Source organism: Barbus barbus (assembly GCF_936440315.1).
Source record: "Barbus barbus genome assembly, chromosome: 44".
In the NCBI taxonomy this organism is placed as follows: Eukaryota; Metazoa; Chordata; class Actinopteri; order Cypriniformes; family Cyprinidae; genus Barbus; species Barbus barbus.
Window position 1 is genome coordinate 7,901,281 of NC_136722.1, and position 144,179 is coordinate 8,045,459.

At 36.8% G+C, this 144,179-nt stretch overlaps 1 protein-coding gene across 1 annotated transcript; it reads right to left on the reverse strand.

Annotated features, from left to right (window-relative positions):
* Positions 1 to 922: 922 nt before the first annotated feature.
* On the reverse strand, positions 923 to 92,964 carry LOC306863582 (metallophosphoesterase 1). Its single transcript, XM_079407005.1, has 10 exons — positions 92,407 to 92,964; positions 91,977 to 92,085; positions 65,110 to 65,213; positions 62,642 to 62,722; positions 35,651 to 35,759; positions 32,456 to 32,524; positions 32,167 to 32,289; positions 31,851 to 31,991; positions 1,512 to 1,706; positions 923 to 1,271 (listed from the first exon to the last, which is right to left on the reverse strand). The coding sequence occupies exons 1-9, from the start codon at positions 92,631 to 92,633 to the stop codon at positions 1,524 to 1,526; spliced, it is 1,146 nt and encodes a 381-aa protein (XP_079263131.1). The 5' UTR covers positions 92,634 to 92,964; the 3' UTR covers positions 923 to 1,271; positions 1,512 to 1,523.
* Positions 92,965 to 144,179: the final 51,215 nt, after the last annotated feature.

Sequence of the window (144,179 nt, forward strand, 5' to 3'; positions counted from 1 at the left end):
CACAGCTTGAGTGGGTCCATACGTCTCTCACTCTCACCAGTGGGGCAGTTATCATAAGTCAAAGGAATAGTGCAATGCAAAAGTTTTTTTTTGTTTGTTTGTTTGTACAGAAAGAACTTCATGAAAAAAAATCATCCAATATTTCATTTGTGTGTTCAAAATATAGACTGCATGTAGATTCTAAAAACTTGAGTTCAAGTAAATCAAATAATTTTCATTTTCAGGAGAGAAATTCTTTAATACATTAAACACAAGTATCTTAAATACTTAAATTTAACATATACACACTTGAGTCCATGCACAATGTCATATAAACTATTAATTTTACCTGTCTGTACTCTTGTGGTTCACTTCTCAACTGGTGAAGTGCAGGGACAGTGTGTGATGTGACATAGGCTGTGAGTGGCTGTAACACTGGTAGATGGGCTTTATTCTTCTTAGTATCCTCTGTAGCTTTTACATGTTCAAACTTATTTCAGAAACTTAAAATACAAGTGACAATGACAAAAAATAATATAATAATAATAATAAAACAATTGTCTCTGGCCTTTCAAGGATTTTAAGGTTTCTTTTTTTCATTTTCATTTCTTAATGTTTATTTCAATAATGAGGCACATTAGAAGACCTTCGCCTTTTGTTTAGAATGGCAATGTGGGAAGAAATGTAATTTTGCAAATAAAATACCTCTAAAAGAATGTGAGTTTGCCTTTGAATTGTATGTTTTATAATCACAACTTGAAAAATGGGTTGCAGCTAAAATTTCTTATTTCTCAAAATGTTTTCCCCCTCCATTGGCTAAACCACTTTTTCAAAACTCTTCGTATAGTCTGCAATACCAAAATAAATCTTGACCAAACAGTTAATCTCACTTCCAAAATGAACTCAAACCACCATTACATAATGATTTTTTTTTTTTTTTTTTAGTTTAGTTTAAATAATTTTTTACATAAATCTGTACATCATTAAAGAATATGTGTACCTTTTAAATTATGTAACATATTTTAAAGTATGTAACAAGAATTAATCAGAAATGCTGCAAATGCTGTGCATATATTTGAAAGTAAAAAAAATTAAAAAAAGATAAAATTCCAGGGCTGCAAATATAATTAAATAATTAACAAATATAAACAACAACAACGTGTAAATTGTAATGACTCGTACTGTATGTACTGTACTGTGAGGGTTCTGGTACTCGCTCTCTCTGTCACTCTTCTTTCCCCTTCAATCTGCCTTCCTTGATCAAACGAAAATGTGCTGCACCTTCACCTGTGCTGTTGCAGGTGAAGTATGAAAGACAAGGGTAAAAAAATTAGCTGACTTAGGGAGATGGTCATTTAAGGCAATTTGTATGGTAAAAGTTTTGAAATTGTGACTTCTGTTTGGACTAAACTATTGTGCATCAAAATAATTTATTAACCATTTTCAACAATTTCTTGTTTCTGTGCACATGAACTCAGGGCTTACTGTTAAACCATTGTTATCATTAGCAGTGCCACATAAATCTCACATACCTTTTGTGCATGTTACAAAGTCTTGTGCTTTCCTAGAAGGCTATTTGGCAAATGCAGTGATCTTCTGAACGTCTTGATATGGCTGAGTGTTATCAGTGCAATGATCAGACAGCTGCCGCAGTAAAGTGCTAACACAGTCCTCTCCTCTGGCAAAAAACACTTTGAAAGCCGGATGTCAGACCTGGAGAATGTGCCCTACAGGAAGTGATAGAATATACAATAACATTAACATTAAATAAATATTAAAAGTTTCTTATACTTTTGACTAAAGGTTTTTTTATTGCAGCTTATAGAGTTGGCATCTTATTTTACACCACCTCTAAGGTTTGGTGTGAATGTGAAAGCTACTGAGTGATAACCTTTCATACATTAAACACTATGACTATGTTAATTTCATGAAACTTAAACTCTAAAAACATGTTTGCTGTATCAGAGTATTAACAGAATAAAGTATCAGTTAAATTATATTTCACTTGTTTAGCTCTTCATGTCAACTTAATAATAAAAGTGGGACTCTGTAACTATATAAAATGACAGACCTGAAAATATGTTTGAACTCAATTTTGTGGAAAGTGTAGCAATTGTAAGAAATGTCCTGTAAATAGATTTATAAACTTGAGAAAACTTAATCTTGCACCATTCTGTGAAGTCTAGATCTAATTGAGCTGAAATGAAACAAATGATTGTTGCATATAGAACTGCATACAGAATAATTGAAACTTATAAAGTCGTAAAGTAAAAAGTCGTGACGTATTGTCAAGTATGGTGACCCATACTCGAAATTGGTGCTCTGCGTTTAACCCATCCAAGTGCACACACACAGCAGTGAGTAGTGAACAAATGCACACACACACACACACACCGTGAACACACACCCGGAGCAGTGGGCAGCCATGCTGCAGCGCCCGGGGAGCAATTGGGGGTTCGGTGCCTTGCTCAAGGGCACCTCAGTCGTGGTATTGAGGGTGGAGAGAGCGCTGGACATTCACTCCCCCCACCTACAATTCCTGCCGGCCGGGGGCTCGAACTCGCAACCTTTCGATTACGAGTCCGACTCTCTAACCATTAGGCCACGACTTCCCCACTTTTATAAAACTTACACAAAAACATTTGCCACAATTGGACATTGGGTATAATTGTCAAGATCCTTTCAAGTCTGAATGAATGGCATTTGTATAGCACTTTATCGTATATTGCTGTACACCCAACACACTTTACAATCATATGGGGGGGGGGGGGGGGGTCTCTCCTCAACCAGCACCAGTGTGCAGCATCAACTTGGATGATGTGACGGCAGCCACAGTACAACGACACCAGTGTGCTCACCACACACCAGCTACGGGTGGAGAGGAGAGAGTGATAGAGCCAATTCAGTGGATAGCGATTATTAGGAGGCCATGATTGACGGGCCAGTGGAGGGAATTTGGCCAGGACACCGGGGTTACACCCCTACTCTTTATGAGAAGTGCCATGTGATTTTAAATGACCACAGAGTCAGGACCTCGGTTTAATGTCTCATCTGAAGGACGGTGCTTTTTACAGTATAGTGTCCCCGTCACTACTGGGGTTTTTAGGACCCATACAGACCACAGGGTGAGCACCCCTGCTGGCCTCACTAACACCTCTTCCAGCAGCAACCTCGCTTTCCCAGGAGGTCTTCCATCCAGGTACTAACCAAGCTCAACCCTGCTTAGCTTCAGTGGGCAACCAGTCTTGGGCTGCAGGGTGACATGGCTGCTGAAGTCATTTAATACATTTGGTATATTTGCTACCCAATAATGCTTCAGACTGGGGAGTATAACGTCAAACTGTTTCTGCTGAAACTCTTTACATATTTGAAATGTTTTGCATCACATTAAAAATGCATCAGTATGTCTGAGGAAAAAAAAAAATTACCCACCATAGAAAACAAATAATCTCCATTGAATTTTCTGGATTTGCTATTTAGCATTCCCCTGTAAATAGCATCCAGTGGGTAGGACAACAAAAACCAACATTTTCTCAAAAGGATTTTTTTTTTTTTCCGTTAGTTCACCTTATCACCAATGTGCAAACATAATGGTTAAACATTCTTGTTCACAGTCATGTTAGAAAGAGTTGACCCCCCTCATAAAAATTCCATACCACCCCACCATACCCTAACTGGACACCTGTTAATATAGACCCATTCAACTGCACAGCTATTTGTACATCTGTTTATCCACCCCACCAATCAAAAGGAATTTATGACCCCTCATACTGTTTGGGAATGTGTTTTGACACATTGAAACTTTTCAAAACTTTGTGCTTTAACTTTAAAATGAAACGGTGTATTGGTTGGTTAAAATGGGGGTGATCAAGGGAAGTTTTTATAAAAGTTTTTTCACACACATCATTCGAGCAATAGAATTAATGTAATGACTGTGTTTTCCAGAAATGGTAAAAAAAAGTCAAGACGAGCATTTATGTAGTGTTAAACGGAAAGAGTTGAAATATCTAAAAGAAAATGTATCAGACACATTCGTTAAACAACTGAATACGGTAGTTGTTAAAATCTTGTAGTCTAACAAATAACAATTTTAAAAAGGTAGAGTTTGTTACTGATACAAAGTTAAATAAAATAAAATAAAAAGGTCTTAGCACCTTACGCTGACCTAAACAAAAATGTGGTAACACTTTAGAAATACTGTTCCATCATTAATAAATAACTACACAAGAACACATGAGTATTAACGCAATATACAGGTACATCTAAAAGAAATTGAATATTGTGAAAAAGTACATTTTTTTCTTGTAACTTATTTCAGAAAGTTAAACTTTCATATTTTAGATTCATTACATGTAAAGTAAAACATTTCAAAAGTGTTTTTTGTTTTAATTTTGATGATTAGAGCTTACAGCTTATGAAAGTCAAAAATCAGTATCTCATAATATTAGAATATTTACATTTGAGTTTCAATTAATGACCATCCCTACAGTATAAATGCCAGGTATCTCTTGTTCTTTGAAACCACAATAATGGGGAAGACTGCTGACTTGGCAATAATCCAGAAGACGAACATTGACGCCCTCCACAAAGAGGGTAAGTCACAGAGGGTCATTACTGAAAGGTGTGGCTGTTTACAGAGTGCTGAATCAATGCATATTATCTGCAAAGTTGACTGGAAGGAAGAATTTGGGTCAGAAAAGGTGCACAAGCAACAGGGATGATCGCAAGCTTGAGAATACTGTCAAGCAAAGCTGATTCAAACACTTGGGAGAGCTTCACAAGGAGTGGACTGAAGCTGGAGTCAGTGCATCAAGAGTCACCACGCTCAGACGTCTTCAGGAAAAGGGCTACCAAGCCACTTCTGAACCAGAGACAACGTCAGAAGCATCTTACCTGGGCTGTGGATAAAAAGAACTGGACTGTTGCTCAGTGGTCCAAAGTCCTCTTTTCAGATGAAAGTAAATTTTGCATTTCATTTGGAAATCAAGGTCCCAGAGTCTGGACGAAGAGTGGAGAGGCACTGAATCCATGTTGCTTGAAGTCCAGTGTGAAGTTTCCACAGTCAGTGATGATTTGGGCTGCCATGTCATCTGCTGGTGTTGGTCCCATTTGTGTCTTCTGAAGTCCACAGTCAACGCACCCAGGACATTTTAGCGCATTTCATTTTCCAGCAGGATTTGGCACCTGCCCACACTGCCAAAGGTACCAAAAGCTGGTTCAATGACCATGGTATTACTGTGCTTGATTGGCCAGCAAACTATGAGAATCTATGGGGTATTGTCAAGAGGAAGATGAGAGACACCAGACCCAACAATGCAGATTACCTGAAGGCCGCTATCAAAGCAACCTGGGCTTCCATTACACCTGAGCAGTGCCACAGGCTGATTGCCTCCATGCCACGCCGCATTGATGCAGTAATTCATGCAAAAGGAGGCCCAACCAAGTATTGAGTGCATAGAAATTAAGCTTTTCAGAAGCCTGACATTTACATTTAAAATATCCTTTTTTTATAGATTTTATGTAATATTCAAATTTTTTGAGACACAGAATCTGTAAGCCATAATCATCACAAGAAATAAAGGCTTAAAATATTTCACTGTGTGTAATGAATAATATATGGGTTTCACTTTCTGAAATGAGTGACAAAAAATATTTATCTTTTTCACGATATTCTAATTTTTTTAGATGTACCTGTAAGCACTCTAGTATCTAACAAGAAAATAGTAAGTAATTGTAAGTGCTTAGTCGAATGTGGTAGTTCACTATTAGTTAATCAGTAACTATTATTTTTTTCATACGTCCCCAAGAACTACTATATACAGGTGCATAATTAATATGATTAATGCATAATGTATAATTTATTCTAAATTGTAGGTCATGGTAGCTCACTAGTAATGACTCAAGTATTACCAAATTCTTCACAAGGAATTACTAATTATTTGGATCACTATTCTAAAGTGAATAACATGATTAATTATCTAGTAATGACTGAAATCATTGTAAGCTTTTTAAGCTTTAGAATACTGATACAAATAATCAGTAATTCCTTTAGAAGGATGTAATAACACTTAAGTCATTACTATCCAGAACCTTACATACATGTAAACATAAACATGCATGCAAACACAAACATGCATGCAAACACAAACATACAGGCAAACACAAACATGCACACAAACACAAACATGCAGGCAAACACAAACATACATGCAAACACAAACATACATACAAACACAAATATAAATGCAAACAAATGCATATGCAAACGCAAACAAACATACATGCAAAAACAAACAAATATGCACGCAAACACAAACATACATGCTAACAAACGTGTATGCAAACACAAACATGTATGCAGACACAAACACAAACATCCATGCAAAATCTACGATGATGGAAAGCAGTACGATTAAACGATGTAACTTTGGTTTTAACAAATAAGTTAAATTTTGTTGATTTTTAGATCTTTCACACCTAAAACCATGATGCTCTAAAGCAGAGATTAGAAGTAGTCAAATGTTTCTCTGATGAATTCAAGGCGCTTAAGAGAGTTTTCTTTATGAATTAGACCTAAATTAGACTGAAAATGAGCTGTCATAAGGTTATTTATTACAAAAGAATGTCTTAAACAAGGTGCAACAAATGTCTCGCAGAATCTTTACAACAGATTAGACTTTCTTTCTCACTTTAAAAATGGTATTATTAATCATGTTGTTTAATTGCAACACATTTAATTTCACACTGTAATGTTTTATTTTATTAAAATAAAAAACAACTGGCTCTTTGTAGTTTAACCTTACTAAGATTTGATCAAATAATTGATAGAAGAAATAATCGATAAGTCCAATTTATCACCCCCACCTGATGTATCTGATGGTTTGTGATGACATAAATATCTTACTGATGTATCTTTTTTAAGATGTTAAGTATAATGTGTGTAAATTTCAACATTACTGTTAAAAATTGCTTAAAATGTAATCTTTTTATCTTTCATGTAGGATTCATATCCACACTCAATTGTTTCCGGTGTCCGGAGACAAATGAAAATAGACAAAAATGCATGAAAGACTTTCCTTTTCTTTTAAGATATTTGTAATGATAGACTAAAAATATTAGATTGATTAAAACAACTGAGTTTATGCATTTCCCTTGAATATGTATACAGTAACCAGTGAGTACATTATGGTATTATTGTAACCTCATAAATTCAGAAACATTAACACTTTGTTTTTACCCTGCAACCCGATTGTTCAACACATTTAAAAAAAAAAAAAAGGCAAAAGAAAGTTTGTTGTGTTTTCAGAAAATCAGATATGGTATATTAAGTCTTTTTTTATTTTATTGATTAATATTCATCGTGCTGAATTTATGAGGTTATTCAATAGCACCTTAATGCACTCGCTGGTTACTATACATATTCAAGAGAAATGCACATTGAACAAAATTCACTGAATTTATGAGGTTATGTATTTATACAATAACACCTTAATGTACACTGGTTACTGTATACATATTCGAAGGACATGAATCCTACATGAAAGATAAAAAGATTACATTTAAGCAATTTTTAACAGTAATATTGAACTTTACACATATTATACTTAACATCTTTAAAAAATCTGTATCAGTAAGATAGTTATGTCATCACCAACCATCAGATACATCAGGTGGGGGTGATACATAGGATTTATGGATTATTTGATTATTTCTTCAATCAAATTTGATCTTAGTAAAATAAAACTAGAAGAAGCCAGTTGTTTTTATTTTAATAAAATAAAACATTACAGTGTGAAATTAAATGTGCTTCATTTAAACAGCATGGTTAATAATACTATTTTTAAAGTGAGAAAAAAATCTAATCTGTTGTAAAGATTCTGTGAGACATTTGTTGCACCTTGTTTAAGGCCCCGTTTACACTAGCGCGTTTTCGTTTTAAAACGGCGTTTTACAATGAAAACTATGCTCGTCTACGGTGGCGTTTTCACTGTGTGTTTAGAAACGATCTCCATCTACACAACACAACCGAAAACGCATGTCACATGTGCAGGTACAACCACACGTGGTTGATTCCACATTATTTAGATGGCATATGCGTCTGTGTGCTTGGAGCGGTCGAATGGGGAATCTACCTATACATATCTATGGGTACAACAATGAGCATGATGTTATCATTTACACAGTCACGCAGAGCGAATGTGGGCAGCCACACCATCTTTTCAAAAGTCTCTGTTTTGCGCCGTTTACACTGAAATGCAACCCCAGAGTTTTCAAACTAAAACGGGGTCAAAAGTTACACATTTTACAATGAAAATGCACTAGTGTAAATGTAGCCTAAGACATTATTTTGTTGTAAACAACATTATGACAGCTAATTTTCAGTCTAATGTAGGTCTAATTCAGGTCTAATTCATAAATCCTGATATCTGATATCTCTGAGCTGGCTACCAGTTAAATTTACAATAGAGTTTAAAATCTTAGTCTTTCGAATGGTATCTTCTCTTTCTATGTTTAAATCTAAGCTTAAATCTTATTTTCTATCTATGGCATTTAACAATATATGAATTTTTACAGTATGTATTTTACTTTGTTGATTGTAATCCTTTATTTTATGGATTGTTTCTAATGTTCTGTACAGTACTTTGGTCAACCTTTAGGTTGTTTTTTAAATGTGCTTTATAACTAACTAAAGAAAAATCTCTGTAAGTGCCTTGCATTCATCACAGGATCATTTGACTACTTCTAATCCCTGCTTTAGATCATCCAGGTGTGAAAGATCTAAAAATCTACAAAACTTAACTTATTTGTTAAAACAAAAGTTACATCATTGTACTGCTTTCCATCATCATGTAGATTTTGCATGTATGTTTGTGTCTGCATGCATGTTTGTGTTTGCATGTATGTTTGTGTTTGCGTCTGCATGCATGTTTGTGTTTGCATGCATGTTTGTGTTTGCATGTATGTTTGTGTTTGTATGCAGGTTTGTGTTTGCATATTTGTGTTTCCGTGCATGTTTGTGTTTGTTTTTGCATGTATGTTTGTGTTTGCATGAGTGTTTGTGTATGTTTGCGTGTGTTTGTTTGTGTTAGCATTTATGTTTTGTTTGCATATATGTTTGTTTTTGCATGTATGTTTGTGTTTGTGTGCATGTTTGTGTTTGCATGTGTGTGTTTGTGTTTGCATGTATGTTTGTATTTGTGTTTGCATGTGTGTTTGTGTTTGCATGTATGTTTATGTTTGCGTGTATGTCTGTGTTTGCGTTTGCATACACAATATGTTTGTGTTTGTGTGTATGTTTGTGTTTGCATGTATGCTTGTGTTTTCATGCTTTTTTATATTTGTGTTTGCGTTTGTTTGTATGTTTGCGTTTATGTTTGCATGTGTAACGGAGGTATTTTTAAGGGACTTTTATTTTGATGGGTTGCGCCGTTTTCGCGGGAGATGCAAAGACGTCTGGGAAGAAGAAGAGGAGAGTGCAGTTTTTACGAAAGAGACGCGCCATCTTCGCTCTGTGAGAGTCCAGTGAACACTAGCATGTGAGACTTGAAACGGAATTGTTGCAGAAGTTCGGCTGATTGCGTCATCGAACAGAGAAAGAGAGACTGGCTGACAGCACGAGAGAGAGTTGCTGGAGCCGTGAGTTTCGTTCTGAGCAATGTTGTTTTGGCATCATTTGAACAGTGAGCATTTTTGAGAGTTTTGCTGTTTCCAGAGTCATTTATGAACTCTGTAGTGAATGAATGAATGAATGAATGAATGAATGATGCATTTATATAGCGCTTTATTGTGTATTGCTGTACACCCAAAGCGCTTTACAATCATGTGGGGGGGGTCTCTCCTTTACCACCACCAGTGCTGTAGTGCTGATTGCAGATAAAGTCCTAATTGCTGGTGATTTTAATATCCATGTTGATAATGAAAGAGATTCGTTGGGATCAGCATTTATAGACATTCTAAACTCCATTGGTGTTAAACAACACGTTTCAGGACCTATTCATTGTCGAAATCATACTCTAGATTTAATACTGTCATATGGAATTGATGTCAGTGGCGTTGAAATATTGCAGTAGAGCGATGATATCTCAGATCATTATCTAGTTTCGTGTATATTCCATATAGCTAAAGCTGTAAAGCCAACTCCTTGTTACAAATATGGTAGAACCATCACTTCTACCACAAAAGACTACTTTATAAATAATCTTCCTGATTTATCTCAACTCCTCAACATATCCAATAGCTCAGAACAACTTGATGATGTAACAGAAACTACTGACTCTCACTTTTCTAGCACTTGGGGCAGTCGTGGCCTAATGGATAGAGAGTTGGACTTGTAACCCGAAGGTCGTGGGTTCGAGTCTCGGGTCTGGCTGGGATTGTAGGTGGGGGAGTGAATAACCAACACTCTCTCCACCTTCAATACCACGACTGAGGTGTGACCCTCGGTTAAATTCCGAGCACAAATTCCGAGTATCGGTCACCATACTTGGCCACAGTGGCCACACACCACTTCCCTTTCCCCTTTAGATACGGTTGCTCCTTTATGCTTAAGGAAGATTAAGGAAAAGAGTCCAACACAGTGGTATAATGAGCTGAAGAAAAACTAAATTAGAGGTATTTCATATTGCTTGGCGGGAAAATACCCTATCCTACAGAAAAGCATTAAAAACTGCTAGATCTGCTTACTTTACGTTTCTTTTAGAAGAAAACAAACACAACTCCAAGTATTTATTTAATACAGTGGCTAAATTAACAAAAAATAATATCAGTAGTTGCAGACATTAACCAGCAACACAGTAGTAATGACTTTATGAACTACTTTACTTCCAAGATCGAAACTATTAGAGATAAAATTGTAACCATGCAGCTGTCAGCCACAGTATTGCATCAGATAGTGCACTATAGATCCCCTGAGGAACAATTCCACTCATTCTCTTCTATTGGAAATGAAGAATTGTATAAACTTGTTAAATCAACTAAACCAACAACCTGTATTTTGGACCCTGTTCCATCTAAGCTCCTAAAAGAGGTCCTTCCAGAAGTAATAGATCCTCTTCTGGAGATTATTAACTCATCATTGTCATTAGGATATGTCCCAAAAACCTTCAAACTGGCTGTTAACCCTCTAAGTGCCAAAGTCGCAAAATTGCGACAAGACGTCATACTTCATGAAACAGACTATAGTTCCTAATATGGTGTAATATCTCATTTGTATTCCCTTCCACTAGATGGCAGACATGTAGTACTTCGATTCTAGACCAAAATTGTTCGAGGAAATAGCAGAGCAAGTGAGCTATCGTGTCATTGATGCGGAAGCAATTCAGTTCATAGCGTGTGAGAAAATTGTGAGATTTGTGAGAGAAAATCACCAAATGGCTTATAAAAAGTTGTACTGTGAGGATGTGTTGCAAATGTCATTCGCCGATTCTGACTCTGAAGGGGAATATTTGCCTTTTGGAAATGACGATCGGCCGTCTAATGATCGCGCTTCTCCCGGTACATCTATTCCGCGCAATGGTGCCGTTGCGCAAGGCGCGATCGTTCACAAAGCACAAACAAGTGATCATTTCAACACTTTGCCCAACGGGGATGGGGGTGGCAGGGGTGGACGTGGTCTTAGTGTCCATAGGAGAGCTATTGCTCTCTGATAATTGGCAGGATTGCGTCGTTTGTTCTGATCGCGTGCGCTCCAAGGGCCTCCGGCAGACAGTAGTACAGGTGCAGTCAGTTTGGGGTAGATCTGTGTGCTGTGCCATGCAATGAGAGGTACCATACTCTCAAGAACCATAAACTGTCACCTAGATACCTGATTGGGCAGATAGCTGGTCAACTGATCAAACAATAGGAACATGTATTTTACTATGGCACAGTAGCCAATATAGTAATAATTTACTACTTTCTCCTGTTTTACTGTTGAGTTCCTCTTCTCCTGATCATTTGGAATGAGGATAAAAAGACAAAAAAATAACAACATGCAAATAAGTTCAAACATCCATTCAATATCTATTATTTCCTGAATATTACTGATGAACTGATCAAAAAGTAGGCTACTGTTCACATGCGTTTTACTACTATATAGTATAGTAATATAGTAATAATTTATTGCTTTCTCCTGTTTTATTGTTGGTTTCCTCTTTTCTGATTATTTGGAATGAGGAGAAAAAGACAATTAAAACAAACAAAAAAATCAAACATCAATTCAATATCTACTATTTCCTAAATATTATGAAATTCAAGAGGGCCGGCCCTGATGACGTCATAATATGCAAATTAGATGAGTATATTTACACCCCACATAAACTTTCGGTCATGCCCAACATTTTTCTAATTTACAGTAGATCTCTATCTTTAAGCCCTTTCAAGCCACAAGCTTTTGAAATCTTGATGTCAAAATCCAGCATTTTTCCCAAAAAACCCTGGCGCCTAAAGGGTTAAGCCTCGCATTAAAAAATCACAACTTGACCCCAAAGAATTAATTAATTACATACCGATCTTGAATCTCCCTTTTCTGTCAAAGATATTAGAAAAGGTTGTATCATCACAACTATGTTTCTTAGAGAAAAATGATATATGTGAGGAAATCCAGTCAGCTTTTAGACCATATCATAGTACTGAGACTGCTCTCATTAGAGTTAAAAACGACCAGCTTTTATCATCTGATCATGGTTGTATCTCTCTATTAGTGCTACTGGATCTTAGCATTGCATTTGACACTATCGACCACAACATTCTTTTAAATAGACTAGAAAATTATGTTGGCATTAGAGGAAGTGCACTGGCAATGGTTCAAATCGTACTTGTCTGACCGCCATCAATTTGTGGCAGTAAATGAAGAGGTATCATACCAATCACAAGTGCAGTATGGAGTACCTCAAGGCTCAGTACTTGGCCCCTGTTCACGCTTTATATGTTACCCTTGGGAGATATCATTAGGAAACATGGTGTTAGCTTTCACTGTTATGCTGATACCCAGCTCTATATTTCTTTGCGACCTGATGAAACTTACCAATTTACAAAACTAACGGAATGTATAGTTGATATCAAAAATTGGATGACTAGTGATTTCTTACTGCTAAATTCAGAAAAAACGGAGTTGTTAATTATTGGACCAAAAACGTATGTAATAACCTAGATCACTGTTTAATACTTGATGGCTGCGCTGTAAATTCTTCGTCATCAGTTAGGAACTTAGGCATAGTTTTTGATAGCAATCTTTCCTTCGTAAAACATGTTTCTAGCATTTGTAAAACTGCATTTTTCCATCTTAAACATATATCTAAATTACGACCTATGTTCTCAATGTCAAATGCAGAAACATTAATTAATGCGTTCATGACCTCGAGGCTAGATTATTGTAATGCTTTATTGGGTGATTGCTCTGCATGTTTAATAAACAAACTCCAGCAAGTTCAAAATGCAGCAACTAGAGTTCTTACTAGAACCAGGAAGTATGACCACATTAGCCCAGTTCTGTCAACACTGCACTGGCTCCCTATTAAACATTGTATACATTTTAAGCCCAGCCCTGAATGGTTTGGCACCTCAGTATTTGAGTGAGCTCTTATCGCATTATAGTCCTTCACGTCCGCTGCAATCTCAAAACTCTGGCCATTTGATAATACCTAGAATATCAAAATCAACTGCGGGCCGGAGATCGTTTTCCTATTTAGTGCCCAAACTATAACTGTTCGGGAAGCAGACATATTCTGTCAGTTTAAATCTAGATTAAAAACCCATCTCTTTAACCTAGCTTGGGCTGTCTTGACCCCAGACGAGCTAATTTTTTTTCTTAACAGTGCAAAAGACACTAAAAATACTCTGTTGATTTTAGTCACACAAATAAGTGTTCTACATCAATTGAAACTGTTAAGTGTCTGCTTTTTTTGTGTACACTCACGATTACAACAAAACTTTGTGGTTTTGGAAAATAAAAATAAAACAAACAGGTTTCTTTGTCTTTCATCTCCGCGAACTGCTTTTTGAAACACATCACTAAAATGCACTAACTCAGCGAATTCTCAGCACAGAAACATGGGAGTCATCTCTATAGAAAGCTTGAAGTATCTGCTTTTAAATCTGCTTATCGAAAACAAACATTCTGTGATAAAGTAATCCGTATGAAACCAACACGATGTTCAGTCTTACCCGTCTAACTCATTATCGCTAATTCAATCCTGCCCCCTCGCGGCTCGTGCCGTTCATATGTAAATAACCACGTGAGCCACGTCCATGTGGAAACGCCCAACATAAACACAGAGTGATGAAGTCGTTCATCGCGGCTACTGTTTGTTTCTGGAAGAAGACGCGCTGAGTAAAGCCTGGATTTCCCTCAAAATAAGATCAAGGGTTCATCCAGAAGAGGAGATGTGCACCAATAGTTCGAGCCATAGTTCCATAGATAGCCATAGTTTGAGATGGCGCCGCAGATGGCAGCTACTGTGCATTGCTCTTCAGTGTTTGTACTGTTTTTGTTTGTTTTTCCTGTTTTTTTGTTATTCAAATACGATCAGTTTTACCAGGGATGACCTGCTGAACATTCGGCAGAACACACTACCTGGAGGTTTTTCTGGACACTGAACATTGTAGTTGGCGGAGCCATAGCTCTGGTCAAACGCTTCAGGAGAACGCAGAGACGGGGAAAGCGAGCCGGCGCGGATTTCGAATGCCTTTGCCTAGCATCCATCTGGCGAATCTCCGCTCTCTACCCAACAAAACAAACTCTTTCTGCTCTCCCGGACAAACAAGGATTTTTCTAACTCTGCTGTTCTGTGTTTCACGGAAACCTGGCTAAATGGCGACATACCGGACAGCATACTACATCTGCCTAATTTCCAGCTGATCAGAGCAGATCGGGACGCGGAATCAACAGGGAAATCGCACGGCGGCGGGACGTGCTTTTACAGTCAGGTCCATAAATATTGGGACATTGACACAATTCTAACATTTTTGGCTCTATACACCACCACAATGGATTTCAAATGAAACGAACAAGATGTGCTTTAACTGCAGACTGTCAGCTTTAATTTGAGGGTATTTACATCCAAATCAGGTGAACGGTGTAGGAATTACAACAGTTTGCATATGTGCCTCCCACTTGTTAAGGGACCAAAAGAAATGGGACAATTGGCTTCTCAGCTGTTCCATGGCCAGGTGTGTGTTATTCCCTCATTATCCCAATTAAAATGAGCCGATAAAAGGTCTAGAGTTCATTTCAAGTGTGCTATTTGCATTTGGAATCTGTTGCTGTCAACTGTCAAGATGAGATCCAAAGAGCCGTCACTATCAGTGAAGCAAGCCATCATTAGGCTGAAAAAACAAAACAAACCCATCAGAGAGATAGCAAAAACATTAGGCGTGGCCAAAACAACTGTTTGGAACATTCTTAAAAAGAAGGAACGCACCGGTGAGCTCAGCAACACCAAAAGACCCGGAAGACCACGGAAAACAACTGTGGTGGATGACCGAAGAATTCTTTCCCTGGTGAAGAAAACACCGTTCACAACAGTTGGCCAGATCAAGAACACTCTCCAGGAGGTAGGTGTATGTGTGTCAAAGTCAACAATCAAGAGAAGACTTCACCAGAGTGAATACAGAGGGTTCACCACAAGATGTAAACCATTGGTGAGCCTCAAAAACAGGAAGGCCAGATTAGAGTTTGCCAAACGACATCTAAAAAAGCCTTCACAGTTCTGGAACAACATCCAATGGACAGATGAGACCAAGATCAACGTGTACCAGAGTGATGGGAAGAGAAGAGTATGAAGAAGGAAAGGAACTGCTCATGATCCTAAGCATGCCCCCTCATCAGTGAAGCGTGGTGGTAGTGTCATGGCGTGGGCATGTATGGCTGCCAGTGGAACAGTGCCAGTGGTTCACATGTATTTATTGATGATGTGACTGCTGACAAAAGCAGCAGGATGAATTCTGAAGTGTTTCGGGCAATATTATCTGCTCATATTCAGCCAAATGCTTCAGAACTCACTGGATGGCGCTTCACAGTGCAGATGGACAATGACCCAAAGCATCCTGCAAAAGCAACCAAAGAGTTTTTGAAGGGAAAGAAGTGGACTGTTATGCAATGGCCAAGTCAATCACCTGACCTGAATCCGATTGAGCATGCATTTCACTTGCTGAAGACAAAACTGAAGGGAAAATGCCCCAAGAACAAGCAGGAACTGAAGACGGTTGCAGTAGAGGCCTGGCAGAGCATCACCAGGGATGAAACCCAGCGTCTGGTGATGTCTATGCATTCCAGACTTCAAGCTGTAATTGACTGCAAAGGATTTGCAACCAAGTATTAAAAAGTGAAAGTTTGATTTATGTTTATTATTCTGTCCCATTACTTTTGGTCCCTTAACAAGTGGGAGGCACATATGCAAACTGTTGTAATTCCTACACCGTTCACCTGATTTGGATGTAAATACCCTCAAATTAAAGCTGACAGTCTGCAGTTAAAGCACATCTTGTTCGTTTCATTTGAAATTCATTGTGGTGGTGTATAGAGCCAAAAAAATTAGAATTGTGTCGATGTCCCAATATTTATGGACCTGACTGTACATCAATGAGAGGTGGTGTACAGATGTAACTGTGTTAAAGAAGATGTGCTGTTCAGATCTAGAAGCGCTCTTCATTACCTGCAAGCCGTTCTATTTGCCGCGGGAGTTTTGCTCGTTCATTCTCGTGAGTGTCTACATTCCACTGCAAGCACACGTGAGCACAGCTTTACAGAAACTCGCTGATATGATCACTGAGAGTGAGCAACAACACCCGGACTCTGTTTTAATCATTCTTGGGGACTTTAATAAAGCAAATCTCTCCCACGAACTGCCAAAATACAGACAGCACATCACATGTCCCACCAGAGAGAGTAATATACTGGATCACTGTTACACAGCGATAAAGGATGCATATCACTCTGCTCCACGAGCAGCTTTAGGACTCTCTGATCACCGTTTAGTTCATCTTATTCTGTCCTACAGGCAGAAACTTAAATCTGCAAAACCTGTATTAAGAACTGTTAAAAGTTGGACTAATGAAACAGCGGGATTTACAAGCCTGTTTCTCTCTCACTGATTGGACTGTTTTTGAAAATGCTGCCACCGATCTGGACGAGCTCACAGAGACTGTAACATCTATTTCTGTGAGGATATGTGCATTCCTATCAGGACTTATTTAACCTACAACAATGACAAACCATGGTTCACTGCAAAACTCAGACAGCTCCATCAGGCCAAAGAAGATGCTTACAGAAAGGGGGAAGAAAGTCTTGTATAAACAGGCCAAATTCACACTGGAAAAGGAGATCAGAGTGGCAAAGAGGAATTATTCTGACAAGCTAAGGAACAAATTCTCTTCCAGTGATCCTGCTTCAGTGTGGAAAGGTATGAAGGATATCACCAGTTACAAGTCACCATCCCCCAGCGCTCTGAAGAATCAACAACTGGCAGACGATTTGAATGACTTTTACTGTAGGTTTGAAAAAACAACCCACACCCGCCCTGAACACCTCTCCACACAACCATTCACACCTCCAGCAACCCCCCTCTCCCCCACACCTACAATTCAAATAAGTGAAGATGACGTGTGCCAGGTCTTCAGAAAGAACAAAAGTAAAGCACCAGGCCCAGACGGTGTGTCACCAGCCTGCCTAAAACCTGTGCTGATCAGCTGGCCCCCATCTTCACACAGATCTTCAACAGTTCACTGGAGCTGTGCGAAGTCCCCTCATGCTTCAAACGCTCCACCATCATCCCCGTCCCAAAGAAACCCAAAATTACTGGACTTAATGACTACAGACCTGTGGCTCTAACATCTGTGGCCATGAAATAATTTGAAAGACTGGTTTTGGCTTATCTGAAGGACATCACTGGACCCTTACTGGACCCCCTGCAGTTTGCTACAGAGCAAACAGGTCTGTGGATGATGCTGTCAATATGGGACTGTATTTCATCCTGCAGCATCTGGACAGACCAGGGACTTATGTGAGGATCCTGTTTGTGGACTTCAGCTCCACTTTTAACACCATCATCCCGATTATCAGTTTTTCTTTTATGCCAAAAATCATTAGGATATTAAGTAAAGATCATGTTCCATGAAGATGTTTTGTAAATTTCTTACCGTAAATAAATCAAAACTTATTTTTTGATTAGTAATATGTAGGGATGTAACGATTAACCGTGAACTGGTTGAAAATTTATTCAAATATGTGACCAAATCGGTTGAGATGCTAAACAAACCGTGATTCAATTTGGGGTAGGAGTTTATATGAATGTATGTCTGAGGGGAACTTACTGTCTTTAGAAAAGTTTAGATGGTATTTTTTTCTTTTCATCTTGCCACTGTGTAATGCATATTAAAGTCCATACATAAGTGCAGCCCTGCTTTGCTTACAGCTGAAATCAAGGAAACGCTTTAAGCACCACCTGCTGGCAGAGAGTGAATCTGCGTTTCATTCTGCTTGTTTCATTTAATGCAGATATTTTTCATGTATACAGTATACAGTATAGACACAAAACTCTCAGACCATTCTGTTTTTGCTTCAAATTTCGAAATTATACAATCTAATTTAGATTAAAAACTGCTCATGTTGCATGTATGCAACATCTTTGTTTGGATCACAGGGCTCTAGACTCATTCTTCCCACTGGTCGCTCTTTTGCGACTAACTTTCTCAGTCGGTCGCACAAGCACATTAGGGGTGGGAATCGCAGGGTACCTCACGATACGATATAATCACCATGCCTTAGGTGCAGATTTATGTTTCTGCCGGTCGGTGCCCACTGTTCACACTGCATAACACGCACTTGTAATATCTGAGCGAGAGGCAGAGCATCCAGTTTTGTTCACATAAAACTGGACGCACCGGCAGCGCTCTCTCTCACTCATATAGTGAGGGAAATCCACCTGCGATCCGAGCGGAGCATGAATATGCACTCTGCAATAATAACGTGATCGGTGCCTATGGTCCACGCTGATAGTTTTCATCTCCATAAACATATATATAGCAGTAAAGCTAATACAGTGGCTGGAAATCTGTTTATCCTTCGGTTCCTCGTGTAACAGCTTCACAAACAGCCTTTTCAACTACACAGTATTATTTCTGTATTACAGTCATTCATAAGTTAATAGTTCAGATATAAACACTGATGTGTATGGTAGCGATCAAAATAGACCTTTTGAAAGTTAACTGGTGCTTCAAATAACGTTTGTGTCGATTGCATTGTTTCGCCACTAGGTGCAGGAAAGTGACTTAAAAAAAAATGTATTTGTGATTGAATCAAGAGATTCGTTTAAAAACACAGATTCATCCAGTAAAGAAGTGAAGTATTTGAGTGAGACAATAAATCATTCATTCAAATCACTTTTTCATCATTTTAATATGAACTAACTATATTATAAATACATATTAATTTAAATGTTTAAAAATTTGTTCAAATTAAACACTTAAATAGACTGCAGCAATGGTATTTTGTCACACATTATTTTGTTTCATGGGAGAATCGTGATCTCTGTATGAGACTAAAACAAATCTTGATTCTCAATTTGTCCAGAATCGTGCAGCTGTTGTATGTGACTGAGTGCAGACCTTTGGTAAATATCTAACATGAATAACGTTATCCTAACACTACATAATTTTCAAGCTAGTTTGCCTATTCACCAGGCATTTAAGTTGGCAAAGAAGTGTAAAGTTATGTGCTCGGTGACAGAAAAGTGTGTGTGTTCATGCCTTGCAGCTAAAAAACAAACAAACATGACATCAGATGAGAGAGAGCAGCAGACCTAAAAAGAAACCAAAAAGAGTCCATGCCCCACAGCAGTTCCTCACAAAATATCCTGATATGATATATCCAAAATTTACGCAGTCTAGAGCCCTGGATCATGATTAAAATGCAGTGGTTGCCTCTAATTTTAAATGGAAAGAGCACAGGCAAAAGCCTTATTTTGTTTATATGAAGAGATTTGTGTTATTTATTTGATTTGGAGCTTGTTTTATAATTTCAATTTAGTTTTGTTATTTACATTTACATTATATTTACATTTTGTTATTTAGCAGATGCTTTTATCCAAAGCAACTTACAAATGAGGACAGAATAAGCAATCAAAACCAACAAAAGAGCAATAATATGCAAGTGCTATATTTCAATTTCACAAAGAAATGTGAAGCATTTTGTCAAGTCAAGTCACTATTATTTGTATAGCGCTTTTAACAATGCAAATTGTGTCAAAGCAGCTTTACATCAGCTTGATATAAAGCTGGGTGGCTTTATATCAGCTTTACAGTATTTAGACGGGGAAATAGTTTGTCGAAAGTGTCATTCTTTTCAGGCCAGACAAAATCAGCAGTTTAAATCTAGGCTAAAGCAGAGTCAGATTGTTCAAAGGACTCATCTGGTTCCTGTGGTCTTGTCCCAATGGCCGTCTAGGGTCTTCACTGGGGATCAGTCTCTGGGGCTCATCTAGTTGTCCTGGTCTCCGTTGACGTTCAGGGCTGTAGAGGTCATCTCTAGGTGCTGATCCACCATCTGATCTGGATACAGTCTGGATGTGGGTGGCTACGGTGACCTCGGAATAAGAAAGAAAGAGACTAATATTAGCGTAGATGCCATTCTTCTAACGATGTAACAAGTACATCGGGTGTTTTGTGAAGACCGGTTGACGTAATTAATGCAGCCTAACAATCCTTTTACGGATTTGAATTATAGAAATGCATTAGTGTATTATGTGTAAGATAGGTTAAAGCGATGGGTTTTTAATCTAGATTTAAACTGACAGTCTGTCTTTTTCCCGAACAGTGTTGGGTAGATTGTTCCAGAGTTTGGGCGCTAAATAGGAAAACGATCTCCCGCCCGCAGTTGATTTTGATATTCTAGGTATTATCAAATTGCCCGAGTTTTGAGATTGCAGCGGACGTGAAGGACTATAATGCGATAAGAGCTCACTCAAATACTGAGGTGCCAAACCATTCAGGGCCTTCAGGTAATTAGCAAGATCTTAAAATGTATACGATGTTTATTAGGAAGCCAGTGCAGAAAAAGCAGAAAGCTTGCTATCAAAAAGTACACCTAGGTTCCTAGCTAATGACGAAGAATTTACAGAGCAGCCATCAAGTATTAGACAGTGATCTAGGTTATTACATGCAAATGTTTTTGGTCTAATAATTAACACCTCTGTTTTTTAACTAATTCATTAATTCTTTGGGGTCAAGTTGTTTTTTTTAATGAGAGGCTTAATAACAGCCAGTTTGAAGGTTTTTGGGACATAGCCTAATGACAATGGTGGGTTAATAATATTCAGAAGAGGATCTATTACTTCTGGAAGCAACTCTTTTAGGAGCTTAGATGAAACAGGGTCTAACATACAGGTTGTTGCTTTAGAGAGACTCACATCATGGTGCCAGGACAACTGTCTCTCTCTGAATGTGGGCAAAACTAAAGAGCTGATCATGGACTTTAGGAAGAGACAGCAGCAGCCCTACACTCCTCTTATGATCAGTGGGACCCCTGTGGAGAGGGTGAGTAACTTCAAGTACCTCGGTGTAAACATCTCCGAGAACCTGACTTGGACTACACACATCCAAACACAGGTTAAGAAAGCCAGGCAAAGACTGTACCATCTGTGACAGCTGAGGAAATTCAGGGTCTCACCAGCAATCCTGAAAACTTTCTATTCAGGGACCATAGAAAGAGTATTGACTCTGCATCTCAGTGTGGTATGGAAACAGCTCCAATCAGGACTGCAAAGCACTACAGAGAGTTGTGCGCTTAGCTGAACGCATCTCAGGGTCTGCTCTCCCCTCTCTGCAGGACATCTACCTCAAACGCTGCAAAAGTAGAGCTGTCAAAATCATCAAGGACTCAAATCACCCTGGTAACCGTCTATTCACTTTGCTAACATCTGGTAAGCGCTTCCGTAGCCTGATGGCAAAAACTGAGAGACTTAGGAGGAGCTTCTTCCCCCAGGCCATCAGGCTCCTAAACTCTAACTCTGTGTCATAACATCACATGACTCCATGTAAATATCACTATATCAATAAGCTATTCATAATTTTTTGTACCTCATATTGCTGCTATTTAAATACCCTGTAAGGCAAGGCAAGGCAAGGCAAGGCAAGTTTATTTATATAGCACATTTCATACACAGTGGTAATTCAAAGTGCTTTTACATAAAAGAAAGTGAAATAGACATTAAAATCAATAAAAACATGGAAATAAAAATAATAAAAACAAGGAATTTTAAAATGATATAGAAAATGATTTAAAATAAATTTAAAGAAAATTATTATACCTAAAATGTATTGCAGTCAGTTCGGACATATAGCACAGTGCTCATTCAACAAATGCACAGTTAAACAGATGAGTTTTGAGTCGTGATTTAAATGTGGCTAATGTTTTAGCACATCTGATCTCTTCTGGAAGCTGGTTCCAACTGCGGGCCGCAAAATAGCTAAAAGCAGACTCCCCTTGTTTTGTGTGAACCCTTGGTATTTCTAACTGACTCGATCCTAATGATCTGAGTGGTCTGTTCGGTTTATATTCAGTGAGCATATCAGCAATATATTTAGGTCCTAGGCCATTGAGTGACTTATAAACGAGTAAAAGTACTTTAAAGTCAATCCTAAATGTAACTGGAAGCCAGTGTAAGGACCTGAGGACTGGTGTGATATGCTCAGATTTCTGGTTCTAGTCAGAATCCTGGCAGCAGCATTCTGGATGAGCTGCAGTTGTCTAATGGTCTTCTTGGGAAGGCCGGTGAGGAGACCATTACAGTAATCCACCCTACTGGTGATAAAGGCATGAACAAGTTTCTCCAAGTCTTGATTGGAAACAAAACATCTAATTCTTGCAATATTTTTGAGATGATAGTATGCTGATTTAGTTACTGCTTTGACATGACTACTGAAACTAAGGTCTGTCTCCAGAATCACCCCAAGATTTCTGACTTGATTTTTAGTTGTTTGACCCCTAGAGTCAAGGTATGCATTCACCTTGAGAACTTCATCTTTGTTTCCAAATGCAATGATTTCAGTTTTCTCCTTGTTTAACTGAAAGTTCTGACACATCCAACTGTTAATTTCATCAATGCATTGGCAGAGGGAGTCAATGGGGCTGTAGTCATTTGGAGATAAGGCTAGGTAAATCTGGGTATCATCAGCATAGCTGTGATAGGCAATTTGGTTCTTCCTCATTATCTGACTTAGTGGGGGCATATACAGGTTAAACAAGAGCAGTGCAAGAATTGAGCCTTGTGGGACTCCACATGTCATGGCCGTCCACTTAGACTTATGCTCTCCTATACTCACATAATATCCTCTCCCTTCTAAGTATGACCTGAACCATTTGAGTGCCATCCCAGAAAGCCCAACCCAGTTTTCCAGTCTCTCTAGAAGTATGTTATGATCGACAGTGTCAAACGCAGCACTAAGATCTAGTAGTACCAGCACTATTTTGCCAGAATCAGAATTGACGTGAATATCATTTATTATCTTAATGAGTGCTGTCTCTGTGCTGTGATGTGCTCGGAAACCAGACTGAAAATTGTCCAGGTATCCATTTGACTTTAAGTAGTTGTTCAGCTGATTAGAAACTACCTTTTCAATAATCTTACCTATGAAAGGAAGATTTGATATGGGTCTATAGTTGCTCAACATGGTGTTATCAAGATTGCGCTTTTTCAGAAAGGGCTTAACAACTGCAGTTTTGAGGGAGTTTGGAAAAGTCCCAGAAAGAAGTGAGGCGTTCACCACTTCTAAAAGAACAGCTCAGCTCTGTACAACTTTTTGCACATTCCTCTTATTACTATTTAAGTCAACAACATACTGACCTGCACATTTATATTTATATTTTTTATCTTTTTATTTTATTCTTTTATTTTTTTTCTACTTTTCTTTTTCTTAATATTTGTATACTTTATAATTGCACTGTCCTTGGAGCGGACCTGACCTACATTTCACTGCTGGTTATACTCAGTATAATTGTGTGTGTGACAAATCTTGAATCTTTATTCCTGTTTTTTGCTTCTGCATATTATACAGCCAATTGGAAAATAATGCAGCTATAATTGTGTGGGTGTGTTGGTATAGATGTCAGAGTGTGGTTTGTATGTGTGTCATAAAAATTGTGTGTTCTCTTGTAAAAATTGAGAGAGAGAAACTCTACTGCAAATCACAAATCCAACCACTGTGCGCACCAGCTGAGTTTTTCTGGCGTCTAATGGGGAAAATTTGGTACTGTGGTACCAAAAAAGGGCTTTTGTAGAAAGGGATCTAATATTCAATAAGCCAAGCTTTATCATTTGTTTATCTGTATTATATCTGTTTTTTTATTTGTTGATCAATTAAATTGTTACTCTTACTTTGGTTTTGGATGTTTTCTGGATTTTTCTAGTTCGGGGAACAGACACAGTCTCTATAGTGTGATATCTAGGTGAAGGAGTCTCTATGTGGTGACAATTAACTGACTTCTATGACGTGAGGCAGCTAGCAGATGGTCTGTTTAGCTAGTCTGTCTGCTTCCTGACCTGGGCCCCGGTTAGTCAAGTACAAACTCCATTTTGTCCAAGCAATAATAAAATGACACATTTCATTTATAATTTGTCTTTAAATCTCACTTTATAAAAAATAATAATTGTGAATTGAATTGAATCGTGAAATCAAAATCGTGAATCGAATCGTCAGTTGAGTGAAGGGTTAAATCCCTAGTAATATGCATTGCTAAGAACTTAATTTGAACAATTTTAAAGGCGATTTTCTCAATATTTTGATTTTTTTGCACCCTCAGATTTCAGATTTTCAAATAGTTGTATCTCGGCCAAATATTGCCTGATCCTGACAATATATACATCAACGGAAAGCTTATTTATTCAGCTTTCAGATTATGCAGGGTAAACGTACCTATTAAGCTCACGTACCCATTAAGCACACTTCCATATTTTAGCTCAGATTATAAAAAGAAAAAAATATTTATCCTACTTGATGTCTTAACCAATTTATGTGTTTGTTAATATATACCTCCTGTAATTTCAGGTCAATCAGGTCATTGCACAGTGAGATATGACTCTCCATGTGTTCACACTGTCTGGCGGCCATTTTGAAAGCAGTCTAAAACCTTTCACCAAAAGAGAAGCCAATTAAATGTGCATTTTTTAGATGTTCAAGCCTTTATTTTGGGTAAGTTACACTACTTACTGTAAAATTAAGAAATTAATGTTCAGACCTTTGCATATTATAACCTGGAACTTTGATGTGGGAAATAATTACAGTTAGATCCAAAAGATAGTTTTAGCAACAAAGCGCAGATGCTACAGAACACAGTTAGCTGACTAGCTTTATAAGATTGTGTGCTAAGCTAACATATTACTTCACAGGCATTACTGGCTTGTACTTTTACATCCATAATATTATAAATTGACAGTTTATTGCTGGTCTGTGGTTTTGCACTGTTGAAATTTTTTAAGATTTCATATTATTTTAAGGTGAGCTTAAAGCGTGCACTACTATGAAAATCACATAGCTTCAGTGTGACATCAATAAGACAAAGTACAATTTCATAGATATTGTATAAATACTTAATATTAAAATATGTATGAACTTAATACATGTCCTAGACTATTTAGCAAAATCCTGTCATTTTAATAAATATTACATTTAAATTTATTGAAAAAATTGTTGTTGCTCCAATTAAGCTCAGTGTGCTCTCTTTAAGCTTTTCCACATTGAGTGTCTATGTAAATACTTCATAAACAGATTTTACAACTGATGATTATCACTTTAAGTTAAGTTAATCGATTTTCTATGGATTCTGTCAACTCAAATCTGACTGGCTCTGATCTTTGGCATCTAGCATCAACTTCTCCAGACTGTAAATTGGTGGAAAATCAGGGCAAAAATCGTGTAGTATATTCCAGCCTTAAGAGACTATAGATAAGTTGACATCCATTTAAAAAGAGGCTTCATAATGAGGCTAGTTTCTGTGTTCATTCCCATGAATAAAATTTTAGTGTTCTGTTCTTTGGTGATTGACTTTTTACCTTAAAAATAAATATTTTTCAATTATTCTTTAAAAAGATTGTTTAAAATAAACAATTTTTAATAAAACATGATATGATGTGTGCTTCATAGAAGTGTGCTTAAAGGGTACAAAAATGTACCCATTAAGCACAGCCAGACTTTTTAAATTTAATTATGTATATCTTAATTGAAATGCTTTTGTCAAGTAAAATTAAATATTTTTTGTGTGAGAGATCAATATTTTATTTTAACATAACTTTTTGTACTGATCCTGATCGTCGGCAGAGGCCGGGACACCTGGCTGAGCCCGGGGACATCTCTCCAGTGAAGACCTCGGCTAAAATAACTAAGAATATAATAAAATACCTAACTACATATTACTATTAACATGTAGGTATATAGTATTTATAGAGTTGTAACTTTTAGTTTTAGTTACTTTTTCTTATTTGTAAGTCGCTTTGGACAAAAGCGTCTGCTAAATGACTAAAAGTAAAAGTAAAGTAAAAGTACTATTATTGTTAAAAATTCCAACAATATAAAATAGAAATAAATACATTTATGCATTTAAAATTTTAATTAAAACAATAAATAAACAATTATCTCCTGGCCAGAGGACAGCTGGCCCCCCAACTGAGCCTGGTTTCTCCCAAGGTTTTTTTTTTTTCTCCATTTTGTCACAGAGGGAGTTTTGGTTCCTTTCTGCTGTCGCCTCTGGCTAGCTCAGTTGGGGACACTTAATTTCTAGTGATTATCGTCAATTTGATTTAGCAGATACTATTTAAACAAAACTGATCTAGACAATAACATCTCTGAACTCAATAATGAAATGCCTTAACTGAAAATTGAGTGTTTAATCTTACTTTTATACATTACTGACACTCTATCCTCCAATTTGATACTGTTAAGTGCTTTGACACAATCTGTATTGTTAAAAGCGCTATATAAATAAAGGTGACTTGACTTGACTTGACACCAATATCTTGTGCACTAAAAACGTCTCAATGTAGATTTTGGTGCACTTAATAGGTACGTTTACCCTATAAATCTCAATTTCGAAAAATTGACACTTAAAAAAATAGATTTTGTGGTCCAGGGTCACAAATTACTAATTGTTAATGGATCATACAGTCTACATAGTCCAGGTGATATGTGAAAATAATGTTCACTTTTTCATAAAAGCATGGAACTTGGTACACTTGTATACTTTACGTCCCTAAACATTTTCAGAAATGGAGCCATCCCAAAAACACCTTGTGATTGCCATGGCAACCATTTTACTTTCTGCCATGACCAAATTATGTATTTTGTCATATCTCCTGAACCAAACATAACTCAGAAAGGTGATGTCTACCCCTATCTTTTGATGGTCAAGGTATACAATGATACCATATACAGCAACATAAACTGTTCAGGTGAAGAGTTAATGGTGAAATCAGCAATGTGAGAAGGAAATAACTGTATCTGAGCATCACAGTATCACAGCATTTACAAAAGTCCATATTATGGCTATTGTTTTTTTTTTCTTTCTTTGATAATTAACTAATTTTATTCAATAATACATAAAAAAGATTGTTTTCAAGAATACTATAATATATTTCAGATATATATATTTTTTTAAAAATCATCTCAGGTAAGTGTATTTTTCCTTACCTCTCGGGAGTCAGGTAGGCCGTAGTAAATTTCCAGTACATTCTTGTTCTCTCTCAACAACGCTCTAACACCACACGCACAGAGCAACGCAATCAGGTGAACAGTTAATGGTTAATTCAGTGACTTTACGAGAAGGATTACAATGAAATCTCAGAAGATGCCGAATGAAATTTCAAACATATTTCATGTAAACTTAATTTACAATCACTCTCTGGGGCCAGAGTTGTCTATTATGTTGTCCACAAGGTGGAAGCCAGAGTCCTGCATGCGGGTGGGTACACGCAGGTGAATCGCTAATATTTGATGGAACGGGTGGAATAATATTTAAGCCATTTGAGCCATTTATTTAAGCCACATGGTAAGCCATTTGATTTTGAATGAAGCTAGGAGTGGAAGTGGACTGCAGTGTAAGGCTTCTCCAGATGGATTTCAAAGTATAGGAAACTTTTTCCTCACCGAAGCAAAGACCAGGACACGTTGGGATATCTTTCAAGCAGAAGTTACTCTTCATTGAGAACTCGCTGTGCATCGCTGCAGTCATTCAAGTCTAACTATAGCTCAGCACAGTAGAGTTTATACCTTTCAAGGGGGAGGGATACATAGAGGTGGAGACAATCTAAACAAAGCATGCAAATGCAGTACAGGAATCAGCCAATTACCAGAATTTCCCTAGCCATGACCTCATCAGCATAACAGTGTCATTCAAATGCATAGGTGCTAATCCAATCAGCCTGATCGTATCGCCCATACCTTCACATTATCATAGAGACAAAGGCACAGCTGTGCCTTGAGCTTAGCATTCACCTTTAACTTGGGACCCTGCCCAATGGTCAGGAAGTGCATACAGACAAAAGGTTAATGTCTCAGACACCTGGGCGCCCTGACTTGATCTTCTTAGAATGTCATCATCTTTACAGCACAAATGGCGAAAACATGGAACAGTGGTGAACCTTCCCAGGAGTGGCCGGCCGACCAAAATTACCCCAACAGCGCAGCGACGACTCATCCAAGAGGTCACAAAAGACCCCACAACAACATCTAAAGAACTGCAGGCCTCACTTGCCTCAGTTAAGGTCAGTGTTCATGACTCCACCATAAGAAAGAGACTGCATGGCAGAGTTCCAAGACGAAAACCGCTGCTGAGCAAAAAGAACATAAAGGCGTAATTACAAATTACATCTGGCGTAAAAGTAACACAGCATTTCAGAAAAAGAACATCATACCAACAGTAAAATATGGTGTGATGTTCTGGGGCTGTTTTGCTGCTTCAGGACCTGGAAAATTGCTGTGATAAATGGAACCATGAATTCAGCTGTCTACTAAAAAATCCTGAAGGACAATGTCCGGCCATCTGTTCGTGACCTCAAGCTGAAGCGAACTTGGGTTCTGCAGCAGGACAATGATCCAAAACACACCAGCAAATCCACCTCTAAATGGCTGAAGAAAAACAAAATGAAGACTTTGGAGTGGCCTAGTCAAAGGCCTGACCTGAATCCTATTGAGATGCTGTGGCATGACCTTAAAAAGGCGGTTCATGCTCGAAAACCCTCCAATGTGGCTGAATTATAACAATTCTGCCAAGATGAGTGGGTCAAAATTCCTCCACAGCGCTTTAACAGACTCATTGCAAGTTATCGCAAACGCTTGATTGCAGTTGTTGCTGCTAAGGTTGGCCCAACCAGTTATTAGGTTTGGGGGCAAGCACTTTTTCATACAGGGCCATGTGGGTTTGGATTTTGTTTTCCCTTCATAATAAAAACCTTCATTCAAAAACTGCATGTTGTGTTTACTTGTGTTATCTTTTATTAATATTTAAATTAGTTTCATGATCTGAAACATTAAAGTGAGACAAACATGCAAAAAAATAAAAAATCAGGAAGGGGGCCAACACTTTTTCACACCACTGTATATCAGCATGATAACCTTAGTTACCTTAAATGACCAAAACCATGTTTCGGAATATTTTATTGTAAGTGTAATTCTTTTTTTTTTTTTTTTTTTTGACTCCAGTCCCATTTGTTTACATGGAGAGGTAATGGCCTGTTTATGACAGGTTTATGACCTGTACTGCAGCCACCCACCAGGAGGCGATCAAAGAGCCCGCAGCTACACTTTTCAGGATGTGTGAGGCACACTAACAGGACTAACAGGTATTTGTGCAAGTTACCTTGGAGTAAGGGCGTCTCACTTACACTATTAGGTTTAGGAGGGTGGGATTGTGAATGATTTATTTTACCTCACATGAACACATTTCAGGAAGCCACCGTACTGAATTTACTTACTTGAAGCCTACTTTCCTATTCCTGTTGTTTTACAATAATGCAAGCTAAAACATATACACACATAGTGTATTCTGAGACTCAAAGCACTGGGGTGGGGGACCAAGATCCTTTCCTCCTCAAGTCTTCCAAGGACACATAGTAATTTCCCCTACAAGGCAGGACCTATAGTCCTGTTAGACATGTATGTTTGTGTTTTTTGTGTGTGTGTTTGTATGCACGTTTGTGAGTGTTAGTTTTTTGTATGTTTGTGCTTGTGTTGGTCTTGAAAAATCGAAGGGTGAATAAAGAAATAACAATGTAACTAAAACAGACTAAATTCACTAAAAAATAAGGTTTATGAGATTTCTCAGCATCTATACTTGTAATATAGATGTAATATGGAACTTGTAATATGGAATGCATAAAATAATTCAGCTACAGCTGAATGATAAATGTTTTTACAAGATTGTGGAAGTCTGTGAAAGCTGTGTGCATGCATGGGAGAGTTCGAAAGAAAAATATTTTAAAGATGTGATTTAACTACAAACTATAAGCATCCTAACTTATGTTTTTCCCCTGCAAACTGGTTGTTCAACACATTTAAGAAAAGGCAAAAGAAAATGTGTTTTGAAGAGAAAATCAGATATCGTATATAAATAAATATATTTAAGCCTTTTTTATTGAATAATATTAATCATGCTGAATTTATGAGGTAATACAATAGCACCTTAATGTACTCGCTGGTTACTGTATACATATTCAAGAGAAATGCACATTGAACAAACTTCACTAAAATTAAACAACATTTTCCTAAGGCATTGAACGCTTTTGTTAAAAACAACCACCTTCCGATGCCCCTATTTATTTCAAATTGTTGTCATCGTCGTCTTCTTTATCTATCTAATCTCATCCTGAAGATCGGTTTGAAATTACATTCACCAGACACACATTATAAATAGTTATTCCTGGACTTTACCTAACGCTGTGTCAGATGCACCCACAAATCCAACTGTTGTAAAACTGGTTAAATGCACATCCTTTGACCACTCACTGAAGTTTTGCCTAAACTTTTGACAAAATTCACAGCACCAGGATACACACTCACAGGTTCATGCCATAAAAAATGGGGAATGGATACTTTGATCACTTAGAGAAAATCTTAAAGAAATTAACTGTTTGACCCGCTGAACTTTACCTGACACACCACCGAAGTTCAAAATGCCAGACCCTTGCAAACTCACTAGATTACGATTGTAAAACAACATCGTCATCACCCTATCTCACGTTTCATTGCGGTGCATGATACAAAACATTTTGCATTCTGTATGATGTTGTAAAAGTTTAGACGTTCAACTACGAGCGCATAAATTTACATTTTAACTAGCAGTCCGCAAGTCTTAGGGCAAGAAAATCAAAGAGGAATCCTGATTTTATTACGCAGTATGGTACAAAAACATTTGCTTTCATTCCAGTTAGATATTTGTGTGCACACAGCCTACATGTTCAAACTGTTATCCCACACCAGAAGTTTTAAGATTGACAAAAATCAAAGACCAATTAAAGAAATAACCAAATTAAGTGTGAATAACTAAATAAAATAAAGAAACATTTTCCTGTGGCTTAGAGGCATTTGTTTAGAAGAGAACTTTTGATCTTTAAAATAAAATCTGTTCTGTTAAAAACAGGGAGAATGCTTTCATCAATTAAGAATTGATGTTGATTTATTCAAATAAACTCTTTAATTTTAAAAACATTGTTTAATCCTTTTACCATACATTTAAATTCTATCATTGTGCGATCGTCACTCCATTGAGGTCTTTCTTGGAGCTTGAAAGCCTCTAGTCATTAAAAAAAAAGTGCAATGTGATCATTTTACAAAACTCCTCTTTTTGCATTCCATGGAAGAAAGTAAGAGCTCTGAAACAGCATGAGGGTAAACAAAACTTAAGCTTTAATTACCAGGATGAAGCTGGGGTTGTTGCGGTTTCTCCAGCTGAAGGACGGGACACTAATCTCAGGATAGAGGTTTTCATGCAGTACCTCACAGCCGTGGTGAGTGTGGCCACTCAGAATTAGGCGGGGCTTGAACCACCACAAGAGCTGTTATTGGAGACGATTGTTGACTTTTAATGTTCATATATGTAATGATCTTGATTTTGAAATAGATTCATTGTGTAGTGTAGCCAGAAGTAAGGCCATAATGTAGCACATTACTTTTAAAAGTAACATTGTCCAACACTGCTTGTGTTTGTTTACACTGAGCATCTTGTTTTACCTTTTTGGAGGCATTCTTAGATATAACATCATAACGCTCCTGAAATAGCTGGTACCGTTCATCCAGAGGTGCTGCGTCTACACCTGTACACATGGCATCACTCACTCTATACAGAGGGTAATGCTGGGATCAACAATACCATTATTATAGTGAAGAAAATATTACTGCAATTTCTAAAGCAATGCATTTATAAGAAATGCCATATAATACTGCATTTACTTCAACTACATGTGCATGAGAAAATGCATTTGGTTATCATGATAGATACAGACAAAAAAAACAGTCTCACCTGTAGTAGAACAGGTGCTGTTGGGGCAAAACTCTCTGTGTTCTTGCACTGGCCATAATGCTGTGCATCCTAACAAAGTAAAAAGAGTTAAATGTAAACAAGATTAACCACAATGGAATCAGTTAATATGTGCATCACACTATTAAAATGTAAAAGTCTAGATTCTAATAATAATAATAAAGGTTTGCAATAATAATAATGATAATTATCATTATTGTAAATACAGACAGAAGCAACAATCAATGGCTCGTGCGTAATTAGGTGATACAATTGTAATGTATCTTTTCAAATATAATATGGTTCTCTTTCAAACAATCGTTCGGTATCTCACTATGGGAATGATATAGCCAACTGCCGTAAGCGCATTCTTTCCGAAGCCGTGGAAGAGACTCTAAAAGAAAGAAAGATAACCTTCCAATTATCCAAAGGGCACTCTTTAAGAACTGCATGAGCCAATGAAGGCTCAGTGACATCAAGACGGTAAAATCTGATAAATTTATGCGGGGAAGACCAACTTGCTGCCACACAAATACACTATATTGCCAAAAGTATTGGGTCACCTCCTTTTAATGAACAGGTTTGACTACTTTAGTAATTTCCATGAGTACAAATCTTAATGTTTAAGCATATAATGATATTCTAGGCAATTGTATGCTTTAATTTTATTGCAACAGTTTGGACAGGGCCCTTTTCTATTCTAACATGACAGTGCCTCGGTGTATAAGGCAAGGTTCAAAAAGAAATTATTGATTCAGTCAATGTGAAAGAACTTGACTGGTCTACATAAAGCACAAGTCCTAATCTCAGCTGAACACCTCTGGTGTGACTTTAAATTACTTTAAATGCAGACCTTGAGCCGAAATATAGTCCTCTGAGGATTTCCAACCGATTGCCACCAAACTCGGTGAATATGATCTCAAGACATTGGGGACGCTAAATTGCGAAGAGATTTTTGACTTTAAATGCAGACCTTGAGCCGAAATATAGTCCTCTGAGGATTTCCAACCGATTGCCACCAAACTCGGTGAATATGATCTCAAGACATTGGGGACGCTAAATTGCGAAGAGATTTTTGATATCTCAAACTGTTTGCCCGGGGCGAGGCAATGAAGTTATTGCGAAAAATGAGAAACAGGAAATGCCTAATAACATCCACATACATTGTCTGATTTTGATCAAACTTCAGTGGTTTATTCGTTGTATGATGCCGATCGGATAGATGTGACATATGACTGAAAGTTATAGCACCACTAAATGGCAGCAGGAAGTGTCATTTTTCAAATGCTTTGAATTCAGCATTTTATTTTTACTCGATTTGCTTCAGATTTCATCAGAATAATGTCAAAACAGGGCCGATGTAAAACTGTGAAGGGAATACTGATATCTAAAATAATGTTGCCATGGTAACGTGTCAAACTTGAAAATTCTTTTCTGGTGATTTTGAGGCAGATAACGTTTAGAATGTCATGAAACTCAACACACACATCAGTATTAATGATAGATAGACACTGGCAAAAGCTCATATATGGGTGTGGAGGAGGCACTCTATAGCGCCACCTTTTGTCAAAAAAGGGGGCGGGTTAGTTTTAGCTACTGACACCAAACTCGGGACATATATTTTTCTCATCAAGCTGGACAACTTTCTAATTTACAGTCATTAGCTATGACCAACAGGAAGCCGGCTATATTTTTTTGAATGTCATTTTTTTTTAAATCAGGCTGTAAATTAATTCATACTCCTCCAAGAAGAAACAAGTAGTTCACACCAAACTTTGTCAACATGATGCCAATATAAAAGAAAGAGAGAGAGGGTCTATTTAAACTTTTGATGGTTTAAAAGTGGTTTAAATGTAACAGTAAAACAGTTCACAGATGAAGACTAAGCTGTAATACAGGCAAAAATATTTCACGAATAATTAGATCAATGAAATTGTTAAAAAAAGGTTTTGATAACACTTTATAATAAGGTCTCATTTGTTAACATTAGTAAATGCATTAACTAACATAGACTAACAATAAACAATATTTTTTATAGCATTTATTTGTTTATTGATGTCAGTTCATCAAAATGTTCATGTTAATTCACAGTGCATTAACTAATGTTAACAGATGAAACTTTAAAGTTCAATGTTTTAGTTTTGAACTTAATATTAACTAACATTAATAAATGCTATATGAGTATTGTTCGTGTTAATTAATATAGTTAATGTTAGTAACTGAAACCTTATTGAAAGTGTTATAGAAGTTTTGTGTTGTTGTGTGTGTGTTTCACAGTCTTAATGGTTTGGATTAATCCTTTCATTGCTGTATCCCTCAAATCCAAACTGCCAGAGGGTTACTGTAATGCATGTGCTCGCTGTGCACCGTTTTCCTGATGCCACCTATCCAAAGTTAATCCTTCCTCTTGCAACAATTTATCACGTAGCCATTTGTCTGCACTCTTTTCTGCCAGTTGATCTCTCAGCATATCGGACTACAAAGCTCCAAACTCACATGGTTTGGCCAACTCTCTTAATGAGTTCACAAATGCATCAACTGTCTCTTCCGATGATTGATCTCTGTCTAAATTTATGACGTTCCATGACGACATTCCTCCAAGGAGTGAGGTACGCATCCAAAGCATCCACAGCCTGCTCATAATTATTTTTTTTCACCTGGCAGATTGGCGAAAATCCGCTTTACTGGCACTCCTATACAATGCAGCAATGTTGCTCTTTTCACCTTGTCCTCTGCTTCAGTTAATCCACTCGCTATTTCGAAGAAAGTGTAAAACTCTCTCCACATCTTATACTCCCTGTATAAATCCACAACTATGAGGTTAAGTGGTCCAGGTGGCGTTAACTGTGCAGAGGCCATTGTGACGTTTTTCCATTCTGATTTCTCTCTATTCCAAAGTTAGTCTAACGACAGATTTTCCTTTTTGATCCTCGTCGCCAAATTTGTAGTGATGCCATACTCAAATAAAAGAACAACATCATTGGTATTTACTTTGAAAGGAACTTTTTTTTAATGAACAGAGTTCTGCTTGTCCATCACTCATTTCAATCACCTCATCTCGTCGCTTCTCGTACATTCTCATGAGAACTCCTACAACTATAGTACAACATCAAAACATCTAAAAATCAGCAGGTTATTGTAAAAACAAAAATCCAGTAATTACAATTACTGATAAAACAATTATATATTGTTTATTACCTGAATGGAGCAGTTAAGTCCATGTGAGAGTTTGTGTAACTCCTTTTCCACACGTTGGCAGATGGGGCAGTGATCGCCATGTAATGCAACACTATTCACCAGCAAAAAACTGTGAAAACAAAAACAAAACAAAAAATAATGCAGGGACCCAATTAGCTATTTTTGTTTAAATTCATTTTTGAGAAAGTTTACAAATCTTCACAAAACAATGACAAAGCATGGAAATGCTTAATACATTAAGAAATCATAGTATCGTGGCTGTCAGTATCAGCTTTGCGGGATGCAGTTGTGCTCAATTGAACAAAGAGACCTTGTGGTACGCGCAACTGAGGATGACCTTTCCGTTTTAGAAATACAAATACTTAGTTGAAATCAAAAGTTTATATACACCTTGCAGAATCTGCAAAATGTTAATTATTTTACCAAAATAAGAATTATACAAAACGCATGTTTTTGTTTATTTAGTACTGACCTGAATAAGATGCTTCACATAAAAGATGGATTACACTTTATTTTGATAGTCCACTTTAGACATTCTACTAACTATAAGTAACTTTGCAACTACATGTCAACTAAATCTCATTAATTTGCAACTACATGTCTACTAACTCTCGGAGTAGATTGTTAGGTTTAGGGTTAGTAGAATAGGTTGACACATACTTGCAAAGTTTATCATAGTATGTTGTACGTTGTGGACCCATCAAAATAAAGTGTTAGAAGATATTAAGCAGACAATCTACTAATACTCTAATGACTGGTAGCTGACATGTAGTTACAAAGTTACTTACTGTTAGTAGAATGTCTAAAGTGGACTATCAATTAGGGCTGCCACTAACGACTTTTTGTATTTCGAATAATCTATCGACTAATTTATCTGTTAATCAATTCATCGAAACGATTAATTTCCCACAAAAAATTCAACAATTTTACTTAGAAATTTGGATTTCATTTGGTTTAATAAAATATTATGAAATCCTTTTTTAAAGCAAAAGTAAAGTGCAACATAGAGTGCAAGAAGCAAGTGTCCGTCTCATAGCCCAAATCACTGAAATCAAAGTTCAGTATTATAATGTAAGAATGACAACATATCCACGTGTTGTGGTCTACTAATAATAAAATTATAATTTAAAAAAAAAAACTTTTTAAAGGAGTATTTACCAGAAATATTATTTAACAGAATTTATTTAGGAGAAAAATGTAAAGTTGCAGAATGCATAGCAGACTGTTGTCACTCAATGGCTGGATGTTTAAGTGATGCCCGCAGAATAACAGGTTCATAGACAATTGGAAGAATTTTTGGGGCAGACCTGACCTGTTGAAAAGAGATGGTCTTCATCCCTCTTGGGGTGGTGCCACACTTCTCTCTAGAAATATGGCACATAGTCTTAGAGTTCGTACTTGACTAACTGGGGCCCAGGTCAGGAAGCAGACAGACTGGTTAAACCGACCGTCTGCTAGCCGCCTCACGTCACAGAAATCAGTTAATTCTCAGCACATAGAGACTCTTTCACCTAGATATCACACTATAGAGACTGTGTCAGATAGGATGTAGGGCACCTTGTCTCAAAAAAATGTATTTATTGCAGCTCATAAAAATACCACCCCCCACCCATAACTGGACACCTGTTTGGACATCTGTTTTGTACACCCCCACCCGTCTAAGTGGCCATCTGTTTCATCCACCCCGGTGATCTTAAGGAATTTATGACAATGTGTGTGTGGGGCCAATGTTATGCGGTTTAAACTTTAAATGGAGAAATTGTGTTAAATGGGATAAAGAGAGATTTTCATTAAAGTGTTTTCACATACATATCAAGAAAAAAGATCAAACATGAATGAATGAATGAATAATGCATTTATATAGCGCTTTAATGTGTATTGCTGTACACCCAAAGCGCTTTACAATCATGTGGGGGGTTTCTCCTCTACCACCACCACCTCTACCAAACATGTACGTAAAACGTACAACGCCTGTTTTTTCCCCCTACAAGTCAAGATGTGCTAGTGTTGTTAAAACAGTTTTAGGAAAAACGTAGAAACTAAAACAAAAAAAGCATTAAATACGCTAGTTTTTCTATCATTAGAATTTAAAACTAGTTAGTTTGACAAAGTTAAAAAGAAGAAGAGGTGAGCGCGTTCGTTTATCTATTCAACCTAAAGCTTTTCACTTTAAAGGTTACACAAGTTTTCTTCTAAACAAACGCCCACAGGAAAAATGTTGTTTTGTTTTATTTTATTTAAGTGTCATAAGTCCTTTATTTACTCATTGATTTTGTCAATCTTAAAACTTCTAGTGTGCTATGTCAGTTAAAATACACATGTGTGAGAACAAACTGAAATGAAAGCAAATGTTTTGGATTTTCAGTCATAATTAGACGGCTAAACTTTTTTTACAACATCTTACGAAATGTAAATATTTTGTCTCACGCAGAGCGACGAAATGAGAAAGTTAGCTGTGCTTCTGGCCGTATGATCAGTGAAACGTTTTTATCTGATCAAGAGTAAATTATCTAAAGTTTCTGGGATTCGACTCATTTGCAATCTAATGAGTTTTTGAGGGGATCTGGCATCGTAAACTTTGTTAGAACGTGAGGTAAAAAGTTAATTGATCAAAACAGATCATCTTTCTAAGATGTTCAACGATCAAAGGACATCCGTGTTAACCATTTTATGACGTGCACCTGTGCGTGTGAACTGTCAAAAGTTTAGACAGAAGTTCACTAACTGGTCAAAGGATGTGTGCCCTATTCAAGCTTTTATGACACATCTGGTGAAGTTAGGTAAAGTTGAGAATTGAGTATTTATAATGAATTTATAATTATTCGAATGTGGCTTTAAACTGATGTTCAAGTTGAGATGAGATAGATGAAGTCGATAACCACAAACCTAAATAAATAGGGAGGGTCAAGGTGATTGTTTTAATAAGATGGTCTGCGCTGTAGGAAAACGTTGTTTAATTTACTTAATTTTACTTAGTTTTGTTATTTCTTTTTTTTACTCATATATTTTTCAACCCTCAACACAAACACTGCAAATTGTTACATCCATAGGGACATAAGTTATTCTGTTTTGTATGATTTAATTAACAGTTGTGTTTCCTGTGTGTGTGTAGACTGTGATCTTGGGTGCTTCTCAATTCTTATTTGTGCATCCTCGTTTCCTTTCCTTGCGTCCTTTCCTCGCATCTTAGCTCCACCCCTTCAGGATACGAGGGAAGGATGCACATAAAAGACGCGAGGATGGAGGAATTGAATCAAGTGAAATGATATATCCTCGCTCCCTTTAGCATCACTTTAGAGCGTCATCAGCTGCGCAAAATGGATCTGCCCTTATGTTGTTAAAGTTTGTTTTTTAAGACTTTCAAAATAAACATTAATAAAGCAAGATGCCCTGTTGAAATATATGACATGTATGGTTTATTTAAATTGCAAAGGTAAAATATAAATTAAAAATGATTACAACAGATGAGAAGGGGGAGGAGAATTTACACGTGCGTCAGGTTTTTCGATGAAAAAGACTTCCGCATAGGATACACCTGTGTATCCTCGCTCATAGCTCCTTTGGAAGGCTCCTCACTCCTCGTTCCTCGCGGTGCAATTAGAGAATTGAGATGTCCTTCAAGATGGCTAAGCTCGATCGGTTTCCGGGTCATAGGATGGAGGACGGAGGAGTGAGGAAGCGAGGAGGGATATTGAGAAGCACCCCTTGTCTCTCTTACTCCTCCTGCTCTCTCTCTCTGCTTGACAGGCTAATGAGTGCCACCTGACTCCTGTTTTGAGCTCGTTAGCTGGAGTATAAAGGAACCTGCAGAGCTGCAGTCTAGGCAGAGAGGCTGAGGTGTTCCGTCCTTACAGCTACCATCTTCCAGTCCCAGTCTCGTGACTTAAGCTGTTGTTTAACTCTTGCATACCTAAGTGTTTGTTGAGTGCTTTACCTGTATGTTGAGTGCTTTACCTGTAGTGTTAAGGTAAAGTTGTTGAGAGTAGCAGAGTGTTTCAGCTTTTTCTTTTGTAATTGCTTAAGTGGAACATTTTTGTAGGGAGGTGGATGCCATTTATTTTAGAAATTACCTTTTTTTTCTCCTGTGTTTGAGATGGAGAGGAAGTCAGGGAAGTATCTCTGTATTTTATTTTATTTATTTTTTGATAGGTAAGTTATTTCTTAAAACCTTAGTCAGAGGGATCTTTTGTTTATTGTTTTGGCCTTTTCCCCTCCTGAAGCCTTTTAAGTTTTTCCACATTCTGTTAAATAAAATACCTCTGTTAATTTGCTTAAACTGGTGTTGCTGAGCTTTCTTGTGTACCAGCCCTGGGACTTGGAGACAGCAGTTCTTTCTTTAATATAGAGATAGTAAAAGAAGAGAAAAAGCAAGTGATTAAGGATTATTTGTTTGAACAGCTTGTGTACAATGGTATTTTACCAGAAGTTTATGAACAGCCTGCAGTTACGACGAATGCCGTGGCTGAAGAGGTTGCTTCTGGTGTAAATACCACTGAAAGTGCGAACTTTGATCCAGCCTTATCTATTCGTCTAAAATAATTAGACCTTGAAGTTAAAAAGCAGGAGAATGAGAATTTACATTTAAAACTTAGAGTGGTAGCGGTAGAAACTGATAGAGGTTAAACTCCGTACTCTAGCATTACGGTCGGCGGAGGTGAGCAGGAAACCTATCCCTGCTCCGCACTCCAGACCTCCCTCTGTTTCTTCTCCTCCTGCACCCGTAATCTCACATATAAGGGATGCTCAGGAATTTGATGTCACTAAATACATCAAGCTTGTGCCTCCCTTTCGCGAGTCTGAGGTTAATCAAGAGATTTGCGCGTCATTACCAATTGAGCAGTCTCTCGATTATAGTATCCTTAAAACCGCTGTTCTTAGAGACTATGAACTAGTCCCTGAAGTGTATCGCCAAAAGTTTCGAGTGCATGCAAAGTCAGAGAGACAGACGCATGTAGAATTTGCGAGAGAGAAAAGAGTAATGTTTGAAAAATGGTGTCTCTCCAGTAAAACCACTACTTTTGAGCAATTGCAAGAATTGATCTTACAGGAGGATTTTAAAACCTGTCTTCCCGGAGGTGTCGTCGTTCATTTAAACGAACAAAAAGTAACTTCATTGTTGAATGCTGCTGTGTTAGCAGATGAGTTTGTTTTGAAGCACCGCAATGTGTCTCCGTCTGGCGTCAAAAAGTAACGGAAATAGGGACAAGTTTGCCTCTTCAGGTGGAAGAGACAAATGTTCCTGTTTTTATTGTCTTGACCAAGGTCATCTGATTGCTGAGTGCCAAGCTTGGAAAAAGAAAATACTGAGGCTAAAACCAAAAAGGCTGCGTTAGTGCAAACCATGTCTGTAATTATGGATGAATCTATGCAACCTTTTCTCCTTTCTGGCACTGTTTCCTTGTCTGATACTGAGCAGCAGTCTGTTGTGATTTTGCGTGACACTGGCTCAACGCAGTCCTTTGTCTTTAAATAATTACTGCCCTTCTCGAAAAGCTCGTACACTGGCACGGATGTTTTAATTTGTGGTATTGAAATGGGGTGTGATAGTGTTCCTCTCCATCAAGTACACTTAAAATCTGATTTTGTGACTGGATTAGTTAATCTCGGGGTGCGGGAGCAGTTGCCGTTTGAAGGGGTGCGTCTCCTACTGGGAAATGACCTGGCAGGTGGTCAAGTTTTTCTCAGACCTATCGTAGGGAACGACGGTAAAGCTGATGATACATCTAATCTTTCCCAAGAATTGCCGTCTACATTTCCTGTGAAGTGAAGTGACCCATACTCGGAATTCGTGCTCTGCATTTGACCCATCCAAAGTGCACACACAAAGCAGTGAACACACACACCGTGAACACACACCCGGAGCAGTGGGCAGCCATTTATGCTGCGGCGCCCGGGGAGCAGTTGGGATTCGGTGCCTTGCTCAAGGGCACCTCAGTCGTAGTATTGAGGGTGGAGAGAGCGCTGTACATTCACTCCCCCCACCTACAATCCCTGTCGGCCCGAGACTCAAACCCGCAACCTTTGGATTACGAGTCCGACTCTCTAACCATTAGGCCACGACTTCCCATCCCCGCTCCGTGTGTGCAGTGACCCGAGCACAGTCCAAAAAGTTTGAAGACATTGTAAATCTTACTGACTCATTCTTACAAGTGCCCTTTGAACCTCTCAAATGTGAGTTAATGGTAAAGCCTGAGTTTGGGGAAGGGGTTTATGTAAATAACCCACATGGGACTCTTGGTGTTGACCGAGATCAGCTAATTACTGCACAAAAGGCAGACCCATCTATTACTTCATGTTTTGATGCTGCCCTTGACTGTAAGAAAGTGCCCGAAGCTAGAATTGCCTACTACTGTGATAACTGGGTGTTAATGAGGAAATGGAAGCCAGAGGATGATGCTTCTGACTGCCGTGAAGTTCACCAAGTCGTCCTTCCTGCTGCTTATCGTCCACAAGTGTTGAAGCTTGCCCATGAAAATGTACTTGCAGGGCATTTGGGTGTCAATAAAACCTTTCACCGTATAACAAAGTACTTCTTTTGGCCAAAGTGCAAGTCCTCAATAGCAGAGTTTTGCAAAACTTGTGAGATATGTCCGAGGTCTGGCAAACCAAACCAGAAGGTCAGTGGTTACCAGTATGTGTTGACCATCATGTGCACCGCAACCAGGTTCCCTGAAGCAGTTGCTTTGAGCACAATTAAGTCCCCTGCTGTGATTAAGGCTCTTGTGAAGTTTTGTACTACGTTTGGGTTACCCAAAGAGATCCAAACAGATCAAGGATCAAACTTTACCTCAAAGAAATTCAGGCAAATGTTAGTTGAAATGGGAGTGTCGCACAGCATGTCAAGTGCATATCATCCTGAGTCGCAGGGGGCCCTGGAGCGGTATCATCAGACCTTAAAAGCCATGATTCATGCATACTGTTGAAACTGGGAGAGAGTGGGATGAGGGGCTTCCTTTCCTTCTGTTTGCCACTCGTGAGTCTGTGTAGGAATCAACCGGGTTTAGTCCCGCTGACCTTGTGTTTGGCCACATGGTTCGCGGCCCGATGAAAATGCTGAGTGAACGGCTGCTTTCTGAGAATCGTTCGCCTGTGTCAGTGTCAGTATATGTCAGTTCTTTCAAAGAACATCTGCATCGTGCCTGGGACATTGCAAAAAGGCATTTAAGTGCTACCCAGTTAAAAATTAAGTCACGATTCGACAAGAAGACGGTTAGTAAGTTCAACCCTGGTGATCTTGTCCTTGTCCTTTTACCAGTTCTGTGTTTGCAGCAAAGTTTTCAGGCCCATATACTGTTGAAAGAAAACTGAGTGACACTGATTATGTGATTGCCACCCCAGACCGGAAAAGACGTAAACTGGGGTGGTGATGGCGCAGTGGATAAGACACATGCCTTTGGTGTGAGAGACCCGGGTTCGAATCCACTGTGAGACACCAATGTGTCCCTGAGCAAGACACTTAATCCCCTAGTTGCTCCAGTGGCGTGCGACCTCTGACATATATAACAATTGTAAGTCGCTTTGGATAAAAGCGTCAGCTAAATGAATAAATGTAAATGTAAAATGTAAATGTAAACTCGTCTGTCACATAAATATGTTGAAAAGATATCTGAAACGTGGTGGGGAAACGTACAACTCTACTCCAAGTGTTACCTCTGTAGCTGCGGTCTCGACTGCCAGTTATTGTCTTGCCGAAGATGGCTTGATAGACAAAGTTCCTGTCAGCTCAAGTGGAAAGCTTCAATAAATTCAGTGATTCTGCAAAACTTGCCTAATACTCTTCCCTATCTTACAGTCTGCCAACATAAAGAACTTCTACAGCTAATAACCAAGTACCTTCACTGTTTGCTGATGTACCAGGCAGAACTTCAGTGCTGACCCATGATATTGATGTGGGTGATTCTCTGCCAGTTAAACAGCATGCCTACAGAGTGAACCCAAATAAACGCGCAATAATGGAGGAGGTGGAGTACATGATACATCATGATATTGCCGTGCCCAGTCAGAGCCCATGGAGTTCCCCCGGTTTACTGGTGCCAAAGACTCATCTTTTCGATTCTGCACAGACTATCGCAAGGTGAATAAAATCACCAAGGCTGACTCGTTCCCGTTGCCACGAGTGGATGATTGTGTAGACTGGGTGGGCTCCGCTAACTTTGTCGAAATTAGACCTCCTTAAGGGCTACTGGCAAGTCCCCCTAACTCCCGTGTCTCTGAAATTTCCGCATTTGTAACACCAGATCATTTCATGCAGTACAACGCTCTAGCTTTTGGTATGCGAAATGCCCCCGCTACCTTTCAACGCCTAATGCAGAGGGTCCTAGCAGGTGTCGCACATTGTGAGGTCTACATCGATGTTGTTGTCTATTCGAGCACATGGGAAGAGCATGTTAAAACACTTGAGAGTGTATTCGATAAGTTGGCTGCAGCGTCACTAACTTTAAATGCTGCCAAATGTGAATTCGGAAAAGCAGCAGTCACTTATCTGGGGAAACAAGTGGGTCAGGGATGTTTGAGACCTGTGGTTGCCAAAGTGGAGGCTATCTTACAGTTCCCTACCCCCAGCAATAAGTGTGAGTTGCGCCGATTTCTCGGTATGGCAGGTTACTACAGAGGGTTTTGCAGAAACTTCTCTGCAGTAGTTTCCTCACTCACTGATCTCTTGAGCAGTAGCCGAAAGCTCATCTGGGATTGTGAATGTTCCCTAGCTTTTAATGCAGTGAAAGACCTGTTGTGTAATGCACCTGTGCTCTTGGCCCCTAACTTTGGAAAGTCATTCAAATTGCAAGTGGATGCCAGTGCCACGGGGGCAGGTGCAGTGTTATTACAGGAAGATGAACATGATATTGATCATCCGGTGTCCTATTTCTAAAAGAAGTTTATGTCCTATCAGAAGCAATATAGCACCATCGAGAAAGAGGCTCTTGCTCTTACTTGCGCTTCAACACTTTGTCTACGTAGGAGGTAGTGCTGTCCAGGGCCGATAGTACTGAAATTTAAGCGTTATACATGTTACTCTGTTTTGAGCTTGTTAGCTGGAGTATAAAGGAACCTGCAGAGCTGCAGTCCAGGGAGAGATGCTGAGGTGTTCCGTCATTACAGCTACCATCTTCCAGTTCCAGTGTCGTGACTTAAGCTGTTGTTTAACTCTTGCATACCTAAGTGTTTGTTGAGTGCTTTACCTGTATGTTGAGTGCTTTACCTGTAGTGTTAAGGTAAAGTTGTTGAGAGTAGCAGAGTGTTTCAGCTTTTTCTTTTGTAATTGCTTAAGTGGAACATTTTTGTAGGGAGGTGGATGTCATTTATTTTAGAAATTACCTTTTTTCTCCTGTGTTTGAGATGGAGAGGAAGTCAGGGAAGTATCTCTGTATTTAATTTTATTATTTTTTTTGATAGGCAAGTTATTTCTTAAAACCCTAGTCAGAGGGATCTTTTACATTTACATTTATGCATTTAGCAGACGCGTTTACCCAAAGCGACTTACATTGCATTCAAGTTACAGTTTTTACATTTTATCAGCTTTTGCTTTCCCTGGGAATCGAACCCATGACCTTGGCGTTGCTAGCGCCATGCTCTGCTATTTGAGCTACAGGAAAGCCATTTTCTTTTGTTAAATGCCATAAGTATTTTCCACATTCTGTTAAATGAAATACCTCTGTTAATTTGCTTAAACTGGTGTTGCTGAGCTTTCTTGTGTACCAGCCCTGGGACTTGGAGATGGCAGTTCTCTCAGCCTCTCCCCACCGTTTTTTTATTTTTATTTGTTACACCCCTTTCACCCCTAGACTTTTAAAAGGGGTTCGTAACAAAATACAAACACACGCACACAAACACTCAACACATCTACACACAAACCACCATACAGTTCAATATTTAGACTTTTATGATGTCTCATTTCCTGTTATTTTGTTTCATTACCTGTGTCCTGTCCTGTTACTGTCCTTCTGTTGCACTGTGGAGCTTCTGTCACTACAACAAATTCCTTCTATGTGTAAACATACTTGGCCAATAAAGCTCATTCTGATTCTGATTCTGATTCTGATTCATACAAACCTTTTATAAATAAAAACTTTTAGAATCACACTGGGTAAGGTCATGAAAAGTAGCATGATTAAAGAATGATATAACTTTTGTTTTAAATAAGATTTTAGATCTTTCAAACCTAAAACCATGATCCTCTAGAGCAAGGATTAGAAGCAGTCAAATAGCCTGATGATAATGCACATGATAAATGGTTTTCTCACATGAGTAGATAACTCTTTGGATGTCTTTGTGACAAACACATTATTTTTAATTCAGAAAAGTTTTTGAAATGTATGACTGAACTTTTCTCATTTGACAGACCTACGTTTCAAATTATTTACCCGAGGTGTTTAACAGCCAGAGGGAATACATGTTGTTTTCTAATGTTCATGGGAACCTTCCTCACCTAAATTTCTCACCTAGAACACAAAATTTCTCACCTCTTTTGTAGGTATCACGTCATTTGAAATGGTTTACTAAAAGATTAAAGCATCAGCATCTGTGTTTTCAGCATGAAAGAACTGTACAAGGATGTTTAAACTATTATCGTCATTTCTTTTTGACCCTAATAAACTGGTAATGAATTTTCTATGGCAAGTGATACAACGTACAGTTCTCATACTATGTGCGTAAACAGCTGTGCTAAAACATTTATCAGTATTTTTCCATGATAACAGATTCTAAGAATAACAATCTTTTGTAAATTACATTTTTCTTACACCACTAGTTTTAGTCATATCAAGATTTCAGATGACCGTTCACAATTTGTTTGTTGGACTGTGTGTGTATTTAGGTGAAGACAGCTCTTTGTGAGCTGTCATCATAATAGGAATAAATGAAGATCATGAAATTAACAGTCTTTTCTCTTTGAGATATTTATTATTTATTTTATATATTTATTTTATATTTATTTGATATTTATTTTGTGTCTGTCCTCGTCCTCAATGTGCAAACATGTGAAGCATCAACGCGAAAATTAAGTCTTGCTAACCTTAAAACTATTACAACTGAAAAAAATCAAACTATTGCACTGAAATCTGCACATTCATTCAAGTTTGAACATGTTAAAATTTCTGCACTCTTGTAAAGAGTATCGATAAATTTCATCCATAACCTTTCGTACATTCAAGAGACAAAATCACTAAGAAAGAGAGTATAGCTAGACAAGAAAATGTTTATAATGCAGATAGAATTCAGTAAATCGGTTTCATAAATAGTGAAAGTTTGTTAAACGTGGATTTCTAAATGATATCTTTATTACTCCACTGGATTTAGTCATCTTGCTCAGATAGCAGATGACACAATTCACATTTTTTTATTCAAACTCTCTTACGCACACCCACACACACATATAGTATAATAAAACATAAGCACTCACAGATGTTAAGTATGTGTAAAACATATGCAAAGTTCAATATTACTGTTAAAAATTGTATAATAAAACAAACACTCGCATAAAAACAAACACACACACTAAAACAAACCCTATACAGTTAAACATTTAGAATATTATGATGTGTATTTGTTTTCATCTCTACAAGATGATGAAAAGCAGCATGAGTAAACAATGATATAACTTTTGTTTTAACAAATACGTTTTTAGATCTTTCAAACCTAAAACCATGATGCTCTAGTCTAAAGCAAGGATTAGAAGCAGGCAAACGATCCTCTGATTAACGCAAGACACTTACAGAGATTTTTGTTTATGAATTTGACCTATATTAGACTGAAAATTACTTGTCATAAGGTTGTTTGCAACAAAAGTAATTCTATAAGGTGCCCCAAATGTTTCTCAGAATCTTTACAACAGATTAGACTTTCTTTCTCACTTTAAAAATGGTATCAACCGCAGAGTTTAAATGTAACATTTTTTTCACAGTATAATGTTTTATTAAAATAAAAACAACTGGTCTATATAGGTTTATTTGACTAAGATTTGATCAAATAACTGATATAAGAAACATGCAAATACTCTAAGTCCATCTTATCACACCACAAACAGACGTGTCTGATGGTTTGTGATGACATAAATATCTTACTGATACAGATGTGTTAAGGTGTTAAGTATCTGGGAAAATAGTTTAAAAAGTAATCTTTTTTTAGCTTTCATGTAGGATTTGTCCACGCTCGAGTGGTTTTTGTGTAACAGAATCCTGAGACAAATGAAAATAGAATGCGTGAAAGGCTTTTCTCTTTAAGATATTTGTAATGACAGACTAAAAGCTTTATAAAACAATTGTGTGTGTGTGCGTTTCTCTCGTATATGTATACAGTAACCGGTGAGTACATGAAGCTGTATTAATACATGTAGGAAATTAATCCTTTCACAAATATTTATTTCATTAATTAGCTTTTAGGGAATCACTCTTAAGAGTTGATCTTCATATGATTAATTGATATTAATCAGAATGTCCAACTTATGCCTTGTTAACGACTTGTCCAGCAAGCATTAATCTCAGCAAGTTATTTCTTAACGCTTTGTTTATTTAATTCGTGGCCGACGATTAAAATAACCAAATAGTTAACCTAGTTCTCAGACTCATGAGCGTAGGTAAAACGCAATCTTTTTGGCAAATAATTACGACATGTAAAATTCATAGCACAGACAAGAGATTTCTTAATAAAGTCAAAGTTTTATTCACTAACTCTAATACACTACTGACTAGACAACACAAACAGACGATTTAACATACACACAAATGGGAGCGAGTTGTTTATATCTGAAGAGAGAGAGACTTAATGCTAGCTTTTCAACCTGAGGAAACTCATAGACAGAACTATGCTATATTTAAACAACAACAGAGAGGTATCCCGGTTTCAGTCAGTAAAGAGATTTTGCCTTACTTTGTCTTTTGCTTTCGGTTCAACTCAGTCTTTCCTTCAGTTCAAAGAGTCTTTTCTTCAGGTGATTTCCGTCCTTTGCTTTGGTCGAGACGGAACGCGTGTGGATTGGCTGCTCGGTAGGTCGTGTGATACGGTTGCTCTTCAGTGATTGGAGGATCTCGTTCTGACGTGATGAAGCTTTCAGGAAGTCTATTCAGGTCTTAGAAGTTTAACTTTGATCGCTGTGCAATGCCTTCGCCGTGATGTTAGAGACCAGAAGCGCTTTGCAGCGTGAGCAGAACGAGAGACTCGCGAGGCGTGTGTGGCCTCCTGTAGTTTTCAACTCCAACCGAACTTTCATGGTTGTGCATCCGTTTTAACGGGCCGATTTGGGGTCCGCCTTTTGGGCGCGTGGTCCAATCGCAAGTGTTGCTGTGGGCGGAGCCCCGCCCTGCACAGTTGCGTGTTTTGCATACATTATCTTGTTCAGTTATTCATCACATAACAAAAAAATTATTGCAAGCAAGTTTCTATCCGTTATTGTAATCATGGGTTGATAAAACGGATCATTTTCATTCAACCATAATATTCTTCATAAGGTTAGCTTTCTAAAGAAACCAAACACTTATATTTTGATATGCACAAAAATACACGTGACCACAGAGGATATTACTGGGTTAAATATATTGATTAAACCATCCCAAATTCTAAACGACACAAATAGCAGGTGAACTGAACATCTAGTGATCAGGTAAACTTATACATTATGGAAACAGATTTACCATAGATTTAAAATAATGCAACGGCTTATAAATGTCCCAAACACAAACTTCTTAATACCTGTATAGATATATTGTATATAGTGTTTCTTTTCAAGTAGAATTTCAGTCACAGAAACTTAGTGTAACTTATGTTCCCTTTTTAAACTTATTTGTCCTTCAGGGTGTGGTTCTCTTTGTTAGCTACAGACGCACAGAAAAGGCGCGTTTTCAGGAATGTGTGTGATAACCGGGTCATAAAGTCAGTTCTTGGGGAGCTCTGGAATTTGTCCGTTGTCAGAGTTACTCGTAAAAAACGTCATCCTCTGCTATCGTCCTTGAATTTACTGCGACTTAATGGTGAGCAGTTAGGGAGGGTTTTTCTGTGGAGTTCCTCCAAATGACAAGGGCTCTCAAAAACCCAAAATATATGTTTTTCTGGTCTCAGGAGATTTAAGGGAGGGTATCCCAGCAGACACCAGGCTGTCTGGAAATTGTGTGTGTGTGTAAAAAAGAGTTTCTCCCTACATACATAACCTCAAATTCATCGTGATGCTATCATATTAATCAATAATAAAAAATAAAAAATAAAAGATTTAATTTATATACCGTATCTGACTTTCTCTTCAAAACACAAACTTTCTTACGACTTTTTTAAATGTGTTTTTTAAACCGGTTTTGAGGGAAAACCATATAGTGTTGTGTATCGGTTCAAATATGTGTTTTAAACATTTTCAAGCTCGGCATAAGTATGTTTCTCTTTGAGAACTTGTTGGTAATTTACACGTTGGGAACTTGCAGACAACGTTCTGTTTGACGGTATTCGATTTTAACCATTTTCATAAGAGGAATATGTAAGATATCAGAGACTGAATCAGACAAAGTTAAGATTCCATTAGAACATCGAAACATGAGAAGCTGAGATTCCACAAAGAGAGGCTCCAAGAAACAGGATGTCATAAATCTGTCCAGATCCTAGCACCAGCTAGTCTGAAGAAAGCCTAAGCAGCAAGCCTCTTTCCCAAAACAGCTTGCAACATTGAGACAAAAGAACACATTGATAATTCCAATTCAGGAAAAGACTGTCAAATTTGTTGCAAGTAATCAAGACTGATGGTCACATGTAAACCTGTGATAGAAAATCACGAGCTACAGACTCTCTTGGGTGGGTCTCCACACACAGAAGACAAAGAACCAGACTGAAAGTCCTTTGTTCATAGAGACAATCTGTTCACATGTACTAAAAATCATCTTAAAAGGACATACGAGTTATTTCTCTGCATAGAAATAACCTATATTATGTTTGTAAACTACACATTAGATTATCATGCTTTAATCAAATATTATGTATGGTTTTTTTTAATCACTTATTGAATAGCTGAAGGATTCAGATGCGTGTTTGGTATGTATGAGTGTGAAAAATCATGCTTTAAATGTTTCTTCTAATCAATTCTTTGTCAAATGTATCATAGTCTTGTTATAGAAATCATGTTCAAAAGTATACTTTGCAAGAGCCTGTAAAGTTCGGACCTCTGACTGAACAGATAACATTGATTTATTGACCTGGTGGAGGAACAAAGCAATACCCCAAGCAAGGACAGTATCTAATTGGTCAAGACGTCCAGATGGGATGGTCTGAAATCTGAGTTTAAAACCTCAGGACACCATCAAACTCTCTCTTACCCTTCTTCAAAAAATGCTCTCTTGCTCTCTTACACCCTTCTTCTCTTTTGCCACAGCGCTTTGACGCTGCTCTTTGAGCGTGCTCTGACCCACGTGCCAGCTGCTACCACAATGAGAAGAAAACAACTTAGTCTCGTTACATCCTTTTATTTTTATTCTTTTACTTTAGTTTCTTTTCTTTCCGTGGAGTTTCGTGTTCTAATGTAAGTTTGCTACAAAGTCCAGCTCTGACTGCACTCGCTTCAAACTTCAACCAGACCAACTCCGCATCTTCAGCCAACGCCCAAGACCTCACTTCAAAGACTACTGAACTCTCAACCAATCAGACACTTCGGGGAACCCCCTGTATGCAACGACGACACAAAGGAAACCCCTTAACCTGTTAACCTTCACCCCCCATGTGGGGCCTCGCAGGTGAAAATAACATACCTAAATTAGAATGGTAACATTTCCTGACAAAGTGTGCTACACCAACAAATTAGGTATCTTTGGAAAGAAGACACTGTTGGCTTTACTATCCATCATCCAGAGTTGATAATGCTCAAAAAGATAAAAAGTTATAGACACTAACGTGCCTTGAAAAATATTTTTCCACACTGAATGTTTTTTTATTTCATATACAAATACATGAAATAAGTCCTGGAGCAATCCAGAAAAGTAATGGATTAAAAGCCACGTGTCTCATGAGTTTATATTTCAAATTTGAAGACGATACCATGAAAAATTAGATTCCTGCAATATTTTTTCTGAAAATATTTATAATCCCCCCCAGCCCCCCTGTTTGAGGAAAAATAACCACCAAATGTATTGCAGAATTATGTTAGTAATTATACATATTCCTGCATAGTTTTTCAATTATAGAATAATAGACAGAATTTTAGACATCATACAAACAGTGCATACTTCAGTGGTTCTTTGTGCGATTTCATAATAAAAGCGTCTAAATTGTTAACAGACTATTACCATTTATATTAAAACTTAATAAAAATGTTAAGTAACGCGCAGTTGTGTAAGACACGTACCAAAACATCACGTTAATATGTTATCTGACCTTTCACACACATTTTGATCACAGCGAGATGACTTAATGAGACAATGAATCGGTTCTTTGAACCGAACTGTGAGAAAGAATTGTTTCGCAGAAATGAATCGGGCTTTGCATCGCTAACAGAGATCACGAAAAGGGTTTGTATCATCACAACACGGAAGGTGCGTATACTTCACAAAAAGTGTGGAAATGCGTGTCTTTTTATATAGGACATCTGAGCGATATGGATTCCCGACGGCCATGTTTGTAGTCTAAGGTGTATGCTGGGTATTGTAGTTCGCTGACCTGAAAGGCTGCAACGTTTGAGGTATTAGTTACACGCGTTCAAATTAGCATCTTTGTAAAACAAAAACAAAAAGAATTGTTAAAACGTATTTAGCCTTATATATATAAGAATATGATATACTTATGGTAAAACAGACTTGACGTGTATATGTTGAAATGGAGCAACCGTTGTTGCGTTATTTCCTGAAATAGCGTTAGGATTTGTTCTTATATTTTTCTAGTTTCATCATAAACCATAAGCAAGGCCTTGTAATAATGTTAATAAACATCTGATAAGTCGGTCAGAAGATATAAGCTAAAGATATCATTTACAAATCCACGTTTAACAAACTTTTACAATTATTTATGAAACAGATTTACTGAATTCTATCTGCATTATAAACATTTTCTTGTCTTGCTATACTCTCTTTCTTAGTGATTTTGTCTCTTGAATGTACGAAAGGTTATGGATGAAATGTATCGATACTCTTTACAAGAGTGCGGAAATTTTAACATGTTCAAACTTGAATGAATGTGCAGCTTTCAGTGCAATAGTTTGATTTGTTTCAGTTGTAATAGTTTTAAGGTGAAAACAGCAAGACTTAATTTTCGCGTTGATGCTTCACGTGTTTGCACATCGTGGACAGATACAAAGCTGCACTAAAATAAATATCTCAAAAAGAAAAGACTGTTACTTAATTTCATGATCTTCATTTATTCCTATTATGATGACAGCTCACAAAGAGCTGTCTTCACCTAAAAATATACACAGTCCAACAAACGAATTGTGAACGGTCATCTGAAATCTTGATATGACAAACTAGTGGTGTAAGAAAAATGTAATTTACAAAAGATTGTTATTCTTAGAATCTGTTGTCATGGAAAACTACTCAAATGTTTTAGCACAGCTATTTATGCACATAGTATGAGAACTGTACATTGTATCACTTGCCATAGAAAATTCATTACCAGTTTATTAGGGTCAAAAAGAAAATGACGATAATAGTGGAAACATCCTTGTACATCTCTTTCATGCTGAAAACACAGATGCTGATGCTTTAATCTTTTAGTAAACCATTTCAAATGACGTGATGCCTACAAAAGAGTCAAATAGTCAAAATATACAAGTTGTGTGTTCTAGGTGAGAAATTCACACCAATAAAGGTTCCATGAACATTAGAAAACAACATGTATTCCCTCTGGCTGTTAAACGCCTCGGGTAAATAATTTGAAACGTAGGTCTGTCAAATGAGAAAAGTTCAGTCATACATTTCAAAAACTTTTCTGAATTAAAAATTATGTGTTTGTCATAAAGACATCCAAAGTGTTATCTACTCATGTGAGAAATCCACTTGGGTGCATTATCATCAGGCTATTTGAAAGAAATTGAAGAATAAAATTTAATTTAAAAACAATAAATATCATGACTTACTTTAGTGACACGCGTGTTTAAAACTTTTTAAATGTTTAAAACTAGGTGTAATTATTTTACTGAGAAGTTTTAAGTGAAATGTATATTTGTTCTTTTACAGTAGCCTACACATACTATCTACAGTCTAGATTAAAATGAAAACATTTCTTAAATAACAACAAAAATTAAAAACAACAAATACGATTTTACTCGTATTTAAAATCTAGCATACTCAGATTTGTGTGTGTGTGTGTCTGTGTTTTCTTTATCTAATTCCAACCTTCTTTATCTAATTTAGGTCCAATTCATAAAGAAAAATATCTGTAAGTGTCTTGCGTTACTCAGAGGATTGTTTGACTGGATCATGGTTTTAGGTTTGAAAGATCTAAAAACTTATTTGTTAAAACAAAAAAGTTATATCATTGTTTAATCATGCTACTTTTCATCACCTTGTAAAGATACCCAGTGTGATTCTAAAAGTTTTTATTTCTAAAAGGTTTGTATGAGACATCATAAAAGTCTAAATATTTAACTGTATGGATGTTTATGTGTAGATGTGTTGAGTGTTTGTGTGCATGTTTACATTTGCAGTGTTTGTGTTGAGGGTTGAAAAATATATGAGTGAAAAAATAAATAAAACTAAGTAAAATGAAGTAAATTAAACAACAGTTTCCTACAGCACAGACCATCTTATTAAAACAATCACCTTGACCCCCCTATTTAAGTTTGTGGTTATCAACTTTTTTATCTATCTCATGTCATCCTGAACATCAGTTTAAAGCCACATTCGAATAGATTATAAATTCATTATAAATACTCAATTCTCAACTGTACCTAACTTCACTAGATGTGTCATAAAAGGTTCAATAGGGCACACATCCTTTGACCAGTTAGTGAACTTCTGTCTAAACCTTTGATAGTTCACACGCGCAGATGCATGTCATAAATGGTTAACACGGATGTCCTTTGATCGTTGAACATCTTAGAAAGATGATCTGTTTTTATCAATGAACTTTTTACATCACGGTCTAACAAAGTTTACAACGCCAGATCCCCTCAAAAACTCATTAGATTGCAAATGAGTCGAATCCCAGAAACTTAAGATATTTTACAACAGTCCTCTTGATCAGATAAGAATGTTTCACTGATCATACGGCCAGACGCACAGCTAACTTTCTCATTTCGTCGCTCTGAGTGAGACAACATAGTTACATTTTCATAAGTAGTAGCCCTTTATTGTCACTAGTCACAAGTACCAGCGAAATTAGCCATCAACCTGTCCATACATACACAAACATACATACATACAATACAATATGACAGGGGGATGGACAGGACAGGAAGACAGGGAATTGAGGAAGAAATACAGCTTAAACATGAGGAAGGAGGGGAGAAAAAAAATAACCCCCAGACTATGCTCCTATGGGAGTACAGTGTGAGAACAGGAAAAACACCCCAGCAACAAAAGCACATAATCAATACACCATAGACACACGATTTGCAACAGGTGGGGGGTAATCCAGCTCCTACAAACAGCCATCCGGTCCAGCAGCTAATCTCAGCGCCGGTCACAGACCCGCCTGTCGGACTGGCGGAACAAAGCGGCGAAGGCGAGGGATCGGGGGGGGTGAATGGAATGTCTGTATATATGGGTTATACCTACTTATACCTTGTTAACGGTACCTTATTAACGACTTGTCCAGCAAGTATTAAAATCAGCACGTTATCTTTTAACAATTGTGTTTATTTTATTTGCAGCCAACGATAAAAGAACCCAAATAGTTAACTTTAGTTATCAAGCTCATGAGCGTAGGTAACGCGATCTAGGTAAATCTTAATCTAGTAATTAAGATTTGACAAATCACATAGCAGCAGACATGAGATTTCTTAATAGAATCAAAGTTTATTTCACTACTCTAACACAATACTAAGCTAAGCAACACAAAACAAAAGATGTAAACACACACATTCGTTGCAATGGATTGTTCTGATCTGAAGAGAGTCTTAGGTTCTAATGCTCGTTTCAACCTGAGGGAAATCACACACGGAGGAACTCTATCTTTACTCTTAAAAGATAAATACAACCAATTCAGCCAATTCAGGAGATTTTGTCTTACTGTCTTTTGCTTTCAGTCGAGTTCAGGCTTCTTCTTCGGTTCAAGGAGTCTCTACTTCAACTTCTCTGCTTTCAGTTGAATTCTGTTCCTTCCCAGTTCGAGACGGACCGTGCGCGGATTGGCAGCTTGAGAGGTCATGTCACGAGGGTACTCTTCAGTGGTTGGTTGGCTTCGTGCTGACTTGATGACGCTCTCAGGAAGTCGTTTTAGTTCTTAGCTTCAGATGTTAGTTTCTCTCAAAGTTTAACTGAGTCTTGGTCTCAGTTGCAATGCTCGGCCGTGATGTTAATGGCAAGAAGCGCTTTGCAGCGCGTGAGCAAACGAGAGACGAGCGAGTTGAGCTTAAGCTTTTCTTTTCAGTTTCCAACAACGACCTCGTTTGAGTTGTTGCATCTGTTTTTAACGGGCCGATTTGGGATCTGCCCACGGGCGCCTGACTCAATCGGATTCTTCCTGTGGGGCGTTTGCTCCAATCGCAAGTGTTTCTGTAGGGCAGAGCTCCGCCCTGCACAGCCTCTTATCTTTCTATGCATACATTGTCCGTTCAGTTATTTATCACATGAAAACTTATTAACCTGTTAACGTTCACCAGAGCGACATCGCACTGAAGCGTTTTTTTCCCCACTAGTTTAATGTTTATGAATGAATTTAACGTGAAAGAATATCGTTAATCTTGAAAAACTATATATCATTCTGAAGGTCTAAGCCTCGAGCATCGACGACAGATCGTTGTTTTTCGATGGAAAGGAATGTATTTGCTACATTTGTGTAAGCAGTACACATCAAAACAGGCAGAATAAAAAAGCCGTACGTACCTTTATCATTGTAATAACGAGCCACAACGCGTCCACTGCTGAAATCCCAGTTTAGTTAGAGAGGTAAGGGTCCACAGAACAACATCCCAGCGAGCACGTTTAGTCCAGCGAAACAATAACGTTGTAATAAGGATGAATATTCCTTTGTTTACGTTTCATTTCTTCAGAGAGTTATTGTTCGCGTCCGTTATGGAATAAATTACGCTCAAAAACAGCGTCTTGGTGGTAAAAAAACAACACGGTGCTGTAGCATACAGTTTTACAAACAGAATGAGACAGTCCACAGAAAAAAAAGTATCAGAAAAGCGGAATATAGTTTATTTGAAAGCTCTGACGCAGGCTATGATGCTGTCATCTGAGCGGGGCGTAACTTAGCGATCTGCTTTTTACATAAAAAAACTTTTTTTAAAACTAAATTTTTTTTTCGTCTACATTTTTTATATGTGTGTGTGTGTATTGTGTGGGGAATGTGGCCGTATCTGCATGATTATAATATGTATGGACGGACATCAGCGTGTTTATTACCGACTCTATGATGGCTATCATTGTGATTCAATGATCAGCTATTATTGATTATATGGCCCATCTGTTTGATTATCATCTGAATGGAAGCACATCAGCGTGTGATTACTGACTCTATGACCATGTCTGGCAATATCACTTCATGTCTGGCAATCAGAATACTTCAGTATACATACTATATACAAAGCATTTTTTTCTTTCTTTTTTTCCTTTTTTATTACTCAAATAATTATTTGTGTATTTTTTAGTGCTCAAATAAATCTGTCTATTATTTTATAGTTGAAAAACTATGCAGGAACATGTATAATGACTAAAATCCATTTGGTGGTTATTTTTCCTCAAACAGGGGGGTGGGGGGACTATAAATAGTTTCAGAAAAAATATTGCAGGAATCTCATTTTTCGTGGTATCTTCTTCAAATATGAAGAATCGGCAGAGCAGCCATCAAGTGTTAGACAGTGTTCTAGCTTATTACTTGTGGGGGTTTGAGGTCTGATAATTAATCTGTTTTCTCAGAATTTAGTAATAAGAAATTACTCGTCATCCAGTTTTTTTATATCGACTATGCATTCATTAAATTTCTCAGTTTGGTGAGTTTCACTGGGCCGTGAAGAAATATAGAGCTGAGTATCATCAGCATAACAGTGAAAGCTAACCCCGTGTTTCCTGATAATATTACCCAAGGGTAACATGTAAAGCGTGAAAAGCAACGGCCCAGGTACTGAGCCTTGAGGTACTCCATACTGCACTTGTGATCGATATGATACCTCTTCATTCCCTGCTACGAATTTATGGCGGTCAGATAAGCGCTGTTCCGTTCAAACAGTGCGTGTGTTCCAAGACTGCGGTTGTGAGTCCTGAAAATTTACAGGTGTGAGTTCGGTTACAGAATGTGGTTGTCACACCCGTAAATACACACCCGCTGCTGTGTGAACGTGGCCATAGACTTACTGTTACGGTCCCTGGTATAAGTGTCTAGAAGTCAAGAGGGACATATAACATGGACGGCACAGCAGCTAGAGTTTTCCAAATTAATTATTTAAACACAAATTACTCACAAATGTAACCAAAAATAAGAGACGGGGGAGCCCAGCAACAGAGGAAGGAATAACTAAACTAACAGAAACAAGCTGGGACTCACCGGTCCAAACTAAAATTACAAACGAAAAAAAAGTAAGGGGCGATGTGGCTGTGGAGAGAGAATGAGAGGGTCCACCTCCTTCCACTTAGGGGCAGTCGTAGCCTAATGGATAGAGTGTTGGACTTGTAACCTGAAGGTCGTGGGTTCGAGTCTCAGGTCTGGCAGGGATTGCAGGTGGGGGAGTGAATAACCAACACTCTCTCCACCCTCAACACCACGACTGAGGTGAGACCCTTGAGCAAGGCACCGAACCTCCAACTGCTCCCCGGGCACCGCAGACCACTGCTCCGGGTGTATGTTCACTACTGTGTGTACACTTGGATGGGTTAAATGCAGAGCACAAATTCTGAGTATGGGTCACCATACTTGGCCAGACACCACTTCCCTTTCCCCTTTATAGCCTCGTCTCCCCAGCTCAACCAATAAGAAACTAGAAAAGACAAAAAAAAAAAGATAAGCACTAATTTGAGGACTCTGGGCCGGGGCGTACGCTTTATTGTCAATTCTTCCACATGTACGGCGCATACATACAGAGAATTGAAATTGCGTTACACTCAGACCCTTGGTGCATACAGTTAACATTAAACGTGTTCAAATACAGATAATACAGTTTAAACATATGTACATACAACTATACAGCTATACAAATGAGGACATTGTAGAAAAATAAAGAAATAGATAAAGTGGCATAGGGCGCATGGCAGAATAGATAGAGTGCAAACCAGTTAAATAAAAACAAAACTGTGCAGATATATTTGTAGTGCAAAAAGAGCTTATCAATCTGAGGACATTGCAGAAAAATAAAAAAAAGAGATAAAGTGGCATAAGGCACATGGCAGAATAGATAGAGTGCAAATCAGTTAAATAAAACAAAACTGTGCAGATATATGTGTAGTGCATGAAGAGCTTGTCAGTAGGGAGAACAGTCCTTATATCAGACTATCCGAAGAGGTAGTTTCGAAGTTCAGAAACGATCTCCGTCTACACTACACAGCCAAAAACGCATGTCACATGACTATTCATCCAGGTATAACCATAGATATGTATAGTCTGTATGCTTCGAGCGCTCGAATTGGAAATCTACCCATACATATCTATGGGTACAACAATGATTATGATGTTATTGTTTACACCGTCATCAAGGATACGCAGAGAGAATGTGGGCAGACACGCCATCGTTTTCATAAGTCTCCGTTTTGGTCGGTTTACACTGAAACGCAACCCCAGAGTTTTCTAACTAAAACAGGGTCTGCAGCGTTTTTCAAAAGTCTCAGTTTTCGACCTCGAAAATGCCAGAGTAGTGTAAATGATACGCATAACCGTAGCAAAAGTTATGTGTTTTAAAACATAAACTCACTAGTGTAAACGGGGCTGTTACGGCCGGAGTGTTCTCTTTTTTGCATTTGTCCTCTAGGTGGTGCTGTTCCGTGGCTTAGTCTTGTCCAGAGCGGGAGTCGGGTACAGGTGTGGTGTTACCTGTGATTTGGCGTTTGGGTTTAAAAGACGGAGATTCAGAGAGCAGAGGAAGTTCTGGGCTTTGAGGCCGTTTATCTTCCCTCTCCAGTCTTGGATTGTTTTCTTTTGTTGTTTTTTCCTTATTTATATTTAATTCTTGTACTATTTTTGATTAAATGTTTATTTGTTAAATTTAGTTTTATGTGTGGCCTCCCCTTTCTACAAATGTTACTTCACCCAGAGCCAGGTGGTTGTAACAGGGGCGCAAGACTCATCAAGCTCCAACTGACAGACATTCAAATGTAAACAAACTGAAGCCCATTAGACTCCATTAAGCTCCATTAAGCACCTTTCTGAAGAGCATTTTTGAAGCCTAAAGTGGGCGGAGCTGACCGCATGTGTGAGGACTCGAATGCAGTGACAGCGTAGCGTAGGCTATCACACACAAAATCATTAAAAGTTCGCAATTAAATCCTTTTCCTACCTTTTTTTGTAACTTGATCAAATCCATGGCAATGAATGTCAATCGAAGATGTTTAATTCACAGTCATTCTGAGCATTATTCCTACTTGCTGACGTTCACATTAATCCATAAATTGTTCTTATAGGTTAGGCTATTTTCATTCAATTCAATTGTAAAAATAGTCTAAATATGTCTTGCAACCTTTAATGTTAGCGAACATTGCAAATAAATTGGTTGCAAAATGGTATCCACTTACGTTTAACTTTTTGTCTAGTTGTTACGGTCAGAATTGTTTTAAAATCACATTACTATATGTTATAGCCTTTGAGATAGCCAGTGATCACTAGATTTTATACAGATGTTACTATAATCATTTTGTAAACGGTGATCAGCACCCAAATATGATATATAATGTGGAAGTTACTGCCTTTTGCCTTGGCGTGACATCTCACTTTTTGCAGACAATGCAAACGCAGAGTACAATAATCATAAGTTTAAAATGAAGTTTGAGATCATTTTCATTAAAACATCTAATTGCCAGATTTCCAGTGTCCTATCTATAATTATTTTTTTCTGGACAAATAAAAAATCTTTAAAGCCATTTTTCTCAGTTTCACACTCTTTTGCCTTTTGTAAGGCAGAGCGGCAATCCACCTGTCACTCAAGTGGCCACGGCCTTAATTATGCAGAACTTTAAGGCTTGATATAATTTAAACGGATGAGTTATAAAACATTCACCCCCCTCAGAGTAGTCCTGAAGGGGAAAATTACTTATATAGACCAAAACCACGTTTTGTACCAGGCTGTAAACATTTTGTTTTTCTGCTGTAAAGTTGGGCATTTTAACATGGGAGGTCTATGGGACTGACTCCCTTTGGGAGCCAGTCTCTAGTGGCCAGTCGATGAATTGCAGTTTTTGTCACTTCTGTGTTGGTTTCAACAGGGCCGGATTATCCATAGACGGGATTGGGCGAGTGCCCTGAGGCACCAAATAATAGGGGGGCACAAGTGATTAAGATAATGACTAGATCTTTAAAATATTTTCACTGTTTTGTATATATTTTGCTGGAAGAGATGCAGATGCATAGAAAATGAACAGTTAATGATACAATATATACAGAGAGAATGTAAAATATATGCAATGCATGCATATAAAGAATTGCTATTGGGTCAAGTATTTGATCAGTGTATTTTCCCCCTCCCCCAAGTCAGAGTCGAGCATGTTTATTCACAAATGTATAGGCAGCATCGGTTTAGCAGTTGTGAGAAACGTAAATTTAAAAAAGAGAAAATATCACGACACATAGCCAGGGCTCTATACAGTGCGACTGAAATGTACTGCGTGCGACTAAACCCGATCATCAGCATAGCTATTTGTGTTTGCGCTAAGGGGAGCTTCAAAGATTTCTACTTACGTGTTTTTGCAGCGTTGAGTAATGTATCGCAGTCGCAGACATTGTTGATTAATGCAATGTTAATCAGAATCCACTCACTGCTCAAAATACTGGAGTTTTGTTCATTGCTAAATTATGCAAGCTCACAAATCCTCTCGTTATAATAACAAACAAAGTGTAGACAGGGTGTAAATAAAAGATTCGTTGTGCAGTGTAGAGAGCTTCATTGCTTATTATGGAACTTTGTGAGATCGCAATGAACTGAAGTGAGTGACAGCTTTTAAAGATTATTAAGGGTTTGCAAATGTGATATTAAATTAATACAACAGTTTAATAAACAAGTTAATATTAAGTGATGTACATTGTATGACTTTAACTGTGCCTGACTTTGCTCTATTTTGTAAAGGAAAATAGTTTCAAACTGCTGAGCCGCTGCACATCTCCTTTCAAACACAGCAGTGTTTCGTTTATGAATGAACCTGCGTTTTTAAATTAATCTAGTGAGTCAATGATTCAATTACCCATTCATAAAGACAGTCACTTGCTTCATTCCTGAATGAATCAGCCGTTCAAATGAATCAACTGAATGAATGATTCAGTTAAAAAATCATGACTTGCCACCACCTGCTGGCAGTTTTTATTTTTATTTTTAAAATGTAATTTTAGTTATTTAAATCATTTCAATCAAACAATAGTTCTATATTAAACATTTTATATTTAAAATATTAATCTCACAACATTGTTATACACTTCAAATGTGGTCACCCTAGGGCACTACACTGTGTTAATCCGGGCCTGGGTTTTAAGAGAGAGACCGGGAGGTTGCCGCTTTACTATTTCTAAGCAATTTAGACACATTTAAGCTTCCACTCTACTTAATAGTTCTATCTATCTATGTGACTCTAGCCATCCATCTATCTTTATAACTTTAGATTTTTTTTTTGCTTTTAAATAACTTTTATAACTTTAAACTACTTTAAACTTCTTCAAACTTTTTTTTTTTTACTTTCTGGTCTGGCTTTCTCAAGCCAATTTAAAGTTTGTCTTGACAAACTTTATCTAGTTAATAATTCTTACTTGACTCCTTTAATGGTGAGGATCCGCGCTGATGTCACGTTAAACACTTGCTCAAACCGCTTCAACTTCTGCTTAGTCATTCTGCCAAAGGGAAGAGAAAGACAATACAGGAACCACACCTTAGTCAAATCAGGCACCACACACACACATGCTAAAATTCCCTTGAATGTATAATGATCTGATTCTACAACCTGTGAGAAGGGTCTGGCTGCAGACTTGCACGCTCAGACTTGCACTCTCAGACTCTTGCACTTGTGATTTTTTTATTTTTTATTTTGTTCTATTCATTGATTATTTTTAGTTTGAATCTCTCAACATTTTACAACAGTAGCCAGGTGGTGAAGACAAGAAAAAAAGAAACTAAATTACAATGTCACTTGCAATCGCCGCTATCTGAGACGTCACTTGCATTGCCAATGGAGACAAAGATGCTGTGGTTCTTAAACAATTAAAACTAATTTAATACAATAACGAACAGGGTCCTGCAAGTCATCTGTAGGAGAAAAAGAAAAGACCCGCAAATCCGTGACTTCAGAACAGCAGAATATGAACGCAATGTGCAAAGTTTCTCGTTAAGCATTTTCCTCCCATAGAAAACCATAAACACTTAATATGGCTTAATCTATTAAAATACATTAAGTGCAATTAAAAGATCAAATTCGATGTATAGTTATTATTAAATGTACTACAAGGCAAGCCGACGGCCATGAACACAATACGCAAATTTTAACTTTTTAATTTTAATTTTTGTCCTCCCATACTGCAAAATGCTTAATGTGGCATAATGGACTAAATTTAATATAATTATAATAATAATAATAATAATAATAATAATAAGGGACTGTAGTCTTTGACGAAGATGATAAAGACAATTCATCAGCCTATAAGTCTTGTTGACACAAAGATACAGACCAGCAGATATGAACGTGCATTATGAAATGCATTAAGTGATATCAAAAGGACGCAATGCGTTAAATTGCACGTTAAACGTTTTCCTCCCATAAAAAAATCATTTTAAATACAACACGTAATATAGCTTATGGACAAAGACAATGTGTAGACAGTTTATTCTATTTGGAAAAAAATAACGTGAAACTTTGCGTGTTGCGTTTATTCTGGGCTCATCTGCCTGTACATTAGTTATGTATATTTTAATAATGATGAGGAGCATATTGAGTTTGCACTTTATCATCTTACTCCATTATGCTACATTATCCCATGATTCCCATGGCAGTCGTAGCCTAATGGATAGAGTGTTGGACTTGTAACCTGAAGGTCGTGGGTTCGAGTCTCAGGTCTGGCAGGGATTGCAGGTGGGGGAGTGAATAACCAACACTCTCTCCACCCTCGACACCACGACTGAGGTGAGACCCTTGAGCAAGGCACCGAACCTCCAACTGCTCCCCGGGCACCGCAGACCACTGCTCCTGGTGTATGTTCACTACTGTGTGTACACTTGGATGGGTTAAATGCAGAGCACAAATTCCGAGTATGGGTCACCATACTCGGCCACACACCACTTCCCCTTTACTTCCTTTTCCCCTTCATTATATTAATAAACTGTATATCGAATTTGATATTTTAATAGATTAAGCCATATTCAGTGTTTATGGTTTTCTACAGGAGGAAAACGCTTAACGAGAAACTTTGCGCATTGCGTTTATATTCTGCTGTTCTGAAGCCACGGATTTGCGGGTCTTTTCTTTTTCTCCTATAGATGACTTGCAGGACCCTGTTCGTTATTGTATTAAACTAGTTTTAATTGTTTAAGAACCACAGCGTCTTTGTCTGCATTGGCAACGCAAGTGACGTCGCAGATAGCGACGATTGCAAGTGACATTGTAATTTAGTTTATTTTTTCTTCTCTTCACCACCTGGCTACTGTTGTAAAATGTTGAGAGATTCAAAACAAAAAATAATCAATAAATAGAACAAAATTAAAAAATTAAAAAGACTGCAAGTGACGTCACCCGTGGAAGTGCAAGTGTCTGAGAGTGCATGTTTGAGAGATGCAGCCAGACTCTATTGCAACCTGTCGGTCTTGCTGATCTGATCTGAGATGTTTTTGTTTTTTTTCCTATAGTCAGTGTTGCTTTCTTTTTTTTTCTTTTTTTATTATGCAAGTAAAGAATGTGACAATGTTTACATGTACCAATGTTTACATGTGAGATGATGTTGACAGCAAGTTACAAAACTTCAAATTTGAAAACAAACTTTATAAATATAAATAAATAAAATAACATCACTTCAAAGTAAGAATTCATGATTTAGCCAAAAAATTATTATTTTAAAATATCATTCAATACTGCAAATATTTTGAATATAATGTAATTTTTGTAATACGATAGCAGTGAATACATGCTGTATCATAAACATTGAGTCAGAAGCTCTCATGGACAATGTGTGAGCATGAAAACCACACGAACAACACATTTGCCCTGAAGGTTAATTGTAACCCTAAAACTCACTCGTTATGGAAGCCGATGTCATGATTTCCGATAAGAACCACAAGCTCTGTGTCACTAGGATGACGGAAGATCCGTTTAAAACGTCTGACGTCATCTTCCCAGTCCTGATTGGAGAGTCACAGCACATTTAACACAGCATGTCTTTATGGCTGATGTCAGTGATCAAAATGTTAATGTGAAGCATTTGTGTGTTTGACTTCTGAAATGTAATATCTCAAGGCATTTGATTACTGCCATATACTGTATATTGTTTAAAACAAAGAATATCAAATTAATACATAAGATGAAGTTGACTAGATACCTTTAGGAAATCTCACTGATCAAAATGAGAAACCATTAGAGACATTTAAAATAAATGGACTTTACCCAAGGCCAAGTAGTAGGATTTCTGTACTCTGCATCTTTATTCAGTTTAAAAACTGTACACTCAGATTTTATCAACTGTATCTTCCCATGGATTTGTAAATTATTCCCTTTATTTAGAAATCTGTGCCCACTGATTCATCTAATGCAAAAGATTATGAAAATATATAAAAGAAAATAACCAAATACCACAAGTCAAAAGACAGTCATTAACCCTCTTAGGTGGGCAAACTGATGATTTGTTTAACCCATTCAGATTGTGCTACCTCCCATTATGGCTGCAATAAATTATTATTTAGAAAATCGATTAATCGACTAATCGTCAATTATTTATCTGATTCGTCTTTGATTATTCAGCTTTTTCAATTAGTTAAAATGTTGAGTTATACATATTCTAACAAATAAATAAATGTAATCACTTAAGCTTTTGAAAATCATATTGTATAATTACAATTATTGTACAATTAATTTATATAAATAAATATATCTATGGCACACAAAATTAGATGACAGAGAAACTCTTATTCACCATTTAATTAGTTGACATCTTTTGGATAAGAAACAAAATAAAGGTGAGTGATAAGACGCCTTATTTTTGAAAACAATATTTTATACTAGGAATGTAACGATATCGTGGTATTGCGATAGCAAAACCGTCTCGATATTATCGTTGTCACATGACGATGATCTCATGACAATTTGTATGGACTTTACATAAAATGTGGTTCTACAAAACGGACATTTAATTAAGTTTTTACAGACACTAAAATGTACAATACTGATGTATTTACAGCATCTAAACATATAAATACTTATGTATTTTCAGCATTTAAATGTACAAAACGTATTGACGACACCTAAAAAACGAATACTTATGAATACTGAAATCACTGCATTAATTTTATTATTGTTGTTTTTAGCTGCCATATCAATTGCATTATTAAATTGTTTACTTAATATGAAATGATAACATTATGTTCTGTTCTGTGTGATTTCTGCTGCCAGCTCATTTCGAAGAATACATAATGTTAAACATGGCTACACTTTAAACCCTTAAAATTAATAACATTTCTGCAATTGTTTAACCATTACTCATCATGTAATATTTACTGTATTTGCCATGGGACGCAAAAGGCGTTTTCTCTGACATGCTGTGACAGACAATAGAACCATAAACTACACCGAAAACTCAACATAAATACAAAAGAAATACATTTTATTCATTAAACCATTACGCTGCCTCAAGGCCAAAGTATACTTCGGCCGTCCGCATCTGTGCACTGTCTGCATTATGTCATTTTCGTCATCAGGAGGGCTTGCGGACAGCTGCGCACCTCGTCCGCGTGCAGGCAATTTTTTGAAACCACGCCATATTGGAGAATATCCGCTGGACGGAAACCGCACGCTCTTCTGCGTCTTCTACGTATATATTTACGCTTTGATTTGAATAAAAACAGCGCATCCAGTATGCGGCTAACACAGAGGAGCGTACGCAGGTTCCATCCAGCGGATATTCTCCAAAATGGCACTAGGGTGACGCAGAGGAGATGAATTTGAATAAAGTCGTCTTTTTTTTTTTTTTTTCGCACAAAAAGTATTCTTGTAGCTTCGTAAAATTACAGTTGAACCACTGATGTCACATGCATTATTTTACCAATCTCCTTGCTACGTTTCTGGACCTTGATCGTGTAAGGACCCTTGCTGTCTATGGAGGGTCTGAGAGCTCTCAGATTTCATGAAAAATATCTTAATTTGTGTTCCAAAGATGAACGGACGTCTTACGGGTTTGGAACAACATGAGGGTGAGTAATTTCATTTCATGATCAAAAGTTTCATTTTTGGGTGAACTATCCCTTTAATCTTAAATTTTGATATATATTTTTTGAACGCAAGTGTCAAACATTTCTAATTCAAAATTTTGTTTCTAACATGAAATATAGGCTTATCTTCATATTCATATCATGAAAGATAAGACAATTTTCTAAAACTTTACAATATGGTGTCAGTGTAGGACATGCGCATTGGAGGATAGGAGGTGGTGTATAGGTGAAACCGTAGGTAGTGGGGGCCCCTTATGATAATCCGCTTAGGGCCCCCAAAATGCTAAAATCGGCTCTGCAGATCATAATCCAGTGTTTTCCGCACCTCAGAATGGCTCAGTTAACAGTCAATGCAGTGAACCCGTTTATTGTGATACTGTATTTTTCGCGCCTCAGAACGGCTCCATTAACAGTGAACTCATTTATTGCACGTGCTGTGAGTTTAGCGTGTATTTGGGAACGCAGCGGCCACCAGTTAGGCTTTATTTTTGTGGCAGATGATTACAGCATTTTTCTAGTGAAATGTACAGGTAGATGGAACACCTGCTAGGTATTACTGCTGGTCGCACCTACTCTGGTGCCCACGGGTCAGCTGCAGGGTCATCACCCAGGAACCACCATTCACCAATGTTTCGCTCCTTTAATCCTGAAACGTCTCCTGGTAGCGAAGCAATGACAGGAACGACTCCCTGTCACCCCCTGCAGCTGATAGATGTTACCCTTTACGGTTGTTGCCGGGGTTAGTTGTTTCTTCCCCAGCTCTTGTCTTTCCTCCTCAGCCAGAGTCAAAAGCTCCCCTTCTCAGCCTCCTCCGCTAGCTCTTTTATTGCCTTCTTTAGGGTCCCTCAGAAGGCGTGTGGTTGACAGCCCCACGTAGCCTCGGCATCCAACCTCCACTGGATAGATGGTAGCCTCCCGGCACTCAGCAGCCAGCTCGGCGTACTTGGCCTTCTTGCGTTCGTAGGCGGCCTCATCCCCTCCTCCGCTGGTATTGTGAGCTCAATGAGCAGCACGGATTTTGCCTTGGTGGATGTAAGGGAGCCAGTGGAGTGTCAACTATAATAAGAAGGGCCCCGAGGATGTTCTGAATAGTATAATCACCACTGTTCCGAATGTACCGGCAGATGGAGGCGTAAAAATAAGGTGACGTGACAATGGAGTCAAAAGTTCAGGGTGTTTATTCCCATGAGTGAAAAAATGAAGGTCTCCATCCTTCTAGTGTGACAAAAACGTTCACAGTGCAAATACAAAAAAATAAAAAACAATAACAAAAACTTGTTCAAACAATCATTTGGCTATGTCAACAAATTGACCCAAAAGACAGCGACTCCAACACTCTCTCACAACTCACTCTACGTGTCCCCAAAGAACCTGAGAGGCCATCTTAAAAAGACAAAGCCCCTCCTACTTGGACTAAACCATTTTGTAATTAAAGGTAATAAAAAAATCTCAAGAAAAACAAATAAATGTACTTTAACAGTAACAAAGAGATAATCTGATATAATAACACAAAACACAGAAATTTGAAACAAAACAAAAACTCAATCAATTATTAAGGCTTAACAATGCTCAACCCAGAATTAAGCAGATCACCCACATCCCCCTTCCTACTTGAGTACAATTAACCATGCCATCTATTGGCGGGAATGTGATCTTCAAAATGGTGAGCATTTACTGTGACCGGGTTTTGACTGTTTGACATGAAAACTGTTCCAGTACGTAAGTATAACTATTTATAATATGTAACTTGTTATACAGAAACAATAAACATTTAACCTGATCACCGGTCTCACTTTACTTCTTTACTCAACACAACAAAATACATAAACCAACCTGACATTTATGACTCATTAAATACCAAACTTTGAAAGGAATGACTTGAGGACATGAACAACATTACATACCACATGATCAATGACTAACATATCTGTGTTAACTGATGTTCAGTTTGTGTGAAACGGATAGGAAAACGGATGTATGCATGTTCATAGTTCCAAGTCAATATAAGAATCGTAAAAATCTCTAGTCACAGAGCCTCTCTGTGACAGTGGACCACACCATTATGTCAGGGCAGAGAGATGTAGCAGTGATCTCGACCGGGAAACGGAGCTGCCTGTCAAGGTCGACTCTCATGTTCTACTCCTGGTCAGGGGAAAACAGCGTAGGTGTTTCTCTTGGTCTGATGTCTCTTCTCCCCCCATCTTCCATGACAAAGCTGATGTGGTTGTGGTTCTCTGCTAGTGGTATCCCTTTGCTGCCCTGTTGACGCTCCTCTAGCACCTCGGCTAGCTTTCTCAGAACCTGGTCGTGGCGCCATCTGTAGCGTCCCTGGGAGAGCGCGATCTTACAGCCTGACAAGATGTGCTGTAGGCTTGCATTAGGGGTATTGCAGAGTGTGCAGCATTCCTCACTCCCGAATCACTGGTGAAGTTTCCGAGGACAGGGAAGCGTGTCGTAGGTTGAGCGGATGAGGAAGCTGAGCCTTGTCTGTGGGATCTTCCACAGGTCTGACCAGGTGATTTGTAGTGAGACATGTTTTTGCAAGCATGTTTTCACTGAAGCTGGAGTTTTCCATCAAAATAAAAGCTCTACTGCCATTTCGGTCAAAATAAAAGCTAAAAAGTTTAGTATGAACTGCTGACAGCCAACGGTTTAAATGCAGTCTAACTTCAAAATATCTCTTTCAAGTGTAGAAATTAGGAAATAAGTATTGAAATTTCCCTACTGTAATGTAAAGCAAAAATAATATACCTATGACATGTTCATTGTCATTTATTTTACAGTGCAATTGTTTTACAATATATGGCTGCTACTGTCATAGGAATAACAATAATATAAAAAAAAATTCAGACATCCGGCTTCATGTGTCCCAGGCTTTAGGTCATATGAGATCAAACGACTACAACAACAAAAATCAACAGTGCTGACTAATCGTTTCGGCCCTGGCCCCCATTAAAACAGTGGGTAGCACAATTCAACAATAAAATTGTTGAGAAATTGTCAGATTGTGCTACCATTGTCATATTCATGTGGTGAGGCTTCATTAGTGCCCATATACCTACCCATACCCTAAACTAGGGATGTAACGGTATGAACATTTCTTATCACGATTATAGTGACCAAAATGATCACGGTTATCAATATTATCATGGTATTCTTAAAATGTACTGGAAATATTCAAAAAGTACCGACACATAAATCACTTCAAGTTTTATATTTAAGAATCAACAAACAACATCAAATAAAATGACTTTTTGTTTGCATAATCACTAAAACAATAACATGACCAATGATGTTCGGATTTTAAATGACAACTTGACTGACAACATGGGGCAGTTGTGGCCTAATGGATAGAGAGTTGGACTTATAACCTGAAGGTCGTGGGTTCGAGTCTCAGGTCCGGCAGGAATTGTAGGTGGGGGGAGTGAATAATCAACACTCTCGCCACCCTCAATACCACAACTGAGGTGAGACCCTTGAGCAAGGCACCAAACCCCCAACTGCTCCCCGGGCTGCCCACTGCTCCAGGTGTATGTTCACTACTGTGTGTACAGTATAACGGACTGAGGTCTGTTAGTCAGAAAATCTAGAATCCAATTGCAGATGGAATCAGCACACCCATCTGCAATTGGATTGTAGATTTTCTGACTAACAGACCTCAGTCCGTTAAGTTAGATAACCTCTCCTCCTCCATCATCACCCTGAACACCGGCGTGCCACAGGGCTGCGTACTGAGCCCTCTCCTGTACTCCCTCTTCACCCATGACTGTGTTCCTGTTTATGGCTCCAACACCATAATTAAATTTGCAGATGACACCACGGTGGTAGGTCTGATCAAGGATGACGATGAATCAGCCTACAGGGATGAGGTGCAGCACCTGGCTGTGTGCCACCAACAATCTACAGCTAAACACCCAGAAGACAAAGGAGATTATTGTGGACTTCAGGCGGACTAGGAGTCATGCACACACACCCATCTACATCAACGGAGCTGTAGTGGAGCGTGTGTCGAGTTTCAAGTTCCTTGGCATCCACATCTCTGATGACCTCACCTGGTCCCATAACACCTCCACTCTGGTCAAAAAGGCACAGCAGCGCCTTTACTTCTTAAGGAGCCTTAAGAAAGTTCACCTGAATCCCAGGATCCTTGTGGAATTCTACCGCTGTACCATTGAGAGCATACTCACGAACTGCATCTCAGTATGGTACAGCAATTGCTCCGCATCTGACTGCAAAGCACTCCAGCGGGTGGTGAAAACTGCTCAACGGATCACCGGCACCCAGTTAACTTCCATTGAGAACATTTATTATAAGCGCTGTCTGGGCAGGGCAAGAAACATCATCAAGGATGCCTCTCACCCTAACCATGGACTTTTCTCCCTCCTTCCATCCGGCAGGCGTTACAGGTGCCTACGCTCTCGCACTAGTAGGCTCAGGAAGAGCTTCTTCCCCGAGGCTGTGACACTTCTGAACGCCACACCACTAATCTAACTCCTGCACCTGCTTATTATTACTGCACTGGTCACAGTACTTTACACACATGCATTTGCACTACTCATATTTTGCACAGACTGCACATTGTCAAAGTTATTACACTATAAACTGTATAAAGTTGTTACTATACAAAGCACAGTAAACTATTTCTATAAAATATTGCACTACTGCTATTTTGCATAGAATACATTGTTCTATCAATATTTTGCACACTCATCCAGCTGTATTTATTTATTACCACTGTTCTCACGTTTCTGCTGTTCATAATGTATATAATCCTACATTGCTCTGTTCATAATGTACATACTTACATTCCTATTTATATTCTGTATATACTCTGCTCAATACTGTATATAGCAATTCCACTGTACATTCTGTAAATCATATCTTCATTTACTCTGCACTTATATGTATATAAAACACTATATTCTTGCACTTCTGGTTAGATGCTAACTGCATTTCATTAGCTCTGTACTTGTACTCTGCATAAATGACAATAAAGTTGAATCTAATCTAATCTAATCTACACTTGGATGGGTTAAATGCAGAGCACAAATTCTGAGTATGGGTCACCATACTTGGCCACACACCATTTCCTTTAATAGCATGTTCAAATATCTAATGTAAATGTTCAAATAAAGCTTTAAAAAAAAAAGAAAAAAAGAAAACCTCACATTTCAGCCTTTAAATAAAGAAAAGGATTAAGTCAAAATGATAACTGATTAATAAATGATTATATGTATTTTATCTGCTCCAAAAGAAATTCTAGATAACTTATCTGAATTGTTTAAATGTGTAAAATCCCCATAAGCTTGTTTTTCATCAGTCGGTCAAAATTTACAGCAGGGCATGCAAATTCGCTCCGTTTTTGGCCATACAGAAACTGCACACAGACTGAATGTAAATATAAGTCTCTGTAAATCCACTCTCTGACAGCAGGTGGTGCTTTATATGGAAAAGCTGAATAACAGCTGTTTCCTGTAAACTCAAAATGAACAAAGCAGTACTGCGATTAAGAACACTTCTTTAGGTATTACATGGAACGAAGATTAAAAGAAAATGCCATCGAATCGTTTCTGAAGACATTCAGAACCTTCAGAGGTACATTAATTAATTCATTCATAAATTAATTTGCATAATTCCCCAGTCTTTTAAAACCTCCCAGCTTGTCATATCCACCCTATTTTCACTCAAAACGAAAATACTCTGCTGCTGTGCGCATGTGAGACTATGACTTAAAACTGCGCTTTATGCTGGACAGTATTTATTTATCGTGAGTTGTTCAAATCGTGGTAATCTAACACGGATTTAATGATAGTTAAAATATGAAATGGTAATACTAACCGTGGGGAATTTTATCATGATTTATCGTCAAACCGGTAATCGTTACATCCCTACCCTAAACTACCCTTAAAACTATGTAAATATAGTGTTCCACAATCACTGGCACGTTCAGTTGCATTTTTTCCTAATAACGGTGAAAATAACTTAAATTACTCTGTGTACTGTGTACAACTCCAATAACAACAAAACAAACAGGGTGCACTTTCTGCAATCTCAGTCTCTGTGAACTTGTTTCTTAAATGCATCACATAATGAACTCAGTAAATACTTAACACACAAACATGAGAAATGTGTCTATAGAAAGCATTAAGTCTCTACTTTTAAATGAAGTCATATCAAAAAGAAATAAATATGACTTCCTCTTTTCTTTTAGCATCCAAATTGCTTGCTTTTCTCTCAAAGTCAGCTCCCTCATCTTCACCCTGGTTTGTGTGTGTCATTATCGAATGCAAGAATGGATATAACTGATATGACACATTCCCTGCTTTTAATATCTGAAGAATTAATGCAACAGGACACAGCTGATCACTTAGAAAGACCCGTGAGGCAACTGTTCCAATACTTATGCTCACATCAGATAGAGGGATGAAACTCTAAAAGTGCTGAACTTCTTAGCTGGTAAAACGTGTGTTGAATCACCCAATAATAAAATGTGACATTCTGTAGACTTGTCTCATATTCATCTTTTAATCATATTTGTAAATGTCTTGACTCCACAGCCAACAGAGCAATTTTGTCTTTACTGTTCCAATACTTTTGGAGGGCACTGTATGCCTTAACGGCACCTCAACACATACAGTGGGGCAAATAAGTATTTGCTACACTGACGATTTTTAAAGTTTTCCCACTTACAAAGAATGGAGAGATCTGTAATTTTCATCGTAGGTACACCTCAACTGTGAGAGGCAGAATATTAAAAAAAATCCAGAAAATCACATTGTATGATTTTTGAATAATTAATTTCCATTTTATTGCATGAAATAAGTATTTGATACAATAGAAAAATAGAACTTAATATTTGGTACAGAAACCTTTGTTTACTATTACAGAGGTCAGACGTTTCCTGTAGTTCTTGACCAGGTTTGCACACACTGCAGCAGGGATTTTGGACTCCTCCATACAGGTCTTCTCCAGATCTTTCAGGTTTTGGGGCTGTCGCTGGGCAACACGGAGTTTCAGCTCCCTCCATAGATTTTCTATTGGGTTCAGGTCTGGAGACTGGCTAGGCCACTCCAGGACCTTGAAATGCTTCTTACGGAGCTACTCATTAGTTGCCCTTGCTGTGTGTTTGGGGTCATTGTCATGCTGGAAGACCCAGCCACGACCCATCTTCAATGCTCTTACTGAGGGAAGGTTGTTGCCCAAAATCTTGCGATACATGGCCCCATCATCCTCCCCTCAATACGGTGCAGTCGTCCTGTCCCCTTTGCAGAAAAGCACCCCCAAAGCATGATGTTTCTACCCCCATGCTTCACGGTTGGGATGGTGTTTTTGGGATTGTACTCATCCTTCTTCCTCCAAACACGACGAGTGGAGTTTATACCAAAAAGTTATATTTGTCTTTTATACAGGTAACGAGTTCAAACAGGTGCAATTAATACAGGTAATGAGTGGAGGATAGGAGGGCTTCTTAAAGATAAACTAACAGGTCTGTGAGAGCCAGAATTCTTGCTGGTTGGTAGGTGATCAAATACTTATTTCATGCAATAAAATGGAAGTTAATTATTTAAAAATCATACAAATCTCATTTTCTGGATTTTTTTTTTAGATTCTGTCTCTCACAGTTGAGGTGTACCTACGATGAAAATTACAGATCTCTCCATTCTTTGTAAGTGGGAAAACTTGAAAAATCGGCAGTGTATCAAATACTTATTTGCCCCAATGTATGCCAGTCACCCATGCTGTTTGCTCTGCTGCACCCCCATACCATGACAGACGTGTGCTTTTGCATCTGTCGCTAATGAAAAGTCTCGATGGTCCCATTGGTCTTTGGGACTGAGAACTCGACATCCATTTGAGTACAGCACACATTTCCACTGTTTTTTTTTACTATATTACCAGTCCACCTGCTTACTGTGAACCGTTTCAAAATATTTTAATTTGGATATTCTATAGCCTTTTCATTTCTATTTTCCCTCTGTCCCAACTTAATTGGACTGTGTTGCAGCCATCAAAATCTAAATTTGTTTATATTTATAAAATGCATTTATGTTGGTCAGCAAAAACATTGGAAATATTTTCTTTGTACTTCTGTCAATTAAATAAGTTAAAGAGAACTAACAAATCACAGGTACTTGATTTTATTGCATTTTACAAAACATCCCAACTTTTCTGGAATTGGGGTTGTACTTTGAAGTATTTGTAAGCGAACTTTCAAATATTGTCACAGAATTTATGAAATATATTAAGAGTGTTTATATTTCTTCCATTTTCAAGTGTAAATGTGGTATTTACCCACCAAAATTATCATGTTTACTATGAAAAAAGGAAATTCAATATATTCTTTAAAGTGCCCCTATTATGCCATTTTTAAGGTTGCTAATATTGTTTTATGGGTCTCCTAAAACAGGTTTACATGCATCCAAGGTCAAAAAACACTTTAGTTTTCTCAAAAAATAGCTTTAATTTTACCTCATTTCTAAATGATTCCTAAACGACTTGTGCGAAGCAGTTCAAAGAATCAGTCTCTCTAAACCCCTCCTTTCCGTTAGCCCTCGCTTCTGCAGTTGGTCAGATGGCACCGTCCTTTGTGATTGGTTTACCGCGTATAGCGCGAATGACAGCCCATGGGCGGACATTATGCAAATGTGTTACTTCGTGACACACAGCCGTAACAGAATAGGATTCGAATTCCTAACAATTTTTTTTTGAAAGACAATAACTTTATATATCGTGCACTTTCGGCTTCACAACTTTGCAGAAAGTTTGTTCACATACTGCTACATGACACACTACATGAAAGGTAATATTCAAAAAGGCATAATAGGGGCACTTTATAAAAAAAGGGTATTTTCTAAAACTAAGGGATAAATGTTTTTATTAGTGTACTTTTCACTGAAAGCTAACTGAAAACATCCATACATATGACAGCAGTAAAAGTGTGTTCAAGAGTTCCAGGAACAGAAGAACAAACAAAAATCTTTTTTTTTTTTTTAAATGCCCCTGTGGATATATTTGTAGCATTTGGACCAATCAGACACACAACTATTTATTATATTTAACAAATAATCTCTAATGCCCCCCTCACCCAACCAAAGGGCCAACTCTGAGGGTCTGTGGACTCTTCCCCCGAAATGCATCTAACACCTCAGAAAGACAGAACAGGCCTCTGGTTCCATGGCAACCGATCTGATAACACTTGTTTTATTGCTCAAAGGAATGCGGGCAGAGCAACTCACTTCATCTCCCCTTAGGAAAGAGACATTATGCCATAAAACCCTGGATCATTGCTGATCGATTGCTTCTGTCTGTCGTGCTGCTGAGAGGTTTGCGATTGTAGCTCCGTGTAGCTTTGCTTTTCTGTTGAATCTCTATCTTACTTTCACTCTCTGTTGTTTAAAGTGATAATATATAACTTAATTCCCACCATATTTCTGGTATTATCTATCAAACTAATCTAACTAATTTGATCGTTTGCTTTTTGGTGGGGGAAGTCGTGGCCTAATGGTTAGAGAGTTGGACTCGTGATCCAAAGGTTGTGGGTTCGAGTCTCCGGCCGGCAGGAATTGTAGGTGGGGGGAGTGAATGTACAGCGCTTTCTCCACCCTCAATACCACGACTGAGGTGCCCTTGAGCAAGGCACCGAACCCCCAACTGCTCCCCGGGCGCTGCAGCATAAAATGGCTGCCCACTGCTCCGGGTGTATGTTCACGGTGTGTGTGTGTTCACTGCTGTGTGTGTGCACGTTGGATGGGTTAAATGCAGAGCACGAATTCTGAGTATGGGTTACCATACTTGGCGGAATGTCACTTCACTTCACTTCACTTAAAACCGCCAGTTAGCTTGTCACTCGTGGTTCCATTCGCGCCTATTACTGTTTTCTTTTTTCTCGCTCCGTTTTTCACGAGTTCATCAAACAACAGTGGTAAGACAATCATTCTTCAATCACGGTGGGTAATGGCTTCTCCTGCTGTTTGCACTGTTTGACACATGTACAGTTTATCTCTATCTGTCGGCGACGAGGGATTCACATGTGATAAATGCAGGGAAATAGTTAGGCTGACAGAGAAGATTTCAGAATTAGAGACACGCATCCAAACTTTAGTTGAGGACAGTAAGAATGTGAGGGCTGTAGATACTGCTTTGGATGCAACTAGCTCAGGGAGTTCTGTACATTGTTCGGTTCCGGTATTACAGCCCGTGCAGCAGGGCAACTGGGTGACTGTGAGCCGGCCTAGTCGCAGGTCAAAACACCACTCTTCCGTTCCGATCAAAACATCAAACAGGTTCTCCCCACTCCGTGACGCACCCACTGAGAAACCTGATGAAAGTGCTCTATTTACTGGCGATTCTATTGTACGGAACGTGAAAATAGAGACACCAGCCACCATAGTCCAATGTTTACTGGGAGCCAGAGCGCCTGGCATCTTGGCAAATTTAAAAGTGCTGGCTAATGCGAAACGTAAATTCAATAAGATTGTTATTCACGTCGGCCCTAATGATGTTAGACTTTGCCAGTCGAAGATCACTAAAAATAATGTTAAAGAGGTGTGTGAACTTGCAAGTACGATGTCAGACACTGTAATATGCTCTGGTCCCCTCCCTGCTTACCGGGGTGATGAGATACATAGCAGACTGTCTTTACTCAATGGCTGGATGTCTAAGTGCTGCCCGCAGAATAACATAGGTTTCATAAACAATTGGAAGAATTTTTGGGGCAGACCTGACCTGTTGAAAAGAGATAGTCTTCATCCCTCCTGGGGTGGTGCTGCTCTTCTCTCTAGAAATATGGCACATAGTCTTAGAGTTCGTACTTGACTAACTGGGGCCAAGGTCAGGAAGCAAACAGACTGGCTAAACCAGTCAGTTCATTCTCAACACTCTTTCACCTAGATATCACACTATAGAGACTGTGTCTGTTCCCCAAACTAGAAAATACAGAAAACATCCAAACCAAAGTAAGAGTAACAATTTAATTGATGTTCAACAAATAAAAAACAGATATAATACAGATAAACAAATGATAAAGCTTGGCTTATTGAATATTAGATCCCTTTCTACAAAAGCACTTTTTGTAAATGATATGATCACTGATCATAAACTAGATGTGCTTTGTTTGACAAAAACCTGGCTAAAACCAGATGACTACTTTACTTTAAACGAGTCTACCCCCCAAGATTACAGTTACAAACATGAACCACGTCCAAAAGGTAAAGGGAGAGGTGTTGCTACAATTTATAGCAATATTTTCAGTATTTCTCAGAGGTATAAGTATAATTCAAGTATAATTCGTTCGAAAGTAATGGTGCTTCTTATAATGTTATCCAAATAAACAAGTGTTAATGATAAATCCCCTCTGATGTTTGTACTGGCTACTGTATACAGGCCACCAGGGACACCATACAGACTTTATTAAAGAATTTGCTGATTTTCTATCTGAGGTAGTGCTGGCTGCAGATAAAGTCCTAATTGCTGGTGATTTTAATATCTACGTTGATTCATTGGGATCAGCATTTACAGTCATTCTAAACTCCATTGGTGTTAAACAACTCATTTCAGGACCTGCTCATTGTCGAAATCATACTCTAGATTTAATACTGTCAATGATGCATGGGGCCGCGACGCTGTTGTGGTCTGAAAACACTGCTCACCCTTGGTGGAGTTTATGATTATTAAGTGCCGGCCGTTCTATCTACCGAGGGAATATACAGCCATACTGCTCGTTGCTGTATACATCCCTCCGAGCTCCAACAACAACAACAGGAGTGAGGCACTAAATGATCTGTACCAGCACACCAGTGAGCAGCAGACAGCCCATCCAGATGCTTTTCTCATCTTGGCTGGGGATTGCAACCATGCAGACTTAAAGAGTGTGTTCCCAAAAATACATCAACACACAGACTTTCCAACAAGGGGAAAAAATACTCTGGACTTTGTTTACACCACCCAGAGAGGAGCTTACAAGGCCCTCCCCCTCCCCCACCTCGGAGCCTCAGACCACATCACTGTCATGCTTAATGCCTGCATACAGACCGCTCGTTAAAGCCATCAAACCAATACACAAACAGATACAAGTGTGGCCGGAAGGGTCGTCAGAGGCACTTCAAGACTGTTTTGACACCACTGACTGGAATATGTTTAAACAGGCTGCCGGACCTCCAAGAGTACTCAGAGACTGTCACTGCCTACATCACCAAGTGCATTGATGATGTAACGGTCACAAAGTCTATCACTGTCAGGACTAACCAGAAGCCGTGCTTCAAAGCTACCACCATCATTCCAGTCCCGAAGAAGTCATCTCCATCCTGCTTCAATGACTACCGTCCAATAGCACTCACTCCTATTCTCATGAAGTGCTTCGAACGGCTAGTCATGCACCACATCAAGTCTGTCCACCACATCAAGTCTGCCCCCCCCCCTCCCTGGACCCCTTCCAGTTTCCATATAGGTCCAACCGCTCGACCGATGACCGCCCTCCACCCAGCCCTCACACATCTGGACAAAAAAGACACATATGTCAGGATGCTGTTCATAGACTTCAGTTCAGCATTCAACACAATCATCCCTCAACAGCTCACTCACAAACTGGTCCAGCTGTGGCTCAACACCTCTCTGTGCAACTGGCTGTTGGACTTCCTGACAGGGAGACCTCAGGCAGTACGGGTCGGCAGTAACACATCCAGCACCATCACACTGAACACTGGGGCCCCCCAAGGATGTGTGCTGAGCCCCCTCCTCTTCACTCTGCTGACCCACGACTGCACACCGTCACACAACTCCAACCTCTTCATTAAGTTTGCGGATGACACGACTGTGGTGGGTCTCATTAGCAACAGAGATGAGACAAACTACAGGAGCGAGGTGACCCGCCTGGCCGGGTGGTGCAGTGACAACAATCTCTCTCTGAATGTGGAGAAGACGAAGGAGATTGTTGTTGACTTCAGGAGAGTACACACTCAGCATGCCCCTCTGACCATCAACGGTGCGACTGTGGAGAGCGTGAGAACCTCACAGAGAACCTCTCCTGGACTAACAACACTGTAGCACTGGCCAAGAAAGCACAGCAGCGTCTCTACTTCCTCCGCAAATTGAGAAGAGCCAGAGCCCCGACCCCCATCATGTGCACCTTCTACAGAGGCACCATCGAGAGCATCCTGACTAGCTGCATCACTGTGTGGTATGGCGCTTGCAACGCATCCTGCCGCAAGTCACTTTAACACATAGTGAGAGCAGCTGAGAAGATCGTTGGTGTCTCTCTCCCCTCACTCCAGGACATTTACAGCACCCGTCTCACCCGCAAAGCCCTCCGCATTGCAGGCGATCCCACCCACCCGACACACAGCTTCTTCAGTCTGCTGCCATCAGGGAGGAGACTGCGGGGTCTCTAGGCGAGGACCAGCAGACTGAAGGACAGCTTCATACATCAGGCTGCCAGGAAGCTGAACTCCCTCCCGTCCTTGACCCCCCCCCCCCCCCCCTTTACCCCATGCAACACTGAACACTGATACTACGACCCCCCCCCCCCCCCCCCAGCTCCCCACATCCCATTTTATTTAACTGGTTTGCACTCTATCTGCCATGTGCCTTATGCCACTTTATCTATCTCTTTCTTTATTTTTCTACAAATGTCCTCATTTGTATATCTGTATAGTTGTATGTACATATGCAAATACAGCACCTTGTACTGTATTTATCCGTATTTGAACGTCTACTGTCAGTGTCTTAAATGTTAACTGTATGCACCAAGGGTCTGAGAGTAACGCAATTTCAATTCTCTGTATGCATGTGCCGTACATTGAATTGGAAGAATTGACAATAAAGCAGACTTGACTTGGAATTGATGTCAGTGGCATTGAAATATTGCAGCAGAGTAATGATATCTCAGATCATTATCTAGTTTGTGTATATTCCATATAGCTAAAGCTGTAAAGCCAACTTCTTGTTACAAATATGGTAGAACCATCACTTCTACCACAAAAGACTACTTTATAAATAATCTTCCTGACTTATCTCAATTCCTCAGCATATCTAAAAGCTCAGAACAACTTGATGTAACAGAAACTATTGACTCTCACTTTTCTAGCACTTTAGAATGGTTGTTCCTTTATGCTTAAGAAAGATTAAGGAAAAGAGTCCAACACCGTGGTATAATGAGCACACTCGGGCCCTAAAGAGAGCAGCCTGGAAAATGGAGCACAGCTGGAGAAAAACAAACTTTTGTAGAGGGATTTCGTATTGCTTGGCGGGAAAGTACCCTATCCTACAGAAAAGCATTAAAAACTGCTAGATCTGCTTACTTTACGTCTCTTTTAGAAGAAAAACACAACCCCAAGTATTTATTTAATACAGTGGCTAAATTAACAAAAAAATAACATCAGCAGGTGCAGACATTACCCAGCAGCACAGTAGTAATGACTTTATGAACTACTTTACTTCCAAGATCGAAACTATTAGAGAGAAAATTGTAATCATGCAGCTGTCAGCCACAGTATCGCATCAGATAGTGCACTATAGATCCCCTGAGGAACAATTCCACTCATTCTCTTCTATTGGAAATGAAGAACTGTGTTTATAATTGTATTATAATAACTGTGTTTATAACCAACAACCTGTATTTTAGACCCTGTTCCATCTAAGCTCCTAAAAGAGGTGCTTCCAGAAGTAATAGATCCTCTTCTGAACATTATTAACTCATCATTGTCATTAGGATATGTCCCAAAAACCTTCAAACTGGCTGTTATTAAGCCTCACATAAAAAAAAACACAACTTGCCCCCAAAGAATTAATTAACTACAGACCGATCTTGAATCTCCCTTTTCTGTCAAATATATTAGAAAATGTAGTATCATCACAACTATGTTCCTTCATAGAGAAAAATTATATATGTGAGGATTTCCAGTCAGGTTTTAGACAATATCATAGTACTGAGACTGCTCTCATTAGTTACAAATGACCTGCTTTTATTATCGGATTGTGGCTGTATCTCTCTATTAGTGCTACTGGATCTTAGCGCCGCGTTTGACATTATCGACCACAACATTCTTTTAAATAGACTAGAAAATTGTGTTGGCATTAGAGGAAGTGCACTGCCATGGTTCAAATCGTACTTACCTGACCGCCATCAATTTGTGGCAGTAAATGAAGAGGTATCATACCAATCACAAGTGCAGTATGGAGTACCTCAAGGCTCAGTACTTAGCTCCTTCCTTTTCACGCTTTACATGTTACACTTGGGAGATATCATTAGGAAACATGGTGTTAGCTTTCACTGTTATGCTGATGATACCCAGCTCTATATTTCTTCGCGACCTGATGAAACTTTCAAATTTGCAATACTAACGGAATGTATAGGTGATATCAAAAACTGGATGACTAGCAATTTCTTACTGCTAAATTCTGAAAAAACAGAGGTGTTAATTATTGGACCAAAAACTTTTGCCTGTAAATAACCTAGATCACTTTCTAATACTTGAAGGCTGCTCTGTAAATTCTTCGTCATCAGTTAGGAACCTAGGCATACTTTTGGATAGCAATCTTTCCTTTGAAAAATATGTTTCTAGCATTTGTAAAACTGCATTTTTCCATCTTGAAAATATATCTAAATTACGACCTATGCTCTCAATGTCAAATGCAGAAACATTAATTCATGCATTCATGACCTCGAGGCTAGATTATTGTAATGCTTTATTGGGTGGTTGATCTGCACGTTTAATAAACTCCAGCTGGTTCAGAACTAGGACGTATGACCACATTAGCCTGGTTCTGTCAACACTGCACTGGCTCCCTATTACACATCGTATACATTTTAAGATCTTGCTAATTACCTATAAAGCTCCGAATGGTTTGGCACCTCAGTATTTGAGTGAGCTCTTATCGCATTATAGTCCTTCACGTCTGCTGCAATCTCAAAACTCTGGCCATTTGATAATACCTAGAATATCAAAATCAACTACAGGCGGGAGATCATTTTCCTATTTAGCGCCCAAACTCTGGAACAATCTACCTAACACTGTTCGGGAAGCAGACACACAGTCAGTTTAAATATAGCATAAAGACCCATCTCTTTAACCTGGCTTACACATATACACTATCGCATTTCTATAATTCAGATCCGTTAAAGCAGTGGTGTCCGGGGGGGCGCGAGTAGGCTACAGGATGGGAGGAAAAAAAACTGAAAAAAAAAAATTTGCAAATTTTTTTATCACTAAACTACTGTCATAAAAAGTTATCTGAATAAAAATTAAAATGTGTTTGGACTGATTTTAAAAAAAAGCGTTTTGAACAAATTTGATTGGTTTGTCGATAGTGAGCGCAAATGCAGGTGATAAGCGGTTTTATTAAGCCAGTCATTGAGTCGTTCATTCAAACGATTCGTTCAAACGGCCGATTCATCAAGAATGAGACAGATGTTTGTGCATGGGTCATTGAATCTTTGACTCAACCGATTTGTTCAAAACACTGAATCATTCAAAACACGATTGAGTGTTGCTGTGAGATGCGCTATGCTGTGATCTTTGTTTGGATTCATCGGATCTATTTTCGCTGCTAAAATAGACCAAAACAATTTCATCAAAAATGTAAGTGACTTAATATTATTAACTTGTTTGTTGAACTGTCATATGAAATCAGTGTCACATTTTCAACTGTGAGGTGATGGTAAATTAAGTGATGGTCAATTGTCAGCTCTCTTGGTGATGTATGTTGCTGAACTGTATTCAAATTAGGGGTGTGCGATATGACGATTTTTGATCGTGGACGATAAAAATGTCTCCACGATCTGCTTTTGAAGAAATATCGTAGTAGGCTATGGTGCTGCACATTATGTCAAATACAGTTCTGGCTCCTCCGTCTCTATATACTGCACAACACGACATACAGCAGTAGAGTTACTCTGACAGTACACTGCACTTATTCGCGATCGCAAAAGTACATTATTTGCATACAAGCCTTGCTGGTTAATTGTTTAATTCGCGCGCTGGTCTGACGTGCGCTTTATCTGAGCGCATACACCTGAAGCACGCGCACTAAAAAGCCTGTCTAACAGCGCTTGATTACTCAACTAACTTGTCTTTTACGCTAATACTGTCAACACACAAGCTTTACATACAGACTCAGTTGGTTATCTCTAAAAGGAAAGTAAATAGTTAAGAGAGAAACGGATGCGTGCCTGTATATTAGATGCGTGCAGCTCTTAAAGAGACAGGACACTAAACATGCTGTCGACTGTCATTAAAGGCATAGTTCACCCTAAAATTTAATTTCTGTCATTATTTACTCACTCACATGTTGTCCCAAACTTCTATTAATTTCTTGTGCTGAACCCAAAAGAAGATATTTTGATGAATGAGGGTAACCAAACAGTTGCTGGTCCACATTGACTTTGATAGTAGGAAAGAAAAATCCTATGGAAGTCACTGAGGACTAGCAACTGTTTGGTTTTCCACCTTCTTCAAAATAGCATTTATGTTCAGCAGAAGAAAGAAACTCATTCAGGTTTAAAACAGAACAGAATATTTATTTTTGGGGGAACTATTCATTTAACGTCAACAAAACGCAAAGAGAAAAATCACTCACTATTCTTGACTGAAAATCTTTAATACAGTTGCTTTAGGAATCAGTCTAATCTAGTGTTTTATTTTTATATTTGTTCATTCAATTTCATTGAATGCTCTGCTAAATACACCTTTTGTACCTGAAAATAAAGCACTGTTTGTTTTATTTGTATATTATGTGTATTTGTAATGTGTATCTTTGTTCTTATTTTTTAATAAGAAAGATAAAACAATGACAAAGATTTTTTTATCTTCGCCCCCTTTGGCCTAAATATCTGCCATGCATCTTTGTCTTTCTAGTTTGGCTGTAATGCTCAGACAACTTGTAAAACCAAAATAGTAAAACCAACATGACAAAGAATCGTGATAAAATCGTGAATCGTGATATTTAAAAAAAAAAATCGTGATATGATATTTTTCCCATATCGCCCACCCCTAATTCAAATGTTATAAATATAAAAACACCACATTTTGAAATTTAACTGCAGTATGTCAATTTAGATTATTTGTGTGTGCTGCGCTCATAGACTTTAGAAAACGGCGCTCATTTGTTTGATTTCTCCTCGAGAAGCTGCGCAAGCCTCAAAAGTTTAAGGTCCTTGCACCCTGACTGAGTCCGAAACTGTCGTATTCGTTTTTTCATATTTGTCATTTGGTGGCTCTCAATTGTCAAAAACACCCCTCAAAATATTTGCTACAGATGCGAAAAATGCAGAAAATCGAACCATCCGAATTAATTTTTATGACAGACGGAAGTTGCAGAGGCTGCAAACGTATAAAACGTGAGGTCGTATTTAGTTTTATATATATTTGGCGAAGCATCTGGATGACACTATGTGGGGGGGGGGGGGGGGGGGGGTTGAACCAGCTTTGAGGGGGCCCAGCTTGCAAAAGGTTGAGAACCCCTGCGTTAAAGGATTGGTAGGCTGCATTATTTAGGTCAACCAGAACAGTGAAAACTTCCCAAAACATCTGATGTACTTGTTACATTGTTAGAAGAATGGCGTCTACGCTAATTTTAGTCTGTTTCTTTCTTATTCCGACATCACCGTAGCCACCCAGATCCAGATCAGATGGTGGATCAGCACCTAGAGATGATCTCTACAGCCAGGACACCTAGATGAGCCCCAGAGACTGATCCCCAGTGAAGACCCTGTCTCCAAGACAGCCATCGGGACAAGACCACAGGAACCAGATGAGTCCTTTGCACAATCTGATTCTGCTTTTGCCTAGATTTAAACTGCTGATTTTGTCAAGCCAGAGGAGAAGACACTATTTTGACAAACTATTTCCCCGTCTAAATACTGTAAAGCTGATATAAAGCCACCCAGCTTTATATCAAGCCGATGTAAAGCTGCTTTGACACAATTTGCATTGTTAAAAGCGCTATACAAATAATATTGACTTGATTTCGCTTCATTCTCTGGTTTCCTGATGGTTTCATCCATCAACTCTCATTTGCCCTTTCCCCATGTATGAGTGATTGTATGTTTGTTTGTTTGTTAGACTAGTTTGCGTCAGCGTTTAGTTAATAAAACTCTTGTGCACAAATTACATGAATTTCTGATTCTGCCAAAATGAATGTCCCTTTACGATTGATCCTTACTACATGCTCCAATTTATTTATACTTAGGAAAGTATTTTCTGTGGCCAAGAAAATATCCTTTCTTAGAGTTGATATGAACTTCCACTGAATGTTCGCTGGACGGACTGATCAGTTGATGGCAATTTAATTCTGCTACAGTTATTACTGTCAGCTAGGCTTGCTGCGATAGACGTGTTGGCGGTGATACCGGTGTTAAGCCGCAACACCGGTTACTTCACTTGCCCACCGCGGCACCGTCCCTCACCGTAATTTAGATTTTTTTTTTAATAGTAATAAAAATCATTTAGTTCAGTTAGAGAACAGACACTACAATTAAAACTGAACACGGCTGCTCAATGCAACACATCGAGTGAACGACAGTCGCGCATCACAGATCAGATTTCATTGAACACGTGAGGAGAGTGAGCCGAGGTGACTGACAGAAGAGTGAGGTGAGACAGACAAGACGATGGCAGAAGAATTTCAAAACGAAATGTAAAAGCGCCTGTTTAAAAAATTATTTTGGATTTTGAAAAGCCTGTTGACCTGCCATTTATATAAGGTGATATTGGAAGGTTTTTTTTTTTAACATTCGTTTCTCATTTATTTGGTTCCACAGTATTTGCTCATTTTTATTTTAAGTGTGTGACTTTCCCAAGTGAAAGTAAAATGCGCACGGTGCTTTAACAAGCAAAAAAAAAATTAATCTTATTACACTTATTTTCAAATATTTCACTGTAAAAAAGTACTTGTTTGATCAATTCAATGGATCCTTAAATTAACTTAATTTCTTAAAAATCATAAGGGAAAGGGAATTGGTGTGTGGCCAAGTATGGTGACCCATACTCGGAATTTGTGCTCTGCATTTAATCCATCCAAGTGTACACACAGTAGTGAACATACACCCGGAGCAGTGTGCAGCCATTGCGGTGCCCGGGGAGCAGTTGGGGGTTCGGTGCCTTGCTCAAGGGTCTCACCTCAGTCGTGGTATTCACTTACCCGACCTACAATCCCTGCCGGATCTGAGACTCGAACCCACGACCTTCAAGATTCAAAATTTTTTATTTGTCACATACGCAATTATACAGAGTATAACCAGCAGTGAAATGCTGGTTACAAGTCCAACTCTCTATCCACTAGGCCACGACTGCCCTATAATGACCCCATACATTTGAATGGTACTAAAAAACAGTCCTCATTATAAACACAAAATAATAATCAACTGTAATGTTCAGTGAAGACAATTAGACTGTTTTATTTGGGGCGGTGAGAGACCTGGAAAATGGGTAGGGGGGCGCTGGCCCAAAAAAGGTCGAGAACCACTGGTATAGAATATATATTTCTGCCTCATTCTGTGTTAAGAAGCCACATAAAAATCACAAAAGTTATTCTAACATTCTAACAACAGTTTACTATATAATGTTCTCTTTTGTTGGACAAAAGGTTTAGAAATGGAGGAGAAGATGTTACGCACGTGCTGCTTTTTCAAATGCATGTTATAAACGGGAGGAGTTTGCTCATCTCAAAGCATAGACTCACGGACACACACAACCAGAGCCAGCTTGGAGAGAAATAAAAATAAAATATTATTTTTTGATAAAGAATTATTTTTTGAAAGATATGTTAGCTGCGTAAATCAGACAGACTTTTTAAAAATGCAAATTCACTCTCTGCCAGCAGGAGGCGCTTTAAAGCAAGAGAACTAGAGGTTTCCCCGGCAACAGCTGTGGACAAATGCTGCTTTATCAGGCATTACATGCAAGATTAAATGAAAATGACATCGAATATTTTTTAAAGACAGTCTTCCTTCAGAAATACAGTGATATAAAAACACCCGCACCTCAACAAAAGAGAACATTATATAGTGGCCCAGTAGCTGGCACCACTAACCAGACTGATAAACAAACACAGACCGGAAGTTAACTCCGGGCTGGGCGCGTGCGCCCGATGAAACCGTCTATAGCCGAAATCATGTATGTGTATTTGATTTCATCAGACGACGGCTCGATTATCAGGATTTTTGTGCAGATTAACATCTTGGAAGGGAGAGCTTTTTATATAGCTCTAGTCTTAATGGGTCGCGTTTTAATCACTATTTCATATTCATTCCATTGTCTGACAACATAAACAGTAAAATATATAAATGAAAACAGTTTTATTGAGAATTTAGCTGCATCAAATACAGTATGTGGGCACAAAGAGGAAAACAAATGTAATAATATATAATAAATTTACATTCTGCATGTTCAGAAGAAGAGCTGCCATGTCGTGCAAAAATGTAAACAGGTTTGTGGAAGTAAATTGCTCAGTGCAAAGAAAGAGAAGTAATGGGAACCTGGTATTTCTTTTTTCATGTGTCTAATAGGCATGAACAAGTTCTTTGAAAAACATCTATGACCTTTTGAAACATGTCGTCTTCATGCTCTATGTTGACTGGTTTCAATAACAATAAACATACATTTGTATAAAGCATCCATATTTCTCCATGCCCATGTTGATTAGAGTATTAAAAAGTATTCATTGAAGGTACATTTAGAACAAATAAAAATGTGCGATTAAGTTGCGATTAATCACGAGTTAACATGACAATCATGCGATTAATCACGATTAAATAATTGAATCGATTGACAGCCCTAATTAATACATAAATTTTTGGTTTTTATATCTGTATTGTGTGGTAACAGTAGGGCTGGGTATCGTTCAAAAATATTCGATACCGATACCTTGAGTTCGATACCGGTTCCTGAACGATACTTTTTTCGATACCAATTTTATGAAAACAGTTTTAACAAGATTACATTATCTCAAAAAACTTTGGTTTTATTTTTTTTTCAGCTTGTTGACATGTATACAGACTCAAAGACTCATCTCCTGAGCCACTGTACAAAGGAACAAAATATAGCCAACACAATAAATCAGTACAAATAATTTTAATAAAGCTCAAATAGTTTTCAGTTTACACTAGTGTGTGCTCGTTTTAAAACGCATAGCTCAGACAGAATCATCATTTCTATTCATTTATTCTAGGTTGTTAAAGACTTTAATATTTAGAATTTAAAATCTTTATCCACTTTCATAAGTGGATGTTTTATTTTCTTTCACAATATGTTTTATTGTTATTAAATTCTATGTTGTAGTAGGTCTAATTATTTGAATGCATAAAAACTACTTAGTTTATTCAAATTTATTCTTAAAACAGCCTTATGAAATGTTTTCTTTTTCCTCAGAAATTCTGTGTTCTGTATCTGGTTTTCAAATGAAGGCATAAAACATTAATTTCATTTTTCTTTTAAATTATTGAAAATAAAACTATTTATTTATTTTGGCAAACAAAATTTTACTATTATAATTAAAACATGGAAGAAATGTTGTGTGATCATTAATTAAAAAAATAAGAGTTTTAATAATTTTAATAGTACCCTAGTAGTAGCAGTATGTACACTCTGCTGAACAATATTAATTTCAATTTATTTCTGCCGCAGTGTCTTCCAAGTTAAACCGAACTTTTATTTTGACGGGTTTCCAGGAATACCTTTACAATTCTGTGTGTATATATGATATGACGCAAGTTTTACTCAAATCAAACGGTAAAATGCTCATGAAGTGACTCTTAGAGCAGTTCTAGAGCTGTTGTTCATGTGGTTATGTCCTCATTTAGTGAGATGGCAGAAATTCGGTGGTATCGAGGCAATTTGGTCAGTGCCTAAAAAGTATCGAACTTGATACGCAGGTAACAGTTTTATAAAATAGTCATGGCTGAAGGGGGTGACTTATTCACAATACCACACTGCCTCTTGTACCTTATTGCTTACTTGAAGTAGTGTTTGTAGTGTAGCGCTGCTGTGTTTACAGCGGTAACCAAAGAAAACAACAGAAATATTATTGCTGTTCCGTAAGCACAACTTACAGTGATGGAGAAATGAGCTGTGAGTCATCTGAAAGTTTTAGATCCTGTCAGTTTTCCACCAGAGCCACTCCCATCAGTTTTGTGTTCTGCGCGTGATTCAAATGTTCCGCTCTCCAACCAAATTTAAAAGTTGCTGTCGGTTAATGAAGATTTGACAAAGGAACTCATGGCTCGATTAGACTCTTGTCACTTGGACACTTTTCTGTCTCCTCTCCACCAGTAAGCTGGCCTGTGATGGGCATTCTGGCGCACTATGGCTGCCGTCGCATCATCCAGGTGGATGCTGCACATTGGTGGTGGTTGAGGAGATCCCCCTCACAACATCTTTTTGCAGTAAAGTACCTGCCATAGTTTAATGAGTGGGAAGATGACATGAAGCGACGTGAGGTTAACTGCATTGAAAACAAATGAGCGCACGTGTGCAGATAAAACTCCCATTCGGGGTGAAGTTCACAGGATTTTGTCCACAGAATGATAAGAGCATACGTTTTAACATTTTATTATTTAACACACAGTATTTAACTTTACCGCTGCAAGCCATACATACAGCGCCAGACATGACTGATTTTCTGGTACGCAAATGGTACTTTAAAAGTAAATGTACTTTTTTTTTCTGGTACTTTAAAGGAATACCTTAGCTTATTGCCGTTACCGTGGCAGCCAACAACAGCACAGCTTAATCCTCCGCACATTTTCATATTGAATTATATTGAAAAAGTTTCAATTCACTCAATCTTTTTTACCCCATTTTAACATGTATTTCTATGGAGACAGGCCGTAGCTGTCGGGAAGATGGTGGATAGCGTTGATGAATCTCTGCTTTCTGATTGGTCAGATCGCCTGTTAATCAAGCTCTTTGCGAACGGTCAATTGCAAATTCATGCAGACAGTATTCTATACATGATTGTAAGCTGCTGTGTGAACAGGACATTTCGGAGACTCACAACAGTAAAGAAAATGCAGTTGTCAATCCCAAAAACTGACAGTGTGAGCGTAGCCCCACTGTCAGAGAGTAAATTGCAATCTCAATCATCTCATCTGTTTTTATGTAATTTTATGTAGCATAATTTCACAAAGCTAAAGTCAGACAATTCTGTTTTTGCTTCGAACACATTTTCTAATGGAAAATGTGGACATGATATTTCAAAAAAAAAAAATCCAAGCTAGTAAGGAACAGGAAAATCCTTAGTTTATGAAGTTTATTTTATTTGTATTATTATTCATTTATTTATTTGATTTGTTTGAAAAAGTTTCACTTTATTTTTGTTATTTGACAAAAAAAATCTATTTCACAAAGAAATGTGCTGCGCAGTAGCAAAATCATATGTGAACCGATGTCAACATCTTGCATTTCTGTAAAGCTGCTTTAAAACAATGCGTACTGTGAAAAGTGCTGTACAACTTGACAAACTGACTTGACACTATAACTTTACAAAATATAAAAATCTGTATAGAAATCTGTAAGAATATTTTTCATAATGAGAGATATCAAACAAACACACACACACAGGCCTAATACAGTATGTGTGCTATTATCTATCTAGGCCTATTACACAGCATAACGACTAATATTTTGCAAATTATGACAAATTGTCTGCTGCTTTGTTTGTGTTTTTGGTTGTAAATTGTACCATTTACTGTACCTGACTGGAGCTCCACTTGCCCTCATCAAATACATCTCCTAAAATGAAGACAACTTCTGGATTTAGAAGCCACAGAGATGTCTGGAACGCCCTTTCCATCTGCCATTCTCTGTGAAAAATTGTTACAATATTCTTAATAAATAATGCAGAGCTTTAAAATGCCTTTTTGCACAATGTAAAAAATGGCTTTGTAAATCTTTAAAGTAAAAAAAAAACTGCCAATGAACATGTCTGGAACAAATCAAAACAATCCTAACTATGAACTATCTGATCTGTTTATGATTAGTTGACGTGTTAATGTGTAGGTGATTACAGATCTGCCCTTAACAAAACTACTTCAAAAACATTGTACTACCATGGCACATCTTTTTGCTAGTGTGTCTAACGTTAAATAAACATATTGGACGATTTTGAGACACCAGATCCATACCTTCTGAGTTTGTCGAGCCAGTGTCCTTTGATGGCCCCTAGTAAGTGAGTATCGGCGAGAAATAACGCCCGTAAAGGTAAATGTGAATTTACAGTCTGAATATGAGGCCATGAGCATCGCAGAATAACAGGATAATAAATCACATATTCGCACAATACAAACACGCTGACAAACGTGAATATCAGGGACACAACTAATCTACCACTAGATCCGTACATCGAGATCATTACACTAACCAGAGTTTTACATCAAAAGTACAAGATACGCGTTAAATACGTTGGAAAAAGAAAATTAGTCTGTAACGTGCCTGAGGCAACATCCACCTATAGGCTTCATTCACACTGAAATTACATTTTTTACAAATCAACATCAAAACGGAAGACGCATTGCAATATAATTCCTCATACGGTCGCTGTATGAGGAAAAATAGCATATAGCAGATCACGATTTTAAAATCTTCTCAGCGGAAGCAGTGACGTTGTCAAGAGCAGTTTTGCTAAACGCAGACAAACGTCACAGCTGTGCGCGCGTGTGCTGAACAGTGAACATCTGAAGGATGTGTTGATCACATTCCCTGCACGCTAGAAGAGTGCCATCCAGTGGTCAGTCATAATATCAACACTTTCCTTTACAGAGGTCCTATTATGCGCATTTTTACAAGATGTAAGTCTCAGGTTTGTGCAAGTGGATGCTGCACACTGGTGGTGGTTGAGGAGAGACCCCCCCACATGATTGTAAAGCGCTTTGGGTGTACAGCAATACACAATAAAGCGCTAGATAAATGCATCATTCATTCATTCATTTTTCACATGCATGCTTTTTATGCTAGTTTCATTCTCAAATAGATCTGATACTTTAACTTAGTTTCAACAAATCTTTAATAAACAAATGGTTCACTTTTTGTAGGTCCTGACTGCAACCAGTTGAATCAATGATTCAGTGAGTTGCTTATAAGAAAATATGCTCATTTGTTACCACCTAGTATTATAAATGTTTTATTCATTGCTGTAAAAAGTTTTTTTTTTTTTTTTTTTTTTTTGTCATCAGGTGGCGAGACAGTCTGGGCAGCTGCAACAATACAACTACTACAAGCATAGAGGGGTTTCAAGAACTGGCAGTACTTTGGTTCCTGACTTGTTCAGTACTGAAAAATGGATATAAGCTACAGGATCAATAGTGCTGCTATCAGTACTTTAGTAACGTTGATTCATTACCCCTTAGACACAACCATATATCATCAAAACCATCTCCAAGTGGATGGCAGCAAGGATCCAGTATCAAGACATCATTCATCATGAAGACTGTTCCATAGCAAGCAGCGAATCCTGGGTGAAAAACTAAACCTGGTTGTTTCAGCATCACTCAGGACTAAATACATTTAAACTGATTTCAGTAGGTTATATGTTTCAGGTCATCCTGACCATTCTGTTGTCCTGGATTTGAAGACATGCTGAAACTGCATTTCTCATGGTTAAAAGATTTGTGCAGCGATATCCAGATAACCAGCTCGTTAGAAGAGAGCTCTGTGCATGAACTGTGTGCCGATTGACATGCTCCCTACACAGTGTTCATTGCTCCCTACTCCCTGAGCAGGGGAAATCCGTTGAAGTTTATTTCACTTCGGAACATTCATTCACGGATTTACGCTGCGCAGCATCTTCAAACACAGACGAAACGTACTAGAGAAGTGTGACATAATAAACCTCTGTAAATAAATACAATTTAAATTCACGTTTTGCAGACTTTAATGCCCTTTGTATGGAACATACGCTTTGAACTGGAATCATGGCAGAATATCTGGTGATGTCCACTTCGCAGGGCACTTATGAAGATATACATATGAAATGTGCAGAGCGGGGAGGCCGCGAGGACTGTAATTGGAAACCGTTGATGTAGCCTATTATAGTAATTCAATGTTGTCTCTGGTATTCTGCTCTTTGAGCGTATGTGCGTTCAGGGGACGTGGCTTTGGACGGCGATTGCGGGGAGGATGGGACTTTCGCTTTCAGTGCTATCAGGCTAAAGTTAGCATTTTCCGAGATCTCCGATTGCCCCTTTAAAATATATATTTTTTTCTGTTTCAAATTGTGTGTGCCAATGTTATAGAGCAGCCTTTTGTTTTTGGAATTTATATTGGATTTATTATTCTCCTCATGTACAGCACTTTGGTCAGCCTCTAGGCTGTTTTGAAAGTGCTTTAAAAATAAATAAACTTAAACTCAAAATGCTCATGCTAGCCATATTGTAAACTTGAATAGACTTGAGGCTGACTAATCATGTTCAGTGTCTGTGGGGTTAATGATTTCCGCCTTTCCCCCTCAAGTGACAGGCCTGTAAATTGTGTCGTCTGCTCGTTAATGGTGTTTTTCACATGCATGCTTTTATGCTAGTTTCATGTGTAGTTTGTAGTTTCATGTGAACACTGTGTAGGGAGCATGTCAATCGGTACACAGTTCATGCACAAAGCTCTCTTCTAACGAGCTGGTTATCTGGATATCGCTGCACAAATCTTTCAACCATGAGAAATGCAATTCCAGAATGAGAGGCTCAAAATCACTCTCCAGAACATTCTCGTTCACCATTCCTGGCTGGTGGAATAATCTTCCCACCCCTATCCGGAACGCCGGATCCCTGGCAATCTTCAAGCAACAACTGAAAACTCATCTCTTTCGGCAGTACTTGACTTCATCCTAAACTCAAAAAAAAAAATTCCCTCTATCTTTCTCTCTGCTTACTAGCTTGTACTTATTTGAACAATGACTGAGACTTGGTGTTATGAGCACTTCCTCTGTCAAATTCAAATTCAAATTTTATTTGTCACATACACAGTCATACACAGTACGATATGCAGTGAAATGCTTGTACGGCAGCCAGTGACCTTAAAAAATATTAATAAGAAGAATACAAAAGAAAATAAATTTAACTAGTAAATAAACTGTACAAATAAGGGCATAAAAAAAAAAATATATATATATATATATAAAAATTTTATATATAAAATAAAAAATATATATATATAAAAAAAGTGGCAATGCAAAAGTGACTTATGAAACGTTAAAGTGACTTATGAAGTGTCATGTGCAATGGTTCAGATATATAAATATGTATTGCATGAATGTGTCCATGATTGTCCAGTCAATGTCAATGTTTCAAAGATATTACTCCTGTGTGATGGTGTGATTGAGAGACCTTATCGCCTGCGGGAAGAAGCTCCTCCTCAGTCTCTCTGTGTTGGTCTTCAGGGAGCGGAATCGCTTCCCAGACCGCAACAGAGAGAACAGTCCATTGTTGGGATGGCTGAGGTCCTTTACGATCTTCCTGGCCTTGGTCCAGCACCGCTTGCTGTAGATTGAGTGCAGGTCAGGGAGTTCGGTGCGGATGATGCGCTCAGCTGATCGCACCACCCTCTGTAGAGCTCGTCTGTCCTGCATGGTGCTGTTTCCAAACCAGGTCGTGATGTTTCCCGTCAGGATGCTCTCTATGGTACAGGAGTAGAAATTCCTGAGCACTTTAGAGGGCAGTCTGAAGTCTCTCAAGCGTCTGAGGTGGTAGAGACGTTGCCGGGTCTTTTTCACCACGGTGTTGATGTGACAGGACCATGACAGGTCCTGCGTGATGTGAACACCGAGGTATCGGAAGCTGTCCACTCTCTCCACTGGGCTCCTGTTGATGATGGGGATCTGGTAGTTCCTCTCCTGCTTTGTACTTTGTACTATTTGGATAAAAGTGTCTGATTGCCTCTTCAAGATTAATCGCTTTTTGTATTCCCCAATTGTAAGTCGCTTTGGATAAAAGTGTCTGCCAAATGACTAATGTAAACTTAAACTTCTGTGATCAGATTAATTTCCAGCATCATTTCTCCAGTCTACAGTGTCACATGATCCATCAGATCATTCTAATATGCTGATTTGCTGCACAAGAAACATTATTTTCAATGTTGAAAACAAATGTGCTACCCAATATTTTTGTCTACACCAGTGTTTCTCAACCTTTTTTCTGCCGCTGCACAGTTTTGGCATGTAAAAAATCCCACAGCACACCACTTATTAAAAAAAAAAAATGTAAAAACAGAAAAGTTTTTTTTTTTTTTCAATAATTAAACATTGCATCATCAGAATTTTATTTAAGCTTTATATATGATCAGACACTTGCACTTAATTTCTGAAAATCATACTCATAATGGAAAATCATAATGGAGTAAACAAGGTTTTTGATGAGCGACTGACAGAGGTCTGTGCTCTCTCCATCATTAGTATGGAGGCAATAAATCTGAGGCAATAAATTAAAGGGGTCATATGATGCGATTTCATGTTTTCCTTTCTCTTTGGAGTGTTACAAGCTATTTGTGCATAGATAAGATCCCGAAAGTTGCAAAGATTAAAGTCTCAAACCCAAAGAGATATTCTTTATAAAAATTACGTCTTGATGACGCCCTCCTAAAACGGCTCATTCAAACACGCCCCCACATGTCTGCGTCACGGTGTGGGAAGATTTGCATAAGACCGCCCAAATGTATTCTCAAAGAAAGAAGGCGGAACTATTATTCTCGCAGTAGTGTTGTTGCTGCCGCCGGCGCCATGTCCTAGAGATGCTGCGTGTTTCGTTGTGAAAGCGAAAGTACTTTGTTTGCCTTCCAAATGAGAACACAACTAAAAATCAGTGGTTAAGTTATATTTACAACATTGTTCCAGAACAGTACAATGCAAATATTAGAGTGTGTGCAGCGCATTTTACAGAGGACTGCTTCCTGATCCTGGGAGAGAGTAGCCTACAATGTGAACAATATGAATGGCTGTGAAAGCTATAGAGTGGGGCAAATTCCAACATCGCAAGGACAGTCTGGCGCTTCTGACTCACAGCCTGTAAGTATGTTTCGATATTTAAAGAATTTGCTAGTGACGATTCAAACGCGAGTTTTGAGCTGTGTAGAGTAGTGCTTGTTTAGCATTTCTACAAACACAAATGCAGACATGGTAAGGTTTATGCGGCGCAGCGCAATAATTTTGTAATTATGTCCCCAGTGGATGCAACAAATGCCTCGTTTATAGTAGGTGTTATTATTTTAGTCTCATGCGCTGGGATACGGCATCACAATACGATAGGGGCGTAACATTTCCGTCACACACTTGAGGTATTCGGCCAATCACAAGGCACTGGAAAGCTGGCCAATCAGATCACACCTCGCTTCTCAGAATGATGAGCTTTGTAAAAATCGATGCATTTCAGAAAGGCGGGGCATAGAGGAGCAACATTAATGTACAGTATGTAGAAAATAATGTGTTTTTTGAACCTCGAACCGCGTAAACGCATTGCATTACACCAAATACACAAAATAATGTTCTTTTTAGCATCATACGACCCCTTTAATAGCATCATGTTTTCATCAGTTTGCAGGTTATAAAGTTTATTGTTTGCAGGTTATAAAGTTTATCTAATTGGGCACTCAGTTTCTCTTGTTGTTAATGATAACAATGACCAATTGCACAGATTTAAAATCATAATGACGAAATATAATAGAGAAGGAAGTTTTAAAGAAGGAACAACCTGTCATGGCACACTGGTTGGGAAACACTGGTCTACACTACGGTTCAAAAGGTTGGAGTGACTAAAATATATATATATTTATTTTTTTTCTTTGGGAAGACATTAACAGCAAGGATGCATAAAATTTCATTAAAGTGATAGAAAAGACTTTTATTATTTTAAAAAAGACTTTAGATTTTTTAAACCTTTTTTTTAAATGTTTTGAACTTGTATTCATAAAATAATCATGAAAAAAAAAATATCATGATTTACACAGACATATTAACTAGCACAACTGTTTCCAACAGTGATTACGTTTACATACGTTTCAATAGAGTAAGAACTTGTTGTTTTTTTAACCGCCATTAACATAACACCATACAAACATGTCTAATGCAAAACATGTTTGTATGGTTGTATTCCATGCTTTTTCGGCACCATAGAAATGTGATGGCAGTGCCACTTCAGCTGGGTTTGCCTACGCTGCCATCGTGTTCAACGTATCGCCTATGGATGAGGGTAAGAAGCAGAACTGGAGGCAGCAAGTTGTGCTAACAGAGTTTACGATTCGGTTCTCAGGAAATGCAAAGTTTTCTTCCCCATCGTTTCTAATCTGGGGTGCGTTTCCCAAAAGCAACTATGCTTGCGAGTTCCATAGTTGCCAATAGAGTTCAGTGGAACTAACGACCATAGTTAGCTAACGATGCTTTTGGGAAACGCACCCCTGCAGGTACGTGTCACGTCATTCATGTATGTCACGAGCACATGCACACTTTGGTCAGAGCGGCAATAATGCAATTAGGTGCATGTAAATGCACTGATTGATAAAAATGAGAAATGTTTCTCAAGCAGCAAATCAGTATATGAGACTGATCATGTGACACTGAAGACTGGAGTAAAGGCTACTGAAAAATTCAGCTTTGCCTCACAGGAATGAAATACATTTTAAAGTGTATTAGAAAAAGGGTATGAAAACTGTTATTTGAAATTTAAAAAATATATATTTTACAATATTACTGTTTTGTACTGTAATTTTGATCAAATAAATATAGCCTTGGTGAGCAGAAGACATTTCTTTCGAAAAACATAAAATAAATGTTTTTTAAAAACCATAAAGACTACAGTTTTTTTAATGGTTGTGTATATACATTAGCAACATTAACAAGATGATATCCTCCCTTTCATCTGCCAGAGAAGGATATTGAAAGTGCAGGCTCAGGATGGCGAAGAGGAGGAGGAACACGTTTAACAATTTTATCATACCTTTGCCATGTATTATAATAAAAACAATAAACCTGACTACAGAAATATGGTAAATTTTATTAAAAGATTCCAGTTTGCAAGGAATCTCTGACTGTGCACTAGAGGAACTCTTTGCTGAAGAAGACCAAGTGCTGAGGAGGAGCTTTGTTCTACAGCGAAACACTGCAAGAGAGAGAGTAGTATACGTTATGTCAAAATGATTGATTTTATTACCCTCATAAAAATTCCACCCCCCTCCCATAACTGGACACCTGTTTGGACACCTGTTTTGTACACCCCCCAACCCCCCCGTCTAAGCGGCCATCTTATTGACCTTATAGTGAACTTAAGAATTTATGACAATGTGTTTGTGTGTGTGTGTGTGGGGGGGGCCAATGTTATGTGGTTTAAACTTTAAATGATGAAACTGTGTTAAATGGGGTAAAGGGAACTTTTTATTAAAGTGTTTTCACATACCAAGAAAAAACATCAAACATGTACGTAAAACGTACAAAGACTGTTTTTCCCTACAAGTGGAGACTAGTGTTGTTAAAACAGGAAAAACATAGAAAATAAAACAAAAAAAGCATTGACGTTAGTTAAACAATGCACTGGTTTTTCCTATCTTAAAACTAGTTTGTTTGACAAAGTTAAATAGAAGAAGTTCGTTTATCAAAACCTATTTTGTGGTTTTTAAAAAGTTTTGAGTTTATAACAGATACGAAGTTAAATAATATAGAATCGTTTTTATCTTACCATGGTACGCCTGTTTTTCCCCTACAAGTGGAGACTAGTGTTGTTAAAACAGTTTTAGGAAAAACTAAAACAAACAAAAAGCATTAGATACACTATTTTTCCTATCATTAGAATTTAAAACTAGTTCGTTTGACAAAGTTAAATAAAAAGAAGAGTTGAGCGCGTTCGTTCATCTATAACAAAAAAGAATCGGTTTTACAATTTAAAACTAGTTGTCACAACGGTAGAAAAGTTAAACAAATGTCTATCTTACGGCGATCGTTAAAACACCAGCATAAGATACTTGTCGAAGTCTATCTTGTGGTCTACCATTAGCTGCACTGACAGAAAGTTAAACAAAAAGAAAAAGCCCTGCCCAGCTAACACAGTTACGTCGTGACGACGTAACTGGACCGGACCATATACGTCGCTGCGACGTACCAAATAACGTTCCAGCGACGTAACTTTGTGATTCCCATATACGTCGTGGCAACGTTATTTGTTACGTCGCTGGAACGTGCTGAGAACGTCCTAACGACCAAACTGGAACGTCGTGAGGACGTCACTCTACCTGGTCGCAGCGACGTACCAAATAACGTTCCAGCGACGTAACTTTGTGATTCCCATATACGTCGTGGCGACGTTATAGTGGTACGTCGCTGAAACGTGGCGGGTACGTCCTAACGACCAAACTGGCACGTTGTTAGGACGTGACATTACCGGATCATATTGGTCGCAGCAACGTACCAAGTATGTCCTAACGACCAAAATACACATATTTACACCTCACCTTTAGTCGGGGTCCTGAGGATGAGCTCCGACATTACCTTGAAATACACATAGAACTCATCTTTGGTGCAAAAATGAAACCTTATAAAATCTAATAGTAATCTAATTATAGGGGATTTATAGTGAATACATTCATTACATGCATGCAGTGCAAACCAATTCAAAAACATTAAATTCTAATAGTAAATACACAAAAACACAATGCACAATGCATTTAAGAATCAACATTTATTGTGTTCCTTTCTACAAATACTAAACCAAAACATTTTGAAAATTACACCCATTCTTTGTGCATTACAACCATGCAAAGTGTTACCAAGTCATGAGCACAGAAAACTGAACACATCAATTCATAGATTGCACAATATAATCAACTGAGAAAGTTTGTGTCTCATTAAGGATGGGCATAGTTAAATAATGATGTTATCAGTGAAAATTAACAATAATTATCAGTACTCTTATTGATACAACTCCCCATAATTTCGTGCAAAAAATAAAGACATGATAAAAAGATATGAAACAAATCAGGAGATACTTCATTATTACTTCTTTGCAGATATAAGTTAAATTGTTTCCTGAATGTCCTATATGAGGCACCTGATACAGATGTCTGGTGGTGATGTGCTTTAATACCGCTTCACTATCAGAAGATAAATCTAAACAATATTACAATCACCAAAGAACCATAGTTCTTGAGCTTCTCAGAAGAGAAATTAAGAAAATAACAACATTCATAAAGAGTAAAGATATGTCAAATGAGCAATATAGAGATTTCTAGCATCTCTCCTGTATAATTTGGCCCACCCCAAAAAACAAACAGTTTTTGTTTAGGAAAATGAGCATGTTGACTTTCTGAGGAGAATCTGTGATCTCTGATTACTGACTGTGGAGAAGACTCTTTCAGAGAGTGCTGAGGAGGTGCTGGACGGCTGTGAGAGAAGAGGAAGAGTGTCGTTCTTACCCCAGCAGCAGAAGGCAGGCTCTTCTGGGGGAAGGACAGGAGGGTGACACTTAACCTTCATCTTTTCATGGAGGGTTGATGTAGTGTTTCGCTGTAGAACAAGGCTCCTCCTCAGCAAAGAGTTCCTCTAGTGCAGAGTCGGAGATTCCTTGCAAACTGGAATCTTTTAATAGAATTTACCATCTTATTGCCCACGAGAGAGCAGGGTCTTCTTAAACATCTGTAGACTGACACTTCACTCTTGATCTTTACACTGAGGGTCAGTGCAGTGTTTTGCTGTGAAATGAAGCTTGCTCCTATGTGTTCCTCTGGAAAGAGTTCTTCTAGTGCACTCTGGACATCTTGGAGAAGATGGAATAGAAAATCTGTCATATTCATGAAATAAGGTTTTATATATATATATATATATATATATATATATATATATATATATTAGTATGACTAACCTAGGCTATTTCCTCCTCTTCATCTTCTTTGAAGTCTGCACTGACATCATCCAGTTTAAAGGCCTTATTAACATTGCTTACATTTCAGTGGAAGGACCAGAGAAAGGCTGTGAAAAATGTAAATGTACATTACATTTAAATGAAAATTAAACTTATGAAGTCACACATTCCCAAATAACTTTTTGATAATAACTTACTTCGCTCATTGCTGCCTCCTTCAAACTGAATCTCCCCAGCCTTCTTTAAGTCTGTGACCTTTTCAATTTTCAAAATAAAATGTAAATATTATAATGTGTATGTTGTACATCAAGTTACAGCGTCATTTGTTTTTACGACATACATTTTGATCATGTTGATATGAAATCATTAAATCATACATTATGCTTGCTTAGATTATTATTTATCTACTCTTTATGAGTAATTGAATGGTGAAATCAAGCCCTGTAGATTACCTGTGAGTTATGTCAGTTAAAATGTGCTTGTTTTCATCATAGATTATTAACTCTGTATTGATTCAGGATGTGATTAACGTTGCAAATCACAGATGCAGTTTGTTTGTTTTTTTAACAAGAACTATGCTTTTTGTGCTATGACATCACTGGTGAACTTGCTGCATGATGTAGCATCAATAAATCTAAATCAAAATACTGAGAGGGTGTCTGATAATTAGAACATACTTACAAAGTCAAAGATGCTCTGTGTTGTGGCTGGCTCTTAAAAGAGCCTTTGGGTTGTATTTAGCTGCTGCTGACACAAGGAAAAGAGAGAAACATGACTGAATATTAGTGTGTTACAGCTGTATGAATTAAAATATGCTTGTTTTCATCAATGTTTGTATGTGTAATCTCAGTATGTGATGAACATAATAAATCAGATGCAGGAAGACTGCTAGATCACTTACAACAATCAGATGGTAGAAACTGAAAAAAAGACAGAAAAGATTACTCATTTTCATGTTATAAATTACCAAAGCTAATAAAGACTGATTTATTAATATGTAGAGAAAATAATAATGATTAAATACAAAAGATCTACATTTATGTTTCAAAGATGAACAAACGTCTTAAAGGTTTGGAACGACATGAAGGTGAGTGAAGAACATTTTTGGTTTAACTAAGACATTAGATAAATCGGTTCCCTCAGGCACACCAGTAGATTTCTGCCAGATCTCTGTTCTTCTGCTCCTTCCACCATCCCAATCCTGCATTATTGAGCCACGACAGAAGTTTCCACTTTGAATGCTTTAGCCTGGCGTTTTTTCACCAGCATCTAAAGTGAGAAAGAAAACAATAACCCAAATGTAAATGTAAAAATAATAATAATAAAAAACAATGGTTGTCCAAAATGTAAAGTATACACTTGAGTTTTCCCTGCTGTTAGGGCATTTCTACCTCAGGGCACAAAAGAGTGGGGACTTACAGGATAAGAACAGTTTTCTAGAATTTTCAGCACAGTTTTTTGTCACTTCCTATACAGGGCTCCAGACTGTTTTGTGATCGATTTTTCTGCCGGTGCGAGTAACTTTTGTGAGCACTAGCACGACCACCACATTGCCCCAGCTCATAAGCGCTGCTATTTCTGTTGCATATGAGAAACATCAAACAGCAAGCGAAACAAAAGCTAGTGAAACCGCGCTACTCGTTTGAGCTGTGCAGCGAGGACCGTTTATCAGCTCGGATCAGTGCAGAGCAAACAAACTTCTCCGAGCTCAGAACAGGTTTACTCAGCAAGCAGTGTTGATTTCGTGTTACTGTACAGTGCTCAGAGATCCAGTGAGAAGCACTTGAATTTGCTGCAGAATGAGTAAGGTTGCCGTGAGCTCTAGCGAGAAGCATTGAAATTCTGCACAGAAATCTGTTATAAACAGTGCTGACATATAACCAGAAGTAATGCTATAACTATAACCATGGTGTTGTGGCAGAAATAGTTGAATTTCATTACATTATGCATCTCAGGGTCAGTACAAACTTTTGAGAGAGAAATTCAAGCACATTTAAGTATTTCACACAACTATTTACAGCACTTTAAAACTCTAAAAAGCATACAATTACAAAAATTTTATTTTTAAAGGGATGAGTGACCAAAATATACTTTGTGGTAAACAAACACATTTGTAAAATTAAAAAAAGGGGGCATCAAATTACCACTATAACCAGTAGATGGCAGCAGAGGAACACTTATAGGCTTATTAGTCATTCATTTCTACTTTTTACTTTATTATTCTGAAATTATAAAATCACTATTATAAAATTTTAAATCAACAAGAAAACAAATTTTGTAAATGTTTGCTCTTTTTTGTGTATAAAGTAAGAAAAGTCAAAGTGCCTTGAAAAACAAACTTCTCTGACTGTATCACACAAAGCAAGAGAGCTCCTTTTTTAATCACTGAAGTTGTTGGTCAGTTCCATATAATACTACAGAAGAATAATGGTACATTTAATAAGAGTAGAATATTAACTTTCTATATAAAACTTACATTTTGCCCGTTACTGTTGTTAATAAAAGTATAAAAAATGTTGTGCTTCCTAACTCAAGCTCAGTGCTTTACTGTCACATGTGCATTACCAAGACATAAATGTGTAATATTACTAGTAACTACACTTATTAATGCAAAACTATAATAATTTTATGATTTAATTATCTTCATTTTTAATACCGCCCACACACCACCCCAAGCGCTACCAAATCTGCTTCTGGCGCCACCATCTGTAGAACTCAGTGGCGCTGGTGCCACTGCTCTCAAAAGTTAGTCTGGAGCCCTGCTATATGCATTGCAAATGTGGTACAATTAAAATTACTATGCAAGTACTAAAAAAACAGTCAGCTGCTGAAATGTTAAAAGGATAGGACATTAAAACCGTACCGAAACGGTGACTCTAAAATGGTTATAAAAACCAAACCAAATATAATACTGAGAATGTGTTTAACATAAAAAAAAAAAGAACTTACACAGCAAAAGATGCAGTGACCTGTGGCTGAATGGCCTTTGGTTTTATTTAGCTGTGATTGACACAAACAAAATGGGAAAAAATATAATAGCATCACTGAATATGAGTCAAATATTGCATATCTCTGTACAAATTAAAGTGTACTCATTCTTCATGAGTGATTATTAACTAATCAGTATGTCAGGGGTTCTCAACTCTGGCCCTCAAGGTCCACTGTCATACAGAGGCAGGTGCGTCTCAATCAGCTTCATAGTTCGCTAGGTTGTGAATGAATATATTGTTCGCTAGGTTGTGAATGAATACACAAATTCAGGCATTGGTAAGCACAGTGGCTCACTACACACTGGTGACTATTTCTGTCCTCATTGTACAACATCACTACTGACATTTATGCACAACAGTATAACTGACATATTTTTTATGCTATTTTCAGCACAGTATGATAAACACTTTGTTACATGTATGTGCAAGATTTCAGTCATAAAGAAATATTTGCTAGATTAGACATTACCTGTCTAGTGATGTATGTTTATGCTGAAATATAATATTGGTTTGTGTTTTAAACTCTATCACGTGTCATTTTGTAGCGAATTATCTCTTAAGTTTTGAGCTTCAGAACTTCCTATAAGGGAACATAGTGAGCATCGATGCTTCTTGGTTTTCACAGCATTTTTAGAGAGCAAACAAAATTTTGTGATTGAGACAGCCCTTAACCACTGACTACTGAGCAAGGGACCTGAGTGATTCACACCCAGAGTTTAGGTCCACACCTGATCACGCTCACCTGTTTGTGACTTTATAGTTAGTAAAACTGAAGAACTTGATTAGTTTGTTCATGTGCACTGCACTAGGTTGGAGCAAAACTCTGCATGTAAGCGGACCTTGAGAGACAATGTTGAGATCTCCTAGCATGACAATTCAGAGAGGCAGGATGACTTCTAGATTGATGACTTACAATACTGGTGTCCAGTTCTGGGCATGGAGGACCAACATTCTGCAGAGTTTCTGGTGATACTTGATCAACTGCTCAGGTCTGCTTAATTGAGGTTGGAGCTAAACCAAACTAAAAAAAACAGACAGAAGACAAGATAAAGTTAAAAAATATTATTCATAAATATGCACAACATCTGAAAGGTGAGAGGAAAGCAATGTGTTTAATGCAAACTTTCAACCCACTGAAAAATAAGAAGCAATATTAAGTCACGGATGCATTTTTATTTATTCTTGTTATTCTTATTATTATTCTTCAAATAAGTTATAATTACCTTTTGGTTTATTGATGATTTTCAGTCTCTGAAATAGAAACGTTCTATCAGTTATGGACGGCATCATACATACATCATATGTAACGATATTTAATAGGAGTTCTAACACCATGTCTACACCGGACGGCGCAACAAAATACAATAGAACCTATAATTATATGATGATGTCTACACTGGATGCAACACAACAAATCCCTGACCGTAAACTGATGCCTCGTTCTATTTATGACATACTGACACAAAGTTCAAATGATTTTCAATGGTCCCTTTGTTGCGTCCAGTGTAGACACGGTGTGAGAGTGTCTAGCTTGGGTATAGAGAATGGGAATCTACGTCATTGTGCATTGCATTCTGGGTATACAATACAAATCACCAGAGGAAAAGATAACTATTTATGTTAATATTTTTAAGAGCTTCTGGCATTGTATTAGAATAAATTAATGAATATTCAAATCCATTGTGTTATTAAAGATTGTGGTCAGTTATTTATGTTTTTGAAATAAGTGTCTTTATGTTCACCAAGAAAACAGCATTTATTTGATCATAAATAAAAACAGCAATGATGTGAAATATTATTTAAAATAACTTTTTTCTATGTGAATATATTGTAAAATGTCATTTATTCTTGTTTTCGCAAAGCATGATTTCTGAAGGATCATGTGACACTGAAGACAGGCATAATGATGCAGAAAATTCAGCTTTAATCACTTTTTAAAACATACTGAAATTTTGAATATAAATATGAAATAATTTTACAATATTACTGTTTTACTGTATTTTAATCAAATAAATGCAGCAGTGGCGAGCATAAAAGTCTTCTTCAAATACATTACAAATCTAACCCTTAAACTTTAGGCAGTATATGTTTGAGGTATTACTTACAAGTCATATGGTTCATAATGTCTAGAGATGTTCTTCGACAGGAGATACGCTCCAACTCTAGAGCACAGCCATCAGCGTGGAAGAACATAGGAACATAAACAATCTGTCACAGAGCCAACAATATTTATTATACAATGCCAGGTTTATTTAAACTATAGCAGAGGTGAAATGCAGAAAAGAAAAATAATAATTTACAGAATATACAATTTAATAACAGAATGTACATTTTTAGGTTTACTTATTTAGTAATGCTCTTACAGTGTTACTTATGTTTGGACATCAAAGCCTTTTTAAAGTAATTAACAAGCAAACACACACACACACACAATTTTGCAAAGGAAAATTACAGATGAATGGTGATATAGGCAAAATATGTTGTGAAAGATGCATATAAAGTTATTTAAGCTTTCTCAGATCACCTGTGTTTTCTATTTCTCTGTCAGCAGCTCCCTTCAGAAATTGTTTAAATCAGGAACTTGTAAGTATCCAATTGTAAGTCGCTTTGGATAAAAGCGTCTGCCAAATGACTAAATGTAAATGTAAATGTAAACTTCTGTGTCGTAGAGGGTTTTTTCTGACACCTCTGAAATCACAGAACAAGTATCAATATGTGTTTAAAGATCAAAACCTGTTTTAAGTTTCAGCCCATTTTCACGCTCTGTGTAAGTGATGTATCAGATTAACTGTACAGTAACCTTACATACTTTTAGGTTGAATTAATTAGCTTATTTCCATTCATCCTTTGACAACTTGCCAGCAAAACCTTTATATAAAAAACGCTCATCTACACATACGACGACATTAAAAGCCCAAACTTTCAGAAACACGAGCTCGTCTATAGTTACGTTACCTCTTATAGTTAGCCTCACGGTTGAGATGCTAACAGACTTTTCCCGAAGACACTAAACCGTTTCTTTAAAGTAAATATTCAACAAAAGCGTGTCATTTACATGAAAGAAAGTGTCAGGAACACTTGTATGTACTATTTGTGGAATTTTAGAGACTAAACTTACCTGAAATTAGTGAAAACAACAGTGAGAGACGGCGTTTAGTTGTGTGACAGTTGAGCTGCGGCCCCGTTTCCATGGTGACTTCCTCCGCTCCAGCTCAGCGCGCGCGCATATTAAAGCACGTAGAAGTCACGCAGAATTTACGTAAATATAATATAATATAACATAATAGCTTTAGAAATGGTAAACGTGGTGTATAAATAACAATGAAAAAACATTGATTAAAAACTAAGGTGTATAAATATGAATATATTTTTTCGTACACATTACATGCATCATGAACAATTTTTTAACTTTGTTTTATGTATTTTTAAAATATCTTTTCAAAATGTATTTCAATATATTTAATAGTTAACTACATTCCTATGGGTGTAATTAATGTGAATTTATTAATAGGGCTATATAAAGGTAGTTTATTATGGTTTTTGAACTACTGAGATGTTTAATATGTTTTTAAGGATGCATTATAGGCATATTATATAAATGATTATTAACAGGTGTACTACACAGCACAAGCGTTTTTAACCAGATAACCCACTGCCGTGCCAAATATACAGTATATTTACATATAGTTTGCGAATATTAATAACAAATAATCTATGGGATGTGCAGGTTGTGCGGTACATAACTTGAAACTATTTACATCTATTTCTTCACTTCCTCTATTAAAAGTAGTCGTCTATATTTGACTTGGTGAAAAGAAACACATTTTATCTTTAAGGAACGTTCAATCTTGCTTGTATAAATGGAATGTCAGTCTTGACGATTAAATATCAAACATGTAAAAATACTTTTTTGCAGAGCAAGTCATGTTATAGCTTCAATGCACATAATCACTGGTTTAGAGATTGTAAGAACACTAGTGCTGTGTTTTAGTGCAACTAAGCAAATAAAGAGAAAGCAAGGCCACAGATGCTGAAAAGATTCTTTCTCAGTGAGAGAAAGTTGGTTTATGCCATTTTAAGAGTAAAGCTGAAGTACATGAAAAATGTTAATTTCTCATGAAATTAAATGTTATTTGCAATGCAGAAGACAGATTTTCATGTGTTAGAGTATTTTTGCAGAGCAAGGCATGTTAGATCTTCAATGCACATGTTAAAGTCATGTTCAAGGTCATGTAAGAACTTCATTAGTTTTAGACCTTTTTAAGAACATTAATGCTGTCTTAAGTGCAACTATGCAAATAAAAAGAAAGCAAGGCCACAGATGCTGAAAAGTTTATTTCTCGGTGAGAGAAAGTTGGTTTATGCCATTTTAAGAGTAAAGCTGAAGTACATGAAAAATGTTATATCTCATGAAATTTAATGTTATTTGCAATGCAGAAGACAGATTTTCATGTGTAGAGTTTTTTTGCAGAGCAAGTCAGGTTATAGCTTCAATGCACATAAATCACTTGGTTTAGAAATTGTAAGAACACTAGTGCTGTGTTTAGTGCAAATAAAAAGAAAGCAATGCCACAGATGCTGAAAAGTTTATTTCTCGGTGAGAGAAAGTTGGTTTATGCCATTTTAAGAGTAAAGCTGAAGTACATGAAAAATGTTAATTTCTCATGAAATTAAATGTTATTTGCAATGCAGAAGACAGATTTTCATGTGTTAGAGTATTTTTGCAGAGCAAGTCATGTTATATCTTCAATGCACATAATCACTGGTTTAGAGCTTCTAAGTACACTAGTGCTCTGTTTAGTGCAACTGAGCAAATAAAGAGAAAGCAAGGCCACAGATGCTGAAAAGCTTCTTTCTCAGTGAGAGAAAGTTGGTTTATGCCATTTTAAGAGTAAAGCTGAAGTACATGAAAAATGTAAATTTCTCTTGAAATTAAATGTTATTTGCAATGCAGAGGACAGATTTTCATGTGTTAGAGTATTTTTGCAGAGCAAGGCATGTTAGATCTTCAATGCACATGTTAAAGTCATGTTCAAGGTCATGTAAGAACTTCATTAGTTTTAGACCTTTTTAAGAACATTAATGCTGTCTTAAGTGCAACTATGCAAATAAAAAGAAAGCAAGGCCACAGATGCTGAAAAGTTTCTTTCTCAGTGAGAGAAAGTTGATTTATGCCAATTTAAGAGTAAAGCTGAAGTACATGAAAAATGTTAATTTCTCATTAAATGAAATGTCATTTGCAATGCAGAAGACAGTTTTTTATGTTTTAGAATTTTTTTGCATACCAAGTCATGTTATAGCTTCAATGCACATAATCACTGGTTTAGAGCTTCTAAGTACACTAGTGCTCTGTTTAGTGCAACTGAGCAAATAAAGAGAAAGCAAGGCCACAGATGCTGAAAAGATTGTTTCTCAGTGAGTGAAAGTTGGTTTGTGCAATTTTAAGAGTAAAGCTGAAGTACATGAAAAATGTAAATTTCTCATGAAATTAAATGTTATTTGCAATGCAGAAGACAGATTTTCATGTGTTAGAGTTTTTTTGCAGAGCAAGTCATGTTATAGCTTCAATGCACATAATCACTGGTTTAGAGCTTCTAAGTACACTAGTGCTCTGTTTAGTGCAACTGAGCAAATAAAGAGAAAGCAAGGCCACAGATGCTGAAAAGCTTCTTTCTCAGTGAGAGAAAGTTGGTTTATGCCATTTTAAGAGTAAAGCTGAAGTACATGAAAAATGTAAATTTCTCATGAAATTAAATGTTATTTGCAATGCAGAGGACAGATTTTCATGTGTTAGAGTATTTTTGCAGAGCAAGGCATGTTAGATCTTCAATGCACATGTTAAAGTCATGTTCAAGGTCATGTAAGAACTTCATTAGTTTTAGACCTTTTTAAGAACATTAATGCTTAAAAAAATTTTTAAGTGCAACTATGCAAATAAAGAGAAAGCAAGGCCACAGATGCTGAAAAGCTTCTTTCTCAGTGAGAGAAAGTTGGTTTATGCAATTTTAAGAGTAAAGCTAAAGTACATGAAAAATGATACTTTCTCATTAAATGAAATGTCATTTGCAATGCAGGAGACAGATTTTCATGTGTTAGGGTTTTTTTGCAGAGCAAGTCATGTTATAGCTTCAATGCACATAATCACTGGTTTAGAGCTTCTAAGTACACTAGTGCTCTGTTTAGTGCAACTGAGCAAATAAAGAGAACGCAAGGCCACAGATGCTGAAAAGCTTCTTTCTCAGTGAGAGAAAGTTGGTTTATGCCATTTTAAGAGTGAAGCTAAAGTACATGAAAAATGATACTTTCTCATTAAATGAAATGTCATTTGCAATGCAGGAGACAGATTTTCATGTGTTAGGGTTTTTTTGCAGAGCAAGTCATGTTATATCTTCAATGCACATAATCACTGGTTTAGAGCTTCTAAGTACACTAGTGCTCTGTTTAGTGCAACTGAGCAAATAAAGAGAAAGCAAGGCCACAGATGCTGAAAAGCTTCTTTCTCAGTGAGAGAAAGTTGGTTTATGCCATTTTAAGAGTAAAGCTGAAGTACATGAAAAATGTAAATTTCTCTTGAAATTAAATGTTATTTGCAATGCAGAGGACAGATTTTCATGTGTTAGAGTATTTTTGCAGAGCAAGGCATGTTAGATCTTCAATGCACATGTTAAAGTCATGTTCAAGGTCATGTAAGAACTTCATTAGTTTTAGACCTTTTTAAGAACATTAATGCTGTCTTAAGTGCAACTATGCAAATAAAAAGAAAGCAAGGCCACAGATGCTGAAAAGTTTCTTTCTCAGTGAGAGAAAGTTGGTTTATGCCAATTTAAGAGTAAAGCTGAAGTACATGAAAAATGTTAATTTCTCATTAAATGAAATGTCATTTGCAATGCAGAAGACAGTTTTTTATGTTTTAGAATTTTTTTGCATACCAAGTCATGTTATAGCTTCAATGCACATAATCACTGGTTTAGAGATTGTAAGAACACTAGTGCTGTGTTTAGTGCAACTAAGCAAATAAAGAGAAAGCAAGGCCACACAGATGCTGAAAAGATTGTTTCTCAGTGAGTGAAAGTTGGTTTATGCAATTTTAAGAGTAAAGCTGAAGTACATGAAAAATGTAAAGTTCTTATGAAATTAAATGTTATTTGCAATGCAGAAGACAGATTTTCATGTGTTAGAGTTTTTTTGCAGAGCAAGTCATGTTATAGCTTCAATGCACATAATCACTGGTTTAGAGCTTCTAAGTACACTAGTGCTCTGTTTAGTGCAACTGAGCAAATAAAGAGAAAGCAAGGCCACAGATGCTGAAAAGCTTCTTTCTCAGTGAGAGAAAGTTGGTTTATGCCATTTTAAGAGTAAAGCTGAAGTACATGAAAAATGTAAATTTTTCATGAAATTAAATGTTATTTGCAATGCAGAGGACAGATTTTCATGTGTTAGAGTATTTTTGCAGAGCAAGGCATGTTAGATCTTCAATGCACATGTTAAAGTCATGTTCAAGGTCATGTAAGAACTTCATTAGTTTTAGACCTTTTTAAGAACATTAATGCTGTCTTAAGTGCAACTATGCAAATAAAAAGAAAGCAAGGCCACAGATGCTGAAAAGTTTATTTCTCGGTGAGAGAAAGTTGGTTTATGCCATTTTAAGAGTAAAGCTGAAGTACATGAAAAATGTTAATTTCTCATGAAATTTAATGTTATTTGCAATGCAGAAGACAGATTTTCATGTGTAGAGTTTTTTTGCAGAGCAAGTCAGGTTATAGCTTCAATGCACATAAATCACTGGTTTAGAATTTGTAAGAACACTAGTGCTGTGTTTAGTGCAAATAAAGAGAAAGCAAGGCCACACAGATGCTGAAAAGCTTCTTTCTCAGTGAGAGAAAGTTGGTTTATGCCATTTTAAGAGTAAAGCTGAAGTACATGAAAAATGTTAATTTCTCATGAAATTGAATGTTATTTGCAATGCAGAAGACAGATTTTCATGTGTTAGAGTTTTTTTGCAGAGCAAGTCATGTTATAGCTTCAATGCACATAATCACTGGTTTAGAGCTTCTAAGTACACTAGTGCTCTGTTTAGTGCAACTGAGCAAATAAAGAGAACGCAAGGCCACAGATGCTGAAAAGCTTCTTTCTCAGTGAGAGAAAGTTGGTTTATGCCATTTTAAGAGTAAAGCTGAAGTACATGAAAAATGTTAATTTCTTATGAAATTAAATGTTATTTGCAATGCAGAAGACAGATTTTCATGTGTTAGAGTTTTTTTGCAGAGCAAGTCATGTTATAGCTTCAATGCACATAATCACTGGTTTAGAGATTGTAAGAACACTAGTGCTGTGTTTTAGTGCAACTAAGCAAATAAAGAGAAAGCAAGGCCACAGATGCTGAAAAGATTCTTTCTCAGTGAGAGAAAGTTGGTTTATGCCATTTTAAGAGTAAAGCTGAAGTACATGAAAAATGTTAATTTCTCATGAAATTAAATGTTATTTGCAATGCAGAAGACAGATTTTCATGTGTTAGAGTATTTTTGCAGAGCAGGGCATGTTAGATCTTCAATGCACATGTTAAAGTCATGTTCAAGGTCATGTAAGAACTTCATTAGTTTTAGACCTTTTTAAGAACATTAATGCTGTCTTAAGTGCAACTATGCAAATAAAAAGAAAGCAAGGCCACAGATGCTGAAAAGTTTATTTCTCGGTGAGAGAAAGTTGGTTTATGCCATTTTAAGAGTAAAGCTGAAGTACATGAAAAATGTTATTTCTCATGAAATTTAATGTTATTTGCAATGCAGAAGACAGATTTTCATGTGTAGAGTTTTTTTGCAGAGCAAGTCAGGTTATAGCTTCAATGCACATAAATCACTTGGTTTAGAAATTGTAAGAACACTAGTGCTGTGTTTAGTGCAAATAAAAAGAAAGCAATGCCACAGATGCTGAAAAGTTTATTTCTCGGTGAGAGAAAGTTGGTTTATGCCATTTTAAGAGTAAAGCTGAAGTACATGAAAAATGTTAATTTCTCATGAAATTAAATGTTATTTGCAATGCAGAAGACAGATTTTCATGTGTTAGAGTATTTTTGCAGAGCAAGTCATGTTATATCTTCAATGCACATAATCACTGGTTTAGAGCTTCTAAGTACACTAGTGCTCTGTTTAGTGCAACTGAGCAAATAAAGAGAAAGCAAGGCCACAGATGCTGAAAAGCTTCTTTCTCAGTGAGAGAAAGTTGGTTTATGCCATTTTAAGAGTAAAGCTGAAGTACATGAAAAATGTAAATTTCTCTTGAAATTAAATGTTATTTGCAATGCAGAGGACAGATTTTCATGTGTTAGAGTATTTTTGCAGAGCAAGGCATGTTAGATCTTCAATGCACATGTTAAAGTCATGTTCAAGGTCATGTAAGAACTTCATTAGTTTTAGACCTTTTTAAGAACATTAATGCTTAAAAAATTTTTTAAGTGCAACTATGCAAATAAAGAGAAAGCAAGGCCACAGATGCTGAAAAGCTTCTTTCTCAGTGAGAGAAAGTTGGTTTATGCAATTTTAAGAGTAAAGCTAAAGTACATGAAAAATGATACTTTCTCATTAAATGAAATGTCATTTGCAATGCAGGAGACAGATTTTCATGTGTTAGGGTTTTTTTGCAGAGCAAGTCATGTTATAGCTTCAATGCACATAATCACTGGTTTAGAGCTTCTAAGTACACTAGTGCTCTGTTTAGTGCAACTGAGCAAATAAAGAGAACGCAAGGCCACAGATGCTGAAAAGCTTCTTTCTCAGTGAGAGAAAGTTGGTTTATGCCATTTTAAGAGTGAAGCTAAAGTACATGAAAAATGATACTTTCTCATTAAATGAAATGTCATTTGCAATGCAGGAGACAGATTTTCATGTGTTAGGGTTTTTTTGCAGAGCAAGTCATGTTATATCTTCAATGCACATAATCACTGGTTTAGAGCTTCTAAGTACACTAGTGCTCTGTTTAGTGCAACTGAGCAAATAAAGAGAAAGCAAGGCCACAGATGCTGAAAAGCTTCTTTCTCAGTGAGAGAAAGTTGGTTTATGCCATTTTAAGAGTAAAGCTGAAGTACATGAAAAATGTAAATTTCTCTTGAAATTAAATGTTATTTGCAATGCAGAGGACAGATTTTCATGTGTTAGAGTATTTTTGCAGAGCAAGGCATGTTAGATCTTCAATGCACATGTTAAAGTCATGTTCAAGGTCATGTAAGAACTTCATTAGTTTTAGACCTTTTTAAGAACATTAATGCTGTCTTAAGTGCAACTATGCAAATAAAAAGAAAGCAAGGCCACAGATGCTGAAAAGTTTCTTTCTCAGTGAGAGAAAGTTGGTTTATGCCAATTTAAGAGTAAAGCTGAAGTACATGAAAAATGTTAATTTCTCATTAAATGAAATGTCATTTGCAATGCAGAAGACAGTTTTTTATGTTTTAGAATTTTTTTGCATACCAAGTCATGTTATAGCTTCAATGCACATAATCACTGGTTTAGAGATTGTAAGAACACTAGTGCTGTGTTTAGTGCAACTAAGCAAATAAAGAGAAAGCAAGGCCACACAGATGCTGAAAAGATTGTTTCTCAGTGAGTGAAAGTTGGTTTATGCAATTTTAAGAGTAAAGCTGAAGTACATGAAAAATGTAAAGTTCTTATGAAATTAAATGTTATTTGCAATGCAGAAGACAGATTTTCATGTGTTAGAGTTTTTTTGCAGAGCAAGTCATGTTATAGCTTCAATGCACATAATCACTGGTTTAGAGCTTCTAAGTACACTAGTGCTCTGTTTAGTGCAACTGAGCAAATAAAGAGAAAGCAAGGCCACAGATGCTGAAAAGCTTCTTTCTCAGTGAGAGAAAGTTGGTTTATGCCATTTTAAGAGTAAAGCTGAAGTACATGAAAAATGTTAATTTCTTATGAAATTAAATGTTATTTGCAATGCAGAAGACAGATTTTCATGTGTTAGAGTATTTTTGCAGAGCAAGTCATGTTATAGCTTCAATGCACATAATCACTGGTTTAGAGATTGTAAGAACACTAGTGCTGTGTTTTAGTGCAACTAAGCAAATAAAGAGAAAGCAAGGCCACAGATGCTGAAAAGATTCTTTCTCAGTGAGAGAAAGTTGGTTTATGCCATTTTAAGAGTAAAGCTGAAGTACATGAAAAATGTTAATTTCTCATGAAATTAAATGTTATTTGCAATGCAGAAGACAGATTTTCATGTGTTAGAGTATTTTTGCAGAGCAAGGCATGTTAGATCTTCAATGCACATGTTAAAGTCATGTTCAAGGTCATGTAAGAACTTCATTAGTTTTAGACCTTTTTAAGAACATTAATGCTGTCTTAAGTGCAACTATGCAAATAAAAAGAAAGCAAGGCCACAGATGCTGAAAAGTTTATTTCTCGGTGAGAGAAAGTTGGTTTATGCCATTTTAAGAGTAAAGCTGAAGTACATGAAAAATGTTATTTCTCATGAAATTTAATGTTATTTGCAATGCAGAAGACAGATTTTCATGTGTAGAGTTTTTTTGCAGAGCAAGTCAGGTTATAGCTTCAATGCACATAAATCACTTGGTTTAGAAATTGTAAGAACACTAGTGCTGTGTTTAGTGCAAATAAAAAGAAAGCAATGCCACAGATGCTGAAAAGTTTATTTCTCGGTGAGAGAAAGTTGGTTTATGCCATTTTAAGAGTAAAGCTGAAGTACATGAAAAATGTTAATTTCTCATGAAATTAAATGTTATTTGCAATGCAGAAGACAGATTTTCATGTGTTAGAGTATTTTTGCAGAGCAAGTCATGTTATATCTTCAATGCACATAATCACTGGTTTAGAGCTTCTAAGTACACTAGTGCTCTGTTTAGTGCAACTGAGCAAATAAAGAGAAAGCAAGGCCACAGATGCTGAAAAGCTTCTTTCTCAGTGAGAGAAAGTTGGTTTATGCCATTTTAAGAGTAAAGCTGAAGTACATGAAAAATGTAAATTTCTCTTGAAATTAAATGTTATTTGCAATGCAGAGGACAGATTTTCATGTGTTAGAGTATTTTTGCAGAGCAAGGCATGTTAGATCTTCAATGCACATGTTAAAGTCATGTTCAAGGTCATGTAAGAACTTCATTAGTTTTAGACCTTTTTAAGAACATTAATGCTGTCTTAAGTGCAACTATGCAAATAAAAAGAAAGCAAGGCCACAGATGCTGAAAAGTTTCTTTCTCAGTGAGAGAAAGTTGATTTATGCCAATTTAAGAGTAAAGCTGAAGTACATGAAAAATGTTAATTTCTCATTAAATGAAATGTCATTTGCAATGCAGAAGACAGTTTTTTATGTTTTAGAATTTTTTTGCATACCAAGTCATGTTATAGCTTCAATGCACATAATCACTGGTTTAGAGCTTCTAAGTACACTAGTGCTCTGTTTAGTGCAACTGAGCAAATAAAGAGAAAGCAAGGCCACAGATGCTGAAAAGATTGTTTCTCAGTGAGTGAAAGTTGGTTTGTGCAATTTTAAGAGTAAAGCTGAAGTACATGAAAAATGTAAATTTCTCATGAAATTAAATGTTATTTGCAATGCAGAAGACAGATTTTCACGTGTTAGAGTTTTTTTGCAGAGCAAGTCATGTTATAGCTTCAATGCACATAATCACTGGTTTAGAGCTTCTAAGTACACTAGTGCTCTGTTTAGTGCAACTGAGCAAATAAAGAGAAAGCAAGGCCACAGATGCTGAAAAGCTTCTTTCTCAGTGAGAGAAAGTTGGTTTATGCCATTTTAAGAGTAAAGCTGAAGTACATGAAAAATGTAAATTTCTCATGAAATTAAATGTTATTTGCAATGCAGAGGACAGATTTTCATGTGTTAGAGTATTTTTGCAGAGCAAGGCATGTTAGATCTTCAATGCACATGTTAAAGTCATGTTCAAGGTCATGTAAGAACTTCATTAGTTTTAGACCTTTTTAAGAACATTAATGCTTAAAATTTTTTTTAAGTGCAACTATGCAAATAAAGAGAAAGCAAGGCCACAGATGCTGAAAAGCTTCTTTCTCAGTGAGAGAAAGTTGGTTTATGCAATTTTAAGAGTAAAGCTAAAGTACATGAAAAATGATACTTTCTCATTAAATGAAATGTCATTTGCAATGCAGGAGACAGATTTTCATGTGTTAGGGTTTTTTTGCAGAGCAAGTCATGTTATAGCTTCAATGCACATAATCACTGGTTTAGAGCTTCTAAGTACACTAGTGCTCTGTTTAGTGCAACTGAGCAAATAAAGAGAACGCAAGGCCACAGATGCTGAAAAGCTTCTTTCTCAGTGAGAGAAAGTTGGTTTATGCCATTTTAAGAGTGAAGCTAAAGTACATGAAAAATGATACTTTCTCATTAAATGAAATGTCATTTGCAATGCAGGAGACAGATTTTCATGTGTTAGGGTTTTTTTGCAGAGCAAGTCATGTTATATCTTCAATGCACATAATCACTGGTTTAGAGCTTCTAAGTACACTAGTGCTCTGTTTAGTGCAACTGAGCAAATAAAGAGAAAGCAAGGCCACAGATGCTGAAAAGCTTCTTTCTCAGTGAGAGAAAGTTGGTTTATGCCATTTTAAGAGTAAAGCTGAAGTACATGAAAAATGTAAATTTCTCTTGAAATTAAATGTTATTTGCAATGCAGAGGACAGATTTTCATGTGTTAGAGTATTTTTGCAGAGCAAGGCATGTTAGATCTTCAATGCACATGTTAAAGTCATGTTCAAGGTCATGTAAGAACTTCATTAGTTTTAGACCTTTTTAAGAACATTAATGCTGTCTTAAGTGCAACTATGCAAATAAAAAGAAAGCAAGGCCACAGATGCTGAAAAGTTTCTTTCTCAGTGAGAGAAAGTTGGTTTATGCCAATTTAAGAGTAAAGCTGAAGTACATGAAAAATGTTAATTTCTCATTAAATGAAATGTCATTTGCAATGCAGAAGACAGTTTTTTATGTTTTAGAATTTTTTTGCATACCAAGTCATGTTATAGCTTCAATGCACATAATCACTGGTTTAGAGATTGTAAGAACACTAGTGCTGTGTTTAGTGCAACTAAGCAAATAAAGAGAAAGCAAGGCCACACAGATGCTGAAAAGATTGTTTCTCAGTGAGTGAAAGTTGGTTTATGCAATTTTAAGAGTAAAGCTGAAGTACATGAAAAATGTAAAGTTCTTATGAAATTAAATGTTATTTGCAATGCAGAAGACAGATTTTCATGTGTTAGAGTTTTTTTGCAGAGCAAGTCATGTTATAGCTTCAATGCACATAATCACTGGTTTAGAGCTTCTAAGTACACTAGTGCTCTGTTTAGTGCAACTGAGCAAATAAAGAGAAAGCAAGGCCACAGATGCTGAAAAGCTTCTTTCTCAGTGAGAGAAAGTTGGTTTATGCCATTTTAAGAGTAAAGCTGAAGTACATGAAAAATGTTAATTTCTTATGAAATTAAATGTTATTTGCAATGCAGAAGACAGATTTTCATGTGTTAGAGTATTTTTGCAGAGCAAGTCATGTTATAGCTTCAATGCACATAATCACTGGTTTAGAGATTGTAAGAACACTAGTGCTGTGTTTTAGTGCAACTAAGCAAATAAAGAGAAAGCAAGGCCACAGATGCTGAAAAGATTCTTTCTCAGTGAGAGAAAGTTGGTTTATGCCATTTTAAGAGTAAAGCTGAAGTACATGAAAAATGTTAATTTCTCATGAAATTAAATGTTATTTGCAATGCAGAAGACAGATTTTCATGTGTTAGAGTATTTTTGCAGAGCAAGGCATGTTAGATCTTCAATGCACATGTTAAAGTCATGTTCAAGGTCATGTAAGAACTTCATTAGTTTTAGACCTTTTTAAGAACATTAATGCTGTCTTAAGTGCAACTATGCAAATAAAAAGAAAGCAAGGCCACAGATGCTGAAAAGTTTATTTCTCGGTGAGAGAAAGTTGGTTTATGCCATTTTAAGAGTAAAGCTGAAGTACATGAAAAATGTTATTTCTCATGAAATTTAATGTTATTTGCAATGCAGAAGACAGATTTTCATGTGTAGAGTTTTTTTGCAGAGCAAGTCAGGTTATAGCTTCAATGCACATAAATCACTTGGTTTAGAAATTGTAAGAACACTAGTGCTGTGTTTAGTGCAAATAAAAAGAAAGCAATGCCACAGATGCTGAAAAGTTTATTTCTCGGTGAGAGAAAGTTGGTTTATGCCATTTTAAGAGTAAAGCTGAAGTACATGAAAAATGTTAATTTCTCATGAAATTAAATGTTATTTGCAATGCAGAAGACAGATTTTCATGTGTTAGAGTATTTTTGCAGAGCAAGTCATGTTATATCTTCAATGCACATAATCACTGGTTTAGAGCTTCTAAGTACACTAGTGCTCTGTTTAGTGCAACTGAGCAAATAAAGAGAAAGCAAGGCCACAGATGCTGAAAAGCTTCTTTCTCAGTGAGAGAAAGTTGGTTTATGCCATTTTAAGAGTAAAGCTGAAGTACATGAAAAATGTAAATTTCTCTTGAAATTAAATGTTATTTGCAATGCAGAGGACAGATTTTCATGTGTTAGAGTATTTTTGCAGAGCAAGGCATGTTAGATCTTCAATGCACATGTTAAAGTCATGTTCAAGGTCATGTAAGAACTTCATTAGTTTTAGACCTTTTTAAGAACATTAATGCTGTCTTAAGTGCAACTATGCAAATAAAAAGAAAGCAAGGCCACAGATGCTGAAAAGTTTCTTTCTCAGTGAGAGAAAGTTGATTTATGCCAATTTAAGAGTAAAGCTGAAGTACATGAAAAATGTTAATTTCTCATTAAATGAAATGTCATTTGCAATGCAGAAGACAGTTTTTTATGTTTTAGAATTTTTTTGCATACCAAGTCATGTTATAGCTTCAATGCACATAATCACTGGTTTAGAGCTTCTAAGTACACTAGTGCTCTGTTTAGTGCAACTGAGCAAATAAAGAGAAAGCAAGGCCACAGATGCTGAAAAGATTGTTTCTCAGTGAGTGAAAGTTGGTTTGTGCAATTTTAAGAGTAAAGCTGAAGTACATGAAAAATGTAAATTTCTCATGAAATTAAATGTTATTTGCAATGCAGAAGACAGATTTTCACGTGTTAGAGTTTTTTTGCAGAGCAAGTCATGTTATAGCTTCAATGCACATAATCACTGGTTTAGAGCTTCTAAGTACACTAGTGCTCTGTTTAGTGCAACTGAGCAAATAAAGAGAAAGCAAGGCCACAGATGCTGAAAAGCTTCTTTCTCAGTGAGAGAAAGTTGGTTTATGCCATTTTAAGAGTAAAGCTGAAGTACATGAAAAATGTAAATTTCTCATGAAATTAAATGTTATTTGCAATGCAGAGGACAGATTTTCATGTGTTAGAGTATTTTTGCAGAGCAAGGCATGTTAGATCTTCAATGCACATGTTAAAGTCATGTTCAAGGTCATGTAAGAACTTCATTAGTTTTAGACCTTTTTAAGAACATTAATGCTTAAAATTTTTTTTAAGTGCAACTATGCAAATAAAGAGAAAGCAAGGCCACAGATGCTGAAAAGCTTCTTTCTCAGTGAGAGAAAGTTGGTTTATGCAATTTTAAGAGTAAAGCTAAAGTACATGAAAAATGATACTTTCTCATTAAATGAAATGTCATTTGCAATGCAGGAGACAGATTTTCATGTGTTAGGGTTTTTTTGCAGAGCAAGTCATGTTATAGCTTCAATGCACATAATCACTGGTTTAGAGCTTCTAAGTACACTAGTGCTCTGTTTAGTGCAACTGAGCAAATAAAGAGAACGCAAGGCCACAGATGCTGAAAAGCTTCTTTCTCAGTGAGAGAAAGTTGGTTTATGCCATTTTAAGAGTGAAGCTAAAGTACATGAAAAATGATACTTTCTCATTAAATGAAATGTCATTTGCAATGCAGGAGACAGATTTTCATGTGTTAGGGTTTTTTTGCAGAGCAAGTCATGTTATATCTTCAATGCACATAATCACTGGTTTAGAGCTTCTAAGTACACTAGTGCTCTGTTTAGTGCAACTGAGCAAATAAAGAGAAAGCAAGGCCACAGATGCTGAAAAGCTTCTTTCTCAGTGAGAGAAAGTTGGTTTATGCCATTTTAAGAGTAAAGCTGAAGTACATGAAAAATGTAAATTTCTCTTGAAATTAAATGTTATTTGCAATGCAGAGGACAGATTTTCATGTGTTAGAGTATTTTTGCAGAGCAAGGCATGTTAGATCTTCAATGCACATGTTAAAGTCATGTTCAAGGTCATGTAAGAACTTCATTAGTTTTAGACCTTTTTAAGAACATTAATGCTGTCTTAAGTGCAACTATGCAAATAAAAAGAAAGCAAGGCCACAGATGCTGAAAAGTTTCTTTCTCAGTGAGAGAAAGTTGGTTTATGCCAATTTAAGAGTAAAGCTGAAGTACATGAAAAATGTTAATTTCTCATTAAATGAAATGTCATTTGCAATGCAGAAGACAGTTTTTTATGTTTTAGAATTTTTTTGCATACCAAGTCATGTTATAGCTTCAATGCACATAATCACTGGTTTAGAGATTGTAAGAACACTAGTGCTGTGTTTAGTGCAACTAAGCAAATAAAGAGAAAGCAAGGCCACACAGATGCTGAAAAGATTGTTTCTCAGTGAGTGAAAGTTGGTTTATGCAATTTTAAGAGTAAAGCTGAAGTACATGAAAAATGTAAAGTTCTTATGAAATTAAATGTTATTTGCAATGCAGAAGACAGATTTTCATGTGTTAGAGTTTTTTTGCAGAGCAAGTCATGTTATAGCTTCAATGCACATAATCACTGGTTTAGAGCTTCTAAGTACACTAGTGCTCTGTTTAGTGCAACTGAGCAAATAAAGAGAAAGCAAGGCCACAGATGCTGAAAAGCTTCTTTCTCAGTGAGAGAAAGTTGGTTTATGCAATTTTAAGAGTAAAGCTAAAGTACATGAAAAATGATACTTTCTCATTAAATGAAATGTCATTTGCAATGCAGGAGACAGATTTTCATGTGTTAGGGTTTTTTTGCAGAGCAAGTCATGTTATAGCTTCAATGCACATAATCACTGGTTTAGAGCTTCTAAGTACACTAGTGCTCTGTTTAGTGCAACTGAGCAAATAAAGAGAACGCAAGGCCACAGATGCTGAAAAGCTTCTTTCTCAGTGAGAGAAAGTTGGTTTATGCCATTTTAAGAGTGAAGCTAAAGTACATGAAAAATGATACTTTCTCATTAAATGAAATGTCATTTGCAATGCAGGAGACAGATTTTCATGTGTTAGGGTTTTTTTGCAGAGCAAGTCATGTTATATCTTCAATGCACATAATCACTGGTTTAGAGCTTCTAAGTACACTAGTGCTCTGTTTAGTGCAACTGAGCAAATAAAGAGAAAGCAAGGCCACAGATGCTGAAAAGCTTCTTTCTCAGTGAGAGAAAGTTGGTTTATGCCATTTTAAGAGTAAAGCTGAAGTACATGAAAAATGTAAATTTCTCTTGAAATTAAATGTTATTTGCAATGCAGAGGACAGATTTTCATGTGTTAGAGTATTTTTGCAGAGCAAGGCATGTTAGATCTTCAATGCACATGTTAAAGTCATGTTCAAGGTCATGTAAGAACTTCATTAGTTTTAGACCTTTTTAAGAACATTAATGCTGTCTTAAGTGCAACTATGCAAATAAAAAGAAAGCAAGGCCACAGATGCTGAAAAGTTTCTTTCTCAGTGAGAGAAAGTTGGTTTATGCCAATTTAAGAGTAAAGCTGAAGTACATGAAAAATGTTAATTTCTCATTAAATGAAATGTCATTTGCAATGCAGAAGACAGTTTTTTATGTTTTAGAATTTTTTTGCATACCAAGTCATGTTATAGCTTCAATGCACATAATCACTGGTTTAGAGATTGTAAGAACACTAGTGCTGTGTTTAGTGCAACTAAGCAAATAAAGAGAAAGCAAGGCCACACAGATGCTGAAAAGATTGTTTCTCAGTGAGTGAAAGTTGGTTTATGCAATTTTAAGAGTAAAGCTGAAGTACATGAAAAATGTAAAGTTCTTATGAAATTAAATGTTATTTGCAATGCAGAAGACAGATTTTCATGTGTTAGAGTTTTTTTGCAGAGCAAGTCATGTTATAGCTTCAATGCACATAATCACTGGTTTAGAGCTTCTAAGTACACTAGTGCTCTGTTTAGTGCAACTGAGCAAATAAAGAGAAAGCAAGGCCACAGATGCTGAAAAGCTTCTTTCTCAGTGAGAGAAAGTTGGTTTATGCCATTTTAAGAGTAAAGCTGAAGTACATGAAAAATGTAAATTTCTCTTGAAATTAAATGTTATTTGCAATGCAGAGGACAGATTTTCATGTGTTAGAGTATTTTTGCAGAGCAAGGCATGTTAGATCTTCAATGCACATGTTAAAGTCATGTTCAAGGTCATGTAAGAACTTCATTAGTTTTAGACCTTTTTAAGAACATTAATGCTGTCTTAAGTGCAACTATGCAAATAAAAAGAAAGCAAGGCCACAGATGCTGAAAAGTTTCTTTCTCAGTGAGAGAAAGTTGGTTTATGCCAATTTAAGAGTAAAGCTGAAGTACATGAAAAATGTTAATTTCTCATTAAATGAAATGTCATTTGCAATGCAGAAGACAGTTTTTTATGTTTTAGAATTTTTTTGCATACCAAGTCATGTTATAGCTTCAATGCACATAATCACTGGTTTAGAGATTGTAAGAACACTAGTGCTGTGTTTAGTGCAACTAAGCAAATAAAGAGAAAGCAAGGCCACACAGATGCTGAAAAGATTGTTTCTCAGTGAGTGAAAGTTGGTTTATGCAATTTTAAGAGTAAAGCTGAAGTACATGAAAAATGTAAAGTTCTTATGAAATTAAATGTTATTTGCAATGCAGAAGACAGATTTTCATGTGTTAGAGTTTTTTTGCAGAGCAAGTCATGTTATAGCTTCAATGCACATAATCACTGGTTTAGAGCTTCTAAGTACACTAGTGCTCTGTTTAGTGCAACTGAGCAAATAAAGAGAAAGCAAGGCCACAGATGCTGAAAAGCTTCTTTCTCAGTGAGAGAAAGTTGGTTTATGCCATTTTAAGAGTAAAGCTGAAGTACATGAAAAATGTAAATTTTTCATGAAATTAAATGTTATTTGCAATGCAGAGGACAGATTTTCATGTGTTAGAGTATTTTTGCAGAGCAAGGCATGTTAGATCTTCAATGCACATGTTAAAGTCATGTTCAAGGTCATGTAAGAACTTCATTAGTTTTAGACCTTTTTAAGAACATTAATGCTGTCTTAAGTGCAACTATGCAAATAAAAAGAAAGCAAGGCCACAGATGCTGAAAAGTTTATTTCTCGGTGAGAGAAAGTTGGTTTATGCCATTTTAAGAGTAAAGCTGAAGTACATGAAAAATGTTAATTTCTCATGAAATTTAATGTTATTTGCAATGCAGAAGACAGATTTTCATGTGTAGAGTTTTTTTGCAGAGCAAGTCAGGTTATAGCTTCAATGCACATAAATCACTGGTTTAGAATTTGTAAGAACACTAGTGCTGTGTTTAGTGCAAATAAAGAGAAAGCAAGGCCACACAGATGCTGAAAAGCTTCTTTCTCAGTGAGAGAAAGTTGGTTTATGCCATTTTAAGAGTAAAGCTGAAGTACATGAAAAATGTTAATTTCTCATGAAATTAAATGTTATTTGCAATGCAGAAGACAGATTTTCATGTGTTAGAGTTTTTTTGCAGAGCAAGTCATGTTATAGCTTCAATGCACATAATCACTGGTTTAGAGCTTCTAAGTACACTAGTGCTCTGTTTAGTGCAACTGAGCAAATAAAGAGAACGCAAGGCCACAGATGCTGAAAAGCTTCTTTCTCAGTGAGAGAAAGTTGGTTTATGCCATTTTAAGAGTAAAGCTGAAGTACATGAAAAATGTTAATTTCTTATGAAATTAAATGTTATTTGCAATGCAGAAGACAGATTTTCATGTGTTAGAGTTTTTTTGCAGAGCAAGTCATGTTATAGCTTCAATGCACATAATCACTGGTTTAGAGATTGTAAGAACACTAGTGCTGTGTTTTAGTGCAACTAAGCAAATAAAGAGAAAGCAAGGCCACAGATGCTGAAAAGATTCTTTCTCAGTGAGAGAAAGTTGGTTTATGCCATTTTAAGAGTAAAGCTGAAGTACATGAAAAATGTTAATTTCTCATGAAATTAAATGTTATTTGCAATGCAGAAGACAGATTTTCATGTGTTAGAGTATTTTTGCAGAGCAAGGCATGTTAGATCTTCAATGCACATGTTAAAGTCATGTTCAAGGTCATGTAAGAACTTCATTAGTTTTAGACCTTTTTAAGAACATTAATGCTGTCTTAAGTGCAACTATGCAAATAAAAAGAAAGCAAGGCCACAGATGCTGAAAAGTTTATTTCTCGGTGAGAGAAAGTTGGTTTATGCCATTTTAAGAGTAAAGCTGAAGTACATGAAAAATGTTATTTCTCATGAAATTTAATGTTATTTGCAATGCAGAAGACAGATTTTCATGTGTAGAGTTTTTTTGCAGAGCAAGTCAGGTTATAGCTTCAATGCACATAAATCACTTGGTTTAGAAATTGTAAGAACACTAGTGCTGTGTTTAGTGCAAATAAAAAGAAAGCAATGCCACAGATGCTGAAAAGTTTATTTCTCGGTGAGAGAAAGTTGGTTTATGCCATTTTAAGAGTAAAGCTGAAGTACATGAAAAATGTTAATTTCTCATGAAATTAAATGTTATTTGCAATGCAGAAGACAGATTTTCATGTGTTAGAGTATTTTTGCAGAGCAAGTCATGTTATATCTTCAATGCACATAATCACTGGTTTAGAGCTTCTAAGTACACTAGTGCTCTGTTTAGTGCAACTGAGCAAATAAAGAGAAAGCAAGGCCACAGATGCTGAAAAGCTTCTTTCTCAGTGAGAGAAAGTTGGTTTATGCCATTTTAAGAGTAAAGCTGAAGTACATGAAAAATGTAAATTTCTCTTGAAATTAAATGTTATTTGCAATGCAGAGGACAGATTTTCATGTGTTAGAGTATTTTTGCAGAGCAAGGCATGTTAGATCTTCAATGCACATGTTAAAGTCATGTTCAAGGTCATGTAAGAACTTCATTAGTTTTAGACCTTTTTAAGAACATTAATGCTTAAAAAAATTTTTAAGTGCAACTATGCAAATAAAGAGAAAGCAAGGCCACAGATGCTGAAAAGCTTCTTTCTCAGTGAGAGAAAGTTGGTTTATGCAATTTTAAGAGTAAAGCTAAAGTACATGAAAAATGATACTTTCTCATTAAATGAAATGTCATTTGCAATGCAGGAGACAGATTTTCATGTGTTAGGGTTTTTTTGCAGAGCAAGTCATGTTATAGCTTCAATGCACATAATCACTGGTTTAGAGCTTCTAAGTACACTAGTGCTCTGTTTAGTGCAACTGAGCAAATAAAGAGAACGCAAGGCCACAGATGCTGAAAAGCTTCTTTCTCAGTGAGAGAAAGTTGGTTTATGCCATTTTAAGAGTGAAGCTAAAGTACATGAAAAATGATACTTTCTCATTAAATGAAATGTCATTTGCAATGCAGGAGACAGATTTTCATGTGTTAGGGTTTTTTTGCAGAGCAAGTCATGTTATATCTTCAATGCACATAATCACTGGTTTAGAGCTTCTAAGTACACTAGTGCTCTGTTTAGTGCAACTGAGCAAATAAAGAGAAAGCAAGGCCACAGATGCTGAAAAGCTTCTTTCTCAGTGAGAGAAAGTTGGTTTATGCCATTTTAAGAGTAAAGCTGAAGTACATGAAAAATGTAAATTTCTCTTGAAATTAAATGTTATTTGCAATGCAGAGGACAGATTTTCATGTGTTAGAGTATTTTTGCAGAGCAAGGCATGTTAGATCTTCAATGCACATGTTAAAGTCATGTTCAAGGTCATGTAAGAACTTCATTAGTTTTAGACCTTTTTAAGAACATTAATGCTGTCTTAAGTGCAACTATGCAAATAAAAAGAAAGCAAGGCCACAGATGCTGAAAAGTTTCTTTCTCAGTGAGAGAAAGTTGGTTTATGCCAATTTAAGAGTAAAGCTGAAGTACATGAAAAATGTTAATTTCTCATTAAATGAAATGTCATTTGCAATGCAGAAGACAGTTTTCTATGTTTTAGAATTTTTTTGCATACCAAGTCATGTTATAGCTTCAATGCACATAATCACTGGTTTAGAGATTGTAAGAACACTAGTGCTGTGTTTAGTGCAACTAAGCAAATAAAGAGAAAGCAAGGCCACACAGATGCTGAAAAGATTGTTTCTCAGTGAGTGAAAGTTGGTTTATGCAATTTTAAGAGTAAAGCTGAAGTACATGAAAAATGTAAAGTTCTTATGAAATTAAATGTTATTTGCAATGCAGAAGACAGATTTTCATGTGTTAGAGTTTTTTTGCAGAGCAAGTCATGTTATAGCTTCAATGCACATAATCACTGGTTTAGAGCTTCTAAGTACACTAGTGCTCTGTTTAGTGCAACTGAGCAAATAAAGAGAAAGCAAGGCCACAGATGCTGAAAAGCTTCTTTCTCAGTGAGAGAAAGTTGGTTTATGCCATTTTAAGAGTGAAGCTAAAGTACATGAAAAATGATACTTTCTCATTAAATGAAATGTCATTTGCAATGCAGGAGACAGATTTTCATGTGTTAGGGTTTTTTTGCAGAGCAAGTCATGTTATATCTTCAATGCACATAATCACTGGTTTAGAGCTTCTAAGTACACTAGTGCTCTGTTTAGTGCAACTGAGCAAATAAAGAGAAAGCAAGGCCACAGATGCTGAAAAGCTTCTTTCTCAGTGAGAGAAAGTTGGTTTATGCCATTTTAAGAGTAAAGCTGAAGTACATGAAAAATGTAAATTTCTCTTGAAATTAAATGTTATTTGCAATGCAGAGGACAGATTTTCATGTGTTAGAGTATTTTTGCAGAGCAAGGCATGTTAGATCTTCAATGCACATGTTAAAGTCATGTTCAAGGTCATGTAAGAACTTCATTAGTTTTAGACCTTTTTAAGAACATTAATGCTGTCTTAAGTGCAACTATGCAAATAAAAAGAAAGCAAGGCCACAGATGCTGAAAAGTTTCTTTCTCAGTGAGAGAAAGTTGGTTTATGCCAATTTAAGAGTAAAGCTGAAGTACATGAAAAATGTTAATTTCTCATTAAATGAAATGTCATTTGCAATGCAGAAGACAGTTTTTTATGTTTTAGAATTTTTTTGCATACCAAGTCATGTTATAGCTTCAATGCACATAATCACTGGTTTAGAGATTGTAAGAACACTAGTGCTGTGTTTAGTGCAACTAAGCAAATAAAGAGAAAGCAAGGCCACACAGATGCTGAAAAGATTGTTTCTCAGTGAGTGAAAGTTGGTTTATGCAATTTTAAGAGTAAAGCTGAAGTACATGAAAAATGTAAAGTTCTTATGAAATTAAATGTTATTTGCAATGCAGAAGACAGATTTTCATGTGTTAGAGTTTTTTTGCAGAGCAAGTCATGTTATAGCTTCAATGCACATAATCACTGGTTTAGAGCTTCTAAGTACACTAGTGCTCTGTTTAGTGCAACTGAGCAAATAAAGAGAAAGCAAGGCCACAGATGCTGAAAAGCTTCTTTCTCAGTGAGAGAAAGTTGGTTTATGCCATTTTAAGAGTAAAGCTGAAGTACATGAAAAATGTTAATTTCTTATGAAATTAAATGTTATTTGCAATGCAGAAGACAGATTTTCATGTGTTAGAGTATTTTTGCAGAGCAAGTCATGTTATAGCTTCAATGCACATAATCACTGGTTTAGAGATTGTAAGAACACTAGTGCTGTGTTTTAGTGCAACTAAGCAAATAAAGAGAAAGCAAGGCCACAGATGCTGAAAAGATTCTTTCTCAGTGAGAGAAAGTTGGTTTATGCCATTTTAAGAGTAAAGCTGAAGTACATGAAAAATGTTAATTTCTCATGAAATTAAATGTTATTTGCAATGCAGAAGACAGATTTTCATGTGTTAGAGTATTTTTGCAGAGCAAGGCATGTTAGATCTTCAATGCACATGTTAAAGTCATGTTCAAGGTCATGTAAGAACTTCATTAGTTTTAGACCTTTTTAAGAACATTAATGCTGTCTTAAGTGCAACTATGCAAATAAAAAGAAAGAAAGGCCACAGATGCTGAAAAGTTTATTTCTCGGTGAGAGAAAGTTGGTTTATGCCATTTTAAGAGTAAAGCTGAAGTACATGAAAAATGTTATTTCTCATGAAATTTAATGTTATTTGCAATGCAGAAGACAGATTTTCATGTGTAGAGTTTTTTTGCAGAGCAAGTCAGGTTATAGCTTCAATGCACATAAATCACTTGGTTTAGAAATTGTAAGAACACTAGTGCTGTGTTTAGTGCAAATAAAAAGAAAGCAATGCCACAGATGCTGAAAAGTTTATTTCTCGGTGAGAGAAAGTTGGTTTATGCCATTTTAAGAGTAAAGCTGAAGTACATGAAAAATGTTAATTTCTCATGAAATTAAATGTTATTTGCAATGCAGAAGACAGATTTTCATGTGTTAGAGTATTTTTGCAGAGCAAGTCATGTTATATCTTCAATGCACATAATCACTGGTTTAGAGCTTCTAAGTACACTAGTGCTCTGTTTAGTGCAACTGAGCAAATAAAGAGAAAGCAAGGCCACAGATGCTGAAAAGCTTCTTTCTCAGTGAGAGAAAGTTGGTTTATGCCATTTTAAGAGTAAAGCTGAAGTACATGAAAAATGTAAATTTCTCTTGAAATTAAATGTTATTTGCAATGCAGAGGACAGATTTTTCATGTGTTAGAGTATTTTTGCAGAGCAAGGCATGTTAGATCTTCAATGCACATGTTAAAGTCATGTTCAAGGTCATGTAAGAACTTCATTAGTTTTAGACCTTTTTAAGAACATTAATGCTGTCTTAAGTGCAACTATGCAAATAAAAAGAAAGCAAGGCCACAGATGCTGAAAAGTTTCTTTCTCAGTGAGAGAAAGTTGATTTATGCCAATTTAAGAGTAAAGCTGAAGTACATGAAAAATGTTAATTTCTCATTAAATGAAATGTCATTTGCAATGCAGAAGACAGTTTTTTATGTTTTAGAATTTTTTTGCATACCAAGTCATGTTATAGCTTCAATGCACATAATCACTGGTTTAGAGCTTCTAAGTACACTAGTGCTCTGTTTAGTGCAACTGAGCAAATAAAGAGAAAGCAAGGCCACAGATGCTGAAAAGATTGTTTCTCAGTGAGTGAAAGTTGGTTTGTGCAATTTTAAGAGTAAAGCTGAAGTACATGAAAAATGTAAATTTCTCATGAAATTAAATGTTATTTGCAATGCAGAAGACAGATTTTCATGTGTTAGAGTTTTTTTGCAGAGCAAGTCATGTTATAGCTTCAATGCACATAATCACTGGTTTAGAGCTTCTAAGTACACTAGTGCTCTGTTTAGTGCAACTGAGCAAATAAAGAGAAAGCAAGGCCACAGATGCTGAAAAGCTTCTTTCTCAGTGAGAGAAAGTTGGTTTATGCCATTTTAAGAGTAAAGCTGAAGTACATGAAAAATGTAAATTTCTCATGAAATTAAATGTTATTTGCAATGCAGAGGACAGATTTTCATGTGTTAGAGTATTTTTGCAGAGCAAGGCATGTTAGATCTTCAATGCACATGTTAAAGTCATGTTCAAGGTCATGTAAGAACTTCATTAGTTTTAGACCTTTTTAAGAACATTAATGCTTAAAAATTTTTTTAAGTGCAACTATGCAAATAAAGAGAAAGCAAGGCCACAGATGCTGAAAAGCTTCTTTCTCAGTGAGAGAAAGTTGGTTTATGCAATTTTAAGAGTAAAGCTAAAGTACATGAAAAATGATACTTTCTCATTAAATGAAATGTCATTTGCAATGCAGGAGACAGATTTTCATGTGTTAGGGTTTTTTTGCAGAGCAAGTCATGTTATAGCTTCAATGCACATAATCACTGGTTTAGAGCTTCTAAGTACACTAGTGCTCTGTTTAGTGCAACTGAGCAAATAAAGAGAACGCAAGGCCACAGATGCTGAAAAGCTTCTTTCTCAGTGAGAGAAAGTTGGTTTATGCCATTTTAAGAGTGAAGCTAAAGTACATGAAAAATGATACTTTCTCATTAAATGAAATGTCATTTGCAATGCAGGAGACAGATTTTCATGTGTTAGGGTTTTTTTGCAGAGCAAGTCATGTTATATCTTCAATGCACATAATCACTGGTTTAGAGCTTCTAAGTACACTAGTGCTCTTTTTAGTGCAACTGAGCAAATAAAGAGAAAGCAAGGCCACAGATGCTGAAAAGCTTCTTTCTCAGTGAGAGAAAGTTGGTTTATGCCATTTTAAGAGTAAAGCTGAAGTACATGAAAAATGTAAATTTCTCTTGAAATTAAATGTTATTTGCAATGCAGAGGACAGATTTTCATGTGTTAGAGTATTTTTGCAGAGCAAGGCATGTTAGATCTTCAATGCACATGTTAAAGTCATGTTCAAGGTCATGTAAGAACTTCATTAGTTTTAGACCTTTTTAAGAACATTAATGCTGTCTTAAGTGCAACTATGCAAATAAAAAGAAAGCAAGGCCACAGATGCTGAAAAGTTTCTTTCTCAGTGAGAGAAAGTTGGTTTATGCCAATTTAAGAGTAAAGCTGAAGTACATGAAAAATGTTAATTTCTCATTAAATGAAATGTCATTTGCAATGCAGAAGACAGTTTTTTATGTTTTAGAATTTTTTTGCATACCAAGTCATGTTATAGCTTCAATGCACATAATCACTGGTTTAGAGATTGTAAGAACACTAGTGCTGTGTTTAGTGCAACTAAGCAAATAAAGAGAAAGCAAGGCCACACAGATGCTGAAAAGATTGTTTCTCAGTGAGTGAAAGTTGGTTTATGCAATTTTAAGAGTAAAGCTGAAGTACATGAAAAATGTAAAGTTCTTATGAAATTAAATGTTATTTGCAATGCAGAAGACAGATTTTCATGTGTTAGAGTTTTTTTGCAGAGCAAGTCATGTTATAGCTTCAATGCACATAATCACTGGTTTAGAGCTTCTAAGTACACTAGTGCTCTGTTTAGTGCAACTGAGCAAATAAAGAGAAAGCAAGGCCACAGATGCTGAAAAGCTTCTTTCTCAGTGAGAGAAAGTTGGTTTATGCCATTTTAAGAGTAAAGCTGAAGTACATGAAAAATGTAAATTTTTCATGAAATTAAATGTTATTTGCAATGCAGAGGACAGATTTTCATGTGTTAGAGTATTTTTGCAGAGCAAGGCATGTTAGATCTTCAATGCACATGTTAAAGTCATGTTCAAGGTCATGTAAGAACTTCATTAGTTTTAGACCTTTTTAAGAACATTAATGCTGTCTTAAGTGCAACTATGCAAATAAAAAGAAAGCAAGGCCACAGATGCTGAAAAGTTTATTTCTCGGTGAGAGAAAGTTGGTTTATGCCATTTTAAGAGTAAAGCTGAAGTACATGAAAAATGTTAATTTCTCATGAAATTTAATGTTATTTGCAATGCAGAAGACAGATTTTCATGTGTAGAGTTTTTTTGCAGAGCAAGTCAGGTTATAGCTTCAATGCACATAAATCACTGGTTTAGAATTTGTAAGAACACTAGTGCTGTGTTTAGTGCAAATAAAGAGAAAGCAAGGCCACACAGATGCTGAAAAGCTTCTTTCTCAGTGAGAGAAAGTTGGTTTATGCCATTTTAAGAGTAAAGCTGAAGTACATGAAAAATGTTAATTTCTCATGAAATTAAATGTTATTTGCAATGCAGAAGACAGATTTTCATGTGTTAGAGTTTTTTTGCAGAGCAAGTCATGTTATAGCTTCAATGCACATAATCACTGGTTTAGAGCTTCTAAGTACACTAGTGCTCTGTTTAGTGCAACTGAGCAAATAAAGAGAACGCAAGGCCACAGATGCTGAAAAGCTTCTTTCTCAGTGAGAGAAAGTTGGTTTATGCCATTTTAAGAGTAAAGCTGAAGTACATGAAAAATGTTAATTTCTTATGAAATTAAATGTTATTTGCAATGCAGAAGACAGATTTTCATGTGTTAGAGTTTTTTTGCAGAGCAAGTCATGTTATAGCTTCAATGCACATAATCACTGGTTTAGAGATTGTAAGAACACTAGTGCTGTGTTTTAGTGCAACTAAGCAAATAAAGAGAAAGCAAGGCCACAGATGCTGAAAAGATTCTTTCTCAGTGAGAGAAAGTTGGTTTATGCCATTTTAAGAGTAAAGCTGAAGTACATGAAAAATGTTAATTTCTCATGAAATTAAATGTTATTTGCAATGCAGAAGACAGATTTTCATGTGTTAGAGTATTTTTGCAGAGCAAGGCATGTTAGATCTTCAATGCACATGTTAAAGTCATGTTCAAGGTCATGTAAGAACTTCATTAGTTTTAGACCTTTTTAAGAACATTAATGCTGTCTTAAGTGCAACTATGCAAATAAAAAGAAAGCAAGGCCACAGATGCTGAAAAGTTTATTTCTCGGTGAGAGAAAGTTGGTTTATGCCATTTTAAGAGTAAAGCTGAAGTACATGAAAAATGTTATTTCTCATGAAATTTAATGTTATTTGCAATGCAGAAGACAGATTTTCATGTGTAGAGTTTTTTTGCAGAGCAAGTCAGGTTATAGCTTCAATGCACATAATCACTGGTTTAGAGCTTCTAAGTACACTAGTGCTCTGTTTAGTGCAACTGAGCAAATAAAGAGAAAGCAAGGCCACAGATGCTGAAAAGCTTCTTTCTCAGTGAGAGAAAGTTGGTTTATGCCATTTTAAGAGTAAAGCTGAAGTACATGAAAAATGTAAATTTCTCATGAAATTAAATGTTATTTGCAATGCAGAGGACAGATTTTCATGTGTTAGAGTATTTTTGCAGAGCAAGGCATGTTAGATCTTCAATGCACATGTTAAAGTCATGTTCAAGGTCATGTAAGAACTTCATTAGTTTTAGACCTTTTTAAGAACATTAATGCTTAAAAAAATTTTTAAGTGCAACTATGCAAATAAAGAGAAAGCAAGGCCACAGATGCTGAAAAGCTTCTTTCTCAGTGAGAGAAAGTTGGTTTATGCAATTTTAAGAGTAAAGCTAAAGTACATGAAAAATGATACTTTCTCATTAAATGAAATGTCATTTGCAATGCAGGAGACAGATTTTCATGTGTTAGGGTTTTTTTTGCAGAGCAAGTCATGTTATAGCTTCAATGCACATAATCACTGGTTTAGAGCTTCTAAGTACACTAGTGCTCTGTTTAGTGCAACTGAGCAAATAAAGAGAACGCAAGGCCACAGATGCTGAAAAGCTTCTTTCTCAGTGAGAGAAAGTTGGTTTATGCCATTTTAAGAGTGAAGCTAAAGTACATGAAAAATGATACTTTCTCATTAAATGAAATGTCATTTGCAATGCAGGAGACAGATTTTCATGTGTTAGAGTATTTTTGCAGAGCAAGTCATGTTATAGCTTCAATGCACATAATCACTGGTTTAGAGATTGTAAGAACACTAGTGCTGTGTTTTAGTGCAACTAAGCAAATAAAGAGAAAGCAAGGCCACAGATGCTGAAAAGATTCTTTCTCAGTGAGAGAAAGTTGGTTTATGCCATTTTAAGAGTAAAGCTGAAGTACATGAAAAATGTTAATTTCTCATGAAATTAAATGTTATTTGCAATGCAGAAGACAGATTTTCATGTGTTAGAGTATTTTTGCAGAGCAAGGCATGTTAGATCTTCAATGCACATGTTAAAGTCATGTTCAAGGTCATGTAAGAACTTCATTAGTTTTAGACCTTTTTAAGAACATTAATGCTGTCTTAAGTGCAACTATGCAAATAAAAAGAAAGAAAGGCCACAGATGCTGAAAAGTTTATTTCTCGGTGAGAGAAAGTTGGTTTATGCCATTTTAAGAGTAAAGCTGAAGTACATGAAAAATGTTATTTCTCATGAAATTTAATGTTATTTGCAATGCAGAAGACAGATTTTCATGTGTAGAGTTTTTTTGCAGAGCAAGTCAGGTTATAGCTTCAATGCACATAAATCACTTGGTTTAGAAATTGTAAGAACACTAGTGCTGTGTTTAGTGCAAATAAAAAGAAAGCAATGCCACAGATGCTGAAAAGTTTATTTCTCGGTGAGAGAAAGTTGGTTTATGCCATTTTAAGAGTAAAGCTGAAGTACATGAAAAATGTTAATTTCTCATGAAATTAAATGTTATTTGCAATGCAGAAGACAGATTTTCATGTGTTAGAGTATTTTTGCAGAGCAAGTCATGTTATATCTTCAATGCACATAATCACTGGTTTAGAGCTTCTAAGTACACTAGTGCTCTGTTTAGTGCAACTGAGCAAATAAAGAGAAAGCAAGGCCACAGATGCTGAAAAGCTTCTTTCTCAGTGAGAGAAAGTTGGTTTATGCCATTTTAAGAGTAAAGCTGAAGTACATGAAAAATGTAAATTTCTCTTGAAATTAAATGTTATTTGCAATGCAGAGGACAGATTTTCATGTGTTAGAGTATTTTTGCAGAGCAAGGCATGTTAGATCTTCAATGCACATGTTAAAGTCATGTTCAAGGTCATGTAAGAACTTCATTAGTTTTAGACCTTTTTAAGAACATTAATGCTGTCTTAAGTGCAACTATGCAAATAAAAAGAAAGCAAGGCCACAGATGCTGAAAAGTTTCTTTCTCAGTGAGAGAAAGTTGATTTATGCCAATTTAAGAGTAAAGCTGAAGTACATGAAAAATGTTAATTTCTCATTAAATGAAATGTCATTTGCAATGCAGAAGACAGTTTTTTATGTTTTAGAATTTTTTTGCATACCAAGTCATGTTATAGCTTCAATGCACATAATCACTGGTTTAGAGCTTCTAAGTACACTAGTGCTCTGTTTAGTGCAACTGAGCAAATAAAGAGAAAGCAAGGCCACAGATGCTGAAAAGATTGTTTCTCAGTGAGTGAAAGTTGGTTTGTGCAATTTTAAGAGTAAAGCTGAAGTACATGAAAAATGTAAATTTCTCATGAAATTAAATGTTATTTGCAATGCAGAAGACAGATTTTCATGTGTTAGAGTTTTTTTGCAGAGCAAGTCATGTTATAGCTTCAATGCACATAATCACTGGTTTAGAGCTTCTAAGTACACTAGTGCTCTGTTTAGTGCAACTGAGCAAATAAAGAGAAAGCAAGGCCACAGATGCTGAAAAGCTTCTTTCTCAGTGAGAGAAAGTTGGTTTATGCCATTTTAAGAGTAAAGCTGAAGTACATGAAAAATGTAAATTTCTCATGAAATTAAATGTTATTTGCAATGCAGAGGACAGATTTTCATGTGTTAGAGTATTTTTGCAGAGCAAGGCATGTTAGATCTTCAATGCACATGTTAAAGTCATGTTCAAGGTCATGTAAGAACTTCATTAGTTTTAGACCTTTTTAAGAACATTAATGCTTAAAAATTTTTTTAAGTGCAACTATGCAAATAAAGAGAAAGCAAGGCCACAGATGCTGAAAAGCTTCTTTCTCAGTGAGAGAAAGTTGGTTTATGCAATTTTAAGAGTAAAGCTAAAGTACATGAAAAATGATACTTTCTCATTAAATGAAATGTCATTTGCAATGCAGGAGACAGATTTTCATGTGTTAGGGTTTTTTTGCAGAGCAAGTCATGTTATAGCTTCAATGCACATAATCACTGGTTTAGAGCTTCTAAGTACACTAGTGCTCTGTTTAGTGCAACTGAGCAAATAAAGAGAACGCAAGGCCACAGATGCTGAAAAGCTTCTTTCTCAGTGAGAGAAAGTTGGTTTATGCCATTTTAAGAGTGAAGCTAAAGTACATGAAAAATGATACTTTCTCATTAAATGAAATGTCATTTGCAATGCAGGAGACAGATTTTCATGTGTTAGGGTTTTTTTTGCAGAGCAAGTCATGTTATATCTTCAATGCACATAATCACTGGTTTAGAGCTTCTAAGTACACTAGTGCTCTTTTTAGTGCAACTGAGCAAATAAAGAGAAAGCAAGGCCACAGATGCTGAAAAGCTTCTTTCTCAGTGAGAGAAAGTTGGTTTATGCCATTTTAAGAGTAAAGCTGAAGTACATGAAAAATGTAAATTTCTCTTGAAATTAAATGTTATTTGCAATGCAGAGGACAGATTTTCATGTGTTAGAGTATTTTTGCAGAGCAAGGCATGTTAGATCTTCAATGCACATGTTAAAGTCATGTTCAAGGTCATGTAAGAACTTCATTAGTTTTAGACCTTTTTAAGAACATTAATGCTGTCTTAAGTGCAACTATGCAAATAAAAAGAAAGCAAGGCCACAGATGCTGAAAAGTTTCTTTCTCAGTGAGAGAAAGTTGGTTTATGCCAATTTAAGAGTAAAGCTGAAGTACATGAAAAATGTTAATTTCTCATTAAATGAAATGTCATTTGCAATGCAGAAGACAGTTTTTTATGTTTTAGAATTTTTTTGCATACCAAGTCATGTTATAGCTTCAATGCACATAATCACTGGTTTAGAGATTGTAAGAACACTAGTGCTGTGTTTAGTGCAACTAAGCAAATAAAGAGAAAGCAAGGCCACACAGATGCTGAAAAGATTGTTTCTCAGTGAGTGAAAGTTGGTTTATGCAATTTTAAGAGTAAAGCTGAAGTACATGAAAAATGTAAAGTTCTTATGAAATTAAATGTTATTTGCAATGCAGAAGACAGATTTTCATGTGTTAGAGTTTTTTTGCAGAGCAAGTCATGTTATAGCTTCAATGCACATAATCACTGGTTTAGAGCTTCTAAGTACACTAGTGCTCTGTTTAGTGCAACTGAGCAAATAAAGAGAAAGCAAGGCCACAGATGCTGAAAAGCTTCTTTCTCAGTGAGAGAAAGTTGGTTTATGCCATTTTAAGAGTAAAGCTGAAGTACATGAAAAATGTAAATTTTTCATGAAATTAAATGTTATTTGCAATGCAGAGGACAGATTTTCATGTGTTAGAGTATTTTTGCAGAGCAAGGCATGTTAGATCTTCAATGCACATGTTAAAGTCATGTTCAAGGTCATGTAAGAACTTCATTAGTTTTAGACCTTTTTAAGAACATTAATGCTGTCTTAAGTGCAACTATGCAAATAAAAAGAAAGCAAGGCCACAGATGCTGAAAAGTTTATTTCTCGGTGAGAGAAAGTTGGTTTATGCCATTTTAAGAGTAAAGCTGAAGTACATGAAAAATGTTAATTTCTCATGAAATTTAATGTTATTTGCAATGCAGAAGACAGATTTTCATGTGTAGAGTTTTTTTGCAGAGCAAGTCAGGTTATAGCTTCAATGCACATAAATCACTGGTTTAGAATTTGTAAGAACACTAGTGCTGTGTTTAGTGCAAATAAAGAGAAAGCAAGGCCACACAGATGCTGAAAAGCTTCTTTCTCAGTGAGAGAAAGTTGGTTTATGCCATTTTAAGAGTAAAGCTGAAGTACATGAAAAATGTTAATTTCTCATGAAATTAAATGTTATTTGCAATGCAGAAGACAGATTTTCATGTGTTAGAGTTTTTTTGCAGAGCAAGTCATGTTATAGCTTCAATGCACATAATCACTGGTTTAGAGCTTCTAAGTACACTAGTGCTCTGTTTAGTGCAACTGAGCAAATAAAGAGAACGCAAGGCCACAGATGCTGAAAAGCTTCTTTCTCAGTGAGAGAAAGTTGGTTTATGCCATTTTAAGAGTAAAGCTGAAGTACATGAAAAATGTTAATTTCTTATGAAATTAAATGTTATTTGCAATGCAGAAGACAGATTTTCATGTGTTAGAGTTTTTTTGCAGAGCAAGTCATGTTATAGCTTCAATGCACATAATCACTGGTTTAGAGATTGTAAGAACACTAGTGCTGTGTTTTAGTGCAACTAAGCAAATAAAGAGAAAGCAAGGCCACAGATGCTGAAAAGATTCTTTCTCAGTGAGAGAAAGTTGGTTTATGCCATTTTAAGAGTAAAGCTGAAGTACATGAAAAATGTTAATTTCTCATGAAATTAAATGTTATTTGCAATGCAGAAGACAGATTTTCATGTGTTAGAGTATTTTTGCAGAGCAAGGCATGTTAGATCTTCAATGCACATGTTAAAGTCATGTTCAAGGTCATGTAAGAACTTCATTAGTTTTAGACCTTTTTAAGAACATTAATGCTGTCTTAAGTGCAACTATGCAAATAAAAAGAAAGCAAGGCCACAGATGCTGAAAAGTTTATTTCTCGGTGAGAGAAAGTTGGTTTATGCCATTTTAAGAGTAAAGCTGAAGTACATGAAAAATGTTATTTCTCATGAAATTTAATGTTATTTGCAATGCAGAAGACAGATTTTCATGTGTAGAGTTTTTTTGCAGAGCAAGTCAGGTTATAGCTTCAATGCACATAATCACTGGTTTAGAGCTTCTAAGTACACTAGTGCTCTGTTTAGTGCAACTGAGCAAATAAAGAGAAAGCAAGGCCACAGATGCTGAAAAGCTTCTTTCTCAGTGAGAGAAAGTTGGTTTATGCCATTTTAAGAGTAAAGCTGAAGTACATGAAAAATGTAAATTTCTCATGAAATTAAATGTTATTTGCAATGCAGAGGACAGATTTTCATGTGTTAGAGTATTTTTGCAGAGCAAGGCATGTTAGATCTTCAATGCACATGTTAAAGTCATGTTCAAGGTCATGTAAGAACTTCATTAGTTTTAGACCTTTTTAAGAACATTAATGCTTAAAAAAATTTTTAAGTGCAACTATGCAAATAAAGAGAAAGCAAGGCCACAGATGCTGAAAAGCTTCTTTCTCAGTGAGAGAAAGTTGGTTTATGCAATTTTAAGAGTAAAGCTAAAGTACATGAAAAATGATACTTTCTCATTAAATGAAATGTCATTTGCAATGCAGGAGACAGATTTTCATGTGTTAGGGTTTTTTTGCAGAGCAAGTCATGTTATAGCTTCAATGCACATAATCACTGGTTTAGAGCTTCTAAGTACACTAGTGCTCTGTTTAGTGCAACTGAGCAAATAAAGAGAACGCAAGGCCACAGATGCTGAAAAGCTTCTTTCTCAGTGAGAGAAAGTTGGTTTATGCCATTTTAAGAGTGAAGCTAAAGTACATGAAAAATGATACTTTCTCATTAAATGAAATGTCATTTGCAATGCAGGAGACAGATTTTCATGTGTTAGGGTTTTTTTGCAGAGCAAGTCATGTTATATCTTCAATGCACATAATCACTGGTTTAGAGCTTCTAAGTACACTAGTGCTCTGTTTAGTGCAACTGAGCAAATAAAGAGAAAGCAAGGCCACAGATGCTGAAAAGCTTCTTTCTCAGTGAGAGAAAGTTGGTTTATGCCATTTTAAGAGTAAAGCTGAAGTACATGAAAAATGTAAATTTCTCTTGAAATTAAATGTTATTTGCAATGCAGAGGACAGATTTTCATGTGTTAGAGTATTTTTGCAGAGCAAGGCATGTTAGATCTTCAATGCACATGTTAAAGTCATGTTCAAGGTCATGTAAGAACTTCATTAGTTTTAGACCTTTTTAAGAACATTAATGCTGTCTTAAGTGCAACTATGCAAATAAAAAGAAAGCAAGGCCACAGATGCTGAAAAGTTTCTTTCTCAGTGAGAGAAAGTTGGTTTATGCCAATTTAAGAGTAAAGCTGAAGTACATGAAAAATGTTAATTTCTCATTAAATGAAATGTCATTTGCAATGCAGAAGACAGTTTTTTATGTTTTAGAATTTTTTTGCATACCAAGTCATGTTATAGCTTCAATGCACATAATCACTGGTTTAGAGATTGTAAGAACACTAGTGCTGTGTTTAGTGCAACTAAGCAAATAAAGAGAAAGCAAGGCCACACAGATGCTGAAAAGATTGTTTCTCAGTGAGTGAAAGTTGGTTTATGCAATTTTAAGAGTAAAGCTGAAGTACATGAAAAATGTAAAGTTCTTATGAAATTAAATGTTATTTGCAATGCAGAAGACAGATTTTCATGTGTTAGAGTTTTTTTGCAGAGCAAGTCATGTTATAGCTTCAATGCACATAATCACTGGTTTAGAGCTTCTAAGTACACTAGTGCTCTGTTTAGTGCAACTGAGCAAATAAAGAGAAAGCAAGGCCACAGATGCTGAAAAGCTTCTTTCTCAGTGAGAGAAAGTTGGTTTATGCCATTTTAAGAGTAAAGCTGAAGTACATGAAAAATGTTAATTTCTTATGAAATTAAATGTTATTTGCAATGCAGAAGACAGATTTTCATGTGTTAGAGTTTTTTTGCAGAGCAAGTCATGTTATAGCTTCAATGCACATAATCACTGGTTTAGAGATTGTAAGAACACTAGTGCTGTGTTTTAGTGCAACTAAGCAAATAAAGAGAAAGCAAGGCCACAGATGCTGAAAAGCTTCTTTCTCAGTGAAAGAAAGTTGGTTTATGCCATTTTAAGAGTAAAGCTGAAGTACATGAAAAATGTTAATTTCTCATGAAATTAAATGTTATTTGCAATGCAGAAGACAGATTTTCATGTGTTAGAGTATTTTTGCAGAGCAAGGCATGTTAGATCTTCAATGCACATGTTAAAGTCATGTTCAAGGTCATGTAAGAACTTCATTAGTTTTAGACCTTTTTAAGAACATTAATGCTGTCTTAAGTGCAACTATGCAAATAAAAAGAAAGCAAGGCCACAGATGCTGAAAAGTTTATTTCTCGGTGAGAGAAAGTTGGTTTATGCAATTTTAAGAGTAAAGCTAAAGTACATGAAAAATGATACTTTCTCATTAAATGAAATGTCATTTGCAATGCAGGAGACAGATTTTCATGTGTTAGGGTTTTTTTGCAGAGCAAGTCATGTTATAGCTTCAATGCACATAATCACTGGTTTAGAGCTTCTAAGTACACTAGTGCTCTGTTTAGTGCAACTGAGCAAATAAAGAGAACGCAAGGCCACAGATGCTGAAAAGCTTCTTTCTCAGTGAGAGAAAGTTGGTTTATGCCATTTTAAGAGTGAAGCTAAAGTACATGAAAAATGATACTTTCTCATTAAATGAAATGTCATTTGCAATGCAGGAGACAGATTTTCATGTGTTAGGGTTTTTTTGCAGAGCAAGTCATGTTATATCTTCAATGCACATAATCACTGGTTTAGAGCTTCTAAGTACACTAGTGCTCTGTTTAGTGCAACTGAGCAAATAAAGAGAAAGCAAGGCCACAGATGCTGAAAAGCTTCTTTCTCAGTGAGAGAAAGTTGGTTTATGCCATTTTAAGAGTAAAGCTGAAGTACATGAAAAATGTAAATTTCTCTTGAAATTAAATGTTATTTGCAATGCAGAGGACAGATTTTCATGTGTTAGAGTATTTTTGCAGAGCAAGGCATGTTAGATCTTCAATGCACATGTTAAAGTCATGTTCAAGGTCATGTAAGAACTTCATTAGTTTTAGACCTTTTTAAGAACATTAATGCTGTCTTAAGTGCAACTATGCAAATAAAAAGAAAGCAAGGCCACAGATGCTGAAAAGTTTATTTCTCGGTGAGAGAAAGTTGGTTTATGCCATTTTAAGAGTAAAGCTGAAGTACATGAAAAATGTTAATTTCTCATGAAATTTAATGTTATTTGCAATGCAGAAGACAGATTTTCATGTGTAGAGTTTTTTTGCAGAGCAAGTCAGGTTATAGCTTCAATGCACATAAATCACTGGTTTAGAATTTGTAAGAACACTAGTGCTGTGTTTAGTGCAAATAAAGAGAAAGCAAGGCCACACAGATGCTGAAAAGCTTCTTTCTCAGTGAGAGAAAGTTGGTTTATGCCATTTTAAGAGTAAAGCTGAAGTACATGAAAAATGTTAATTTCTCATGAAATTGAATGTTATTTGCAATGCAGAAGACAGATTTTCATGTGTTAGAGTTTTTTTGCAGAGCAAGTCATGTTATAGCTTCAATGCACATAATCACTGGTTTAGAGCTTCTAAGTACACTAGTGCTCTGTTTAGTG

Excerpts from the sequence above, each read along its gene's own strand:
- LOC306863582 (XM_079407005.1), bottom strand. The coding sequence starts at position 92,633 with ATGATCTCGATGTACGGATCTAGTGGTAGATTAGTTGTGTCCCTGATA. Across the intron at positions 65,214-91,976 it reads GCAAGTGGAGCTCCAGTCAG|GACTGGGAAGATGACGTCAG; the intron begins GTACAGTAAATG and ends CTCTCCAATCAG. Across the intron at positions 62,723-65,109 it reads GACATCGGCTTCCATAACGA|AATGACTAAGCAGAAGTTGA; the intron begins GTGAGTTTTAGG and ends TCCCTTTGGCAG.